Here is a 139,270-nt window from a genome sequence, read left to right on the forward strand (position 1 = left end):
TATTGTCTCCATCTTGGACTTCAGAAGAAACACCAGACTAGGAAGCAGGGCCTGGGTTCTGGTCCTTATTGACAATCTCTGTGTGCCCATAGATGAATTTTTTTTTTTTTTTTTTACCTGTGTGAACCTCACTTTCCCCAAATTGAATTTCCTCAGCCTTTCTTCTGTTCCCAGGTCACCTCTGCTTTTAGTCTGTATGAGCTCCAGAAAGACACACAAATTCTTCCTCATCTTAGTCTGAGCTGGAAAGAATAAGAAATGTGAGTATGTGGAAGCACCTAATGAAGCCAAAGAGAAGTTCTTTCTATATTATCAGCCACTGATGTGGGAGGTTGGAGTTATGTTGCTTTCTACTCCCACAGACACAGATAACTGAGAGATGACCATAACTCAGTTCTGAGAGAGGAAAACACATTCTGCATGATGAGGACCACAATCTGACGTTTTCCACTTTGAAGACTGGCCATACCTTCTTCTTCCTCTCTTCTCTGTTGCATCTCACTTACCTTCACTGAGGGACAGACACCAAAAAAGATTCAATCAATATTAACAAAGCCCACAAATAGTTACAAAGGTTCCCCTACGTGCCCAGGACTGTGCTACAATATAGTGGGTCTGGGGAGAGGTATGGATGTTGGGGTAGTTGGAGGCAAATCAGAGCCCTGACTTCAGGGAGCTCACTATCTGAGAGATAAAGAAGAAACAGATTCAGGGTCAACTAAAAAGATAAAATTTAATAGGAATAAATGTAAAGTCTCATACTTGGGTTCAAAAAATCAATTTCACAAACACAAGATAGTGATATTTATAAAATAGTGATTTATTTGAAAAATATCTAAAATTCTTAATGGACAATAGGATATAGTAGCCAAAAATAGCTAATATTATGCTGAGTTAGATAAGGATAGTCATAATGTATTCAAACACCAGGAAGTGATAGTTCTGATCAGACCAGAGTACTGGTATACTAGAGTATTGAATGGTTCTATATTGTATTCATTTACAAATTATATATATATATATTCATATTCATATATATAATATAATAATTCATTTGTGTTATATATATAATTTTTTTGGTGCAGCAATAGGGATTAATTGACTTACCCAAGCTTAAACAGCTAGTAAGTATTAAGTGTCTGAAGTCAGCTTTGAGTTTAGATCCTCCTGACTTCAGCATCAGCTCATCCAGCTGCCCCTGTGAACAATGCATTTTTAGAACAGTATTGATAAGGTAGAAAATACAATAAAAAAATGACAAACATGTATAATCAATATCATATTGCTTGCTTTCTTAATGTATGGTGAAGAAACTGGAGATGGAGAATTCAGAACTCAATTTTTTAAAGTTAAAATACAATCTGTTTTAAGAAAAACAAAGAATGAAAGGGGAAAGAAGAACATGACAAAGATGGTCATGGCTATTAATTTATATCTGGAAGAGACCCTAGAGATCAATTAGTCCAATTCTCTCATTTTAAAGAAGAGGAAACTCTTTGAAGTCCAACTAGGCCTAGGAACGTGGCCTGTTTGTTCCTCAAGAAATAAGTAGCAGATCTGGGATTTAAACCAACACTCTCTTCTTCTAAGTTTTGCTTTCTTTCTGCTGCTGTTTTCTGAAGGCCCTGGGGATGTTTAGTGTGGAGAAAAGGAGATGATGGGGGAGACATGATATATGAAATCTACAGTTAAGTATTTGAAGGGAGAGTCACTTTTTGGGGTTTGACTGCGGAGGGCAGACCTAGGCATATATGCATAGAAGCCGCAAAAAGGCACATTTGGACTGATTTAAGAAAAAGAAAGCTTCCAAAAGTTTTGTTTGGGAGGCAGGAAGTCCCTTGTGCCAAGAAGTTTTTGAACAAAGGTAAGATAATCATCTAGGAGGCAGGTAAAGTGGAGGAGATTTCTATTCAAGTACAGATTGAACTAGGTGGCTCCTGGAGTTCCTCTTTTGTACTTCTGTAATTGGGCAATTCTCAGTCTAAGGAAGCCAAAAAGAAAGGTAGACTGAGTCCTAACTTTTAGAGAATTCACAGTTTGGCACAGCAGAAGAGCTTGTCATCAAGGAACAAGAACTAATAATAGCAGGAGGCTGACGTTGGAAAGATCACAGCTGGGGGAGAAGGGAGCCCAAGATTCTGATCCAGGAACCACTAGTGATTTCATGTATGGACTTGGACAATCCCCTTTCCTCTTGGAGAGATTTCTATTTGTCCTTCTATAAAATCAACATAGTGAATGAGATGGTCTTTAGGGATCTGTCCAGTTCTGACATTCTCTGATTCTCTAATTGTGCAAGAACCAGGCCTTCCCTCCCCCCCTTTTAAGAGGCAGTGTAGTATAATGGATAAAGAGCCAGTCCTGAAGTCAGTTGATCCGGGTTCAAGTACTGCCTTTGACACATTTGGTTGTGGGAAGCTAGACTGGTCACTTAATCTCTCACTTCCCCAGGCAACTATCTAGGCTTTTAAATGTAAATAAGGTAGGGATCTATTTAGGAGAGCAGTGAAATCTACCCCCCAAAAATGTGCTAAACATCAGATGCCTCTCAAGCACAGCTTAGTGACAAGAGGGCTTAATTTGGAATCAGAAGACTTGAGTTTGAATCCTCCCAGAGCCTCTTAACCAGATTCTTATGTATGATGTGGGTGGACAAGGCACTTCCCTTTTGTTAGTGGTAGGTTCTGCAGTGGATAAAACATGGAAGCTGGAGGCAAGAACACGAATTCAAACATGACCTCATCTATAATATGTGACTCTGTGCAAGAATAGCAAAAACCCTCCTAAAGTTGTTGTAAGATAAAATGAGACAATATTTGTAAGGGGCTTAAAGATACTGTATAAATGCTAGTCATTGTTAGTATAAAATGAGGAGAGGTTTACCTAAATGATCTCCAAGGTCCCCTTCTGGATTCTCTACACTAATCTGGCCTTGAGAGGTCTTGGACCCATCACCCCAGAGAGGAAACATGGCTCTAAGCCAAAGTGAATTCTAGATCCAGCTCTGACCTTCATCCACCAAGCTAAGGTACTCCCCTTCTCTAAACTTGTTTTCTTCTCAGGAAAATGAGGGCATTGGAGTAGACGGTCTCTAAGGTCCATCCATGGCTGCTCCTTGTTCTCAGAATTTCACCAGGTTCCAAAGAAGCTCAGGGTTGGGTGAGAACTTATAGCTCATCAAACAAATTATCATTAGTTGTTCTTGAATAAATAAGACTCTCCCTCTAGGGTATCCTGAATTTTCTGTCTTTTGATCCTGTTTGGGGGCCAAGCAGAACAGGTTTAATCTATTTAGGACCCCTTGACAAATCCCATAGCTCCATGGTAGCCCACCTTCAAATATAAGAAGTCACCACCATTTTCTCTCTATCTTTCTCATTTTTGTTCAATATATGGACTTGGACAATTCTGTTTCCCTCTTGGAGAGGTTTCCATTTGTTCCTCTATAAAATTAGCACAGTGAACTAATTAGGTGTTAGGGTTCTTTCCAGTTCTCACCCTCCCAAGGATCTGAGCAGCCATAGCATCAAACTCTCTCATTCATGGAGAAATTGTGACTCCGGGGGAGTTTAAGCATCAGAGGGTGGGATTTGAACTTGGTCCTTTCACTCAAAAGTCAGTTTTTTTTTTCTTTTCTTTTTTCTTTTTTTCATCTGGGACTGTTCTGCTTTGTTGGGGGCTGGGGTCAGAGAATGGAATAGGGGAGTGGCAAAGGACAGACTGTTTTTCTTTTTCTAACCATAAAAGTTTGGCCCCATAACAATTGACCTTTGGGGGTGTGGGGTCATGGGGATGGGGAGGAGCTGGGACAGACAGAGGAAAGCACAGATCCCCTGTCCAGCTGCCTTTTGGGTTGTTTTGAAACTCATTTCTCCAGTTGGATAAGAACAACTATTATCTGCTCTCTGAGCTGCACATGAAATGCGATGTAAGAATTAATCTTTTTATCTGATTGGCGAACTCCCGGGGCCTGTTTGGGGGCTGAGGATTTGAGAGTATTGCAACAAAACTGAGCCTTGATCCACATGGGGCCCTTGTTGTTCTCAGAATTCCAAATAATCCGGCTTCCCTCCTTCCTCCTGCCCTCCCCCTCTCCATGTGCTTTTTCAGGCTGGAGACACCCTAGGAATGAAATTTAATGAGCTCCCAGATCTCTGCTGAGTCTCTCCTGCTGCCTTTATTAGGCTTAAGGCCATCTAAAGCCATCAGGTAGAGCTGAGAGCAATTAAAATTTGGGGAGGTTAAAGGGGGGCATATGGAGGGTCAAAACATGAGAAATTAAAAAAACACCCCTTCTTTATGAGAAATGCTGTTCAGGGAAGCAGTGAGGAGGCTTACTGGACCTAGAGCAAGGAGCCTCACTCAGCATCTTAGATTTAGAGCCAGAAGGGGATCTTCAAGGTCACTGGGCTGAACCTCTTCATTTTACAGGTGGGGAAACTGAGACCCAGAGGATAAAAGATTTGCTTAACATAACACAGGTAATAAGTTGCAGAGTCAGAATTTGAACCCAGGGCCTCAACTTCAAATCCAGAACTCTTTCCACTATATCAGTTAAGCATCTGATAGGTGGTACAGTGGAAAGGGCAGGTTTTAGAGCTGGAAACTTCTGAGCTCAAACGTGCCTCAGATGCTTATTAGCAGCGTTTCAGCCTCGTTTTCCTTATCAGTAAAATAGGGATGGTAACAGCATCCGCTATTTCTTGGGATTGTCATGGGGTTGAGATAATATTTGTAAGGCAGCTAGCATCATGCTTGAATACAGCAGGTGCATAATAAATGCTTGTTTCCCTCTTGCTGACCATGCTAACAGGAAATGCAGATAGAATTGCATTAAATATTGTCTCTGACACTCAGCATGTATGACAACAGCAAGTGGATACTATGTGCAGACCCTGTTGTAAATGCTGGGAAGCAATTCCTGTTCCCAAGAAACTCACACTAAGACCCCCGTGCATACACACACAGCAGGCAGAAAGCATCTTAGCCGGAGAAGGCTCCAGCAGCCCGGTGAGCCTCCTTTGAAGGGGACCCTTGAGTTGTCCTGAAGGAGATCAGGGATTCCCAGAGCAGGGACCGACCCTTCAGGCATGCAAAGTCTGGGAGGGAGGACACAGAACAGCTGGCAGGCCAGCTGGAATACACTTTAGTGGTCAGTAATATGAAAGGCAAATGTATAGATGGATCTGTAATCAGCATTTATTAAGTGCTGGCTGTTTGTCAGACTCTGTGCTAAGCACAAAGTATGTAAAGAAAGGTCCTACATGAAAAAAAAAAAAAAAAAAAAGAGAAACACTTGTCTTTGTCCTCTGTGATGTGATGTTCTAATAGGGGAAACAACATACAAACTACTATGGACAAACAAGCTAGAGATGGAATAAATTGGAGCTAATCAAGAGAGAGAAAGCACTGGAGTTAAGGGAGATAAGGAAAAACTTCTTGCAGGAGGGAAAGGAAGAAGGAAACCAGGAAGGGAGGGATGGCTTTAAATGCCAAATAAAGTATTCTAGGTTTGCTCTGAGAGCTAGTAAAGGGAGTCATTGATGTTTCTTGAGTAGAATTCTTGCACTTTGGGAAAATCACATTGGCAGCTGAGATTGGAATGGGAAGACCCAACAATGATGATTATGTCATCTGTCCCTCAGGGCACTGGGGGCTAGGAGGAGCCTTGTGAATCTTAAAGCATCAGGGAAATAGACGTTATCATGGTCATCATCATGCCCTTCCTCTCTGGAGGAAAAGGTTTGGTGCAGAACCTTCCAATAATTCCCAGAATTCCTCTCTCTGAGACTGTTCTCCATTTACACTGAATGTAACTTTATACATACAAAGTTGTTTGCCTGCTATTTCTCCCATTGAACTGTGAGCCTCTTGAGGGCAAGGACTTTTTGGTGTAAATCTCCAGCATTTGACACAAGGACTGATACATAGGGGGTGCTAAATTAATTCATATTGCTGTTGATGGTGGTGCTTAATAAATGCATCTCACTCTCCCCATGTGACTCTGGGCTAGTCATTCCCTTTTCTTTAAACCTAAACTGCCTCAGAACCTTTAAAATGAGAGGGATTGGAGGAAATTTAACGTGGATCCTTCCCAACTGAAAAGTCTTTGGAATCCACAAGTAGAATGAAATGGGCAGTTAGGTGAGGAAGACTTGAGTTCCAATTCAGACTTAGACACTTAACACTTACTACCTGTGTGATCCTGAGCAAGTCATTTAACCCTAATTGCCTTGTCCAAAAAAAAAATCAAGTAAAAATAAAATTTGTAAGCAGGAAATGATTGATGCCTATTTTAATCCATGTATTTGACAGATGGGGGAGACCTAGGTCTTCAGATTAAATACAGGGTTCTTTCCATTGCAGCACATTATTAAGAAAGAATTCTTGGTAATTGAAAAATCTTCTAGATCCTAATGATGGGATTTCAGGCAGGAAGGAGAGACCTCCTTGCTCACATGGACAAGGGATCCCACTCTGGCCTGGAGGCTGGGGTGAGGCTTCTCTGTGCTGGTGTCCTGCAGCAGAGAGTGCCTGCGGCTTGTCACGGACAACAGCCCAGCGACTCCGATGACAGTCACAATGACCATCGTTCACACCAGACCACTTCTGTTAATCGCTCTTTCCGGCACTGGCTGGGATGAGGTGCTTAAGTCTCACATGGTGGCTGAGGCCCTGTAATGTGGGATTATACGTGACCGGTATGTGTACTTCCATGGGGGCCCCACAGCCGCTTTTCATTCCCAGCCCTAGAATCTAGGCTCTGGGCGGCATCAGCTTCGGAGGTCTGCCCGTCCTCCCGCTTCCTTGGAGCTCCCACAACCTGGCCTGTCTTCAAACCGCAGAAGGCTAAGAGCGCCTAGAGACCCCGGCGATCCCCAAGACCAGCCCTCCCCAAAAAAGGGACTGAGCTTCAGAGAGGAAGGACATTTTGTCCAAGGTTATCTAGTGGTCAGAATGAAAACTCAGGGCTCTTGACCCTATGGCTAGTGCTCTTTCTATTATATTGGAAGAACACATTCAGGACATTTTCCTCACTCAGGCATTTAGCCCAAATTCCCTTCTTGTAATCTAGGCTGGTGAAGGCTTTCTAAGTTTGGCTTAAGGACCCTTTGGAAATGAGAGAAAATGGGAGAAAGAGAAAGAGAGAGGAGGGAAGTAGGGAATGAGGGAGTGAGGAAGGAAGGAAGGAAGGAAGGAAGGCAGGGAAGAAATGAAAGAAAAAAAGGAAGGAAGGAAGGAAGGAAGGAAGGAAGGAAGGAAGGAAGGAAGGAGGGAAGGAGGGAAAGAAGGAAGGAAGGAAGGAAGAAAGGAAAGAAGGAAGGAAGGAAGGAAGGAAGGAAGGCAGGGAAGAAATGAAAGAAAAAAAGGAAGGAAGGAAGGAAGGAAGGAAGGAAGGAAGGAAGGAAGGAGGGAAGGAAGGAGGGAAGGAGGGAAGAAAGGAAAGAAGGAAGGAAGGAAGGAAGGAAGGAAGGAAGGCAGGGAAGAAATGAAAGAAAAAAAGGAAGGAAGGAAGGAAGGAAGGAAGGAAGGAAGGAAGGAAGAAAGGAAAGAAGGAAAGAAGGAAGGAAGGAAGGAAGGAAGGAAAGAAGGAAGAAAAATGTTGAAATAGAGGAGATAAAGTAAATAAAGCTATTGTTTGTTCTGACACTTGGGGAAAGCCCCCTTAATACCTTAGACTCAGGCAATAATGAAACAGTAACTTCTACTGAGAAAAGCAGGTGGTGATATCAGTATTCTTTGTCTTCTATGTGAGGGGCATAAAAAGTGGGCAGTGTAGTGAAGAGAGGACTATACCTGAAGTTGGAAAGACCTGATTTAAATCTGACCTCGGACACTTGCTAGCTGTGGCACTCTGGGCAAGGCACTTCACTCTGCTTGCCTCAGTTTCCTCATCTAAAAAATGAACTAGAGAAGGAAATGTATTCCAGTATTCTTGCCAAGAAAACCCCGAAATGAGGTCACAAAGAGTCGTACATGGCTGAAAAATGATTGAAAGCTGAAAAAATGTTTTACAAACCTTAGAAGACTATATAAGAAGGTGAAGAGGCGAATCCATGCCCTCTGGGAATGGAGAGTGTGTGTAAGTCCCATGTCAGACATAGAGATATCTGAGAAGGAAAGTGATCCTCACTCTGCCATCACTTATAGGCTAACTGGGGAAACAAAGCAAATGCTTGAAAAGGGAAATAATAAAGTAATAAGAGAAAGATGCCGAGTAGTAGCATGTGCTGTGGGGCTGAGAGTGCTTCAGGTGATTGTTAAATTGAACAAGCACATACATCTATATTACTTCTTATGTGGGGACAAGGACACTGTGGCAGGGCCTGAGCATTGGCCGCAGGGGTTCAGCATCTGGAGAAGTTAAGCAAGGCTTTGTGGAGGAAGTCGAAACAGAACTGGAGAGTGTAGCATGGAGGCTTTAATTTTTCTATATTTCAGTAAATTATTATCTGTTAGCAATTACCTTTTCACCCCCCCCCCAGCTACACTCAGCATCAAACTGTTGTCTGCACTGCCACAGACCCTTTTCCCCATTCCTTTTCATTTGACCCAGGTGTAAGAATTCCTAGCTATAGCTCTGGCTCTTGCTGTTTCCTCTACCCTCCCTCCTAGTTTCTTAAACTGTGAGCTGTGACTTCAAATGGAGTCTTGTAACTGAATGTGGTGGTTGCAAAATTTCAATGTATTATCAGTAAATGCTTGATTTGTATACTTGTTTTATAGATCTACATACCTGGGTTCCAATAAAAATTTCCTGGGCAAAAAGGGATTTTGAGTGGAAAAAGTTTTAGAAGCCCCGCCCTATCTTGTTTTAAGGAAATATGGGTCCCTTTGCCAGGCATTTCAGCATCCCCTGTTTCTGAACTACTTTTCCCAAGTCTCAGTTCCACAAGGAAGGGAAAAGATTGGGCTTGGGAACCTGAGTTTAGATTAAGGGCCCAGCACTAGCTATGTGTCTGTGGCCCTCTCAACCTCCCCATTTTCCTTTGTAAAATTGAGAGAATAGTGATGACACCTCATAGGGCTTTTTGGGGGAAGGGATATTTCAAACCTTGATGTGCTTTTTTTAAAAAAAATGAATTACTAGGGCAGCTGGATGGGGCAATGGCTAGAGCACTGGCCCAGGAATTAAGCAGAGCCAAGATCAAATTCAGCATCAGACATCTACTAGTTGTATGACCCTGCACAAGTCACGTAACCCTAATTGCTTAGAGAAGAAAAATGAATGCCTCATTTTTTTCCTCACCATTGTCAACATCATCATCCCAGACCTCATTCATTTCCTGCTTATTGAGATAACCTAATGTTAGTGAGATAACAGGCATCTCATTAGACAAGCAAACAACCACAAAAAGAGTGAAAATGCTATGTTGTGATCCCCACTCAGTTCCCACAGTCCTCTCTGGGTTAGATGGTTCTCTTTGTCACAAGATCATTGGAACTGGCATCAGTTGTTGGAAAGAACCACGTCCATCAGAATTGATCCTCATCTAGTCTTATTACCGTGTAGAGTGATCTCCTGGTTCTTCTCATTTCACTCAGCATCAGTTCCTATAAGTCTCTCCAGGCCTCTCTAACATCATTCCCCTGATCATTTCTTATAGAACAATAATATTCTTATTCAGCCATTCCCCCACAGATGAGCATCCACTCAGTTTCCAGTTTCTTCCCACTATGAAAAGGGCTGCCACAAACATGTTTGCACATGTGGGTCCCTTTCCCAATGCAAGAGATTTTTCAACATTATTTCTCCCATAGTGGTGTGGCAGTCAAGGGCCATTTGGCCTCTGTTTACATACTACCAATAATGAGGAGCTTTCTTCCTTCCAAGACAGTAAATAGGAAGCTGATTCTAGTGATTAAAAATTACTTTATGTTGAGCTGGAATCTGCCTCCTTGAAAGTGTCCCCATTTTGGTTCTAAGTTTTACCCCACAGAGTGACACAGACTTGGCTCCCTCCTCTCCATGAAACTCTGAGATAATTGAAGAAAAATAAGACCGTTTTCTTCCCTGCCCCCAAATCTTTGCTTTACCCAGTGAAACATCTCATCCCTCTCACTGAAGTCATACACCATGGTTTTTTTTCCTGAATTTTGTACATCCAGCTCATTCTTCTCGGGACATGCATCAGTTAATCAATGAATTTTACAAAATGAAGTGTTTAGAATTACCCCAATTCTCTCTGATCTGAGCAGGGCAGAGAACAATGGGTCTAATACCTTCCTTTCTCTTGATCCTGTAATTTCATTGAAGCAACTGTATCATTGAAAACAATGAAACTCATGGTATGACAAAGCCATTGGTTAATCTTGAAATAATCCTCATTGCCTGTCTCTTTACAAGCAACCTGCAGTCTAAGGGAGTTGGAATGGCAGCCTCTCTATAATAGAACACTTTATTCCCCATCCCAAGAGGGTGATAAAGCAGAGAGACTCCAAACTTCTCATTTCTTTTCTTGTGGAGAGTCAGAACATGAGCTCTCTATTATCCTCTGATTTGACATCAAAGTCTCTGGGATTCAAAATCAATACTCGCAGAGCTGTGAGGACTCCAAGAAATACTCTGTGGAAGAACTTTGTCAACTGTATAACAGCAGAACATTACTATTATTATATTTCAAACATTCAATTTAATAGGTATCTATTTTCCTAGCACTGCTGCTAACCAAAGCTTCTCTGTGTATGAATTCTAGTCCTTTTTTCAGTCTGATTCATTGTGACCTCATATGGGGTTTTCTTGGCAAAGATACTGGTGTAGTTCGTCATTTCCTTCTTCAGATCATTTTACAAATGGGGAAACTGAAGTAAACAGGGTTAAGTGATTTACCCAGGATCCCACAGCTAATCAGTGTCTGAGATCAGATTTGAACTCATGAAGATGAATATTCCTGGCTCCAGTCTGATGCTCCATGCACCATGACACCATCTAGCTGCCCATGATTTAGGGGTCAGTTATTTGATTTTGTCCTTGAAAGTTGTCCTGAAAATGTTTTTTAAAATTGTTTACTAGTAACAGAGAAAAAATAAAAGTTGACAATGTAAAAAGAAAATGTGGCTAGTATGGAAATGTTTTACATGACTGCACATGTATAATCTAGATCAAATTGCTTGACTTTTCGAACTGGGGGAAGGGTGGGAAAGAATTTAGCACTAAAATTTTTAGAAAAAGAATGTTAATTTTTTTTTTACATTTAACTGAGAAAAAATTAAATTACATTAAGAAAGATGTCCTGAAATGGGCAGCATGAACGACAGAAATATTTAAGAATTTAGGGTGAGGGTTAGGGAAGGACCCCATCATTTTGGAGATGAGGAGACCAAGGAGGAGAAAAAAAACTTTTTTAGGAGTGTGTTAGGCAATTGGTGTTTTTTAATGGGGGGAGTGATATGGGGTGTCAGAAAGCATTGAAAAATGGGATTCCTCGGTTCTAGCTCTGGTTCTGTCAATGATTTGCTGTGTGATCTTAGATAATCTCTTTCCTCTGTGAAATGAGGAAGTGGATCTAACTGATAGCTAAGGTCACTTCTAGTTCTGAAGTTCTTTGATATGGCCAATGAGTTGGAGTCTGGCTGGGCCAACTGAAGATCCCCCTACTTTCTCCCTCCATGACTAGGACCCCTTTCCTCTGTCTCTGTCTCTCTCCTCCCCCTTCTTTTCCCCTTGTTTCTGTCTCTTCCCCCCACCCCTGATCTTTTTCTGCTGTCTCTTTTTGTCTGTCTCTGTTACTGTCTCTTTTTCTGCTTTCTCTCTCCCTCCTTCCCTTTTTCCTCCTTTCCTTCCTCCTCCTCCTTCTTTCCCCCTTGTTTCTGTCTCTCTCTCCCCTCCTCTCTGATCTTTTCCTGCTCTCTCTCTGTCTCTTTCTCTGTTTTGTCTCTATCTCTCTTTCTCTCTCTCCTCTTTCCCTCCTTCCTTTCTTCCTTCCCCTCTTTCTGTCTCTCTGTGTGCATCTCACTTTCCCTGTCTCACTTCCTTCCTCTCTTTGTCTCTCTCTGTCTCTGCCTGTCTCTCTCTGTGTGCCTTCTTTCTTGTGGTCAGGACATATAAGGCGCCACTGTAACAGCTGCAGAGGGGGTCAAAGAGAGCAATCTGTTCTTAAAGTTACCTTGAAAGCGTTCCAGGTCTTGCAAAACACCAAGCAAGCAGCCCAGGGACAGGGAGCCAGGACCCCTTCCCCCTGTGCCAGGTGAGGGCACAGTTCCCAAGCTTTCCTCATGGAAGATTTTGCCATCCTCAAAAGCTGACTCTGCCCCATCAGCTAACAGGAACTCCACTCATTCAGGGACGACTTGAGTGAATGTTTTATTCACAGTCTCTCGAAACGCATGGGGGCTCTGCTGCAACATGAGCCATAACCCCCTGAGTTACCCCATCTGCTCCCCTTCTCCCCATTCTTTTGCTCTGTTTCTTCAGAGGGTGGAAGAAAGTCATGGTTCACAGCTGGGAGGAGCCAATAATTTATTACAAGATACATAAGAAATAGTAATAGAAATTAGCTGAATTCAATAGTATATGTGGATGGACTGGATCTAAGAATCACAAATTTATTGAAAATCTCACATATTCCAGACAGTAAGTGTGCAAAGTGGGAAGGCAGGTGCTATTCTTATCCCCATTTTATAGATGGGGTAACTGAGGCCAATAGAATTTAAGTGACTTGCCCAACATCATCCAGCCAGTGTCAGAGGCTGAATTTGAACTTGGCTCTTCCTGACTTGAGGCTGAGAGCTATTTACTGAGCCACCCAGCTGCCAGGTCCCAGAAGACTTGGCTTTAAGGACATCCATCCCTGTGCTTTTAGATTTGGGGGCTGGGACTAGGTAGCTCATTGATTCCTCCTCATTTGTAAAACAGATGGATTGGTCTAGATTACCTAATGTTCAGTAATTCTAAATAGTGGAATCCTATTGGAGAGGAAAATTGGTGCTTGATGTGGAGGGCACCAGATGCTGGGCCAAAGAGCATGGGAGCCATAAGTAGTGGGGAGCTACAGAAGGGATTAGAGCTGGGGAAGGGGATGAGATTTTAGAATCTGGAGGGACTTTCTCAGAATTCATTTAATATTACTCCCTCTTCTTATGAGGAACCCGGATTCAGAGATGCAAGTACTTGGGCCAAAGTCAGGCAGGTAAGCCACAGAGGTGGGAAAAGGACTGTGAGTGACATGGATTAAGGGTGAATAAAGTGTCCCCAGGTAGCGAGGCCCATCGTCTCCGTCCTTGGATGATGTCCTACAAGTCCTCCCTGCCTATGGGAATACAGTGGGCTCCTCAGGGCAGCGAGGAGAGAAACCTCCACCATGTGAATGATGTGACTCAGACAGGATGGTCCTGGCCAGCCCTCGAGGCCCTGGGATATTTGGTTCGAGCCGTAGCTTGGCAACGCATTCACATGTCAGATTCACATACACAGCCCCATACATAATGAGATTAAAGGTCAGCCCCTTAGAAGGACTTCAGTTAGCAGAGCAGCATAAAAAAGTGTCTGTTGTCCACAAATAGAAGGCACACATTCCATGACGTGCTCACCAAACCAATTGGCCCCTGCCCCCCTTGTCCCTTTCCAAACATCCGTCAGTGTGCCGGGGGCGCTGGTCAGCTGGCTTGGTTCTCCTCATCCTTTCTTTCCTCCCTCCCTCCTTCCTCCCTCTCTCCCTCCCTCCTCCACCTCTCCAGCTATTAAAGCCTTACTCAGTATTTATACCCCAACCCAGCTGCCACCGCCTCCATGAAGTCTACCTAGATCCCCCTGACTTTGCAACGAGTGCCCTTTCTCCTCAGATATCACTCAGTCCTTCGTCTTTCTTTCTCTAATTTTTTTTTTTTTTTTTTTTTTTTTTTTAACAATCTGTGACTTCCCAGTTCCAATGAAGTAGGGAATTCCAGTGAGGAAACCCCCCTCTACCAATGCAGATTGGCAATGGAACACTGGAGGGTTTAGAGTGATTCCCGGCACGTGCTACCTCCAAGAACGAGGCTCCTGAATTATTCACAAATATAAAATATAGCAGAACCATCGCCAGCACGGCCCATGTCTTCCCCAGCCTCAGATTGCCTCTACTGAGCTGAGTGACTGCGTGTGCCTCTGTGAATTTGTGTTTAGAATAGCTGTGTTCCGAGATAATTGAATCCTACTTATTCTGTGCATTTAAAAATGTTATTCTGTCTATGCAAGGGTCAGTGTTGTCAAATTATCCATGCTTATGTTCTGAAAATAAAAAGCTTTATAAACATTATTCTGAATCAAGAGAGAAATAATGGAATCACAGGATTTTAGAATGGGAAGGAACCTTAAAGTTTAATGAACTCAACTATTTTTACAGATAAGGAAACTGAGGCTCGTAGAGAGGAATTAACTTCCCTAAGTTGCTCTTCGACTGTCAGAGTTGCCTAGAGTCACACGTGATGTGTTGAAGGCAAAACCTGAATCCAGTCTAGACTCTGAGCCATTTTCTGAATGATTACAGGATGTGGCCCGTCCCCTTTGAGCGTCCCACTTTAACACATTGCACTTATACTGCTTTGTACTTCTTGTTGCTGTCCAGTTTTTCAGTCGTGTCTGGCTCTTCATGACCAAATTTGGATTTTTTTTGGCAGAGAGACTGGAGTAGTTTGCCATTTCCTTCTCCAGCTCGTTTTATAGATGAGGAAACTGAGTCAGACAGGGTTGCACTTAATTAGGGTCACGTGGCTTGGAAGTGTGTAGGGTTGGATTCAAACTCAGTCCAGGCCCCATGTTCTATCCACTGTCATACCCATCTTTGCATGATATGTATCTATATTTGAAGTGTAATCTCCACAATGGCAGGTACTATTGCTTATCCATTTGGGGCCTCCTCCAGCACCTACCATGTATTTTGCACAAAGGATTAAATACAAGAAGAATCTATTATTTCGGTACAGCTTATCTGTGCTGGAATGTGCTAATAAAATGTTTAATAATCAGCTCTCCAGGAAAAAAATGTACATTAAACACACTTTTTAAAACAATTTATCCATCAGTATCCTGACTCTAGACAATAAATCCAGCCCAGGCTCCTAATGTTTGCCAGTTTCCAAGTTTTAAATGCTCACGCTGAAAATTTAACCATGGATTCTTGCTCATTTGAGTCAGCTCCGACAGACCCGGCCACCTCTGGCTTTGCAGTGGAGGTCTAGGATTTTTTTTTTTTTTTTTGAGCTTCACAGAGGTTAAATGAGTGCTAGGGTCCCTTACCTGGTGAATGTCACAAGAGGATTTGAACTCAGGTCTTCTTGATTCCAAACCCAGCACTCTGCATAGAAAAGGAAATACTTAACACAATTTAGCATTCGGGTAAGTGGCTTGCCCAGGGTCATCTCACTGGTAACTGTCCGAAGCCTGGTTTGAACTCAGGTCCTCCTGACTCCAGGCCCAGAGTTCTATCCACTGCACTGCCTAGCTGCCCCAAGAAACATTTTTTGATTGAACAAATGGAAGACTCTCCATTGTGGATTAATGTCTCTATTACACCAACAAGGTAAAAGGAACAGCCAAGGAGAGAACAGAAGATACCATCCCTTCTGTAATGGAACTGACCATCTCACTTGGCTTCTAGGGCCACGTTGAATCATCCTACGTGGAGTAACTTCTCACTTACCAGGCTCAGCTAGATCTCCATGATGGGTCTTAGAACTGGAAGGAACCTTAAGGTTCCCCTCCAAGCCTAGCCTTTGATACCCTGCAGGAGTCCACTCTGAAGAAAAGATCATTTAGATTCTCCTTGAATAGTTTCATTGACAGGGAGCTCACTACTTCATAAGGCAGCACAGTACATGGCTGGACAGAGCTCATGATTAGAGAGTTCTTCCTAATATTTCCCTGAAATCTACCTCCCTGAGGCTTTCCTCTTTTCCTCTTCAGCTACCTCTGCCTTGTGGACTGTGCAGAAGTCTGCCCCCTTTGTCACATATTTGAAGATACTGATGCTCATTTAAGTGCTAGCGCAGAAAAGCTTAGCACTGACAGGTCGCATGTGCAACCACAGTTTGGCAGCTGGAAGGCTTCCTGGGAATCATGTAGCTTCCATTTTACCGATGACAAAACTGAGACCCATTACCCACGGTCCCTTGGTAATTTGATGTCAGACAGAACTCCAGCTTTGGGAGCTAGAGAATATAGCAAAAAGCACTCCCTACAATTAACTTGTAATTCACAATGTGAAAATAACACCAAAAATGAGACAAACTCAGTGGAAGGGAGAAAGACAATGGTTTCTCTGCTGCTGGAGGGGCACGTGTGCCAGATTTTCTGGTGCATTCTAAATGGCAGAGTGGAGCCGTTCCTCCTTGGTCACTGTGCCCGAGGAGCAGCCCCAGCTCCCTACTTCTGTGCCTCCCTCTGGATGGAAGGGTTTTTGATGGGGCAAACATGTCTCTCTATCAGGCATTGGCAGGGAGTCAGGGGCAGCCGTGGGGCCAAAGGGGGCCGGAGGGGAGGGTGCCCGAAGTGACAGTCCCCAGATTTCAGGATCTGGCCAGGGATGGCCTTGACACGCTCAGTGGGCAAACAGCAGGCAGCCTCCTCTGCGGAGGCAGGCGTCGGCTCAGCTGGAACCAACAGATGAGGAGGGGCTGAGGAAGGCATTTATTTGATCAATGAATCAGTCAACAAGTCCATAGGCACCTGACTCGATGCCAGAGAAGCACTGGATGTCACGAGGCCCAGAACGCTGCCAGCTGCTGCCATCTTCCTCTGCCACGCTCAGAGATGAGCGGGGGTGGCGGCCGGCCTGGCTCTGCGGGGACCTTCCCACTCTGCAGAATGGGCATCGGGGCCCTAAGGCTGCTCGTGCCCTCTGAGCCGGAGCGATGGCCCCCTGTTCCGAGCACAGCAGTGACTCAGAAATGGTGTGGGATTGATTTATGGGACAGCCGTGGGAGCAGAAGCCATATTAATATGCATAACCTTGGAGAGCCTGGGAGGGGAGGGATGGGAGCAGAGCCAGGAGAGAGAGTCATCAACCTCTGCTCCCAAGGTATCAGTCCTGGGGGTGGAAGCCAGGCTCCAGCAGGGTGCCCAAGTGAGGCGTGGAAAGGCTGGCATCGGGGAGATCCAAGCTGTTTATCTGATGGACGCCGCCCCAGGGGCCGGTGGCGGAGTCAGGCCTTTAAGGTTGTCTAAAATCGCTGCCGTTTGGGCACAAGATCACAGGATTGGGGAGCTAGAAGAAATGTTCGAGATCATCCAGTCCCGAGCCTTCATTTTATAGAGGAGGAAAATGGGACCTGGATGCGGCTCCCTTGTTAGATCAGTTGTTAGAACTGGGGCTTAGCTCCCCCAAAGGGGTCTTGTTCAGGGACACACGGATAAGTGGCAGAGGCAACATTGGAACCCAGGCCCAGGGATAGATGATTGTCCAATGGGAATGACTTGCCAGAATTTTCTGTATCCCTATAAACCAAGGCCCGCCTGTATTACATTTAACCTTTGGGGAATCACAGAAAAACAGAACACGTGGGGGCACATTGCTCCCCCTAAGAGATCTGGGAAGGAGAAATGGAAGCTCAGACTGGTGGTCCTCTTGTCAGTAACAGCAGGAAAGAGCAGATCGCCCTTTCTTCCCATGAAGGGTGATGGCCTTCCCGGCTCTGAGGTAAGCTCAGTGGCTTGAGAGAGACGCCAGCGTGGTGCACTCTGATCTTAGATTTGAATTTCAACCCTGTCATTTTACACATGGACTGAGGCTAAGGAGGCAGTCACCCAGGTAGGAGGGAGCAGGGCTGGGAGTCACAGGGATCCTATCTTTGCAAGAAAACCCTCCCGCCTCAGAATCCTACGCAGTCAGAGCTGGAAGGCATGTTAGGGAACATCCAATTCCATCCACTCTCTTTTTGCAGAGGAAACATCCTGATCCAGATCAAGTCAGCCGCTGAGTTTGGGGACCAGGACTCAGGTCTGCTCGTTCCTGGGTCAGTCATTTAGAAGAAGATGCCCTGTAGAGAAAAAGGCTCATTTGTGACCCTGGAAGAATCACTTCCTTTCTGTTTGCCTCACTTTCCCTCATCTGCAAAATGGGCATAATAACATTTGTAGTTCCTTGCTTATTTGTTGTGAGGAAGACACTTATATAGAGCCATTGCATGGAGATAACAATTGATCTGGAGGCCTGGAGCAAGGCTCAAAAATAGGCTTCACTTTGGGTGGACAAGAGCATCAAATCTGGAATTAGGAAAATCTGAGTTTAAATCTGGCTTCAGATACTTACTAGCTGTATGGCTCTGGGCAAGTTACTTAACCTTGTTTGCCTCTGTTTGCTCACCTGTAAAATGGGAGGGATACTAAAAAGCACTCCCTCCCAAGGTTGTGAAGATTAAATGAGTTGATGCATATAAAACACTTTGTAAATCCCAAAATGTTATATAAATACCAACAGTTATTATCTTATCATTATCATTATATAGAGATATAGGTTATGGAAGTAGAAAATGACATATTAAGAACATTTTCTCATATGAGGAGACCCAGCCTCAGTTTGCTCACCTGTAAAATGGGAAGGATAATAAAAGCATCTCCCTCCCAGGGTTATGAAGATTAAATGAGTTGATGCATATAAAACACTTTGTAAATCCCAAAGTGTTATGTAAATGCCAACTATTATTATCTTATCATTATCATTATGTAGAGATAAAGGGCGGGGAAGTGGGAAATGACAGATCCGGGAGCCAGAGGTAGAAACTTAATGGAGAGTGTTTGGATTTTAGAAAAGGGAGAAAAATAACAATCTTGTGGGAGACTACATTCTTAATGGAATCATAGATTAAAGCTGAAAGGGATGCTAGGGACTGACAAACCCAACTACTCTATAGAATTTGCAATAAAATAAAAAATAGACATAGTTTGACATAAATCTTAAATTAGGGAGAACAGGTTTCAAGAGGTTCAAAAAAAAAAAAAAAAAAGGTAAATAAAATGCCACAGACTAAAATTGTACAGAGAAAGATAGAACAGCTCTCAAGAGCTAAAACAGAAGCAGTTCTGCTGAGGGAAAATAAAGGCGGGGGGGGGAGGGAAGTTATTGGAGATGTGCATGAATCAGGAGATCAAATCTCAGGGGGCGATTGTTAAATTTTTAGCGTATACATTTATAGCCTCGAAATTGAGAAATGCTATAAACCAAGGTCTTACTTTTTGTTTTCTTAATTGTCTAGACTTAAGAGAGTGATGGAGAAAATGTTTAATAATGTAGGTTAGATTTTTATTGCGTGGGTATATTTTTGGAGAGCTGATTAAATATTTACCAGCACACCTCCAGGTGGATTGGAAAGGGGACTTAGTGGACAATGACAGAGACTTCTACTTATAAATTCGATGTAAGGAAGGAGTTCTAAACCCACAGTTGAATTCATGTAATTACAGGAGTCCCAGATATTTCTATTGAATCAGTCAATCAAAATTTATAAACTAGGGATAAGTCCTAGATACTTCAATCAATCAAAAGTGCAAATAAGTTATGAGAAAATCCTGAATTTTAAAGAAGGAAAATGTTTCAATAATTGGATATAATCCAAGGACCACAGAAAAATGTACTGGGATTAACTGATTTGGGCACACCTCTGTCTATGTATATTAGAATAAGCCGTTTCAGAATAGAGGTGCCAGAAACAGGTTGGGAACAGTTCTGCTAGGGATTAAGTTCTATTCTCTCCCACCCCCCAACTGAGTAGGAGATGACCTGGTTAATTTTTAAAGGTCAGAAGATTTGGACTTCCGTTAGGTAGTGTGTCCTTGGAGCAGAAGTGACTAACAGAAGCATCTAGGTTAGGAGCTGAGAGATCCACCAAGAGCCAAGTAAAGCTCCAGCTTCAGGACTCTACAAGGTCACCTATTCTAGGAACTCAGAAGGGGGCCCTGCCCAAGAGGAACTCATAAGAACTCTGCAAAGGGAGAAAGGAACTTCTAATAACCAGTAGCTGAGAATCACTTCTTCGTGACATGCTTTCTAATCTTGAACCCATTTTCCCATGGATTTTTCTATAATTGTTGAAGACTGTGTTCCATACTGAATGCATCTGGTGATGGTGGGGAGGACTAGGATGTGATGGAATTGTTCTTTGTACCAACTCTTCCTCCAGCCATCTGTTCTAAGACCCCTTCACACTCTGATATTCTCTGTTCCAAGGTCTCTTCCAGCTCTGACATTCTTTAAGACTCCTCCAACCAGACATTCTATAATTCAAAATATAATAGCAAAAATCCTGGCAGAAGGTAGGGCTCATCCATTGCTATATCACCATCCTGGAGTTGTGGGAAGGCTGTTGTGGTCTCTTCCAAACACAGGATGTTGCTTGAACAAACTATGAGAGAGAGCAGGGTAAGATCAGGGAATGGCTAATGGTCTACTTTGGCTACGATGAGAGGTACATGAAAAAGGATAGTATAAATTATGATTGGATAGGTAAATTGGAGTCAGGTTAGAAGGGAGCAGAGCCTTGAATGCTGGACTCAGGTTATTGCTGTTTTTTTAAGCCTTTGGGTTATGGAGAACTTTTGAAGACTTTTGAAATAGGGTAATCATGCAGTGAGACCAGGGCTTTCAGTGGTTTATTTTGATAGGTCTATGTGCTTTGGAAAGGGGAGGGACTGAAGACAGAAGACCAGCTAGAAGACTATTACAAGAATTAAGGTAGTGGAAATGGGAATTTAAATGAGAGAGTGGATTCAAGAGATAGCCAAAGAATATAAATGGAAGGACTTGGCAACCAATTGGATTTGGGAAGTGAGAAAGAGGGCAGGGTTGAAGATAACTTTAAGAGTCTGCTGAATAGGAGGTCACTAGAATTTGAAATGGGAATCAGTTTTGGGAAGAGGTGGATGACTCCAGTTTGGGGTATGCTTGGAAGACTTCCAAGTGGAGATGTCCAGCGGGCAGAGGAGATGGGGCTAGTGTGGGGCAGAGTTTCGAAGTAGAGGATTTGTGAATCATTACACAGAGATGATGTTTAAAGCTCTGGGAGCCAACAAGAATCCCAAAAAAGGGAGAACAGAGGATCCAATGATAATACTAGGGTTCCCACATTTAGAGGAAGGAAAAGCTGAGAAAGAATAAGCAGGCAGGTAGAAGAATTAAGAGAGAAGATAGTCACAAGGTATGGGAGAGTTCAGGAGTATTTTGGGAAGAATACAGGAGAGTCTGGCAAGACGGTTAAGGGAAGGAAATTGTAACAAATGCTTCTAAAAGGCCAAGGCAGAACTTTGACTTTAGTGAGTGAGAACTATATTTTTATATTTTGCATCTTAGAGGTTACTGGTGACCTTGGAAAGAGGGCAGTTTCCATGGAATGGTGAATCCAGGAGCCAGCTTATGAGAGATTGAAGAATGAATGGGCGGTGAAGATTTTTATCAAAAGAACTTCTTCCGGGAGCCAGAAGATTTCTGCCCAGGCTCTTCAAGCTTGCAGAGTGCCTTTGATGGTATGCTATTTTGAAAGCACAAGGTGAAAATATGTAGGGTTGGGAGTATTCTTTAAGATCACCTAGCCCTATTTCATTTTATAGAACAGGAAAAGAAGTCTACAGGGACTATTGCTCAAACTCACACGTCATGAGTAACAAAACTAGAATTGGAAGCCAATATTCTTTCCACCACACCACATTGCCCGTCTATTGGATTTGCTGTCTACATATGCAATATCTCTCTCCCCAGTCAGAATTCAAGTTATTTATAAGTTGGGGACCTCATCTTATCCTAGTACCCCTAAATTGCCCAGGATGGGATACACAGTGAGTACTGGGCAATTACCTGTTTGTCTGATTAAATAAAAGTCAGGGGTTCCTCCCCTCCTGGAGCTCTCCATGTCTTACAAACCAGAAGGTTCAGGAGCTGAGAAGCCAAGGACTTTCATCAGTACCAAAATTCAGTCAAAAAATAAATGTTAAAGGCTTTGAAAGATTTAATAGGGCATTTATCTTTCCAATGGCCATTTGAATGTATTCCTTTTTTACATCCAGGACATCAGAAAAGTTCCCCTTCTCAGCTAATTTGTGCATTGATTTTTCAGTGGATCTTGAAAGGTGGTAGTGGTGAGAACAACAGTGAGATATAGAAATAATGAATTGGGAAACCCTGAATATAAGAATTATCTGACTTTCTGCACCCAAAAGCTGGGAGAGTGGTTAATTCCTAGTAATCACATGATCTCCTCAAGGCTTTCCCTGGATTACAGCTCAGGTTGAAACTCAATGGGTCTCACTGGTTTCATTTTCTGGTTCTTAGACCCTTCTAAAGCACCAAGAACCCGAAAGTATGTAGTACAGTGGGAAAATCTACAATCTAGACTCTAAGTCTCCTGATTTCCCAGACTTTATTCTGCATTTACTAGCTGTGTTATGATTCTTTCAATTCCCTTATCTGATCTAAGATTTTCTCATGGGTCAAATAGGAATAATGATGTCTCCCCTACTTTCCTCACCCAGGAGTATGGAAAAGTGTTATTATAATATGATTCTGACAATTCTAAGGGATCATAATCATGGATCAGGGAATATTGGAACTAGAAGATGTCTGTACACATTGTGAGAGCTGAGAGGGACCTAAGAATGAAGAATATTAGTGTTGGAAGGTAGCTAAGACCTCAGAGCTGGGAGGGACATAAGAGCATAGAATGCTAGAGGAGAAAGAGAATGTGTTTTCTAGAGGGTGCCCTTACATTCTCACACAAATGCAATTCTGCAGTTTCTCCCTCAGTATACCCCAAGTCCTCAAAGCAAAGAATAAGCCTGGGCTATAACTGCAAAATACCAAACCAAACCGAAGTCGCTGATCCATGGACATTGAATGTCAGAGCTGGATGGGATCGCGCTTAAGAGCTGGAGATGAAAGGGATCTTTGATCATAGAATGTTAGAGGGAGAGCCTCCTAGACCATAATGTTAGATCTGGGAAGCATTTAGAACAAAAGTTATTAGAATTGGAAATGACTTTAAAATGTAGAATCTTAAAACTGAAATGGAGATTATCTAATCCAACCTAATTTTATAAATGAGCAAAATCAAGTCTATCAAGTCTCCAGAGAGTGACAGATCCCAATCTGGATCTTACCCCGGGAGTCTTGGAAAATGAAACCAGGAAGACTGTATGTATAACTAGATGCCCTGGGATTTAGAAGAAGGCAAAACTTTAATTTTAAATGAAGGTTAGCTTCACAAAGGGATGGAATAGCTATTCATCTTTGTGGTATGGTTTGAAGGACACTTGGAAAGCCCTTCTTTCCCACGTGTAAATTATACTCAATTTCTTGATTAATCAAGTAAGGTGGGCAGCTACATGGCACAGTGGATAGAGTGCTGGAGCTGGAGTCCAGAAGATTCATCTTCCTGAGTTTAAATACTTCCTAGCTGTGTGACTCTGGGCAAGTCACTTAATGTTATTTGTCTCAGTTTCCTCATTTATAAAATGAGCTGGAGAAGGAAATGGTAAATTATCTAGTATCTTTGCCAGGAAAACCCCAGATGGGGTCACAAAGAGTCAGACACGAATGAAATACAATTGAACAGCCACAACGATCAATCAATCAAGTAGAATTGATTAAATGCATACTGTGTGTTATTCTCCATGCAAAGTGTACAAAAGTAAAATTCCCACAGGAGTTTTTAACCTAGAAATCCACCAGTTTGCAGACAGACAATGACAAGTTGTCTGACCTTTCTGGGCCTTGGTTTCTTTATCTCTGAAATGGGAATAGGGTTACCAGCCCCACTTTATGCCTCTAGACATCCCATGGCCCACCATTAGTGATCCATTTCTGTAGATTAAGCCTTAGATTCCCCAGGGTTTAAAAAGCCTGTTCCTAGAAGGGAGAACACCTCCCTGTACAAGAATTTCTCAGCTTCCTTTCCTTCAGAGGGCCGGAGAAAGCCAAGGCAATGTCAGAGCACATGTGGGGAGCACTTGATAGGGATGACAAAGCACCGTATAAATACCAGGAACTGCTACCGGAGGTGGGTGACTAATGTACCAGGTACCTCTATGACAGGAGCACACAAGCAGCTCCCAGGGACTGATTATAACATCCCTGATCCCTGTCCCATTAAAAGGCCTCAGTAACGAATCTAGCTCTCAGCCAAGAACCCCAGCATAAAATAATAAGCTAACAATGTCCGTTCGTGGAAGGCTTTACATTTTACAAAGCCCTTCAACCTATGCTGTCTCCCCTGAGTCTCCTGTCTCTGGGACAGAAATAGGGTGGAGATCATTATCTCATTTGACGGGAGAAGAAAGTGAAGTTCAGGAAGTTACCAGCCAAAGGTCAAAGGGAGTTACAGTGATAAAACTGGGGAATGAAGTTGGGTCTGCTGGCGGTCTTCCTGCTGCCAGGCCCATGGGGAGGATGAAGGGGCTTGAGTCCTCCCCTCTAGGGCCTGAAGATAGAGATCTTGGGCATACACAGCCTGACCCAATTAAAAAAAAAGTCTCCCTTTGTTACTCTTGTCTTTCTCCAAAGAGGGGCTGAGTCAGGTGAGTGACTGACCTTTAACAAACTGAGTAAATGATTTGGAAACTGTGGCCCAAGGACACCCAGTGCTATAAGTAGCCACGCTGACATTTAAACCCAGGTTTTCTAGCTCTAAATCCAAAAGAAGGGCTTTTCTATTCCATCACAGGAGAAAATGAGAACCTTGGACTTGTGGGCTTTAAGGGGCCTTTGAGTTGATTGTTGTGCCACAGTTTTTAATGTCCAGAAACAGTTTCCCTGATTGTCCTATTCAGTTACTCTGTCTCAGGTTATAACCATTCCTCTTAGTGTTAGGATAAAGGTCTTATATCTTAGACCTTAGGCTATAGTCATTCCCTCTTAATGTTTGATGGGATAAAGGTCTTTATCCATTTTAGACATCATTAGAATATCTGGAGCCTCTCCAGTATCTCCCATTATGTCATCCCAGGTGCCTCCCCCCATTAGGTCTTCCCCATCCAGGTGCCTCCCCCATTATGTTATTGTTCTTGTTACCCCATAAAAGAATGCTGGATTCTTCAGCCCTGGGACCAACCATGGATCCATTGGTCCCAGTAAATCTCTCCATTTAATAAGTTCTCTATTGAATATTCTGTAATCTCTGTCTTGCTCAGTTTCTCCAGCATTACAGGATCCAGCCCCAGAGGTGCTAAGCTTGGAGTTCAGCTGAAGTGGATGCTAGCTAGATGTGGCTATTGTTGTTTTACAGAATCCACCAACATGACCTGGTTGAATTTCTTCTGAACTGGCTTTTCCATTGGAAAGGATCTTGGTTGTCTGGAAGCATATACAACAGAGGTGAAAAATGTTTGGTGGCTGGCTGTGACATAAAGATTCAGGATCCTTTGTAGCTTTGGGAGGATGCCTCTGCCTTCAGGATTATGCACAGTATAGTACAGTGTTCCCCTGGTCAGGGAAATATGAGCTCATTATTTAGTTATAATTATCTTTTTACATATACCCAATGGGCTTTGGTTATTTCTAAGGCAGACTATTTTCCAAAATCTAGTAGAGATTTTCTTTTTTCTTTTCTTTTCTTTTTTTTTAAATTAAACTTTTTATTTTATATATATGGAAAATTTTCAACATTCACCCTTACAAAACCTTGTGTTCTGATTTTTTCTCTCCCTTCCTTCCACCCCCTCCTAGATGACAAGCAATCCAAAATATGTTAAACATGTACAGTTCTTCTATACATATTTCCACAAATATCGTGCTGCATAAGAAAAATCAGATAAAAAAGAGAAGGAAATCAAAACACAAGCAAACAATAAAAAGCGTGGAAATGCTATATTGTGGTCCACGTTAGTTCCTACAGTCCTTTCTCTGGGTGTAGATGGCTCTCTCCATCACAGGATCAATGGAACTGGCCTGAATCATCTCATTGTTGTAGAGAACCACGTCCATCAGAATTGATCATCATATAGTCTTATTGTTACCATGTACTACGATCTCCTGGTCCTGCTCATTTCACTCAGCATCAGTTCCTGTAAGTCTCTCCAGGCCTTTCTGAAATCCTCCTGCTGGTCGTTTCTTACAGAACAATAATATTCCATAACATTCATATACCATAACTTATTCAGCCATTCTCTAATTGGTGGGCATCCACTTAGTTTCCAGTTTCTGGCCACTACACAAAGGGCTGCCACAGACATTCATGCACATGTGGGTCCCTTTCCCTCCTTTAAGTTCTCTTTGGGATATAAGCCCAGTGGAAATACTGCTGGATCAAATGGTACGCCCAGTAGTAGTTGAGATTTTCTATCTGGTACAGACTAGACTGTGTGTGTGTGTGTGTGTGTGTGTGTGTGTGTGTGTGTGTGTGTGTGTCCTTTGACAACATAGTGAAGATTACAAGCTTCTTCTGAGAATTGTTGCTGTTTAGTCATTTCAATGGTGTCTGACTCTTGGCTATTTCATTTGGGATTTTCCTGGTACAGATCGTGGAGCCGTTTGCCACTTCCTTCTCCAGCTCATTTTACAGATGAGGAAACTGAGGTAAACAAGGTTAAGTTCCTTGCCAGGATCACACAGCCAGTGAGTATCTGAGACTGCATTTGAACTCATAAAATAAGTCTTCCTGACTCTGGGCCTGGTGCTCTGACCACTGTGCCACCGAGCTGCCCCTTCCTCAACTGTAAAATAGGGAAAATAACAGCACCTACCTCCCAGGGCAGTTGTAAGGATCAAATGGACTATTTGCAAAATATTTAGCACAGTGCTTGCCACATACAAAATGGTGCTTAACAAATGCTTCGCTTCTTTTCTCCTTTCCCTCCACATTTCTGCCATCTGGCTTCCCTGGATTCCTTAAAGACTCATCTCAAATACCATCTTGACCTTCTGTCTCCACCTCACTTTCTGTAAGTGCTTCTCTTTCATATTACCTCCCATTTACACTGCATGTACCTCAGAGGTCCATAATTATTTGAATATTGTTTTAGAATGTGAACGCCAAAATAAATAAATAAGTGAAATTTTAAAATGAGAACACTTTGAAGAAAAAAAATATGGGTTTTGTGTTCTCTCTCTCTCTCTCTCCCCTCCCCAACTGTGGTTTTATAGTATTTCTAGAGCTTAACACAGAGCCTGGCACATAGTAAGTACTTAATAAATCCTTGTTGACTTGCAGATTGACTGACTGACCCAGCCCTGCCCGGAGCTGCAGACTGATATGAATGGCCTTTCTCAGATGCTTCCCCTTCTGTCTACTAGCTACTAGCCCAGTTTGGACATCATTACTTTTTACTTGTAATTGTCCCTGCTTCCAGTAGTTCCATTCTCTGGTCTATTCTGTACACAGCTTACGAGCCCTAGTTCCCTTCATCTGATGAAAAGAATCCATCATGGAAGAGGCTCAAAACAAGTTTGTGAAGTCTAGCCCAGGAAGGTAATTCTATTATCTGAGCAGCTTCGTCCACCCGTCTGGTTTGGTAGGAACTATGGCCAGTTTAGGAGACTGATCCAGCTCCAAGGCCTTCTCTGACCTACACCAGTAGGTTTCCTCATCTATACAAAGACAAAATCACAAAGTTTTGTGAAGCTACACTGGCTGCGGGATGGGTTAAGTGCCCAGGGCACCTCTCTATGACCACTAATTACAAAGCAGATGCTTCTCTGTGGAGGGAGTTTTCTCTCTGAGAGTTCCATATACCAATGAAGTCAGTGGGCTGATTAAAAACAAAGAACATGATCTTTCCCTTCCCAAATGTTTTGTAATTCATTTCCTGGACCTGACTTGGCACTTACCTCATTCTCCTTCCTACCAGAATTATTTATGCATGGTTCTTCTTTCTTCCCATTAGATCACATGCTCTTTGAGAAGAGGGTCTGGGTCACATCTGTCTTTGTGGTCAGGAAAGGTATATTGCTTTGCACAGTATCTCCCACTTAGTAGGTGCTTAATAAGTGCTGGCTGATGAGTGGATTGATTTCTGCTATCACGATTATTTATAGTAGCATTACATACTAAGGTCCACTCAGAAGTCCCTAGTCTTGGTACATCAGCCCCCCAACCAGAAGATTTCTCTCTTGACAATAGATTACAACATGCTCAGATAATTCTAGGGAAGATCAAAATCAGATTAATGTAAAAATACGTTACTTGGCAACTAGGTGGCGCAGTAGATAGAGTGGCCGAACCTAGAGTTGGGAAAACTCATCATGAGTTCAAAGCCTCAAACACTTGCTAGTTGTGTGACATTGGGCAAGTATCTGCCTCAGTTTCCTCATCTGTAAAATGAGCTGCAGGTAAGTGGCAAGCCAGTCCAGTATCTTTGCCAAGGAAACCCTAAATGGGGTCATGAAGAGTCAGACATGACTGAAAATGACTGAACTACACCTGGTCTGAGAACTTAACACATTTCTAAGCAAAGGAGAAAGATCATCTGATACAAGTTTCAGAGAAACAATATACAAATCACAAAGAAATTAAATGACTTTGTGCAAGCGAGCCTCCCTAAAGATGCAGCAGAGGTAATGAATCCTTTAAAGGTGCACTAGGTTGGTTGTGATCCACAAGGCTCTGTGTTGAAAGCTGTTCATAGAACCAGAAGATTTTTAACTTTTTGAAGTGGGCAATTTATAAACTGCCCAAAAAAGCTAATATCATTTAGGGCTTCAAAAAAAGAAACATGACTTCAAGAGAAAGGAGGTGATAGTCCCCTATCTTCTCCCCTCATTAGGGCACATCCAAAGAACGAAATCCAGTTTGGGATGTTTCATTTTAAAGAGTGTATGTACGGGCATGGGGAGTGTGGAGTAGAGTGATAACCTATGACTGTGTGAGAGCTGGGAATGGGACATACTGAGACTTATCATTGCCTATTAACCAGTCAGTATTTATTATGTGAGAGGAGTTACATTAGATGCTAGAATTGCAAAGAAGAAGACAATCAAGATGGTACCCCAGAGTTCATGACCCATGATAAGTTGACAGAAGGAGGAATATTTAGTCTGGGGAAGGAGAGAATAAGAACTATCTTCAGATATCTGAGGGCCCTCATGTTGGAGAGGGATTGAACTTCTGTCTTCTGTTCTCTCTGACTCCAGAAAGCAGAACCAGGAACATTGGGAAGAAGCCACCAGGAAGAGAATTTAAGATTAGCATCAAAGGACTTTCTAAGCAACTAGAAATGGACCAAAGGGCTACTTTGAGGGACAATTGTTGTTCTTCCCTGGAGGTTTTCCTGAAGTGGCTGGACAATCACTCGGTGATAGGACTCCTGGTGAGAATTCCTTTTTGGATTTCTCTGTATATGACTACTGGGGGTCCAGTTCTGCTACTTGGTGATTCTGTATGGCTGAAAGAAAGGAAATCACAGAACTCTGATCAGTCAGTAGGTTTTAATGGCACCCATAAGAACAAATGATACTAGAATAATATTTACATTGGCGAGGAGGTGAAGATTAGCAGATTTCATAGGCTAATAGGTTTAAGTGCTGGAAGGGACTTCTTTACAGATGAAGAAACACAGGCTCAGGAAGGGGAAACGGATGGTCTATCCTGACATTGGTGTGGAGGAAAGGAAATGGGCATGGGGAGTGTGAAATAGAGTAATAACCTCTGAATATAGTGGAGCTGGGAACAGGACATATTGAGGGTTATTATTGTCTATTAGCCAATAAGTATTTATTATGTGATTAATGATTAGATACTAAGGAAACAAAGGAAGTCAGAAATAGTCTCTGTCCTCAAGGATCTTACATCCTAACAGGATAGACAATATGTAAAAATGTCAATACCTAAGAGATAGGAGTAGGAATCTTAAAGGAGAAGGCTCTAGCAGCTGAGGAGCCTTGAAAAGACCTTCCAATGAAGCTGGTCATTGACCCAAGTAAATAATCATGATAATAATAATAATAGCAATAATAATAATAACAACAACAACAATAATAAAAAAAAAAAATAATAATAATAATAATAATAGCAGCTATGTTGTGGACAAACCATTTAATCCCTCCACCTCCAATTTCTTCATTTATAAGATGAAAGAATTGAACTACATTAATCTTGAAGTTCTAATTCTTTTTCTAAAGATCCTTCCAACTCTAAAATCCTATGATTCCCCTCTACCATTATCTAAGAACTGCTTTCACTCTGCCTCTTGGCAACCAAGGACTTTCCCTTTCTTCCTCCCCCACTTTCCCCCAGATTTCAAGATAAAAGGCAGCCATGGTAGAAAGGGTAATGGTCTCTAGGTTCCAGTTCCATCTGATTCCCTAGCTCAATGTATAGCTAGTTATCCTATCTCATATAACAGCCATCTAAGAAAGATAGCCAATGTTATCATAATTTTGTAAGTGAGAAAACTGAGGTTGGGGAATGGTGAGGGTCACAGAGTTAATAGATAGTTGACTTAGGATCCAAATGCAGTCCTTAGTCAAAACCAACCCCACCTCAGCATGTCCACCCTCGTGGTCATAGAAACACCCCAAAAAAGGCAGACCAAACTCATCTGGAATGGTTGTATATTCATATTGTCTTGCTGCCTGTAGGTGACATAGAGTCTGCCTCTGAGGACGTTGCTAGGAGAATTAAGATGCCAGCTTCAAAGACCTTGTCTCCTTCAGTATCCCTTGGCCATCTGTGATTCATCTGCTGCCAGCAGGGAGCTCTAATGACAGATCCCTTTGAGTCAGATGTTCCTGGGTGGAGACACAGCAGGGAAAATTCCAGCTCCCAAGCAGCTATGCCCCAGCACCCTCAAGGGAGTTGTATTCTTATATAGCCACCACGTGCATCTTATTTATAGTCAAGACAGTGATGGCGAGATGGTCAAACTCTTAGGAAATTCTTCCTTGGGTTTTATCATTAGCTCCACACGAGTGACCCTTTCCTGTGCCCACTAAGAAATAGTCCACAACACTTATGAAAACATAGTCCAGGTGCCCAGATCCCTAGATATAGATTGTTTGGGCTAATTGTATTGATGGTTAAAAAAAGGGGGATCCTGAACCTATCAGAGGGGTAAAGGTCCAATTCAGCATCCTCTAACCTAAGGAAATTGATTCCTCTTCTCTCTTTAAACATATCTCAAGTGTTACTTGGCCACAGAATATGAAATATTAGGACTGGAAGGAAACTTAGATTATGGAATGTTAGAACTGAAAAGACCTTGAAATAGGAAATGTCTGAGCTGAAAGGGCACCTAAACAATAGAATATGAGAGCAGGGGTCAGTTAGGCAGTGCAGGAGAAAGCGTCAAGCTCAGGAAGACCTAAATTCAAATGTGACCTTAGACACAACATTTACTAGCTATATGACCCTGAACGAGTCATTTAATTCTCACTTCATCACCCAGCCCCCAGCTTCCCAAAAAGTGAGAGATGGAAAGAACCTTAGCATATAGAATATTAGAGTTTAAGGAATTTAGAAAATAGATTTTCAGCTGGAAGAAATCCTGGAAATTATCTAATAAGTCCCTATATTAGTAAACTGGGACCCAGAGAGAGATAATAACTTATAAGATTTATGAAATGCAGAAGACTTAAAGGAGTAGTTAAGTGATAGAATAGATAGAAGACATGAATTCAAAGGAGCAGTTAAGTGATAGAATAGATAGAAGACATGAATTCAAGTCAAACCTTAGATAATAACTTTGTGATCCTGAGCAAGTCACTTTCTGTCTCAGTTTCCTCATCTGTAAAATGGGAATAAGATAGTACCTACTTTTCAGGGTTGTGGAGAGGACAAAATGAGTTATTTGTAAAATGTATTTCCAATCTTAGAAATTCTGGTTACTACTATTATCATCTTTATTAGCTATTTTTATGGTCTCAGAGTATTACGTGCTTGCCTAATGCCAAGATCAGGATGGGTATCAACCAAATACAAAGCCAGGAGGCCTGAACACAGATCAGATCCCAGACACAGGAAAGAGAAATGGCGCTATTGCTTAGAGGTGCTTCTGTGTCTGCTGGCTTTCAAAGGAGGCTACTGTGGAAAGATGGAGAGGATACCAGATTGCAAGTGAAGAGACCCGAGTCTGGGTCCCAGCTTCACCATTAATTAGTTGTGAGGTCCCTGAGTCAAGTGATTGAACAATCATTTACTGAGCATCTATTTACTATGTACAAGATATGGTGTTGAAAGCCCAGGCCATTGCACGACAGGCAGGTAGTCAGAGAACTTCAGAGAGTACCAATAGGATGGAAAAGACACAATTCTGTGTGACTCTGAAAGCCCATCACACCCTGATCCAGCCTTCCTTTTTATCCTGTTTATACACTGCTCCCCACTCTGCACTAAACAGTCCAGCTGAACTGAAGCTCTTGCTGTTCCTCATGCAAGGTGAGCCATCTCCCATCTCCCATCTCCCATCTCCATGCGATTGCATTGATTGTACTCCAGCTTGAAACATACTGTTCTCTTACCTCTGCTTCACAGAATCCTTCATGTTCTTCAAGACTCAACAGACGCATCCCTTAGGCAGTCAATAATCACTTAGTAAGCAAAGCCAGGAATTGTGATTGGTACTAGAAATACAAAGGAAGGCGAAAATACCCAAAAGAACAACAACAAAAAAAGGACAAAAAATCACTTGAATATGATATCTTTCTAAAAGTCTTCAACTACTAGTTTGTTCTCTTCCTAAACTACCTTGTCTTTATCCTGTGAATACTTAAAGATGTGTATTTGACATATCCCCAGTAGAATGGGGAGGGTCAGGACTATATATCTCATTTCATCTTTGTATCCCTTGCATCTAGTAGGGGTATATAGTATATACCTGGCTTATAGTAGCTGCTTAATAAATCCTTGATTTATTAACTTAATTAACACATTAGTCAATAATATAATGGGTATTTATTGTTCACTTTGTGTCCAGCTCTTCATAACCCATTTTGGGTTTTCTTAGTAGAGATACTGAGTGACTTGCCATTTTATTTTCTAGCTCATTTTTACAAATGAGGAAACTGAGGCAAGTGATTTGCCTAAATTACACAGCTGGTAATTGTCTAAGGTGGGATTTGAATTCACAAAGAGAAGTCTTCCTGACTTTAGGCCAAGTGTTATATCCATTGTACCACCTTGCTGATCTACATTGGGTGCATAGAAAAATAAATACAAAAATATTGGGAGACATAATACTAGAACATACTTATAACTGAAAGAATCACTTCTCTGAACCTCAGTTTCTCCCTCTATAAAATGGGAATAAAAGTCTCTGACAATCTCCAAAGATTAGTGTGAGGACCAGTGGCCTAATGAATGAGAAAGCATTTTGCAAATGGTAAATCACTGTGTCAACAAGAGCTATTATTGTTCAGAAACCAACCACATGTGCAGAAGACTCCCAGAACGTGTCCCTTCTGTTCTCAGCCTGGAGACTTGGCTCTAGCTTTGGAACCATTGTTCCTGCCGGGCTTGGGAGCCATCCAACCTCTCCTTGCAGCTGTTTATCCATTACCACTTAACTCTTAACAATCATTAGTGTAGATGTACAGTACTCTCCATAGATTATCTTGAAGGAGGCTACTATTATTAGGAATATTAATTTGTGCTCTTATGCTGTTTTTGGTTAACAGAACTCCTCACCATGTTCTCTTCTGGGGACAATAACTCTATGAGGAGGTAGGGCAGATTGTTATCTCCATTTTGTTGTTGTTTTTTGTCCATCATTCTCCAAGAGGACCATGATACATCAGGGAGGTAATGCCATGATATGCAAGTGAATTGGAGTGAGGAAGGGCTGGGCAAGATCACCTGCCTCAATTTCCCCTGGAGAGCCATCTGGGTGCAATGGCAAGATTAGATCAAGACAATTAGAGATGGCTCTGGTTACAATGCAAGAGTTTGCCTTTTTAAACTCAGTTTGAGGCAGCACCCATTCAGGAATTGAGGCAAAGAATCTCCTCTTTCACTTTGTCCAAAAAATCTAAATGAATGAATGAATGAATGAATCTGGGAGGGAAAGACCCTCTGGATTTCTGGCCAAAGCAGAAACCGCTGTAATTAACATTCTAGCTGAGTGGATCAGGATTCAAACAATGACCAAATGGGGCTTGGCCTATGACCTATTGATGGCCATTTTATAGAGAAGGAAAACAAGTCCAGAGAGGTTATTTTACTTAACCAAAGACACATAACTGGTAAATAGCAGAAGTGAGGTCAGATTCCAAAGAATGGTGTCAGTCAGTCAATTAACAAGTATTTATAAGTGCTTACTGTATACCAGATACTGTTTTTAAATGCAAGAGTATAAATACAATTACTCTTAGTAATTACCAAAGTAATTAGTCTTGTAATTAATTATTCTTGGTATTTACCCTTGATAGCTAAGAAAATTTCTTAATTGAATCAAGCAATGAGAATAAAGTACAAACAAGGTGACTTTTACTTTTGAATCAAAGATATTCCAATGAGATGCTAGTGAAAGTCTATTCTGATTAGGACTTCCTGAGGACTTCTATAGAAGTAGGACCACTGCAAAATGAAAGTAAAATTGAGCTATGTCCTAGAAAAGAAAGATGGAGGCATTCAGCCCTATGGATATTTCAGAGAAGAATACTCAGGTTGTTGGCAGCAATCATACTCTCCTGGAAAATGCTACATAAAATCTGACACTTTTCCCAGGTTGTTCTCTCAGTACTAATATCTGATTGTGAGAAGATCCTGTATTATATATTCCTGTCTACTTCTTTGCCCAAATATTTCTAATAACCTGAATTTTTGTCTCAACCACAGAGAGGCTAAAGATTAGCTAGAGATAAATATAAGAAGCCAAACCTCTGCTTAAAAATTAGGCATTTTTCCAATTGTGCACACAGAGTGATTATGATTAGACTCTTAATTTTTTATTTAACATACCAGTTTCATAATATACGCCAGTATTATTGGATCAATTTCTAAGGCATCAGAATAAGGAACCACACATGCTACCATACTGGGCTTAAGCTTAAAATGGACTAATTATTATAATAGGCTATTATGCTAAGAATGGCAAAAACAGTTGGCCCTCAGGAACCTTGAATTCTGAGAAAGAGGAATTCTGAAGATAATTAAGTAGCTTCAAGCTGCATTCAGAGCAGATGAAAGGTTCCCTTAGAGGGAAAAAGGACTAGGAAAGGACTTCTGTGAAAGGTCAAAACTGAATTGAGTCTGGAAGGGAGCTGGGGAAGGTGAGTAGGCAGCACATTCCAAGCATGCGGGCTTTGCCAGTGCCAAGACACAAAGGAAATGGAGCACCATTTTCAAGGAAAAGCAAATGACATGATAGAAAGAGTATTGACTGGAATCAAAAGATTTAGGTTCAAATTCACTCCTCTGATACTTTATAAATTGTTGACTTGAGTTTTCCTAATCTTAGTTTTCTCATCTGTCAAATGGATCAGTTGGACAAGGTCCCTTCTAGTTCTCAAACATCATCAGAATCCATTCATTATCTATTATCATCTCTTCACTATCAAAAAACCAACAAGCCTTTATTAAGCACCTACTATGTGCCAGGCACTGTGCTAAATGCTGGGGATACAAAGGCAGAAAATAATCCATTCCCTTAAAAAGTTCACAATCCAATGGGGAGATAACAGGCAAACCACTATATACCAACAAGATATGTATAGGATAAATGGGAAATAATCAGTACAAGGAAGGTACTAGAATTAACAAGGGTTGGGAAAGGCTTCCTGTTAGGGATTTTATCTGATATGTGAAGGAAGAAAAAGTCATGCACTGAAACTGATAGATGGAGTGCCTTGTTTGGGAAACCACCAGAGGCCAGTGTCATTGGATCAAACAGTATGAGAAGTAGAAGTAGGGAGTGTGTAAGGGGCAGAATATTGCGAAGGCAGGGGAGAATTGACTTATGAATGACTTTGTATGAGAGGGAATGTGACATAAGACATAGATAGGGAAGAAACAGCTTACTGGGGAGGAAAAGAAGGGAAAAGGGATTTTCTCCAAAGCAAAGAAGATTGCAAAGGTAGGGAGAATTGAATTATGATGGCTCTGAAGGACAAATGGGATTTTGTATTGATGGCTTCTCCTGGCAGAATGGTCAGATGAGAACAATTCCAATAGCCATGAAAGAAGCTGAAGCAGATGCCATGGAGAACTAGAAGCCAAGATCATTTACTGCCCACCTTCCTAAACTGGTTTGTGACCCTACAAGGGGTCTCATCATTTAATGTAGGGATAGTGAAATGATGATTATTATCAGTAAATGTTTGATTTGTATACCTATTTTATATATCTATATAAATTTATATATCTATATCTCTCTACATATATGCATATATATAACTATATATATTTAACTATATATATAATTGTACATATATAACTATATATATATATATATATATATATATATAAAACTATATATCTAAATACTCAGGTCATGTAAAAATTTCTCAGGCAAAAGGAGTCAAGTGGAAAAAGTTTAAGAAGCTCTGATCTATTGCTAATCATCCTGACTTTTGTCTTGCCATGGGACTTTGATGACCTAGAAGAGAGAATGAGACTGATAACTTTGTGCAACTCCATCTCACTTAACTCCAATTCATGCCTAAGTCAAACTATCACCCTTAATGTCATTTGTCCTCTTTGAAAACTAATGACCAAATAATATTTGAACTAAAAGATAAGAGGGCATTATTAGACTTTATTGGGCAGGAGTAGGGATAACATGATTGTCCTTGCATTTTAGGAAATCATTCACCCCATCCCTTATTAGATCTTGTTGTTTCTGCCTTCACATTTCCCATATAAACCCCTTTCTCTCTATTCATACAGCTGTCATCCTAACAGGCCCTCATCCCTACTCATGTGGGCTACTGTGATTGCAGCCTGTAGGCTTGGAGCTCAAGATGAGTCCCAAGTTTCTTCCCTCTCTAATTCACCCTTTACTCAGCAGCCAAAGTCATTTTCCTAAAGTGCAGTTATGACCATATTGTTTCTTATTCTTAGTTAAAAAACTCCAGTGCTTCCTATTACCTGTAGGATAGAATACAAACATCTCTGTTCAATATTTGAAGCACTTCACTGCTTGCTTCCTTTCTATAAATCCAATATTTATGATGCTTTAATCCCTTCTACTTATCCTACAATTCAGTTATATGAGCTCATTTGCTATCCCTCATGTATTGCACCCCAACTCCTAACTCCATAACTCTGTCTTGGATAGCTTCCATTCAATGAATGTTCCCCTCCTCATCAAGTTTATCTTCCTCCAAGACAGTTTGGATCTCTCTTTCATAGGAGAGTTTCTCTGGTTCCTATCCCTCTGACACTGTCTTTTGCTTTTACTATGTATATATTTACAGTTATTTAGATACTGTTTCACTCATTAGAACATAAACTCCTTAAACCATATTTTAATCTTTCTTCGATTTCTGATTATACCATATCCTCACAAATTTGAGCAATTGAATGCTTGGATTCCTCATCATTGCATGTATGAGAGGGAATATGACATAGGACATAGATTGGGAAGAAACAGCTTACTGGGGAAGAGAAGAAGGGAAGAGGGGTTTTCTCCAAACCAAGGGTTTTTCTACACTTTTAAAATTAGTCCCTTTCAGATCAGTCCCATAGGAAGATATACAAGGATTCCAATGTGAACACTGTTGCTCCATAATAAAAGCTCCTCTTTGGGAACAATTGTTAGAATCAGTTAGCACATTGTTATGAATTTCCCCAAGATAGTGGTGAGACTCCTTTCTTTGAAATATTTTATTTATGGAAATAACCCAGAGTCATTCTGAGTACAATCTGGTCACTAAGAAGGTTTAACTTGGGGATACCCTTTGGGTCCTATTTTCTTTCCAAAGAGACTTCCTAGTCATCATCCTTCTTAAGGAAAAGAGAAGGGACAGATAGAATGGATGTACCTAAAAGAGATTACTCAAAGAACTAAAAAACAAACTTTGTTACATACAAAATTATTCCCAGGATTGATTTATCAATGCCTGGAACTTGGAGACTCTTCAGTGGGACCTTGAAAGAAAAGAAAGAGACATGAATTTGGATGTCAACTCTACCACTTGCCATGAATAACTTTGGTCGAATCACTTTCTCTTTAGGTATACATTTCCTTATCCGTAAAATGAGGGAATTAGACTAGATGATGATTCTAGGTCTTTATGCAATCATTTAATTTGTACAAGGAGATGATTTCATGACCTAACTTTCAGTTTCCTTTCAGCTTTCATATTTTGTGAGTCTGGGATTTCCCTAGGCAGCTGTATCTTTGTCTATAAAAAGAGTATTAGTTAAGAGTTTAAGTATATCATTTTATCTGCCCATACCCCTTACCCACCCTTAACTTGCCATTGTATACTTGTACACCAATAATAAATAAAAGAAAATGTCTTTCAATGTCTTTAAACAGTATGATTTTTTTTAGATAAGTCTCTTCTTCATCATCATCATCATCATCGTTGTTAGAATTTAGATAGTGCTTTAGGATTTACAAAGTACTTTGAATATGCTAACTCATTTGAACCTCACAATACCCCTGCAGGTAGGTACTATTATTACTCTATTTTAGAGGAGAAGAAACTGGGACTGAGAAGGACTAAGTGATTTGCTAAAGGGCATATAACTAATTGAATATCTGAAGGTGAGATTTGAACTCAGGTCCTCTTAACTTCAAGTCCTGAGTTCTATCTACTATTCAACCTAGTTGTCCCATTTCTTTGGGCCTCAGTTTCTCTTCTGAAAAATTGAGGAATTCTCTGTTTCCTAATAGTTATAAAGTTCTAAATTCTAAGTTCCAGTTCTAATATTTTATATCTTAAGGTCCCTTCAAACCTTTGATATTTTTGATATTCCTTAGGGTGGTGTCTTGAGCAACATAATGTAGCTATCCTTGGTGCTAAGGAGAGATTCCATTCCTTCCCTCAAAATACTTAAAGTCTAAAGGAGAGATCAAGCAGCCCAACACAAAGAGGATAAGACATAGCACTATTAAAGTTTTCAAAATGCTTAACATACATTATCTCACTTGACAAATAACTGAGAGAGCTCATTACCAAAGTATAGCTTAAGGAGAGTGCCAAGTGGTATAAAGGGAAGAATGCTGGATTCAGAGGGAGAGAACCTACTTTTTGTATTTCAGCTTAAGGGCATTGAAATCCATGACCTTTGGCAAAATCAGTCCCCTTCTCTTGGACTAGGGATTTTCTGAAATCCTTATTTCAGATACTAGGGACAACTGGTTGGAATGAGATAGCTAGTGGTAGGTAGGTAATCATGGGTTAATTGGGAAAAGCTTTCCAAAGGAGGTGGATTTTCATTTGGATCAAAGAACAGAAAGGAGAAAATGGTCTGTTCCAGGTATGAGGATAACTATGGGAAAGAATTACCCTAGGGGATTGAGGACCAAGAGATACAAAGAGACTCATAATTGGGTTTGGGAGTAAATTAACATTATTAGGCCCTTGACATTATGAAAATCCCTTTCTGCATTTATTATCTAGTGTCAGAAACCCCTTAGTTGTCTTTTAAATTTTTAGTTATGAATTCAACAATTATCAATAATCACAAATAGCACAAGAACAGGAAAAAAATCATGTAAGACATTATTAATTTCTACTATATACAATTATATATATAATTATAAAGCTTTACAAACATGTATATATATACATACACAATATACATACACACACATATATACATTCATATATACACATTCACACACACACATATATATAGATATATAGACATATAGACATATATATAGACATATAGACATATAGATAGATAGATAGATAGATAGATAGATAGATACACACATATAGTCAAAAGGCTGTAGGTGGCTTTTGTCAACATACACACACACATACAAACACTCTCTTTCCCTCTCGCTCTCACTCACACACTCACACACACACATACACACAGAACCATTGCCTTTACAAATTTCTTTAAAATGTTTTATTGATGATCTTTTAAAAACAAATCAATTTTGAGCTGGAAGAGACCTTAAAGATCCAGTAGTTAGATTACTTCCTTATACAAAGCAGCTAGGTAGTAAAGAGGATGGAGGATAAAAGTTGGAGTCTTGAAGACCTGAATTCAAATCCTGCCTCAGATATGTGATGTTGGATGAGTCACTTAATCTGCCTGCCTCAATGTCTCATCTGTAAAACAGATTGCTGACTTCCAGGGTTTTTGTGAAGATAAAATGAGATGATGTTTGTAAAGCTCTTTGTGAAGTACTGTATTATATATTATTAAGTAGATGTTACAACTAAGGCTTTAGGAGGGTCCAATAACTTCAAGCAGGTAGAAGTTAATTGGGTGAGAATTGGAACTCCCAGGTCTTCTGATTATAATACTACTAATTTTTCTATTCTGCCAAGTTGCCTCTTTCAAAAGTGTGAGGTGAGATTAAAACCTGAGTCTTAATGAGTGAGGGAACAAGGGTTCATTTTACTAATGTTCGATCTTTTTTTTCTTGAGCAGTCTTGGATGCAGGGAGCAAGGAGCAAGGAGCAAGGGACCCAGAATATCAGAGGCCCAGTCTCCTACTCCTAGACAGTCCCTTGTTCTTTCCAAAGGCTCATGGCAATGTCTGGGGGACAGTGGGCAAGCAGTCTAGTGCTTTAACAATAGCTGTTTATGTTATGCCCTCCCTGCCCCCACAGGCCCCAATTTCATCTCTTGGGGCTCTGGTAGAAGGCAGTTTGGGGGAACATCTTATTTGGAGCCTACAGGCCTTTGGCTCCCTTTCCGAAGGTCCTGGCTCAGCTCATGGGGGCCGTGAGCTGCTGCTGGCGCCAGGGTCCTGCCAGAGCTTGTAAAGGGGAATTTTGTTGTTCTCAGAGGGATCCACCATTTCCCATGCCAAAAGCACACACAAACTGCAGATTGGACAGAAGCTCAGGGTGTGCTTCCTGGGGGTTGGCTGTTTACAATCCTAGGAGCTTTGCTGGCTGAAGCTCTCTGTGGTTGAAAGCTTGTTAGTCAAGGACCTGGCCTTGGCTAGAATTAATGCATAGTGCAGAGCCCTAAGTCCCTTTGGCACTCCTGGACCTAAATTATGTAACTCATCCAAAGGGGCCTTACTCTTACACAATGAGGGTCAAAGTTTGAAGCTTAAAACTATAAAAGTCACCACAGTTACACAGCTAAGAAAGTAAAAAACACAGTTTCATGCTAGTGCCTAGCACAGTGTCTAGCAAACAGAAGGTGTATAATAAAGTATTTTTTTTGAACAAATGAAAGCATCTTTTTGGAGGGGCTGTTCAGCTATTGGTCTCCACACAGTCACAGAAGGAAGAGCCCATTCTAAAGATAGAGAATCGAATGCTTCTCACTTGGTCTCTGGTCAGCCATTTGCAGAGAAGTAAAACATAAAACTATGTATAAATTTGCACTCTAGTTCTCATTATTTTCTCTGTTCTTTTCCATTGCTTTATTATTGTCAGTTTGAAAGTAAAAAAGCACAAACAGTACTGAGAAATATTATTCTGACCTATCTTCAAGTATGAACTAAATCATTTACACTCTAAATGTGTGACCTTTGTCCAATACTTGATTAATTTCAACAAACTTTACTGACAACAAATTGACATGTTATTAGGAAATCTGAACCATGACATTTAAAAATGAAAATGATATAAAAACAAGATAGCAATTAAAAATTTTAAATCTAAAAAGTCTTTTTTAAAAAGAACTATAGTGGGTTCATGATTTAGACATAAAGAGTGATATTATAAGCAAATTAGAAGAACAAAGGATAGTTCACCTCTCAGATCTGTGGAGAAGCAAGAAATCTGTGGAGAAAGAAGAACTGGAACTCATTATTGAACACCAAATAGATAATTCTGATTATATTAAGTTTAAAAAGGTTTTATACAAACAAAACTAATGCAGACAAGATTAGAAGGGAAGCAATAAATTGGGAAAACATTTTTACATTTAAGAGTCTTTTGATAAAGACCTCACTTCTAAAATATATAGAGAATGGACTCAAATTTATAAGAATTCCCCCAAGCCATTCTCCAATTGATAAATGGTCAAAGGATATGGACAGACAATTTTTAGATGAAGAAATCTAAACCATTTCTGGTTATATAATCAAGTGCTCTAAATCACTATTGATCAGAGAAACGCAAATTAAGACAGCTCTGAGATACCACTACATACCTCTTAGATTCGCTAAGACCACAGAAAAAGATAATGATAAATGTTGGAGGGGATGTGGGAAAACTGGGACACTAATACATTGTTGGTAGAATCGTGAATGGATCCAACCATTTTGGAAAGCAATTTGGAACTATGCTCAAAGGGCAACCAAACTGTGCATACCCTTTGATCCAGCAGTGTTTCTACTGAGTTTATATCCCAAAGAGATGTGCAAAAATGTTTGTGGCACCTCTTTTTGTAGTGACAAGGAACTGGAAACTGAGTGGATGCCCATCAGTTGGAGAATGGCTGAATAAATTATGGTATATGAATATTATGGAATATTATTGTTTTATAAGAAACAATCAGCAGGATGATTTTAGGAAAGCCTGAGAGACTTAAATGCACTGATACTAAGTGAGATAAGCAGAACTAGGATTTCATTGTATATAACAACAGCAAGATTATATGATGATTAATTCTAAAGGATGTGGCTCTTTTCAACAATGAGATAATTCAGGCCAGTTCTAATGATTTTGTGGTAATGAGAGCCATCTACAACCAGAGAGAGGACTGTGGGAACTGAATGTGGATCACAACATAGCATTTTCATTTCTTTTGTTGTTATTTGTTTGAATTTTATTTTCTTTCTCATTTTTTTTTCATTTTGATCTGTTGTTTCTTGTGCAGCAAGATAATTGTATAACTATGAATGCCTATATTGGATTTACATATATCTTTACCATGTTAAACATATATTGGATTGCTTACTAACTAGAAGAGGGGGTGGGGGAAAGAAAGGGAAATTGAAACATAAGGTTTTGCAAGGGTCAGTGGTGAAAAATAATGCTTACATAGGTTTTAAAAATAAAAAAGATTCAATAAAAATATAAATAAATAAAAAGAACTAAACTTCATTCCTTTTGCTATGTTCACATCACAATAAATAAAATCAAACCATATTGTTCATATATTTTGCTTTGTTTTATTAATACAACAGTGATTAACTTAGGTTTTTAGTTTCTATACAAATTAGCATTATAATTTCAATTAATTATAATTCTTTCTTGTCCATTAAATGCGTACTTTCCCATTCTCATTTTGGATTTTGATCAGTTGGTTTTCTTTCCTCTTTTTAAAATTGGCTTAAAAAACAACAACCCTGCTCTTTATTTCTTTTAGTCATTTAATAATCTTTAGGTTTTTCAATTTTGTTTCTCTCTCCTTGGATTTTCAAAATACCAGTTTTTCTGTTTGTTTTATGCATTTATTGATCTTATTGTTTTGTTATTTACTTTTAAAATATATATTTATTAAGGTTTCTTTTTAAAATTACCAAAATTTCCCCTGGTATCTTTTTCCTTCCCTTTCAGAAAGAACTATTTCATATACAAAATAATTTTTTTAAGGAAAAAAAAAGAAAAGTCAACAAAACTGATTAATATGTTCATTATATCATGTACATTGACCTCCCACCTCTTCAAAGAGGGTGGGGGCTTTATTGTTTTTAGATTACAACCTCAGTCCATTAGTCCTCTCTTTTTTTTGCTCATTCAAAGTTATAAATTTCATTCTATGGACTCCTTTAGCTGTAGTCTTTGGACTGTAAATTATTGTCTTACTGGTTTAATTTTTAATATATAATTATTTATTGCTTCTGTAATGTATTCATTAATTCACACATAACAGGATGTTTAACTTATCTCTTCTTCACTGATTGCAACTTTATTCTCCTATAGTCTGCAAAGGATATGCTTAATATTTCTGCATACATTTATGAATTCTTTATGCTTGATATACTTAATTTTTGAAAATGGATATACATATTCTCTTAATGTTCTCATTCACTAATTAAATGTCTTTCGAATCTAACTTTTCCAAGTGTGAGCTAGAGTCACAATTTCCTCCTTGTACTTTGCTCTCTGTGTCTAATACTTTTAGAAGATGTTCTTGTATAATTTGCTGTAATATGATATTTAGGTGTTTGATTTCATTGTGTTTTTCACTGAGGCCAATCATTTGTAAATTGTTTTATTGAGCTCTGTCTCCAAGGTCAGGTGGTCTATAAAAATCTTAAGTGTTCTTTGAATTTTGCTGTCTTTGTATTTTACTCTATTTGTTATTCCATCCTTATTCTTTGCCTGCTTTTAAACAATGTTTGCTGCTTTAATGAGATTTTACTTATCACATAAGATTTTTTTTTCTTCTTGTTTATTTTTTTATTCTTCGTTTAGAGCTCAGGCATTTCAATCTGGTCTGACTTCTCATGACCCCATTTGGGGTTTTCTTGGCAGAAATACTGGAGTGGTTTGCCATTTCCTTCTCCAGCTCATGTTACAGATGAGAACACTGAGGCAAACAGGATGAAATGATTTGCCCAGTGTCAGATGGCCAGCATGTATTCCTGGATTTGAACTCCAGTCCTCCTGATTTCGGGGCTTATGCTCTATCCAAGTTGGGATCTAACTGTCCCTAATTTTCCTTCTTACATATCCCTTTAATTCTCAAGTACTTGGCCTATACTTATAGTTGTCCAAACTGTAGACACTGCCAAAGGACAATGGAAAGATGAACAAATAGGCATACTTTTAACAAGCATAAGAAGTAGGTTAAGGAGTGATGCCAGAAAATGACTGATCAGAAGAAGAGGTGGGCTGGTAAAGGAAGAAATGAATAACAGATGGAAAAAAGAAAGGATGCTGGATTGATACCCACAAAATGCAAGACATTGGGGAAGGTCACCAAGATGTTGAGTTGATTTTCCCTGGAGGATCTAAGGGAGAAATCAAATCAAATTGCATAGGATGAGAAGGCATGTATATATTATGATTTGTGATTTGCACTAATAATACCCATGAGGATGAAATTATAGGTCCATTAAGTATGGAAATATTGCATAAGAGCTCACATTTCTAAAATCCATTAAAGTTTGAAAAGTGCTTTCACACACACATTTTATTTATTAAAGGACCTGACTGATTCCACCTCCAATGGGAGATGTGTAAGGCAGGTCTAGATCCCCTTTAAGTTTGGTGCTTAGGAGCCAATCTTTCTTCAAATGATTCATTTCATCAAACTCCAACCCTCAGAACCAACAGACTGTCCATCCTGGCTCTCAATGGGGCTGGGAGTAGCTTTGATGAGTACAGCTTTTTGCTGATTTTTATAGGTTTCTTAGAGAAAGAGGTATAGAATGGAGTTCTACAACTCAAATGAAAATGGGAAAGAGTGGGAGTAAAAACTGTTTAAAGAGATTTTCAGAGTTGGCCCCAAACTCCCTGGGAGGTTGTAGAACAGGAGAAAGTTAATTAGAAAGTCAGTGCAGGGGGCATCCCAAATATGAGCAATGAGCATTTCCAGGACTTGTCTATGCTAGTCAGAAGGAGGTCAGGCCACACAGTGAGAGATTTTGACCCAAGTATTCTGTTTTTTGGGAGCTGGAGGTGACCACCCATCCTACTCTTGGATCAACTGGAAAACGGGCTGAAGGACCAGAGCAATGTCCCAGAGATGAATGGGCAGTAGACCTGGATGAGAGAAGAGGTAAGTCAGAACGGCTCTTGATAGGACATCAAGAACCCCAAATCCCTCTTGTGAACCTCCAATGCTTTGATGATATACACATCCTGTAACAATTCTGATTTTCTCCAAAGCAGCACATTTTCCTTTTTGATATCCTTCAGTATCTGTACCACTTTTGTCTCTCCTGTCCTCTTCAGGAGCTGGATGTCTTAGTCATGAAGATTTCTGTCTGCATTGCATACAAATTGGAAGCTGGGGAGGGGCTTAGTATGAGGTACTGGGATTATTTAAATATATATACACATATACACATATGTATATACATACACATATGTGCACACACATACATATATATGTATATATATATATATATATACAGAGACGAAGAGACAGAGAGACAGACATAGATAAAAATAGAGATAGAGACACACAATACAGAGTGAGACAGACAGAGACAGACAGAGAGATAGTGAGAGACAATAGGGAAGTTATGTCCAACGTAGGGTCATGTAGCTAATAAATATCTAAGGCCAGATTTGGAGTTTCATCTCTCTGATTATAGACTCTGCATCCTCTCCACCATGTCTGTATGGCACAAAGTCAAACCTAGAAGCCTTTTCAAATTACTCATTGCTACTTATCCCCTGCCTCCAATATTACTAATAATTACTCATGGGTTTTATAGTATTTCATAGTTTCCAAAGCACTTTTATACCCACAGTCTCCAGGATCATGCCAGTTTCCCAAAAAGCATAAACTTCATCGATTTGACAAATGCTTATTGAGTGAGGGATTTGGAATCAAAAGACCTGGCACTCAGGAAAATGGTTGGCATGTAAAAGCACTTAATAAATTTCTTTTCATAAATCCATATACCTATTTATCATTAAGAAATTGAGTTTGAATTCTAACTGCCACCTACTAGCCAGTGATCATAGGAAAAGCTACTTCTCTGGGGACCTTGGTTTCCTTGCATATAAAATGGGAATGGGAATCATTGCATTCTTCCTCTAAAGGCCTTGGATGATCATCAAATGAGGGTGACTCTGAGCACCATATAAATGTTGATAATAATAACTATTATCATTAGCAATATAGCACCTATTACAAAGTTGGGAGGGTCAAGTAAGATTTCATATATATATGTATATGTATATATCTATGTGACATGGTTTCTCTGGCCCCATTCTCTTAGAGTCAGGAAGATTGCTTGGCCCCTCAATATTCCAGGGTACACAGAAAGGCTCCAGAAAGACCCCGGTTTCCGTGAGCTCAATCCCCAACCAACTGTGGTCTTCCATATTTGTTGAGGGTAGATGATAAGCATCTATTTTCCACTTATAATAATAAGTAGCATTGCCACTATTTTGTCCTATGACCATTTCAGAGCATAGTGTGGAACACTAACTCAGGACTAGAGGGCAGGATACTTGGCTTCTTGTCCTTCCTTCATCACTGTGTGGTCTTGGGCTGATCACTTCCTTTGGCCTTTAACTTCAGTTGACTTATCTTTAAGTGGATGGGAAGAGGAATAATATCACACTGACTGGAAAGCAGGGGACTTTGCTGGAGGATATATGGAACTCTCTTCTACACTCAGGATCTGTGTGTCTATGATTATATTTTCTTTCATCAATATTTAATATTTAATTATAATCCTTTGCATTTGTAGAGCACTCAATATACTGAAACTTTTAAAGTTATTGAGAGGGACCTTTGAGGTCATCTTGCTTTTAGAGGGAGCTATTCTATACATTATCTCATTAGATTTGTCCAACAATCCCATTATCCAGACATTGTGATTCCGGTCTAGGATCATCGCACAAATTCTGGATACAATATTTCCTAGCTACATGACCTTGATACTTTGAAAATTCTATATAAAGTAAACTTAATACTTTGTAAACTTTAAAGCACTATGACTGAATATTTTCATTATTGTTGCTATTAATAATGTACATTTATCCTATGTGAGATAATAATTCAATTCCATAAGCATTTATTAAGCACCTACTATGTATCAGACATGGTGCTAAGTGCTTTATATATATCTTACTTGATGCTTACAACAACGTAAAAGGAGCTCTGTTATCAGAAGTGAGATAACTCAGCTCAACCAAGAGAGAGAATCCTGGATATTGCCCAAAGGCAAACTCCCCAAATTCTCTAGTGTAGCAAGCAAGGGTTGACATGTAATGGAGGCTGCAGCTCTTTTCCCATTTCTCAGTCTTTTCCTTCAGTAATCGGAAATGGCCTTGCCTTCTTCTATATTTTCTCTTGAAATTGGAAGCCAGAAGTGCCTGAAGTGACTCAATGCTCAAGGAAGATTTGAAGCTTGACCCGTCTGAAAGCAATAGCGACTCTGAAGAGTCCTAAAGAGGAAGTTCAGTTGGCAAATGCTCAAAGAAGGGATTGGGGAAGCCTGAGGCTTTCTCACCTCTCACCAATTCTATCCTTCTCCCCCTTGCTCCACAACACACACACACACACACACACACACACACACACACACACACACACACGGCAGGATCTTAACACACACCAAGAAGGAGACAGTTCCATATCAATGAACTTTGCCATAGGTTTACACACAGGTCTGACCATGTTAACTGTCTACTCAAAGAATTCCATTATTATTATTAGAAGCTATTATTTCTAGTTTTAAATAGAAACTCTTTTATTTGACATTTAACACTCTTTATATCCTGCCTCCAACCTACCTTTCAAACTTTATTATATGCTATTGTTCTTTATATATTCTATGGTCCAGACAAGTCTTTGATGTTGCTCAAATATAATACTCCGTTGCCAGACCTTTGCTCAATCTGTGACTCTGAAATGAACTCCCTCTTCTTCTCTAACTCGTGGAATAGCTTACAACTTTACAACTTAGCTGAAATGCCATTTCCTATATGGATCTTCTCAGATTTCCCTCCCCCAATGTTAGCAATCTTTCCCAATTACTTTGAATTTATTTTGTATCTATCCTATATCTAGATAGATAGATAGATAGATAGATAGAAGATAAAACCACAATCCATATACATGACAGTATCTGAGATATGGAAAGGAACTCTAACAATTCACATGGACATTGTCTTTGTATTCTCAGTGTCTAGAACTTAGCAAATACTTCCTAAATGTTCACTGATCTGCCCATTGATTAAGTGATTTGAAGTAGCTAGATGGGTAGTACATCTTTCTTTATAAAGGGCTGAAACTAATGGCAGAAGTTGAAACATTCTGGCCAGTCAATGGGAAAGAAATTGTAAGAGTAAGAAGAACTTTCTTGATGTCTTCAATTTAATCTCATATCATTATACAACCACTACAAGTGATGCCTTCTTATGATTTCCATTAATAGAGATCTTAAAATTAGTTCTGTTCTGAGCTGCTTCATTATTTTTCATCCATTTTTCATTCAGTTAGTCAAAGCGTTGGATTTGATATCAAAAGAACTGCTTCTGGCAGTTGTTAGCTATGTGAGTATGGACAAGTATGGTCATACTTGTCCTCATCTGTAAAATGGAAAGAATAACAATTATTTTGATTATGTCACTGGGTTGTTATTAACTTCTTAATAGCTAAGTGTTTATTTTAAAACATCCATACATATTCATAGGATTAGTGAGATTTTTATATGAACAACAACAACAACAACAACAACAACAACAACAACAACAACAACAAAAACAACCCAGCACAAAAACTAAAGAAATTTTCTAATTAGCAGACATGTAGACATGCATAGTAAAATCAGAAATGTAGGGTGCAATTATCTCAATATATTTGCTTAGTTTTTGTTATTGCTCACTATCACTTGTATACCATTCAAAGATACTGAGAATGAAGTATGTTTTGAAGCATCAGCTAATTCTTATAGTGGTTTTTGGGGGAATGTTTTTATTTTTGAGAAAAATTTCTATATTTAGGCTTTTTGGAAGATGTAGGACACAAATCAGAGGTTAAATATGAGTTACAAGGACTTTCCTAATCTTAAGTCAAATAACTGTCTGAGATAATAGACTTAAAATCAGCACCAGACATAAGGAGTCAAAAAAATAAATATTATTTTGATGTGGGTTACTCTGGCTGACTTTTGTTGGACTTCCTTGACTAGATGTAATATCTCATGGCCATGACTAAGGACTAAAGGGAAAATATCTTGCCTTTGTTAGGAAGAGACTTCTTAGTCCACTGTGCCATAGCATATAAAGTCTGAGATAATTGGCTTATGGACATATGGTTTATGGCTGGTACTAGAGATTCTAAGAGAGTAATAGAGCCTGAAATCTTGGATGGAAAAAGTACATTTTTATTTGATTATAATTTGTTTCTTTTGTAATCTTTTGTACTTTATCTATTTTAAAAAAACAACATTATTTTGAGAATGGGTCTCAGAGACCTACTAGTTTGCCAAAAGAGTCCATTACAAAATTCTTTATATATGCGTTTGTTATAAACACACAAATATCTATCTATCTATATATATAGATATGTTGTATATGGGTGTATATATACATATATGGGTGTATATATACATATATGGGTGTATATATATATATACATATATATATATATATATATATATACATACACACACACACATACTTTGTGTGCATATGTGTGTGTACGTTATTTATGTATACTTCCTTTCTTAAGTCATTATTGAACATTTGAATTTTTCCATGTGGTTTTTAGAGGCCAAACCAGTTGTTATTCTATAACTACTACATGGTCATGTGCTTAAGTATTCAATGTTATTGTGTTGTGATTTAAGCTAACAGTAGCAACCTGCCTGGTCAGGCTTTGGAATGTGAGTGAAAAATAAAGGATCTAGAATTCTCCACAGAATTCCCAGTGGGCCTAATTCACAGAGAGACAATAATCATCACGTATATGCTGACAATCTGGGGAGAGGTGAGACATCTATATACAGAGTTAGTCCAAGTCCTATCCAAGTTATAAAACTTGTTTATACCAGGGAAGCTTTCCATCATCCCTACAGAGATAAAAGTTAGGGGAAGGACTTCACCACCACTAAAGAAGAATTAAAAGGAAAGGTCAAGATATTTCTGCAAAGGGAGATATTCTCTGGCAATGTCATGAGATTCACGTATGGGAGGTTGACATCAGAATATGTACAAATAGCTACTGCTTCTATAGGAAACCTTTTCCAATTTCTTACTTCTGTGCCTTCTCTTTCTTATTTATTTCCCATTTATCCTGTACGTAGCTTATTATATATATATATTTGTTTGCTGTCTCCTCTAATAGATTATAAGTGCCCCAAGTGCTGGGTCTGGCTTTTTTTGTTTGTTTATTTGTTTGTTTTTGTTTTTATTTTTTTGCATCCCCAGTGTTTAGCACAGTGGTCCTCCAACTTTTAAAATAGGGGGCCAGTTCACTGTTCCTCAGACTGTTGGAGGGCCTGACTATAAACTCACATTCTGTCTCTGCCCCTCAGTCCATTTGCCATAACCCAGCGGCCATATAAATGTCCTCAGTGGGCCTCATCTGGCCTGTGGGCCGTAGTTTGAGAACCCCTGGATATGTGCTTAATAAATGCTTATTGATAGATATACTTTTGTCCACTTGATGTTTGGAAAGAGCCCTGGGAGAAACTTTTAAAACTGTATTAGCCTCAGAATCAAATAATGAAAGAAATATAAAAAATTCCTCAGTACAACGTAAGAAGATTTTTGGAAAAATATCCACATCCTGCTGGTGAGGACCTATTTGAGTCCTCAACAGAACATGTTAATGAGACCTTGGGCAGCTAGTTAGTGAAATGGATTGAATGCCTGGCATGGAGTCAGGATTGTCTGAGTTCAAATTTGACTTCAGACACTTACTATCTGTGTGACCCTGGGAAAATCACTTAATCCTGCTTGCCTCAATTTCCTCATCTGCAAAATGAGCAAGAGAAGGAAATGGCAAACTGCTCCAGTATCTTTGCCAAGAAAAATCCAAATGGGGTCACAAAGGGTCAGATCCAAATGAAATGTCTGAACAATTAACAATAACACTGAGACATTACGGAGGTATAGTGGATAGAACAGGAGATTTCGGGTTAAAAAGGCTTAAATTCATATCCTGCTTCAGACACTTAACTATACGATCTTGAGTGACAATCTCTGCATCTGTTTCTTTCTAAATGGGGATAATAATAGCATGTAATTCATAGGGTTGTTGTGAGGATCAGATGAGACAGATAAGGCATTTTGTAAACACTATACATATGTTGATTATTATCATTATTAACAATTTAGTATTATCGTAGTAATGGTAAGGAACTAAGATGGAGGCATGGAATAGACTAATAGAAGGCTTAATGGATCAGCATTTGATCTCAGACAAGGATGGCAATCACAAGATCCTAAAGTCTCAACTGGGGAATGCTTGTGAATACTAAGAAGTCTCTTAGGCAATTTGGCTAATGCAGAATAAGTCCATGGCCAGTCATTCCTCAATACCTATCAGCATAAAAGAGGGAGATCTTCACAAGCTTCGGTTTTCTAAGTAGTTGCTGAGAAGGTACCATTCTGCACTGGAAGATAGAATTCTTCATTGGATGATACCTACCCAGCCCCTTAGCACAGTGCTGGCATATAGTAGGTACTTTAATAAATGCTTAATGATTAATTAATTGAGATCATAGATTTGATAGAAAAATAATAATAATGACAAGAAAACTTACCTCCTCTGCCTTACAGGATTGTGAGAATGTTTTGTAAATTATAAAATTTTATAGAAATGTGAGCTATTATTTCATAAAATATTTTTCAGGTATCCATAATGAGAAGCATCCTTTGGTATGATTTTAACTCTACTAAAAATCCTCCCCTGATGTGTCGTTGTGGTGTTCAGGTGACCCTGAATTTTTAAAGTTTACTCTAGCAGAACACAAGCTCTGGAAGGTGCTATTGACCTGGAAACTCTTCAAATACAAACTCAGCGACAGACGGTGTGTATCTATCATCCAAAGACCAACCTAGCTAATTGCTGAGAGAATAGTCAACAGAAGGGTAACCATAAGGGGCTGGATTTTTGGAGCCACCAACAGTATATAAGTAGATAAATATGCAAAATGGCTCACATCTCGTTCTGCTTCCATAGTGATTAGAGTGATAGAGATTGGCTAGGCAAGAGGGGTCAGACTCTCAACCTGGCCCCTCCCTACTATGGCTGAACCAGTTTAAAATGTAATTGAAAACTGTTTAACAAAATAAATAAGAATATAATACATAATACAGATAACTCTCTTTCGTGGTTTTCCAAGGCCATATGTAGCAAGCAAGGATTCATGTCTATTTGAAATTGATACCTCTAGGCAGACCATGTTACTTCCTTAAGAGAAAATTCAGTTAAAAAGTATTAAGCAATTACTATGTACCAGGTACTATAAGTGCTGAAAAAGGTAAACAAAGGATAGTAAGAATCAGATAGTTTTAAAATAATTTATAAATATGAATACTATTGGTAGAATTCTCATTATGAAATCTCTGTACAGTGACAGCCAAGTTGACACATTCCTAGAAAATGAAACCCCACTTGCATCCACATTCTTGCCATAAATTAAAGCAGAAGACATAACAAAGTCAAGTCTAAATACAAGGGCTGAGAAATGAAGAAGAATTTGGCAGAATTGTTTTTAGCATGTGCCTAATGGGACTCATGGTCCTGCTGCCCTGCTGGGCTCTTGGTTACTGTAAATGAATAGACCACCATGAAGATAGTCATCAATAACTCATATCCATTTCAGAGCAAGTGGAAGACTTGTTTTTCAGTTGTTCTCAGTCATGTAGGGCTCTTGGTGACTTCCTTTGGAATTTTCTTGGTAAAGATACTGGAATGGTTTGCCATTTCCTTCTCCAACTCATTTTAGAGATAAGGAAGCAGAGGCAAACAGGATTAAGTGATGTGTTAGGGTCACATGGCTATTAGATGTCTAGGCCAGATTTGAACTCAGAAAGATGAATCATCATGCACTCTATCAACTGTACTACCTACCTGCCCCTATCTTTTTGTTTTCTGTTTATCCCATACAAAGCTTGTTGGTATAAATTTGTTTGTTTTGTTCTCCATTATACTGTGAACTTAATGGCAAAGATGATGTTTTCTCTCTTTTTATGTCCCTGATGCTTAGCACAGAGTAAGTGCTTGATAAACCTCAGATGATTGATTGATTGACATGTATTTATGTATAACTGACCATTTCTATCTAAAACCAGGCCTATGAGAAACTTGTCAAAACTGTGTTAGAAAATTCAGTTCAGGATAAAAGAATGAAAGTCATGAATATTTTCTTAAAGTGAAAGTCAAAGGCATTGAAAGGGACAAAGTGGCAGTAGCCCTTATGACAGATGAAACTGACAGAGAGGAAGTGAGTGGTTTTGAAAGCAGTAGGAATTTCATTTTTTTAATTCATTAATTTATTTAATATTTTTCCCAGTTACATTCCAAACAACTTTTTTTTTATGTTTGTTTTTAAGATTTTTGAGTTCTAGGTTCTCTCCCCTCTCCCCACCCACAATTAAGAAACCACATGTAAAGTTATTCAAAACATTTTCATAAAAATCAAGTTGTGAAAGAAAATGATCTCCAACCATATTGAAAATAAAAACCTTAAGAAAAAAATTAAATTAAAAAGAGAGAGAGAGAAACACACAGAGAGAAGAGACAGAGAGAATGCTCTAGTCTGTATTCAGACACAATCAGTTCCTTCTCTAGGTATAGACAGGATTTTTCCTCATAAGTCTTTCAGAGTAGTCATGGGTGATTGTATTATTGAGAATAGGAAAGTCATTTACATCTGGTCATTCCAGAAAATTGCTATAGTATACAGTGTATTTCACCTTGTTTATGGAGGATTTTCCATGTTTTTTTTTTTCTTGAGAGCATCCTGCTCATCATTTCCCAGAGAACAATAATATTCCATCACATACACATACCACAATTTATTGATCCATTCTCCAATTGATGGGCATCCCCTCAATTTCCATTTTTTTTTCCTGAGAAGAGAGAAAGCAGCAGGAATTTCAAAACCAGCTGTCTACACATAGTCAGAGCAAAGGCCAAAAGTTGACAGCAAACAAGAAACAAGAATTGTATTGTTGGAAGAAGTTGCCAACATTAACAAAAACATGGTTTTTTCAGTATTAGAAGAAAGCTACAAAGGATCCTAAGATGGAAAAGACATGTCCTTGTAATCACAGGGCATCCAAAGGCTCAGCCAAGTGTGAGAAGACCCTAGAGGATGGACTTCTCCCTTCTTTCTGGAGGAGATTCCTATATCTATAATGCGTTTCTCAGAGGAAGTCATTGGGCAGGAACTACAAGGTGTGATAGACCCCATTTGACAAGTGAGGAGAAAGTAGGCTTTGAGCTATTCCTCATATTTCAAATTATTGTTTGAAAGCTATGGCCTTCCTTCATTTTGAGAGCCTCTCTGAAGGGACTAAAAAGTCCTGTCAGAGAAGGTCCTCAATGAAACACCAGGTTGACCAGCTCAGCACACCTCAGATTGAGGAGCAGAGGGGCCCATTTTTGCAGAAGGCCCCATGGAATTCCTTTAAATAAAACCTATAAATTCCTGGAGATCAAGACAGACAGTAGAATACAGAGGGTAAAACAAACAAACAAACAAACAAAAAACCAATAAGAGCTGGGCATCAATAGAGCCCTGGGATTGAATTCTGGACCTGATCAGATAAATTCAGTTCTGCAATCATGGGCAACTTGCTTTATTTCTTTAAACCTCAGTTTGCCCATCTGTAAAATGGAATTAATAAACCCCAACCAGTGTAGCTCAAAAGTATATTGTGGGGGAAGTGCTTTTCAAGACTTAAAATGCTCAAGAAAAGTGATTTTAAAAGCACTTTCATTGGCACAATATTTTAAAAGTCTAAGGTGGTTAATTTAAGGCTTTGTCCTCTGAATTTCTTCCCAATTGTCCATAATCTACCCGTCCTTTTGGGCTCTACTCAAGTCCCATCGATGAAGCTCCTCAGACTTTCAGTCTATATCATGCCCTTGCACCAAGACAGTCAATCACACACACTCTGTAATTTATTGTCCATTAGACATTTCATGCATGTGAGCCCTCCTTCATCAATGAAATTGTTTCAAGGGCAGAGGAGGCAAGATGGAGGAGTACTACTAACCTAGGAAGCAAGAATTTTTAGTTCTTCTCTTAACTCTATCACTAAGCTGCTATGTGATCTTGAGAAAAAAATAAATCACTTCCCTTTGGGCCTTGTTTTCCAAATCATTAACATTTGCCTTTAATTTTTTTTTAATTTTAATTTATGGAGTAAGACAAATAGTTCCATAACTTTGTACAATAAAAATGGTGAATACACATGAAACTACAAATCTACTGTGCATAACTTGTTATTCCTTCCAAATTTAGCTTTAAGAATTGAAAAAAATCTGTACAAGTTATTAATTTGATTCTCACAACAATCCTGTGAGATAGCTGCTATTATTATCTTTAGTTCACAAAAAAGGAAATTGAAGCAGAAGAAGGTTAAGCAATTTGTCCAGAGTGACACAGCTCTTATGTGTCTGAGGTGAGATTGAAATTCAGATCTTCTTGATTTCAAGTCCAATGCTTTCCTATTCACTGCATCACCTAGCTGCCTCCAACCTATCCAATAAAGGAGTTGTTCTAAAAGAAGCCATACAACTTTTTTATTTTAAGGAACTGTTTTTTATGACTAAGGAGAGTGTAGGGTTGACATTATTAAATTACTACCATGTCTTCTCTTTTGCCTCCCCTACCTTAGCATCTTATAAGATGGAGTGCATAGTTGTGATTGCTGTTATTCAATTGTGTTTTTGTTGTGTTCAACTATTGTGACCCCATTTGGAGTTCCTTGGCAAAGATAGTGCAATAGTTTGACATTTCCTTCTCCACCCCACTTTAGGGATGGGGAAAGTGAGACAAAGAGGGTTAAGTGACTTGCTAGAGTCACATAGCCAATAAGCTTCTGAGGTTAGATTTGAACTCAAGAAGAGGAGTCTTCTTGACTCCAGGCCCAGCTCTATCCACTGCTCCACTTAGCTGCTTATTATCCTCTTACTAAATGCCATCTAGTTATACAGTAGAGTTTAATTAAAAATTAGACATAAAATGATGGCTATATAATAAAGAACCAGATATGGAGTTGATGTAGAATGTAGAACTTAGAACATAGAATGTAAAGTTGTAAAAGACTTTAGGACATGGCATGTATGATCTGGGAGGGACTTTAGGATGCAGAATGTGAGGGCAGGGAAAGATCTTAAAATAGAAAACAGAGTTTAAAGGCATCTTAGAATAAAGACTGTCAGACCTTAGAACACAGAATATTAAAGTTGGAAAGGATTTTGGGTCATAGAAGGGCAAATCTAGGAGGGACCTTAGAACATAGAATGTCAAAGAACTTTAGGTTATAGAATGACAAATCAAAGAGGGACCTTAGTACACAAAAGGTCAAAGTTGGAAAGGATTTTGGCCGATTGTCAGAGATGGAAAAGAACTTAGAATATACAATGTCAGAGTTGAAAAGGATTTTGGATCATTATTTTTTGGATCATAAATAATGGCAAATCTGGGAAGGATCCTAGAACATAGAATGTCAAAATTGCAAAGGATTTTGACAAATTGTCAGGGCTGGAAGAGAACTTAGAACATACAATGTCAAATTGAAAAGGATTTTGGATCATAAAAAATAGCAAATCTGGGAGGGATCCTAGAACACAGAATGTGAGAGCTGAAAGGATCTTAAAATAGAGAGTAGCAGAATTTAAAGGTATCTTAGATCATAAAGCGTTAAAGGTGGAAGGGATCCTAGAATGATTATTCTATAGCATGTCCAAAACTAAGATGCAACATTATAATATTTAGCATTTAAGTTCCTATTTAAAATAATGGGAAATTTTTTTTTAATTGGGAAGAGAGTTCCTTCAAATCAACCAGCTACCCATGACTAAAATCTAGTTGTCCTTTCTGCCATTGGTGGGTTTAACATCTCTTGCTTTTCTTGCTAAAAGGAGTTTTGATGAGAAGGAAGGTTTTTTTTATTATTAATTTTATAATTATAACATTTTTTGACAGTACATGTGCATAGGTAATTTTTTACAACATTATCCCTTGTACTCCTTTCTTTTCCGAATTTTTCCCCTCCTTCCCTCCACCCCCTCCCCTAGATGGCAGGCATTCCCATACATATTAAATATAATATTAGTATATCCTAGGTACAATATATATGTGCAGAACCGAATTTTGTTGTTGTTGTTGTTGTTGTTGCAAAGGAAAATTGGATTCAGAAGGTAAAAATAACCTGGGAAGAAAAACAAAAATGCAAATAGTTTACACTCATTTCCCAGTGTTCCTTCTCTTGGTGCAGCTGATTCTGTCCATCATTGATCAATTGGAATTGGATTAGCTCTTCTCTATGTTGAAGTTATCCACGTCTGATCAGAATACATCCTCATATAGTATTGTTGTTGAAGCGTATAATGATCTCCTAATTCTGCTCATTTCACTCAGCATCAGTTGATGTAAGTCTCTCCAAGCCTCTCTGTATTCATCCTGTTGGTCATTTCTTACAGAACAATAATATTCCATAACATTCATATACCATAATTTACCCAACCATTCTCCAATTGATGGACATCTGTTCATTTTCCAGTTTCTAGCCACTACAAAAAGGGCTGCCACAAACATTTTGGCACATACAGGTCCCTTTCCCGAGAAGGAAGGTTTTTTATGAATCAGCATGTATTTATTAAATGCTTCATATATGTCAAGCACTATGCTAGTTACCGTGGAGATATAAAAAAAGTCAAAACCAGTTCCTGATTTCAAGGAGATTGCAAGGTAACAAGTGAAACATGACAATAGCCACATAAAATTATAAAAATGATAACGTAATTATGCCAATAGAATATTCCACTTCACAAATGTAGAAAATAAAGGTCAAAGACAGGTCAAGTAATGAAAATTATCTCATTATATGAGGTAGGATTTGAACTTAGATTGCTATTGATTCCAGACCTCAACTTTTCCTTGTACACCAAAATGCTTTATGATACAAAAGCAAAGTCTTAATAATTGCTTTCCATGCTTATAGGAGACAGAACTTGAAGAAATGAGCCAAAACTGAAGTACAATTATTTCAGATTAGCTATAATGTCAGGATAAAACAATTTCAGTACTCTGTTTCTAGACTCCATCTAAAAGCATTATACTTTGCCTAACAATATAATAATTTTGCATTTAAAATAAAACTTTAATAAAATTTATTTTTTAGAAAGGAATTCCCCCTCCCCCAGGAAATCTTTTGTTCTTTAAGGTGAAAGTGGTTAAAATGACATTAAATAAATCAATCCCAAATGTCCCCTAGTCCTGCCTTTACAGGGTTTAGTCAGTATATTATGGTCAAAGATTATTTGCTGTCATAGGGTCTAACTGCTGCTTATAGGGTCGATAATGAAACATGACATTCAGCATCAACGAAGTACTGGTCAGGTTTGATGAGAGAAGGTATTTTTATATAAAACATATTCCAGGTGATATAAGTTTGGAATGTGCTCTTAGTATGTCTGTAGATCAGGAGCATAATCCAACAGGCATGCTATCAGTGGAACCTTCTGCCACAGGCAGATGACAAAAGTCATATACAACATGCTCAATTCTGGACTGAAATGGAACCCGTTGTGTAATAGTGCCTCTAGAAGCAATGAAGATGGAGGAAATGAAAATTGTGTGGAATAGATGGAGACAAATTATAGAGTGCCTTTCTCTGTTGATGGCACCTTCATATTAGGGAACTGACAGAGAGGAGGAAGGATACACTGAAGGAGGGAAAGGAGAATTCCTGGAGAGTCCTAGCCTCCCTCTCCAACCTCATCTCACCCTTGGCTCTGATGGGGTTGGGAGTGCCTCTGGGAGTGCCATCATGGATGCTATCTTTATTTTTTCATCTCTAGCTCAGTGAAGCTATTAGCCAAGACTGAGAGCCCATTCTCAGCTGCATCTTTCTAGTTTCTACACAGTGGACTTTAAAGTCCAGTTGATGCTGTTGGGTCATGGATTTAGGGTTAGGAAGGACCTTTGAAGCCTTTTAGTCCTCCGCCATCATGATTTGTTGTTGAGGAAACAATACCAGAGAGACTTCCCCAGTGTAATAAAGAACAAGTAATAAAGAACAGAGGCCAACCCATATGTGCAAAAATTGGACAGTGAGTGTCTGCCCATTAGTTGGGGAATGGCTGAATAAGGTATGGTAATGCTATGGAATACTATTGTTCTGTAAGAAATGACCAGCAATGTTAGGATTACAAGGTGAGAACTCAGGTTGTCTTGGCAATTCTCTAGCTCAGAATTCACACCTTTACTTCCGGCCTTTAGAGGGAGTTTACACCTTTGAACTTTTGAGGAGTTTACATATTTAAAGGAGTTTACACCTTTAAAAGGAGTTTTGAAAATGAGTTTACACAACCTTTAAAAGGAGCAAGTTCATTGGTTGAAGTATTTTCTCACAAGCTCCGTTGAATTCTCACTACAATCTCTGCTAGGATAAAAGAGGAGGGCAGGAGGGCAAGCAGTTAGTCTAGTCTGAGACAGAGTTGAGATAGCAGGCTGGAAGGATAACTTAGAGATGACCGGACCTTGACACAGCAGGATGAATACAGAGACACTTAGAGAGACTTACATGAACTTATGATGAGTGAAATGAGCAGAACCAGGAGATTATTATACATGGCAACAACAAGATTATATGATGATCAATTCTGATGGATGTGGTTCTTTTCAACAGTGAGATGATTCAGGCCGGTTTCAATGATCTTGTGATGAAGAGAGCCATTTGCACCCAAAGAAGGACTGTGGGAACTGAGTGTGCATTACAACATAGCATTTTCACTCTTTTTGGTTATTGTTTGCTTGTATTTTATTTTCTTTCTCATTTTTTCTTTTTGATTTGATTTTTCTTGTGCAGCAAGATAATTGCACAAATATGTATGCATATATTGAATTTAAATTATATTTTTATCATGTTTAACATGTATTGGATTACTTGCCATCTAAAGAAGAGGATAGGAGCAGGGTGGGGGGAAATTGGAACAGAAGGTTTTGCAAGGGTTATGTTGAAAAATTATCCATTCATATGTTTTGAAAATCAAAAGCTTTAATAAAAAAAAGAATAGAGACCAGATTTGAATTCATGTTTGACTCTTAAACTCGTATTCTTCCCATTTAAGTTTTCCTTAATCTCAGAAACTCAGAGTATAACAGGCCTTTAGAGATCATCTTGTCCAACTCCCAAACTCAGAGGTGAATCCCCTTTGTAGCTCAGAACATTGTTGTTCACTTATTTTAGAAGCATTGGATATGTCACATACTTCAGGGTTTTCTTGGCAAAGATGCCATTTCTTCCTCCAGTTCATTTTATAAATGAGGAAATTGAGACAAAGAGGGTTTAGTGACTTAGGGTCATACAAGTATCTGAGGTCATGTTTGAACTCAGGAAGATGAGTCTTCCTAACTCCAGGCCTGGTGCTCTATCCACTGTGCCCTCATCACTTTTCTTCCAGATTATTCTATTAGCCTGCTGGCTGGTCTCCCTGCTTCAAGTTTCTCCCCATTCTATCTCACTCTCCACTCAAGTGCCCAAATGAACTTCCTAAATCACAGGTCTGATCAAATCACAACCTGGCCCCTTGCTACCTTTCCAATTTTCTTTTACACTTCACTTCTCCATACTCTACAATTCAGCTGCAAAGGTCCCACTGAAAAGATGTCCCACTTCTCAATTCTATGCCTTCTTGCTGACTACCTCCATGTCTAGAATGTATTTCCCCTTCCCCTCCTGGCTTTTTTCAAGGTTCCACTCAAATCTATTTTCTGCAACAAATCTTTCCTCATTCCCCCCCATCCACATCCCAATACTGCTGGTGCTTTCCTTCCAACTCCCATTTCATGTATATGTATGCATGTTTATATATATATGAACTTATATATATATTTGTATATATACATACCTATTCATGTCTGTGTATGTGCATATTTGCACATACACTATATATATATATAAATATATATAGATGTGCATATGTATATGTAATCATTTGTTATCATTTCTGTTAGAATTTGAACTCTTAGAGGTAAGGACCATATTTTTGTCTTTCTTTGTATTCTCATTGCTTAGCACACACCTGGCATATAGCAAGTGCTTAATAAATGCTTGTTGATCTAACTGGACATCAGAAATGGACTCTTCACTTTACAAAATCATGCACTAGGGGACTTTTTTCAAGTAACACAGTACCCTAATGTCTTTACAATCAGATCACAATTTCTTGAAATGTGTACAAAGAGAGAGATTCAACTGCTCAATGACTTATTGAAGATTTTTCATGTCCATTATCTTGCTAAAAAGCCTAGATACATTATTCATTTTATAACCTATACTGGTCAGAAGGCAATGCTTCCATTTAGTAGGATGCTAAGTCCCAGTATAATCTGATCATTCCAAATGGAACAAGAGGAGCTGATTAGAGAAGGGATTGGCCACAGAGACATTTGTGCCAAGATAAGGACAGTAGGTCATAGAGATCATAGGAGTCCTAATGTTTTAGAAAATGAAAGTTAAAACTGTCTAAGGGGGCTTCTTTAAGTTGTAGAATATTTGAGATTAAGGGTACTTTAGAACTGAGAATGTTAAAGATGGAAGGAATATAGAATGTCAGAATTGGGAAACCTTAGAACAAAGGATGTTATTAGAATAAGGAAGAAGTGGAGAGTTATACAGCACCTGTCTCAAAACTGGGCTTCTGTTCAATTCAAGCACAATCCCATCAATTTTTTTCTGGGAAAGGAATAGTTGAGAGTCCTTTGAACTTGGTCTGTCTGGGCTCTGGATAATATATTACCACCCTCACTTACTTTCCATATTTCAGTGACACTAAACCTTGGCTTTGGACAACCAATGAACAAGCCTTTTTCCCTAGCCCCTCTCCCAAATGCCATCTGATCTCACCTTTCCACGCCTTTCAATTCTTCCTCCCCCTTCACTCTTCCTGCCCCAATATCTTCCTTCATATTTGTCCTCTCTTTCTACTGAGTTCCTTCCTACTCCTCAATTCTAATTAGTAAGTGAATTGCTTTTCTTTGTAGATCTCCTCTTTCCTTCCTTCTTCTGATACTTGCTAAGACCTGACCTCCCTCAGATGACACTGTGTTCCTGGGTATCCCTAATTTAATCTATAACCCACTCATCACAGGGGTTATTCCAAACCCTTCTATTATTAGGTCTTCTTAGGTCTCCCACAGCACCCCTCCTCTTTCTCTCTTAATACATTGCTGAAAAAATTAAGGTCATTCACTGTAATCTCCCTCACCATACTCTCTTTTTATTTTGCACCCTACTGAAATCATCTCCACTATTTCTTTTTCACTAATGTCTCTGATGAAGAAGTTTCTTTCATATTATCTCTAATAGATTGCTCCCATTATGATCCCCATATGCTTTCTAATCTACTATCTTTCCCTAACTACTGATTTTCTCCCCATTGCCTACAAATAGTTCCATACCTCTGCCATACTTAAAATGCTTTCCCAAGATCCTGTCATCCTCAATAGATATCATCCTATAACCTCCCCTTCATGATTAAACTCCTTGAAAAATCCATCTAAACTACATGATTCCACTTCCTCTCTTCTTATTCTTTTCTAACCCTGCAATTTAACTTCTGACCTCATCATTCAACTAAAACTTTTTTCTCTAAAGTTGCCTCATAATCACCAAATTCAATGATTCTTTCTCAATCCTCATCCTTGATCTCTCTCGGTTTATTCCATCATTATTTTCCCCCTAAAAAACTGGGACAATTAACTTTTTTTGTCTCGTGTAATTTTCATTCATGATTTCTTGAAATATAGTTCTGGTAAAACAAAGTCCTTTGGGATTCAAATGGAGCTACTTGACTGTTTTTTAACCCAAATCACTCTGGCTGTCATTGATTGGCCAACAGTGGGTCCCAGCCTCAGACTCAATTGCTCATTGTATTTTTAAAATAGTATTTTATGTTTCCAAATACAAAATAGTTTTCAACATTCACTTTTGCAAAACCTTGTTTTACAATTTTTTTTCTCTGGAATATGGATGGCAAGTAAAGTTTACAAGGAGAAAGAACCTCAAAAGGGAATATTAGATTTAGCTTGATTAAATCTTTTTAATCCTCAATTAGAATGAAAGCTTCTTAAGAACAAAGGCGGTTGTACTTTTGTCTCTGTATTCTTGACACCCAGATCAGGGCCTGGAACATAATGAATGTTTAATAAGTGCTTGTTTGGATTATGTGATGATCAACTGTGATGGACTTAGTTCTTTTCAACAATGAGGTGATTCGGGGTCATTTCAATGGACTTGTGATGGAGAGAGCCAGCTGCATCCAAGAGAAGACTATAGAGTCTGAATGTGTATCACAACATAGTATTTTCACCTTTTGTTGACTTGATTTTTTTTAAATCAGTTTTTCCTTTTTGATCTTATTTTTCTTGTGCAACATGATAAATGTGGAAATATGTAGAGTAGAATTGCACGTGTTTAACTTATATTGGATTGCTTGCTGTGGGGCAGACAGGGAGGGAGGAAGAAAAATTTGGAACATAAGATTTTGTAAGAATGAATGTTAAAAATTATCTTTGCATAAATTTTGAAAAACAAAAAAGTTATTATTATTAAAATAAATTCTTGTTTGTTGATTGCTTGTGTGATTGTTGTTGTTTTAAGAATAGTATATTAGGGGCAGCTAGATGATTCAGTTGATACAGCACTGGCCTTGGAGTCAGGAGGACCTGAGTTCAAATGTGACTTCAGATACTTCACCCATACTAGTTGTGTGATCCTGGGCAAATCACTTAACCCCAATAGCCTAGCCAAAAAAATAAAGAAAAAGAAAGAACAGAAATAGAATATAGAATGTTAGAGCTGAAAGGGACCAGACCACTTAGCTCAGCCTCCTCTCCTTATATGGAAAAGGAAACTAAAATCCAAAGATGTTAACAAAGGATCCAGTTAGCATCAGAACTAATATCTAAGCTTAGTCAAATTCCCATCCAGTGTTCTTTCCATTACATCCCTTTTGTCAACAAAATAGATCCAAAAGATGGCAGGGAAGGATGATGAGTTCCTTGTCCATTTCACTAGGGTACTGAGAATAGAGAAGACAATAGAAACAGGGAAATAGCCTCATTTTATTCCATGTATGCCATCTGAATTTTGCTTTGTTCAAATGTTTATGGATTCTCAGTGATCTTCAGAATGATGTGGAATAATGAGAAGCTTAAGTAGGATTTTTTTTTCACTTCCTACAAAGGAAATTTAAAAGTGGGATGGAGGAAATTTTTATAATGGCTGCTGAACAGATCCCAATTTTCTCTTACTCCTAGAGAAATGAAGGGGTCAATGCAACTGAAAAAAATGTCATCCAAAGTCAAAGAGCCCCATCTTTTCACTGTGTACTGGGGCCAGTGGATAGTGTCAGGTCTGGACTCAGGAAGATTCATCTTCCTGAGTTCAAAAGTGGCCTCAGACACTCACTTACTAGCTGTGTGACCCTGAGCTTCATGTTACTTCACTCTGGTTTACCTCAATTTCTTCATCTATAAAATGATCTGGAAAAATCAATGGCAAACCATTTCAGTATTTTCCCCAGGAAAAACCCAAATGGTGTCTCAAAGACTTGGACATGACTGAAAATGATTGAATAACTATTAATCCCTGCATAGAATCTTTCACCTCATTATGATTCTAGTTTTATCCTTCCAGAAAGATGGAACTACTAGCTTAACATAAGTAGACATGAGTTTTGATTGATGTCTCTAATGCTGAAGATAGATTTCCTCCTTACCACTCACCCTCTTTCATCTAAGCCCCTTTGTGACCAGTAGTCTCCATGTATAAGATGATTGAGGACCCAGACTTGGGGAGGGGGCGGTTGGAGAGCAATCTGGACCATCACCAGGCCACAAATTATTCAGTAAGATCTTAATGGTCCCAAAGAATTAGTGTAGCTTACAGAAGTACCTAATTAACTGCCAAAGAATTATGATGGGGCAATAATAAACTAGTTCATCCCCCCTCCCTTATTCCTAAAAATCCAATCTGTTCATCTTAGTGTTTTTTATAATTTAATTCACTTTAACTCAATTAGATGAGTATTTATTGACTGCTTACTATGCAAAAAACCCAAAACTATTGGGCATTGGAAAGGATACACAAAGGATAGTTGAGGTCTATGCTTCTATAATTTGAGTTAACTATCACTAAGTGCTGCTCCCATCTCCCCCACAGTACTCTGTCCCTGAAGACTGTCGGCTCCAGAGTTATTAGTCTAATAATGGGTGGGATGAAGACAGTAAACAAAGTTAGTCATCCATGGACCAACTCTCCTTTCCCTCAACATGGAGTGGATCTGTCTGGAGGTTTGGAGGAAAATCAGAAGAAATGCTGAAAAGAGAAATTGCTGATGACTTAATTAAAAACAGAGGGAAGGACTTTCAGTGGGTGCCAAATTAGAAAGTATGTACAATTGAATTCATTTCATTCAACTTCCCAACAAGCTGTAGCTAGATGCAGTCCCACAAACCCAATGCCAGTTCACACAAGGGCTGGGACATTTGTCATAATTACAGACAAAAATAAGAGTCTGAATACAGAAACAAGAGCTTATGTAACTTTCCTCATCTGGCTCTTGGAGAGATTGGCCTTGATTATATTTTCAGGGGGGAAAAATATGCTCAGCCACTTATATTTGGGAACAATGTGTAGTCTGTGTCCAAAGCCATAGAAACTCACCACCATGTCAGAGCCTGCATTTGACCACTCAAGTGCTTTCTCCTTCAGATTTGAGAGCAAAAGAACAAATACATGAATCCTTTAAACTCTTGAAGTTTTCAATGTCATAATTGTAGTGTTCTACAAGATGAGATCGATGCTATTAGGAATATTTATTAATACACCTAGACTGAGACTGTGAGGTTAGTATCACAGAAGACAACCATGGCGTCCCTCAAGCTACATCTTGGTTCCATCAGAAACAGATCCTTAAGGTGGAAGCGACTAGAAATTTGACTTAGAGAGATGATTCTTGTAGTGAATGATGTGAAAGGTGCCAGTTTCATAGCCCATTAGATCTGGAAGGATCTGAGAACACGTTATTAGAACACAGAACACTAGCATTAGGAGGATCCTTACAGATTGTTCAGTCTAAGCTTTTTACTTTTCAGGTGAGGAAATTAGGGCCCTGAGTTGAGAAATGATGTAGTCAGGGTTCCATGGGGCTTAGAGACAAAACTAAAAGCATCCTCCCATTTCATTCTGAAGGGACTTCTTTCTGTTTCTCCTTCCTGTCTCATGGTCCTTGGATACCTCTTCCTGTTTAAAATTTTGTGAACTCTCAAATATTTGCTGAATATCTGATGAGTAGGATTAGCAGGAAAAAAATCCTCATTTCCCCACTCTTATCCCAATGAAAGCATCCCTCTGAGGCATGGCTATAGGATTAAACTCTCAGGAAGAAAGTGATTAATGTTAGGATGAGACTAAATTACAGATTTTGAGCAGTGGTATTAAAAATGATTTAGAAAATGGACCTCAGTCTTTGCTCTGAATCATATGATTCCATGAGACTTTCCAGGTTCCAAGGCAAAATCTGCCCTAAAATATCAAGCAACATCAGGCAACATCAGGGTTCTGGAGATTCCAAAGAGTTCTTAGACCTTATCCACTGCAATGGCTCCCTTCCTTGACATCCAAGCTCAAAGCCTTCAAGGACACCCCTTGAAAATGAATAAAGAGACCCCAGGGCAAACATTCCCTATGTCCACATAGAATGAAGCCTTATGGGTGAGCTGAATCAGGATCACTCCCCACACAAGAATCCTTTCAGAAAGATAATAAGGAGTTCATTACCAAGATCAGGGAATGCCATTACACCTTAAATTCAATAAGCATTTATTATGCATCTATGCTGGATGCTCAGGATTTTAGATACAAAATGATTCACAGTCCAAACCTTCCCTGAAGGAATTTATAATCTATAAGAGAAAATAAAGTATGTCTTGAAATGATCATACTACAAATTGTTGTTGTTGTTCAGTCCTATATGACTTTCATGACCCCATTTGGGGTTTCTTGGCAAAGATATTGGAGTGATTTGTTGTTTCCTTCTCTAGTTCATTTTTACAGATGAAGAAATTGAAGCTAACAGAGTTAAGTGACTTTCCCAGGATTACACAGCTAATGAGTGTCTCAGGTTGGATTTGAACTCAAATCCCCTTGTTAGAATGTAAAATCCTGAGAGTAAGGATCATCTTGTTTTCTTGTTTTTCTACTTCCAGCATTTCATTTAATAAATGTTCTATCTATCTATCTACCTATCTACCTACTTACCTACCTACCTACTTACCTATCTATGCATCTGCCTATCTTCCTGCTTGCCTATCTCTCTCTGTCTCTCTCTGTCTCTGTCTCTCTCTAGCTGTCTCTTTGTCTCTCTCTGTCTCTGTCTCTCTGTCTCTCTGTCTCTCTCTGTCTCTCTGTCTCTCTGTCTGTCTGTCTGTCTGTCTGTCTGTCTGTCTGTCTCTCTCTCTCTCTCTCTCTCTCTCTCTGTGTGTGTGTGTGTGTGTGTGTCTATCCATCTATCTATCTATCTATCTATCTATCTATCTATCTATCTATCTATCATGGGCAACTAACTGACATAGTGAATAGAGCACCAGACCTAGAATCAGGAAGACTTGAATTAAAATCTGGTTTCAGATACTAGCTGTGTAACTCTGGGTAAGTCACTTAATGCTGTCTGCCTCACTTTCCTTACTGTAAAATGAATTACTGAAGAAAATTACAAACTACTCCAGTATGCTTGCCAAGAAAATCTCAAATGGGATCATGAAGAGTTGGACAGAAGTAAAACAAGTAGACAACAACAATAATCTATTTGTTTGTCTATTTGTCAGTCAGTCTAGTTGACAGCTAAGACATGTTTTTGAATTTTACAAATTTAAGAGGTAGAATTAAAAAATAAGTGTATTCCAGTTACAATGGTATATATGCAAAAAATACAGAGGTGGATATCTAATAGGCCGATTTGACTAGAATAGCATGTGATGAGGACTGGCAAGGTAAGGGGAAGCTGTGTTAGAGAGGGTTTTGAATACTGGGCTGAAATATTTGTATTTTATCTTAGAGGCAAGAATGAAACACTAAAGATCTTTCTTAATAGGAGAGTGACAATCAGATTTGTGTTTTAGCTATAACTATTTGGTAGCTATGTGAATGTTGTGTTGGAGAAAGGAAAGACCAGAAACAGAGTTTTGCAATAGTCCAGGTGAGAAATAATTGTGAATAGAAAGGAGGGTATAGATGATAGAGATGTCATGGAAAAATCAACAAAACATGAAACCCGGATATGTGGTGAGGGGATGTAAAAACTTCTTGAATCCTTGAGTTCTTCTTTCTAATAACCACAGTTACCAGCTGACCCTTGCATCTGATTGCTACCATGTTATCTCCATTGATATTGATAAATATCAATGGTTTCTTCTTACTTCTAGGAATAAATTCCAATTCTCCAGGCTATTTACACAGTCCTCTCTTGTACAAACCAACTTACTTGCTATTCCTGATACAAAAAGTTCCATCCTCCATCCCCTTGCCTTTTCACTGGAAGTTTTCTAGGCTTATAATAATCTACATTTTCATTTCCACTCTTCAAAATTTCTAGTTTTCTTAATGAATCTGCTTAAATGACACCTTTCATGGAAGTTCTTTTCTGAGCTCTAACCTGCAGTATTGGTTTCCCTTCCAGAGTTACTTTGTATTTTATTGGCATATATCTAGGACTGGGAAGGGATATCTTGTTTCTATGTCCTGTTTTCTTTACCATTAGAATGTAAAATTTCTGAGGGTAGGAAATATTTCACTTGTGTCTTTGTATCCCTAGAATTTAGCACAGTGCCTGATAGATACTAAGTAAATGCTCATTGATTAATTAGCTGCTGTACTCCTGCCTGGGATCTTGAATCTAATAACTAGCTATTCCTAAATATTGACACAAATTCTTTACCTAATTGTAGTCTCTGCTACTTATACATGCTCTAACACTGCTGCCTGCATCCCTGCATAAGATCCTTGTCTCAGATTAGCTGAAATGCAGTATCCAGGAGTGGTGTAAAAGGAGATACAGTTTCTCAAATTCTACCATCCTTCCTTTGGGGCCAAAAGAACACATATGGAGTGGCTGAGTGGATGAACAGTGAATCTGGAGCGTGGAAAGCCTCAATTCAAATCGCCTAGACACATACTCAGCTGTGTGATTCTAGACAAGCCATTTAAATTCTCTGCCTCAATTTCCTCATCTGTAAAATAATAAGAGCATCCACCTCCCAGGATTGTTGTGAGGTTCAAATGAGGTAATATTTGTAAAGTGCTTTGCAAACCTTAAAGCATTATATGAGGGTCATTATTTTCATTACTATTAGTATTGTTGTTAATGTTAGCTTTGGAGAACAAAAATACCTAGTTCTGCCATTAATTCATCACATGATCTTGGGAAATTATTTGCCCTTTTTACATCGATCTACTCTTCTTCAAAATGAGGTAGCTCAACAAGATGATCATTTAAGGTTTCTTCCAGTTCTGGGCTCTTATACACCAATGCAGATGGAAGGCACTTTCCCAAGGATTCAATGAGACTGAAATCCATTAGGTGAACTGCATCGATTCAGAATAGATGAATATCCCTCCTTTCTGCCTCCCTCATGAACATCTTTGGTTTCCATAGCAGCTAATGGGGAAAAGTGCAGAGTGATTTAAGCCACAAAAGAATGGTGGATTTCAGTAACAAAACAGAGAACAGGTGAGAAGACAGGAAGCTTTACTCTCCCTGAGCAAGGTTGATCTGACCTATGAGCAGAATAAGCATCATCTCAGTGAGGTGACACAGAAGATGTTCTTCCCCTACATGTCACGTGAAAACCCTCCCTTTGCTTTGTCCTCCTGATGAAATGTCATCACTGTTAAAGCTTCAGCTAGGTAAAAAAAAAAAAAAAAAGCAAAATTTGAAAACATATAAATATCCTTGAAAGGACTAAGGGGTTTTTCTTGCTTTAGGGGTTATTGGCTATTCTCACTTTAGTCTCATGTTCATTTTTATCAGTTTTTTTTCTTTCCTAGCCCTTGAGTCAAGATCATTATTAATGCAGGAATGGGAGTTTTGATGGAGCAGGAGGGTTGTAGGGAGGGGAGAGTCAAGAAAGGTAGTGGATAGTAATTGTGTAGCCCGGGGCACTAAAGGGTAAATCTGACTTGAATGTACTTCTGCTTTGGAAGAATTTTCAGGTATTTTTAATCATTTAGCACCATCAGGAAGGGGGAGATATGGATGGGAAAAAGATGTGAAGAGAGGAAACAAGGATAAAGAAAGAGGATAGATAAACTTTTTAAAAGCAAACACTTTAGGAGTAAAACTTTAAAAGATCAACTACTCAAATTCAAGATGGGGAGATATGGCTAGACAACATTTCATCTTAAAGTGAACTTGTAACCCTCTGACTGAAAATGTAAAATTAATAATGCGATATGGCAGCAAAAAATACTAATGCAATCTTAAAATACATTAAGAGTCTATGCTTAGGCCTTCTCTGCTCAGTCCACACCTAGATTATTAAGTTCACATTGGGGCAGTGAATTTTACAAAATATATTGGTTATTTGGAGAGGAACTGACCAGCATGATGAAGGACTTTAGTCCTACCATATGAGGACAGGTTGACTGAAATGGAGATGCTACTTTAGGGTGGAGAGGAACTCTGATACTGTCTTCATGTATTTGAAGGGTTGTCATGTGGAAGAAGAATTACATTTTTTCTGTTTGGCCCCAGGGGGCAGAATTAAGAAAGAGTGGGTGGAAAATTCAATGAAGCATATTTTGGCTCCATGTCAGGTAAAACTTGTTGACAATTAGAGATATTCAAAACTGGAATGGGCTGGTAATAGGTTCCAGGTAGTAGGTTAAGGAGGTAGTAGGTTCCCCATCACCAGATGTCTTCATGTAGAGACTGGTTGGCCACTTCAGACCTCTGTTACAGAGGTGAATCTTGATTAGGTGTGGGGATAGAGGCCTTGTGAATTTGTTATTTTGGCAATAATGCCAATTTGGCCTGAGTTGGGAAGACTTGTAAACTTTCCCTGGATTTCCTTTTTATAGGAATCCTTCAGGTGAGCTGGCACATGGAAAAATCCCTTTTCTGAGTTCACTATGTCCCAACCTCACTTTCTTTTAAATTAATGGGCTTTATTGGGAGAATGACTCCACAAGCATCCACTTCTAATGCTTCATTGTGGTATAGAACTGACCATAGGTTCTTCTATGCTGGCAGAGAAAAGAGTGAGCCTATTTTCCAAGGACCAGCCTAGCTAATCACAGATAAGTATGTCAACAATGGCTGGCCACTTGCTGATAAAACTTCTTTAGCCATGGAAGCTCAGGAGATAGGGAAACATTTTGTTAATGGTCCTTGGTCCTAAGTGGTCCCGTTCAACTCTTTCAATAACAATGACAGAATGGTTTGAAAGGGTGTAGAAAGTGCTAAAGTATACTCAAAAAACTTTAATTGACTATTGCCACTCTAAGTTTGAGATTTTTGTCCTATGGACAACAAATGGACATATTGCTAGATAAATAGAACCATATTAGACTTCACATTCTTTTCATAAACAAAATGGAAAGAAAGAAGGAAATTGAAGCTAAAGGGAAAGATGGCAGATAGCTATTCTTTGAGAAAGCAAAGAAAGGAGTTGGAAAAGTAGGTTGTATTATATTCTTCCAAAGCTATAAGAAATATTCTTTTAAAATTTTTTCTTTTTTTATTATTATTAAAACTTTTTATTCTCAAAATATGTACTCTAGCTCTTTTTTGACCACAAAGTCTTTCTTTCTCCACAGATCTGAGAGGCAGACTATCTTTTGTTCTTCTAATTTGCTTATATTCATTCTTTATGTCTAAATTATGAACCCATTTCAACCTTATCTTGACATAGGAAGAAATATTATTTTCATGGGTCATCACAAATGGTATTACTAATATATATCTGCAAGCAGACCTTAATGAAATGAATTGCAACAGCAGCAAATGCTAAGAACAAGTGGTAGAGAAATTAGATGAAGAACTTGATAAGACCCTCTATACAAAAAGAAAACTTGGTGACTTCATTGAAGAGATAGGGAAATGAAGGTCAGAAATATATATGGGAAACCATTTTTGAGAGGAAAAGAGAGATCAAAATCTTGTAGGTTATGCAGAAACATTATACCTCTATATTATGAACAAATTCTTAAAAAATAAATTGGTAGGCACTGGACACAAGTCCAACACCAGCAGCAATATCATCACGAAGAATGGCATTAACTATATCATGTCAGAAAACGGCATTATGGATGTGGGAGTTATCCCTGCAATCAGACCACTGACTCATCTGAGCTAAAATCAGAATTTATGATAAACAAAGAAAAAACAGTCAAGAGAAAAGAAAATATCATATGATTAAGATTTAACCTTGAATAGTTTAAACACAATATTGAAGATTAAAAATAGAAATGGACACCAGAAATTACATTGACCCTGACTATAATAATTGCATCCAGAAGTTAAAACTAATGCAAATTAATTGCTATAATAAGGAGTCCAAAAAAGACCAGAAAGCACCTTAGTCAGCAAATATCAGATTTAACTTGCAAAAGGGAGAAAGATACCTGCCAAAGACAACACCAGGTTCAAATTTAAACTTATCAGTAAAATCTTCTGAACAAAGATGATGGACAACTATGACCCTTACCATCTCAGAAAGCAGAAAAAAAGCAGTGGAGGGTAAAACCGGTCCAAAGAAAGCTTGGCAAGATATCTATGTCAGAAAAATCATTCCAAGGACACTCAAGTATGAAAACACAAAGAAGACTATAAGCAGAAGAAAAATAGAAAGACTTGCAAAAAATATTACAACAACAAACTCTTTTCTCCCTCATAATTGTGGAACCATCATATCTGGACCCTTACATAGCATTTAAGAGGGCAAAAATGGGGAAAAAAACCAGATTTAATCAAATATTAAAGATCTATGCTGAAGGAGCTATAACTGAAAGGGTACTAAAGAATCAATTTATAAAATACATGATTAAGAGGTAAATAAAAAAGTTGTATGTGAGGGGAATCTTACACACAACTCATTTTCAAAAAAGTGACCAAGAAAATATCACCAGCTGCCACTCAGTTAGCTTATTCTCTCATTTATTTAAAAAAATCTTCATGAAAATCATCTGTCCATAAATTGAAACTATCCTTGTTGGCTTTTGAAAATAATACTATCATTGAAAATGTCTTTGCCATCTCACATTTGACTGAAAGATAGAATATAAGATCCCACTCTGCTTATTTCTTGTTGATTGCAAACTAGCGTTCAGCTAGTTAGGAAAAAAATGTCTTTTTATTTACTCTTTTACAAGATGCCTCCCATTAATGTGATCCATTTATCAGAATCATTAAAGATTCTTTGGAACATGCAGCAACAGAAACAGTCCTGCTTAATGGCCCTGTAATATTAAATATTAGTTGAAATATAAAACAGTGACATATCAGTTCACCAAAAATAGCCATCACTAAATTCAGGCCTAGGAGAGACCTTCTGTGGATGATGAAGTCCTTTATTAAATGCTTACCTTTGTAGAGGACATTATGTTCATTACAGAGAGAGATAGGAGGCATACATACATGCCTCCTGGAAGAGAGCCATAATTATTCAAAGTAGTTTAGTCTGTTCATCTACACAGCAAAGACCACATGGATGAAAAAAGGTCTGTTTCCCCAATTTTAACACGCATTTGAATGAGCACACTATAGAATAAGGGGTAGAATAGAGGGCCACAGACAGTGGGGGAACTCTGGGTGAGGTATAAGACCTTAAGTCCAGAAGGAACCTGCTAATAATGTCTGGTTCAGCTCCTCATCTCCCCTAAGGGCTCTCAGCCTTCCTGAGAAATCAGGGGGTGGTGACAACCTGTGTTGTGATTGAAGTAGAGTGATACCAGGTGGCAAACTATGTACAACAACAAGTTGTTCATGTGGCCCCACATGCACAGAGTATACTTAGCATATGTTCAGTGTTGTTTTTGTTACATAAGAGTATTAAGATATAAAAAGGGGAAAGTCCTTGGAATAAATGGACCCCATTTTTCCACCATCCTCAGGAGTCCCGCCTCATCACTTCTCCATTAAGACAATATATTTTAATCACCTCAGTGTGGGGGCTCTAGAAAGCAATGGTATATTTTGTCACCCCAACTTGGGGGCTCTATAAAGCAGAACACAACAGGGGAAGAAGGAGAAAAGTATTGAGAGAAACAGATGTAGATATAGATAGAAAAGGAGATATAGATCTACATAGATATGTATATGGAAATATATATATATATGCATGCATACATATATTTCTATGAGTAAATAGATATATCTATCCAAATCTGTAGATATGTCTATATATGTGTTTCTATATATGCTTCTATATGACAGACCAATAGAGATGGATAATGAATTGGGCTTGGAGCTAAATAAGAGGAGAAAAGTTTGTTCAACTGTTTTGGGGAAATTGCAAAGCATTTTTACCAGTCCTAAGTTGCATATGATAGCAAAAATCCATCTTTTCAATACAAACATTTTTATGGTTCTGCTGAATTTCAATGAGACCTAGAATAGCCCTGCTTCCAAAGAACTAAATAAGAACATTGTTCCGAAGTCAATAGAAAGGAATCTGATGATTATGAGTAGATTACAACATAATCAATGAGGTTCCTGAAGAAGATGAGTCAAAGATGGCACCAAGAATTATAGGAAGGAAAGAAGATGGATTGATTGTTTGTTGAGAGAAAGAGAATGAAAAGGATAGTCAGGAAGCTCCATTGGAGCCAACTTATGACACACTTTTGGGAAGACATGGGTGAGAGTGCTATGTGATGGATAAGCATGGGTGGATTACAATATTCACTGTTGAAGGGAACTCCTGAACTGATGAGATCATCATTCTATCTTGTGTATTGACAGGAAGTGGAGGGAGGTAAGGAAGGAAGAGAAAGGCTTCATGGTCACAAGAGAACTGAATCTGAAGTCATCAGGAGACCCTGGATTTGAGTTTCAGCTCTGGTATTTATTAGCTGAGGGACTATGGGCAAATCAATGGATTTCATTTTTCTCATCTAAAAAGCAGGGGTTTAGAATCAATTAAACCTAAAATATCCTTTACTATTACAATCTTACAATTAATTTCAAGTCAAGACCCATCAGACTACAGATACAGTTATGTACCCTGTTCCCAGACATCACTCTGATAAGGTCACTTTGGAGACATGGGCATTAATTGGTCCAGCAGCATCAGACCCTCTCATTTCTGGTCAGACATTTTTAAATGCCTGCCCAAATCAAGAAGGAATATGCTTGTTTGCAGCTGAATATTTTCCCAACCACAGAATTAGACTTAGCCAGGGCTGCAAATTCCTAATTCTTGGCTCCTCTGACCATCTGTAACTACTTGCCATGCTCCAATCTCCCAAGGAACAGTTCTCCAAAGCTGAGCCTCCCCCTTCCCCTCATCCTGCAGTCCTTCCTTCTCTCATGGCTCCTTGGGGATGGATGGGGTTGTACTATTTCCCTCAGCCCATACCTCCTGCCTGCCCATACCCCACAGCTCCAGCATGGAGCTTGCCCAAGGCTCAGGTTTCTCAGAGTTGTGGCTTTCAACCTGGAACAGAATCTGGCCTTTTGGTATATCTTTAGCTGTCCAAATCTTAAAGGAGTGGCAAAACATACTCTCCCTACTTTACCCATCTCTTCCAGTCTTGTTCAAATAGATGCCATCACATCTACCTGGGTTTCTGAAGTATCTTCCCAACTGGTCTTTAGATCTTTGTTATTTTCCATCTCCAATCCATCTTTGATAGGGCTGCTAGAACAGTCTTTCTAAAGCAAACATTTGACTCTGTCACTCCCCTTATTAAAAAACTGTGGTAGCTCTCCATTGCATGCAGGATAAAATGCAAACTCCTTAATGTGGCAGGCAATTAAGGCCTTTTAAAATATGTCTTTAATTTACTTATATTTCTAGCTACTAAACTCTGGTGATCAAAAGGGACTAATTTTGGAAGCGAGTGGATGGGGAAAGAATGAATGGTCATTTGGTGTCCATACCACAGTAACACCTGCTCCTTATTTCCCAAATTCATCCTCCCTCTGCCATCCTTCTCATCTCCTGCTATCTCACTTATTTTTATCCTTCTCCTCCAAGAAGAACCAGCTGAAGTGTCACCTACTTCCTTCTAATCTGCAGCTCCCTTTGTAAACTGGCAGTTACAGACTGGAAAATAGTGAAGTTAAGTGTATTTGTGACTGGCTGCATGACCAAAGCCAAAGAAGAGCTGTTATCCGATCAATGACCATCCAAATGGAAGCAAGACCAGATGCAGTACCAACTTAAGTCATTTCTGAATGTCATAAGATGTGAAGCTGGAAGAGATTTTTAAAGTCATCTAGCATAGATGCCAGGCAGCTAGATAGTGCAATGAGTCAGCTTGGGAATCAGAAGGACCTGAGTTCAAATCTGACCTCAGACACTTATTAGCTGTGTGATCCTAGGCAAGTCACTTAACTCTGTTTGCATCAGTTTCCTCCTCTGAAAAGTTAGCTAGAGAAGCAAAGCAAAGCACACTATAGGTTTTTACCAAGAAAACCCTAAATGGGTGTAAGGATCCTTTAAATGGGTGAACACGGTGCAACAGGAGATTGAGTGTCCCAGAAGTAATCTCTGTGGATATAGGACTGCCCTGTGGGTGGGATCCTGGCCATATTGAGATAGCTTCGTAATGGGTGAAGGCTCTCTTGCTGATTGGCTGCGTGTGTGACCTCACAGGTCCTTTATAAGCCCACTGCAGGCAGCAAGTCACTCTTTTTAACCTGGCTCCCTAGCCTGGGGTAGCCAAGCCAAGCTGATGGATAGCCAAGAGATACCAAAGACTTTGGTATTGAACACGTGGGTCTTCAGACCAGGTGTTCACTAGGGAGTTAACAAGTCAGGGCATGATGTGAGTAGGTATAATAAAGGCTTTTAAGATTACATGTGGCTGTTCTTGAGCGTGTTATTGGTTATTAAACTACTATTCAAGAAATCGTGGGCCAGAGACTTTTGAAGGCTTCAGAGGAGGCAAGCCTAGTAGAGTTGACACTGCAAAGGTCAGTGGTCAAAGATACTCTGTTGGGCCTAGGACAGACTGGTAATAGTAACTGCTAGGAGGCCATGTTACAAATGGGGTCACAGAAAGCCAAACAAGACTGATCCAACTCAACAGCAACTAGTTACTTGCTTCAAGTCATAAAGATAGCAAACCAGCAATTTGATTCTGACTCCAAGTTCTGTGTTCTTTTCATGATACCAGATCGCCTCTCCTGTATCCTTCACTGTTACAAAACCAAAATGGACTTTCTATATCTTCCTTCCACCACTCATCTTCAATATATTCTCCTCTAATTGTCTCTGGGCAAAGGAAAAGAAGAAGAGAATAAACTTTTATTTAGCACCTATTTTGTGCTAAGCACTTTGCAGTTGTTATCTCATTTAATCCTATTACAATATTTAAGGTATGTGCTATTATTATCTGTATTTTACAATTGAAGAAACTGAGACACACCACTTAAAGGACTTGTCACACAGCTTGTAAATGTCTGAGGCCAGATTTGAACTCTGACTCCAAGGCTAGCACTCTATCCATTATGCCATCTAGCTGCCCCCTAAAGGGCCATAGTCAGTGCCAGTAGTAATTAAACTTTAATAATTAAAACTTGTTTGTTCAACAGTATAACTATAGCCTTCTCCTGACCACTTCTTGGTGCCAGAACCAAGATCAGGGGTGGGTCACTTGTGTGTTCACCTTAGATGCAAAAGGCAAAGGGCTCAATTATGGAAACTTTTAAATATGAATAGTGCTTATTAAAAACATATCATATTTAAAGTTAAAAAATTATAGTTTTCAAGGGTCATGCATATTTGTTCTGCAACAATGTGACTCCTATGAGACATTTTGACTCTCCAAAATCTCCAGCAGATAGTAACATGGAGGGGGAAAACAGGTAGCTTTTTAAACCTTGCCTAAGGAACCCCCATAAAATATTTTGGACTGGTTCTGTTTAGTGCCACCAAAGCATACAGGCAGCACCGAAGGCCAATGGACAGCTCTATCAGGAGATAAAGCTATCAGTTATGTAGTAGATGGATTGGGATGAAGACAGTGAAAAAAGGTTGGGGTCAAAGAAGGACACCTGTTAGAAGTCTCTTTCAAACCTGTATGTGTAAAGAGAAGTTAGATTAGGGAGAGCCTTGAATGTCAGGCTGAGGAGTTTGGGCTTTATTGTGCAGTCCATCGGGAGCCAAACATTTTTGAACTTTTAAAGGAAGAGAGCATGATGTACAAAATAGTGTTTTTAAGAACAGCATGGCACTGTATTTAGGATTGATTGGAAAAAAGAGAGAGATACAGAGACTCAGAGAGACAGACAGAACACACACAGAGACAGAGAAACAGACAGAGACAGAGATAAACAGAGAGAGAGACAGGGAGGAGAGAGAAAAAAAGAGAGCGAGCAAGAGAGCGAGCAAGAGAGAGAGAGAGAGAGAGAGAGAGAGAGAGAGAGAGAGAGAGAGAGAGAGAGAGAGAGAGAGAGAGAGAGAGAGAGAGAGAGAGAGAGAGAGAGAGAGAGAGAGAGAGAGAGAGAGAGAGAAGAAAGGAAGGAGGAAAGGAGGGAGAGAGGGAGGAAGAGAGAAATCATTTAGAGGCTTTTGTGATCAGCTAAGCATGAGGAAACAATGTTGAATAGTAATGCAGTGGGAATAAAAGATAAAAGACAAATGTGGATTCCGTTACATCCCATCTAGAACAATCTCTTCCTTTACATAGAAACAAACTGAGGCTCACAGATATAAAATAATTTGACTAAGATCGCACAGGTGACAAGTGAAAGAGCTAGGATTTGAACTCACATCTCACATCTACAATTCAGCACTACTCACATTCAAGATTTCTTTCTACCACCCCACAATATCACTAAATCAGAAAAAGAGAAGTGATGAGACTTTGAGTAACTCAATGGGCATGAAGGATATTGAAGAGGCTTAGCCATGGTTGGCTTTCCAATTTATGCTAATTTGAAAATAAAGCCCCTCAGCTGTCCTGGATCTACTATAATCACACAAACATGTCTAGTGCATTTCATTAGTCCATTTACCCAAGGAATTTGTTTTTACTTTTTTAAAAAGGCAAACATTTATTGAATACTTAAGTCATAAAGGACATTATTTTAATTCACTAAAGAAACAAAAACTTAACCAACTTATTTTTTCCTAATTAATGAATAAATTTATTTAAAACAATGCAAATGTTCTGAAGGTATTTTTTGATATATTAGAAATTATCTGTGCTTGGAGCCAGAAACATCATTCAGGAAAGTTTTGTCATGATCCCTACAGCTAAAATTTTAATCAACTCAGGGAGAGTCAGTCCTGGCTTTGGGGAGAATGTCAGGGGCCTGGATTTCAAGCCTTGAATTCCCTTGTCGGATCTTTCATTCATCTTCAAATCTTTACTTTTCCCTTAAAATACAGAACAAACTTTCTCATTGGTTAATAAAGCATCTTTTCTACTTGACCTTGCTTCCCAACCCTGTACATTGCCATTAAAGGCCAGCAATAGTGTTTAAATGCTGTTAATCAAAGGTGCGTGCTTTTAAGTTGAAAAAAATTTAACATATTTTTTCTCTCTTAATCATATTAATTAGAAAATCAGGGCTGTCTTTTGGAAATAATGCTCAGAGAACTAAAGAGAAATAAAAATGTCTAGTTAATTTTCCCCTGATCTAGCTACAGGGGACTAGAATACCTAGAGCAGTAACTAGGAGAAGGAAGGATACTCCTTAAGAGAAGGAGAAAGGGCAACAGACAGGTCATCTCATCCTACAAGCAAAAGCCTATTGGAGCAGGAGAGGCAGGGTCTAAGAGTCTAGAAGAAGATCAGAGGGCAACCCTGGATTTATTTCATGTGGAAGGAAAGAGGGGAGAAAGGCAGGAAGGTCTATTCTTTGCCAGGCACTTTGCTAAATGGTTTTTTGTTTTAGTTTTAGTTGGATTCCATCTCAGGTTGCTGTTGTTCAGCTATTTACAGCTCTTTGTGACCTCATTTTCTTGGCAAAGATCCTAAAGTGATTTGAATCTCTTCATTATTTTACAGATAAGGAAACTGAGGCAAACAATGTTAAGTGAATTACCCAGGGTCACACAGCTAGTAAGTGTCTGAGGCTGAATTTGCACTCTGGTCTTCCTGACTCCAGGACCAAGGTGCTATGCATTGCACCATTTAGCTAGTCCCTACTTTACCTGAAGAGGATATACCTCTATTATCTCACTAACAAGTAGTATGGAATTGCAGACTGCTTGAACCACTCCACCACACAAAGATGGCGAATTGGAGGTACCCCATTCTACTTTTGAGCAACTTGAATTTTTGATAACTTCTTCCCCATATGGAGCATAAATCTGCTTTTTTTACATTTCTATCCTTTAGTTCTATTCTTTCATTTGCTTCCTGAAGCCGAGTCCCCAAAAGGCTATCCTATCTTGTAAAAAGTATACTTTTTCTTCCCATCCAGGATGACCTTTCACCATGTCTCATAATTTCATGGACAAGAGTCAGGAGCATCAAGGCGTGAAGTATAAACAACTGCTGATTCTGAAATGTGCTGCTGACCATTTTCAGGATTATTTATACAAAAGCCAGTTTATTGACTATTGGCTATTGGCTATTCTTGGAACATGAAGTTAATAGTTTAAGGCAATAGAGAGCTCCCCGGCCTGAAAAAATAAGGAATCTGAGTCTTTGTCCCAGTTCTACCAATAACTTGCTGTGTGACCTTTCACAAGTGACTTCCCTGCTCTGGACTTCAATGACCTCCTTCATAAAGTGAAGGGAAGTGAGATTGACTAATCCCTTCTATTACACCCTCTGATTCTAAATTTGATTCCTCAATTGAAAGTCCCACTTCAGGTTATCCTATCAGGATCAAAGCATTGAATGACAACTCTTAATATTCTTCTCTTTTTGAAAGTAAGAAAATATGGCCTGGAGAAAAGACTTGACCAGGGTCACATGCTCAATTCTGCTCCGGCCAGTAGCTCCTGTTCTGGCATTAGTTCTCTGAGCTCCAGAAACAGGATTAAGTAGAAGAAAAGAAGCTCTCTCTGCTGCCCAAAATGTAAGATCTACTTTCCCCATCAGATAACCATTCAATATATCAGAAATTATCTTGGAAACAGAAACATCATTAAGGAAAGCATTGTCATGATCCCTACAGCTAAAACTTTTAATCAACTCAGGGAGAGTCAGGCCTGGCTTTGGGGAGAATGTCAGGGCCCTGGATTTCAAGCCTTGACTTCCCCCTGTTGGATCTTTCATTCATCTGAAGGAGTCCTAGCTACCAAAAGTTCCAGGTGCTAGAGTCCTTAAAACCTACAGGGGCTGGCCAGTTAGTCGAAGGCTGGTTATGTCAGTGTGACAGCCACCAGGGACCTGCGTTGGCCAGTGGATAAATACAAAGATGTAAAAGGTTGGGGAAAGTGGGATTTTTCCAATGGTACTGAATTTAGAGGATGTCAAATTGAGAAGACAATATTCTGAAAAGGTTCAAGGTGTAGAAACAAGAAAAGTTAATACTGAGTTAGCAAAAATTAGCTAAATTAGTCTTTGACAAATTGAAATGATCTCTTACTTGGCTCTAAGCTGGTGTGAACTTTTTCCTCAATTTCCTTCCTCATTCGTTGATATCCTGGTACTCCCATCTCTCACTCACAAGCTGGTGTCCTGCTTCCCTTAAACAGAGAGCATATTTTGTACGCCTTGTCCTGAATATGTTTGAGGGTCCTAATCCTGACCCCAAATGCAAATAATTCCTAGTTAGACTCATGAACTCCCTTCAGCCATTAAGAGACTTTTTTTAGTAAGGGATTCATGCATTCTGTGGTCCCCTGGGGCTATAAAAGTATATGAGTCATGCCTGCTGCTTTTGTAGCTATTTTAATAATAATACCTCTCAACATTTCTTTTACTTCATGTTTTTCTGAGCACTTTCTCCTCCATTATCTCATTTGCAAACATTATTCTCATTTGACAGTCTAGAAATTCATCCCAGAGAGATAACTTGCCTAAGGTAACATAGGTAATAAATGCTGCCAAGTGAAAATTTGAACCCAGGTTCAAAATTTGAATCCAAATCCAGCATACTCCACTGGACCAGATTGCATTGAAAGTCTAAGATATCTTAAGAATTCAGCTTTTATATGTATGTGTGTATACAAGTGCATATATATACACATATGTATATATACATATATGCACATACATATAGGTGGTTTATGTACATGTATGATGGATTATTCATGGGTATATTACATGTATATATTGTATTTTTGTGTATATGTGTGAATGTATGACAGGGAAGGGCAAGAGGCAGAGATGGAAAGGCCCAGGGGTCCTTAGTCAATGTCCCTACGTCAGATGACAGTGCTGGGAGCCTGCAAACTGTAGGAACAGGGCAGATGATAAGACTTGGTGCTCTTCCTAGAATCCCAACAGAATTAAGAGATTTCCCATATATTCAGTCATTTTCAATCTCATTCAAGCCCTATGACCAGCCAAGAAACTTAAATCAAAGTAGAATTAAAAGGAGATGCTTGAAAAGTTTATATTTCAGCATAGGTCCATTTCCCCCTGAAAAATAACATTTAGTCTTGTATGATAAGTTAGTCTTGATTGGAAGCTTTTACCTTTAGCTTTTGAAAATGTCAGAGACTTTTGTATTCTTTAAGGTAGTTGCTGCAAAGTCTTACATGATCCTGATGATAGGTTCTGAATACTGATTTTTTTTTTTTTTTTTTTTTACTCTGCTTGAAGTATTATTTTCTTTGAGGCGGAATCTCTGGATTTTGGCTAGGACATTTCTGAAAGTTTCCATTTGGATTTTTGTTGGTATGTTTTTTTTTTTTCTTAGGAACCAATGGTGGTGTCTTTATATTTTCACTGTGCCCTCTGGTTCTGACAGGTCCAGGCAATTTCCTTTTAGATTTTTTTGAAAGATGATGCCCAGGAATTTTTTCATGCAAGGTTTTTTTTTTTTTTTTAGTGAGTCCTATATTTTATAAATTAACTCTCTTTAATCGGTTTTCTAGGTCATTTTTTATTAAAGCTTTTTAAAAATATTTTTTAATAATTTTCAACACTCACCCTTGCAAAACCTTGTGTTCCAAAATTTTCCCTTCCTTCCTCCCTACTTCCTTGCCTAGACAATAAGTAATCCAATATATGTTAAACAGTGCAGTTCTTCTATATCTATTTCCACAGTTATCATGCTGCCAAAAAAATAGACCCAAAAGGAAAAAAAATGAGAAACAAAACAAAATTCATGCAAATAACAATAAAAAGTGAAAATATTATGTAAATTTCTCGGGATACAGATGGCTCTGTTTCACAAGACCTTTGGAACTGGTCTGAATCACTTTGCTGTTGAAAAGAGCCATATCCCCTAGCTGTACTAGACCTAAAACTATATTATAAAGCAGCAGTCATCAAAACCATTTGGTACTGATTAAGAAATAGGATAGTTGATCAGTGAAATAGGTTAGGTTAATGATACAGTGATCAATTATTACAGTAATCTAATGTTTGATAAACCCAAAGACCTGAGCTGCTAGGATAAGAACTCACAATTTGACAAAAATTGCTGGGAAAATTGGAAATCAGTATGGCAGAAACTAGGCATTGACCAACACCTAATACCCTACACCAAGATAAGGTTGAAATGGGCTCATGATTTAGACATAAAGAGGGATACTATAAGCAAATTAGAAGAAAAAGGGATAGTCTACTACTCAGATTTGTGAAGAAGGAAAGAATTTGTGGCCAAAGAAAAACTAGAGTACATTATGGAATGAAAAATGGATAATTTTGATTATATTAAGTTAAAAAGATTTTGTACAAACAAAACTAATGCAGACAAGATTAGAAGACAGGCAATAAACTGGGAAAAAATTTTACATGCAAGGGTTCTGAGAAAGGTCTCATTTCTAAAGTATATAGACAATTGACTCAAATTTATAAGAATTCAAGCCATTCTCCAATTGATTAATGGTCAAAGGATATGAACAGATAATTTTCAGATGAAAAAAATTAAAACAATTTCGAGTCCTGCGAAAAGGTGCTCTAAATCATTATTGATTAGAGAAATGTAAATTAAGATTACTTTGAGATACCACTACACATCTCTCAGATTGGCTAAGATGACAGGAAAAGATAATGACAAATTTTGGAGGGGATATGGGAAAACTGGGTCACTGATACATTGTGGTGGACTTGTGAAGGGATCCAACCATTCTGGAGAGCAATTTGGAATTATGCCAAAACGGTTCTTAAATTGTGCATACCCTTTGATCCAGCAATGTTTCTACTGGGCTTATATCCCTAAGAGATCATAAAAAAGGGAAAAAGACCTAGGTGTGCAACAATGTTTGTGGCCAGAAACTGGAAATTGAGTGGATGCCCATCAGTTGGAGAATGGCTGAATAAATTATGGTATATGAATGCTATGGAATATTATGGTTCTATAAGAAATGATCAACAGGATAATTTCAGAAAGGCCTGGAGAGACTTACATGAACTGATGCTGACTGAAATGAGCAGGACCAGGAAATCATTGTAAACAGCAACAACAAAATTATACGACGATCAATTCTGATGAATGTGATTCTTTTCAACAAGGAGATGATTGAGGCCAGTTCCAATGATGTTGTGATGATGAGAGTCATCTATACCCAGAGAGAGAACTGTGAGAACTGAGTATGGAACACATATAGCATTTTCACTCTTTCTGTTGTTGTTTGCTTGTATTTTGTTTTCTTTCTCAGGTTTTTTTAAAATTTTTGATCTGCTTTTTATTATACTACAAGATAATTATGTAAATATGTATGCCTATATTGAATTTAACACATTTTTATCATGTTTAATTTATATTGGATTACATGCCATCTAGGGGAGATGAATGGAGAGAAGGGGAAAAAATTGGAACACAAAATTTTTCAAGGATCAATGTTGAAAAATTATCCTTGAATATGTTTTGAAAATAAAAAAAAAAATTTCAATAAAAAGTAAGAAAAGAAAAGAAAGAGCACTGATCTGGGAGTCAAAAGAACTTATTTAAATTCCAGCTCATAACCTGACATGTTGTTCTGAAGGGCCCAATTATCCTTCTCTGAAGAATGATTGAAGTCCTATAATTGTAAAAAAAAAAAAAAAAGAAGAAGAAGAAGAAAAGAAAAGAGATGATTCAGGCCAGTTTTAGTTGAATATTTCTTTTTGTCTCATGGGTTTGAGTTATCAATCAGGCATTTATTGAATGCATCTTCAGTTATACAATTTAGTAGATAGGATGTTGGGTTCAGAGTTAGGAATACCTCAGTTTGAATCCAGACTCAAGAAACTCACCCTTTAGCTATATGACAATAGGCAGATCATTCACTGACAATTAATTTCCTCATCTGTAGCAGGGAGATAATGATAGCATTCTCTTCATAGGGTTGTTGTGAGTATTGAATGAGATAACAGGTAACAAGTACTTTGCAAATGTCAAAATGCTAGATAATGTTAGCTTTATTGTTATTATAACTATTATTAGCATAATATGTGCCAAGTATCCTACTAGGTGCTGGAGATAGAAAAAAAATGAAATAGTTCTTAATCTCAAAAAACTAACATTCTATAGGGAAAGATAATCTATGCAAGAGGGAAGTTAGATGGGCTCAATGGATAGAGTGCTAGTCTTTGAGTCAGGAAAATCTCAGTTCAAATTCTGCCTCAGACATTTACTGGCTCCATAATCTTGGGCAAGTCACTTAACTCTTCCTGAGTTTCTTCATCTGTAAAATGGGTTGAAGAAGGAAAAGGAAGACTACTTCAGTATCTCTGCTAAGAAAATCCCAAATGAGGTCATGGAGGTTTAGTAAAATTGAAACAACTGAGTAACAACAACATATGCAATACACCTATTTCCATGACAAATCCCTTCCCAAGTGATACCCACATAGCTGCTCACTGGAATGCCAGCCAAGTTCTCTTATTCTCAATATTAATGATTACGTAGATCCAAGTAGACTTTGGATTGAGGGGAATTGTTCTGCCTTGCCTTCCTTGACTGTTGTTTGTGAAGAAACTTCCCCAGCTGTTGGGTTTCCTTTCTGGTCAACTGATTTAATGTTCACACAGGATAGGTTTTTTAAGCCAGTCAACCATGTCCTTTGTGTGAACTGCTTCCAAACCACAGTTATAAGGAGTGGGGAGTTAGTGAAGAAGTCAGAGTCAATTTTATAAGGAGTCACCTGAATAGCAGGTTTTTGTTTATTTTTTAAGGATACGAGGGAATCACATTCAGCAGAAAAGGGAACTGACATTCACACTTGGTCTTTCCTTTATTCTTCCAATGATATTGTCAGTAGTAATTAGTGACAGTTGATCACATCCAAGCATGTTTTAAAGATGATAAAGCTCTTTTCTCTTACTAGCTCTCAGTGGTAGACATTGCAAGAGCCATTATCTTCAATCTATAGATAAGGAAACTGAAACTTAGGGACTAAATATCATTTTTTATGGTCAGAAAAGCAGTAAGGGTTGGAACCACAATTAGAACGTAGATCTCCTAATTCTATATCACATAGAACAGTGGCCAGACCAACTCTGAAGCCCAGAAAGAACTGGGACAGTTAGAAAGAGGATACCGAGGAGGGAAAGAAATCAGGGTCAGGTATAGAAGCATAGATGGGGTGTGTTGCTGTCTATATCAGTTATGTAGTCCAAATGTCCACATGTATGTCCAAAGAAGCATATATGTATATACATATAAATGTATGTTTGTTAAATATACATATCTCTATATATACATGTGTGTGCATGGGGGGGGGCGGTTAATGTGCTGTTGTCTCCAGAAGCTGCCGATCGCTCTCTGGGAGGAGATTTGCTGTGTCAACTCAAATCTCTCAGACAGATTCTTCTTCCTGTAGAGAACCGTTGTCTCCAGACAGTTGCCATCAACTCTGGTCCAGAGTAGTGACTTTCCTCTTTTATCCTCCCAGAGAATGGGCATGGGATAATGCAAGGGCTTCTGGGAAAAATTACTTCAACCAATAAACTTGCTCCTCCTAAGCATGCAAGCTCTTCCCCAGAAATTCACAAGTAAAACTCCCAGTCATGGCTGGAACTAGAGAATTGTCAAGTACCGACTTAGCACTTAGTAAGAACCTAATATCTCATTATATCATTAGCACTTAGTAAGAACCTAACAGAGGGAAAGCAGAAACAGAGAGAGAGAAAAAGAGACAGAAACAGAGGCAGACATACACAGAGGCAGATATAGAAAAAGAGACATAGAAACAGAAACAGAGACAGAGAGAATTACAGAACGAATGTTGCCCACCTCCCAAGAAGATTTTGCTTCCTGATTGGAAAGAAGCAAGAGAAGGGGACAAAAGGATGGCTTTATATCTATCTATTACCTTAAATATCTGTGTTTTAGAAGTACAATTTAGGTAGGGAAAAGTGTGTAAAAATGTTTGTAGCAGCTTTTGGTGTTAGCAAAGAATCAAAAAATGAGTAGATGTCCATCAGTTGGGGAAGGGCTGAATAAGTTGTGGTGTATGAAGCTAATGGAATATTATTGTTCTATAAAAAATGATGAACAAACTGATTTTAGAAAGGCCTGAAAAGATTTACATGAACTGATGCTGAATGAAACAAGCAGAACCAGGAATACATTGTACAAAGTAATAGTGAGATTGTACAATCATCAACTTATGAAAGACTTGAGTGTTCTCAGTGATCAGTGATTCAATGATCCAAGACAATCCCAAATAACTCTGGATGGAAAATGCCATCTGCATTCAGAAAGAGAACTATGGAGATTGAATGTAAAACAACACATATTATGTTCACTTCTTTTTTCTTTTTTTTTTTTTCTCTTGTGATTTTTTCCTTTTGTTCTGATTTCTCCCAACATGATCATAAAGAAATATGTATTTAAAAAGCAAATATACATTTGTAACTAGAAAAAAAAAACAATTAACTAAAAAAGTACAATTTAGAGGAAAGAGGCTGAAAAAGCTAGAAAGCCTTTAGTTTTCCTAATTACTACTTCTTAAAGGGGAAGGAGAAATCAACTTTATTTTTACAGGCTTGTTGCTTTCCAACCAAATGCCAATGAGGAAAATTAATGTTGGATTATATTTATTACCAATATTTTTTACATGAATCCATCTATTTCTTTAGATCTCCAATCTCTAACAAATCAGGCAGCTTTTCTTTTTTTTTTTTTTTTTTTTATTATATATATATATATATATATATATATATATATATATATATATATATATATATATATATATATATTTTATAATATTATCCCTTGTATTCATTTTTCCAAATTACCCCCCCTCCCTTTATTCCCTCCCCCCGACGACAGGCAATACCATACATTTTACATGTGTTACAATATAGTCTAGGTACAATACATGTGTGCGAATATCATTTTCTTGTTGCACAATAAACATTAGAATCCGAAGGTACATGCAATCAGGCAGTTTTTCTAAAGGGTATCTATTCATTAACAGCTTGGGCAAATCTAATAAGACTCCTTTGTTACCAGGCTATATGCTCCTGATAATAAAGGACCTCACTTGGAGAATTGCCTCAGTCTGCCTTTGTTAAATTCCTAAGGCTACACTCACTAGTTACACAAAAGATCATCACAATTAGTGAATGATGAGTAAATCCATTTATCCAAACAGTTACCAAACAATAATCATAGAACTTTTACAGATTAGCATGTACCAGAAAATATAAAAAAGATGAATAAGATCTTTAGATGTGAGTGATTTTACAGGGGAAAATTCCAGGGGAATTCTTTCAAGTTTCTAAGAAGGAAACCCGGAAATCAAGGACATGTTGAAGTACCAACTTTTCTACTTCCCATTGGCTACTTCCCAAGGTCTCTTCTCAAAGAGAATCTGGAAGTGTGTGTGTGTGTGTGTGTGTGTGTATGCGTGCGCATGCACGCATGCATGTGTATATGTGTATTGCATATATCTCAAAGCATAAATGGAAAATGTCTTCTCCAAACAAAATCTGTCATGCAGAAAGTCATCTTTCTTTCCACCATTTAGAAAAGTCTTTTGCAAAATGTTCCAAGCTTAAAACCCAAGTTATACATCAAATATGAGATTTGAAGGACCTCAGAAACCATTTGATCCAACCCTTACTAAAAACCTTACCTTGATTTCTTTCCACCTGAGTGATTTTTTCATATAGGAACACCAGGAGGGAACCACAATCCTACCTATCCGGCCCAGAACTGTTTTTATTGACGAAGAGCTAGAAGCATCAAGTGTGCCAGTAAATGTTTAACAATTGGTTCTCTAAGAGAGGGAATTGTGGGCATATTTTGCATTTTCTCCATCACTTTTCAACAAAACAATAAATCAAAAACTGATTTGTAGAGTTTACAGATTTCTGAAGTATGAATACTCATATTGAAAATCTAACAGTCCACTCTGGAGAGCCACTTTGAGATGGCTCAAGTATTCCCCAAACTGGAAGAGACCCTTCCCTACTAATGCCTGAAATTTAATCATTATAGATTCCATCTTTTGGGTACTAAAAGTCTTTTGACATTTTAGACCCTCACTTGATAAATGCAAATATTCCTTAGAGACTGATAACTTAAGTTGCCATCAGCACAATGTTTTGCCTTCTACAATTCCCCTTAGCCGTGCTAGCTTCTCTATCACTTACTTGGTCCGGATGACTGATAAGATTCTTCCTGAATCATCCCAAGGATGTTAATAGAGATTTCTTAGGGTTAGAAGAAACCTGGTCCATTTTTCTCTAGTGAAGAATTTTTTCACAAATGAGATATTTTGCAGCTAATATGAGAGGGACCCTTTTAAGAACTAGATGGTGCAATGGTTGGAGCACAGGCCTGGAGTCAGAAAAAACTGGAGTTCAAATGTGACTCTGGGTAAGCCAGTTACCTTCTATATGCCTCAGTTTCCTACCAGCAAAATGAGAAAGAAAATAACAATGCATCTCTCAGTGTTATTGTGAGGAACAGCTAAGATAATATTTGTAAAAGTGTCTGGCACGAATAAATGCTTGATTATCCTCTCCCTGTCAGGCATCATGGGGAAACCTAGGGTAGTACTCAGAGAACATAAAAGTGTATGTCTGAATAAAATTGGTGACACTATAGGAGAGTGAAGAGAAATTGTCTATGCTGGTCATAGGACCATAGAATCGTATTTTCAGAACTAGAAGGAACCTTACAAGTCATTTTCTTTAACTTCCTCAATTTACAAATGAGACAGACCCAGAAATGAGAAGTTACTTATCTAAGCTTGCCCAGGTAGTAAGTAGCATGCCTTATATTTTGAACCTAAAACATATGATTGAAGATTTAGCACTAAGGGAACTTAGAAGCTGCCAATAGGAGCAATTATCTACCAGCCTTCTTCCCTTCTCTCCACAGTATGGGTCTGGCTACTTTTTCTGTAAAAGTGTCACAGATGATCCTAGGATTTAATTGGACAAGATTCAAACTACAATATTATGGTAGCCTTTAGCTGTAATTTCCTGGTTACCTAAGGGGTCCATCCCATCAGAAAGGGCTGATCTAATAAGAGTCAACATTTCCATAATGCTGTGAGATTTACAAATCTTTTCATTGCAGTCTCAAAGACCAGACATTTTATAAATTGGGAAGCTGAAAAACAAGGAAGAAAGGGAACTTGCTTTAAGCCACTTAGGTTGTGAGTAATAGTTTTGGACCAAGGTCTTGACTTTAGACCTAATGCTCTTTCCACCAGCCCCACAGCTGCTTCTGTATTTCACATCAGTCCTTCAGGTGTGAGGCTCATGCCCTATGAATTCTTATCTCTCTTTAGATATTTCTTTGTCCACAAACTGATCCCGAAGCTAATAACAATACTAACATTTACATATGGATTTTTTGTGTGTGTTAGTACTGCAACACATTTTATACATATGAAGCAAGTGAGGTAGAGAGTAGGTGACTTGCCCAGAGTCTCAACACTATTAAATGTTTGTTAGTAATTGAACTTTGTATATATTGTTTAGTCAATTTTAGTCTAGCTTTTCATAGCCCTATTTGGGGTTTTGTAGGCAAAGATACTGGAGTGGTTTGCCATTTCCTTCTCCAGTTAATTTCACAGATAAGGAAACTGAGGCAGAAGGAGTAAAAATGACTTGCCCAGAATCCCACAGCTAATAAGTATCTGAGGCTGGAGTTGAACTCAGGAAGATGAGTTCTCCCTATTTCATGTCCTGCCCTCTGTGCACTATGGTACCACCTAGCTGCCTGCAATCGACCTTAGGTCTTCCCTAGACTTTTGCAATAGCCACTGCCTTGCGTTTTTCCCTATTCTAATCCATCCTCCATTTAACCACTAATGTGATTTTCTTAAAGCCAAGCCCAATAATCTCCAGAGGTTCCTATAGACTCCAGGATAAAATATGAAATGCTCCTTTTGTCATTGAGAAGCCTTCCTAGCCTACCCTCTTCCCCATACCCATCTTCCATGGTTTCTAGTACCTTACTTCCCAGTATATACTCTTGTGATCTACTGACAGAGGTCTCTTTGATGTTCCATGATTAAAACTGATCATTTCTCAGCTCTGGTTGTTTCCCCTTCATCCCTGGAATGCCCTCCTTTCTCAACTCTACCTACTGACCTCCCTGGCTACTGTTAAGATACAACTAAACTTTTATAGGAAATCTTTCCCAACCCTTCTTCTTATTATTTCCTATTAATGTTCTATATAATTTGTTTGCTTATTGTCTCCCCCATTAGATCATAAGCTTTGTCAGGGGCAGTCTTTCACTTCTTTTTTATTTCCATTGCTTAGCATAATGATTGACACAATAAATATTTATGGATTGATTAATTGATCTCCTAAGTCATCAATGGCCTGCTTGTTAAAAAAATCACTGGGACAAACTATATATACCAAGAGTAATGTGAAGACTGCTTTAAACATTTCTCTGAGCCTCTCGCTCTACCATGTTCCCCAACTCTATTATTACCATTAAAGTCCACTGCAAACATTGTTTCTCCAGAATATTCTATGTAAGTACAGATCTATACCTGAGGAGAATGGAATATGCATCCACTAACAATTTAGCTCAAATGATAAATTAGATTAACTAGCACCGAGCACAACACCTTGCAGTAGATTAGCTATGAGGAAGAACTTTAAATTTTACAAAACACTTTATATATTTTTCATTTGATTCTCAGCTAGTCCCAGTGTCACATCCATGGCCCTTGTTGCTGTTGAAGCTGAGGCTTATGGATCTCTTGAGTCTGGAAATCTGAGCTGCACTGAGATTAAAGCCAATGGACACTGTCTGATTTGTTGTTTCATTCATTAGAAAGTGAGCTCTTTGAAGGCAAGAACCTTTGTTTTTGCCTTTCTTAGTACCTGGCATTATAGTAAATATTTAAAAAATATTTGTGGGCTGATCATATCTTTGTTAAAGTGGGAAAGACCTTAAAGATGATCTTTTTCCACTCTGTCATTTTACAAAAGAAAGAATTGAGTCACATAGAAGTGAAATGTCATACCCAAAGTCACATTGCAAATCATTGTCTATAGTAGGGGCAGAATGCTTGTGCTTGAGTCTGGCACTCTTGTTTAAATTGGGTGAGTTGAGGTGGGATTAATGAGTTGGTGAACATACAGGGCTCCAAGTTGGAAATAGTCTGTCTTCAGTGTTTTTAAACATTTCTCCCTTCTATAATACAAGCTCATCCAAATGTAACATGAGTGAAACAAAGAAGGAAGATAGAGTCTTATGGGCTTTGGTTGTCCCATCTCATTGTCAAAGACATTCTCTCTTCCCTTGTTTCTGGGTCACAGGGAAAGAGTTGCAAGATTTTCTATTTGGCCCAATTTGTCAAGGGAGGCAGGGAGAGCCAGAGTAGGACATGGCTTCCCTGTAATGAAGCATGTTTATAACATTGCTTGGATGCTTGTGGTGGGGCTCAGGAAAGGCGTCAGCCATGGCTCTGCTGAAGGAGTTTGGGGGTGGGTGGCTGAATGTGACCTTTCCTTCTCTTCAGAAAAATGCATGGGTGGCTTTTGGGGATCAGCACCCAGTTATGGGTGGCCAGTGTGGAAGAATCCTAGGTGGGATTTGAACCCAAGTTCTCCATCTGCATATTTAAAATTCTTTCCTCTGAACTCATAGGATCAGGAATGATCACAAGAGACAGAGCATTATATATCTTAGCGAGGTTAGGTGTCAGGGTCATGCTTCCCGTGAGAGCTAAGTAAAAACCCGAGGTCATAATTAGGAGTCTCAGACTGAACTAGCAGATGGGCAGAAAATAGACATGCAACAGACAGACATATGAGCAGGTAAGTAAAGTAAAGCAACAAATGCCTCTCTTGGTGTTGGAAGTCTCAAGCCAAACCCCCAATCTGGTTGTGGCAGCAGAAGTACTGGGCTCTCCATGTATCCCTTCTTCTGCTTTCACTTGGACATTTTTTTTAGTGTATTTTGTTTTGTTTTATTTGGTGAATGGAGACCATGGAACAGACAGACCAAGAGGCAGAAGCAAAGAGAAAGAGAAATGGTATTGTATAGTAAAACTAGCATAATTTGGGCTGGATTTTTTTCCAAATATGGATTTCTTTCATAATTCTTTACATAAAGTCAAATTTGCATATGCAAATTTATGTAAAGTGAGAAACTCTCCATCCTTGAATAGAAAAATTTCTATATCTATTAGTCCTTTAGAGGTGACTAACTTAAAGCTAAAGTTCTGAGGAAGCCAGGTTTTTGTCTTTGAAAGAACATGTAGTACATATCTTAGTAGATAGCTCCATGAATTGCTTTGGTCAAAATGGAGTCATCATATGAAAGTCCACCTCATGGTGATGATTTTTTCTGAATTTACGTAGGCTAGTTTTAGAATAAGATCCATAATCCTGTACCATTTCCCATGGGTTCTCCCCCAATCCAACTTACATTTGCACTGGCAGATGGTGTTGGCAGGGGAGCAATAGATTCTAGGGGTGGGTGACCATTCCTAACACCCTAGTTTGCAAGTCCCCACCAGTGGGTTTTCCATGAACAAACAGCAAGTAGAAGCAATTAGCTCTTTAAAAAGATGTTTGCTCAAATGGTTTACTAAAAAGAATAATTACCTGCCAACAAACCTGGTGAATACTCTCTTACAAAGACATACAGAATCTATGGGGGGCATGGAGAGTATACTTGAAGTATAGAAATAGAGAAACATGCATGGAGGGAACATATGACTAAGGCAACTCAACTGGAAATGCAAGGTATTGATATCCTTTCTCCAGGGAGACCCACAAAGTACACAGTGATGAAATAGCCACTGATGACTGATGGAAGAAAATGGTCAAATCACACTGCTCACCTGAGCATGCTTGTGCAAAGCATGACATCTCTGCTAGTGGGGTTGATTTACTTCTCTTCAGTTATTAGCTATAGACGCCATTATCTTTAGCCTCAGGCATGGTTGGGTCCCCTGGTTCTTTTAGCCAGAGTGCTGCTATGTTCTTTTAGTTTGGGCTACTACTCATTCTTTCAGAGAAAATAAAGGGTCTCAGCTCTGAGTTTGTCACCTCTAAGGCAGGGAGTAAAGAAATAGGAATTCTTTTTCTATTCAATCACTCCTTGTTACAGTGCTGGGCTCTCTCATCCTAACATGTCATGACCATCCAATATAAGTCTCAATTCCTGTTGGATCTATGCAAATAAGTGACTGAAAGTTTCTAAAGCAACTCATATCCCAGGAGTATGTTCATTGTCTCCTAATGGCTTTTTTATAGGCAATTGAGGTAATGAATGCCAAAGGTTTCCCACTTATTGTGAAATGCTTCACCTGAAATGACATCACTCTTACATTTCATTGTCTCTCTTTGTCCCTTAACTCTCAACTTTGTGGAAGTCTAAATGTATATGTGCGTGTGTAAGGCAGGGGAGGGGGGGTAAACCTTTACAAGCCCTTTGAGATTTGCCAGAATTGTCTCTTTATTGACACAGACTTTGAAAACCCAAGGTCACTGACCCCCCAAACAAAATGAGACATTGAGGAATGACTTTTGTGGAAGCATCCTTTGCTTATGTCAGTTAAATGAGGTATTACAGAAATATTTTTTATTTCCAAAAAGCTGAGGCTCACTTCTTATCTGGTGGGAGTTTGGGAATTTCCCACATGTGTACTGTTCTCTTCTAGAATGTCAGTTTCAGAGGGTTATCAGGAGAACCCGATCAGCATGAAATTGGAAGGTACTTGGACAACAGGAAGGGTCTGGAATTCCTACCAAGATGTTCTGATCAGATTCTGAGCTTGGTGAGTTGTGTGGTTTGGGTTTTTGGTTTTTGTTTTTTGGGTTTTGAGATTTTTTTTTTCTTGTTGCTCTGAACTGGGAAGCTGCAGCCAGGGAATTGGGGAATGTTGCAGAAAGGAATTGTGGTTTGGGGATAAGGAGAGTAGCTGAGTTTTGATGGGCTGGATATGGATGGGAACATTGGATACTTGGTTTTCTCCCCCCCCCCCCCCTGCCGGTTTTCTAAGAGTGCCTGTCTAGATCTGGAAAACTGGTGGAATTTCAGAGCTGGAAAGGATTTCACAAGTCATCTTCAAGCTATGGTTTTATCCAGTTAGAGTTTTTGGCAAGGGCTTTTATTAAAAAAGAGAGAACTACCCCAATCTGTTCAATGAGTAAAAATTATAGAAAAAATAGATGTAGGCTTAATATAAAGAAAAATCTTCACTATTATAGCTATTCCAAAGCGGAATGGGTAGTTAACTCATTGGTTAAGATTATTGGCAATTATGAGTTCTTCTCAATGTAAGTATTTGAGTAAAAACTGTGTGAATACTTGTCAGATACATGGTAGGAAGTTCAACCATGGGTTGGATTAGATGACCTTTGAGGTTGCTTGAAATTCTGACATTCTGCAATCTAGTCAATTTGATCTGATTCAATTCAACAACTATTTGTTTTGTGCTGACTTTGGGTTTCAAGGAAGTTTTATCTATTCCCCATATGATAAAACTTTGTGTTTAGTCTGTCCATAAAACTGTGGGTGATTAAAAAAGAATCAAGGTCTTTAGAAGGAAATGACATGAGCTGGCACTCCAACCTTGGGAAGAGGAAGGGTGAAAGGAAGACAAAGTCCTACAGTTATTTTTTTATGATGAGACTATGATAGTCTCTGAGCTGGAAGAGGCCCTTGAGATGGTTATTGAGGCAAGAAATCCTGGAAGAGTTTCCAGAGTGAAGTACTTAGCCATAACTTGTTAAATCAATCATGAATCCCATCAGTTGACTAGACATTGACCTTGAGGATTGTGAATTGAATAGAATTGGAGAACATTTCCTGGGTTCCAATGAGAACAGCGGATAAGGAAGCCACTTAAATTGTACCCCATAGCCCTGGATTTCAGGACATTCCTAAAAGACTTGTTAAAGCTTGCCTAGGTCTAGGAGAAATCACATGATAATTGTTTTAATATATGTTTATTTCACTCCTTTTCTTCTACTTTCTTTGGTCATGAGTAAAGAAATTGTATACAGTGTGCTTTGTTTGGTTAATTCTTTTCCGCAATGCTCATCTACACAAAAAGAAAGGAAGATGTAGTTTTCCCAATGGGTGAGGGCTCAAGCCAAGACTCTAATTGGATAAAGCCACACAATTAACACTCTTAGACTAAGGAAGTAAGCTCTGCCACACATGAAAGGAAAGAATTATAAAGAAAATTGACAAGTCTCTAAAAACCAGAGAGCTTGTTGTTTTCCCCCAAATCCTCCTAGTATTGAATAAAGTACAAAACTGCCTGTGTGATTCTGAGACTGTCCAGGACCTCGTTCTTATTATTGAGCAAAAACAAGACCATCATCACTGCCTTCCCTCCCCAGGGAAAACTGCATAATAAGCAATGGGAGATTTACACAACTTTGCATTCTTTGTGTTTTGCCCTTAAGAAATTTATAATCAGGTAACATGAAGAAATCTTAGAGGTCATCTACTAAAACTATCTCATATGTGGAAAATGGGTTTATAGAAATGAAGTCTAAGGTCTTGTAAGGACCTTAGTCTTCTTAGACTTTAGTCTAAGGACATCTAAGGTCCCACAGTAGGTTAGTGGTGGGAGCAAAATCCAATTTGGCTGACTTCTAGACGCTTGTTCTTTGTACTTCATCATGCAGGACATGAAATTTAGCTCCAGATCTTAGAAATGGAAGTTCAGACATATGGGAAAAAGTTTATTTCTACTAAAAGGAATTTGTATAACATCCCTGATCCTCTAATTCTTCTCTGTTTTCATAAATCTCCAAAATTTATAACACATATTACAAATATCATACTAATTTTCTCAACAATACCATAAGGTAAGCAATGTATTATCATTTTTACTTGACATCTAAGAACAATGAACTTCAATATCATAGAGCTAGTCAATGACAGAGTTGAGTCATAAACCTATATATTCTATCTAAAGCACACTATTCCACATCTGCCCCATTCAGATGTTCAATTTGCTGTGGTAATTGCACATAATGCAAGAAGAGGAAGAACAGGGTACCTGTTCCATATTCTTTTTGGGAATTATACCTCCCATATCCCTATAGTTCAGCAACTTTTAGCAGAGGGATAACTTAAGAGAAACAGGGGAGAAAATGTCATCTGATAGCTGGCCTTCATGTTTTTTTTTCTTTTTTCTGGCATATGTGTTGAAGGACAACACTCTCAGAGTAACCTCTGTTTTCATTTTTCATATGAATACTGTGCTGAATACTGAACCAATATTTACTTACACTGCTGTAGTGAGATGTGAACAGAATTATCCCCAAAGAGAGACTGACTATAATACTGATCTTTTAACTAGGTGATGTGACTGAAACTGAGTGTATCCCTCTCCTATAATGCTAAAGAAATATACTAGAATGGACTCAGCCTCCAATCCTATAGGCTTAAGCAATTAAAACTTCAGGAAATGATGGGGAGAATGCTTGTTTGTTGATTTAATTTGTAATTAGTTATCTTGAATTTTGTTTTAAATGTTCTTTACTATGATATTATTATTATGACTTAATTGGGGAAATTACATGGAAATGAATCAGCCTTTGACTGACATGGATCTAGGATTGGTCAATAAGAGGCCATATTAATGAGCATAGGTAATACCCAAGTTGAACAATGCACCCGATTCCTTGGAATAGGGGGGCTTCTAGAATTTCAATAGATCCAAAGGAGGAGTCACCACAGTAAAATAGAGAATCTGGATTAGGATTTGGAAGACCTGAATTCTGTACCTAACTAATTATTCTGTGACCTTCTGAGTCACTTCCATTCTCTGGGACTCTAAGTTACACTTTATAAATTTTAGATCATCTCTAAGATCACCTTTTCATCTCACCATTCTTTGTTCTAAGGCTACTAGCAGCTCTGATATTTATGTTTTAAATTCCATTCCAGCTCTGACAGTCTATGCTCTAAGGTCTACGTAAACAAAGGCATGCTTACGGGTTGTGCCGGGTATTACCTTGGCACACATAAATGTCTCAAAAATTGGTATTTTGTGTTTATTCTTTAAAGCTTAGTTAAATTAAAAAATTTTGTTTTGATTCCTTTAGTTTGATAAATAACAATAATGTTCTTTATAACTGAGTATTCCCTAAATGTTTACCTTTTTAAAAAATAAGTAAAATTCCATGGTTACACACCTTAATGATGCCTTTGGGTCCCTTCCAACTAATAATCTATGTTCTAAGACATGCTCTGACTTAGAAATTTTCTGTCCCAAGGTCCCTTTCATTTCTGAAGTTCTAGGTATAAAAGTCCTTTCCACTTCTGACATTATGTCTGTCCTAGAGTCTCTTTCAATCCTGACATTCTGTGTTCTAAGGTGTTCCCCTCCAGCTTTGACTTTCTGTGACAGAATGAACCCTACTACCTTCTACTTATGCCGAAGTCTTGGGGCAGTTCTGAGGTGGGCTTTTTTTGAATGGTTTTGTCAAAAGATTATGAAGAGATGACTTCTGAACAACAATTTGCAGTTAGCCTAAAAGAAGAGCAATAATGAGAAAACAACATGGTATGTGGGCTGTGGGGAGGAACCCAGTCAAGTATGTGCTGAGAATTCTGCTGGGTGTTTTGGGTCAGCCAATACTATTTTCTTTTTCTTTTCTTTTCTTTTTTTTTAAATAGGTGCCAGCCAATCATTCCAATGTGCTGCCCGTTGCAAACATGATTTAAGCCCAGTGTACTGGGGTGTAAAAATACAGATGGGAAAGGAAAGTATGCTGGGGTCTGGGTGAATATAAGGAAAAACTGGACCAGATAGTCCAGCACTGAAAATCAAATTAAGGTTGTGGATATGGCCAGGGTGCAGGCAAAGAGCCAGAATTGGGAGTTTAATTCCTATAGGGAGGGAAATGGGAGGAGCAGGCAGGGGAGAAGGGCAGGCCGGAAGCTGATTCCAAGTAAACAGGCTGCATCAGCCTTTGAGGCATCAGCCAAAACAAGAGGGAAAAAACAGGGACCTGATTCTAAATAAGCAGGTGTGGGGAGCTCTGGATGGGGAAAGGTGGGGTTGGGGGAGCCCCAGGCAGGGGTGTTGGTCTGGTCGTAGCAATGATGGGTACAAGTCTAGGCAGGCAGATGGATTGGTTGTTCCAAGGGGTCTAGCAGAAGGTGGCGGAGACTCAAATATAGAGTGGGGAGGCATGGAGGCAAAATGGGTCACAACCCCTAAGCTGGAAGAAATGAAGCACTGGGCTAGGAGCCAAAGCAAAGAAAGATCCGAAGCAATAAGAGACTCTGGGTTCTAGTTTTGGCTTTGTAATGGGGCAGGTCACATTCCTTCTCTGGGCCCTTTGTAAAGTGAGGGAGTTCAGCTAGATTAAAACTCAAATTACATTAGATTCATGGAAGGAAATAGCCATATTTAACTTGGAGAAGAGAAGGCTTATGGAAGAGGTGGGAAGGTCATGATGGCTGACTTCAAATATTTGAAGGACTTCCCTGTGGAATAAGGAAGGAACTGGATGATATTGAAGGACAGAACCAGGAACAGTGATTAGAAGATAGAGAAAGCCAGATTTTAGGATCAATTTAAGGAAAACCATAGTAGTCATTTTCAGCCGAGTTCTACTTTTTGGGGTCCCGTTTGATGTTTTCTTGGCAAAGATATTGGAATGGCTGCTATTTCCCTCTCCAGTTCATTTTATACACAATGCAAACAGAGTTCAATGACTTTCTCAGGTTCACACAGCTGGTATGTATTTTAGGCCAAATTTTAAATCAAGAAAATAAAGCTTCCTTCCTTTTTTCCTCCCTTCCTCCTTTTCTTTCCTTCTTTCCTTCTCTCCTTCCCCCTTCTTCCCTTTCTCTCTCTCTCCCTTCTGTTCTCCCTTCCTTCCCTCCTCCCTTTCTCCCTTCCTCCCTTTCTTTCTTTCTTTCCTTCCTTCCTTTCTCCCTCCCACCCTACCTTCCTTTTTTTCTTTCTTCCTTCCTTCCTTTTTCTTTATCAGATTGTAGAGTAAGAACTAAGGAAGGAAGGAAATATTTTATTAAGGACATACAAATACAAAAGCATCGTCACCAATCTCCATTAGCTTCATACTAACAGAGATATTGCTTTTTCCCTCCCTTAACCTGTGAATATCATGGACACCTTTGGCAGTATGGTGAAGGAGGGAAGAATCTTTCCCCTTATTCTTTGCCTGGGTAAATTATACTTTAATAACCAATTTGAGTGTCAATGGCTTCCTGGTATATGTTTTATGACAAAAATAAATACCCTTGACACTTTTAAAGTTTAATCTACATTATTAACATTTTCTCCATCACTTTTTAAAAATCTAAAAATCAAAACAATAATAAATCAAATACAGATTTGTGTCATTTGCAAATTTTCAAATATAAACCCTCACACTGAAAATTTGATAATCAGCTCTTACCAGTCCAATGGAGCTGATTCTAGCATACCTCTGATTGAGTTCTTTCTCCTCCATAAAGATACCCCTTGACTTCTGATTCACAATATGGCTCTTTTCTGTGAACTCCTATAAACTCCTAGAATCAGAAAACACAGATGATTACTGAATTCTGTTCTTTTCCTTCATTTTATCATTCTTCCCATTCTTATCTTCCTCTCCCAAGCTGTGAGTTCCCTGAGGGCAGGGACAGGGACTGGGTGTTCTTTCTCTAAGTACCCTGAAAGGGTGGAAAACAAGGCTGGGGCTGCCTACATTCTCAGAAGGTGTTAGCTGATTGCTTGATTGTCATCAAAACAAATTAAATCAGTAAATAAAACTTTAGTGAATGAATAGGCAGTGAGTTAGAAAAAACAACAATGAAATTTTTAAAAATACAAATCTTCTGCTGAGTTTAACCCAAACTATGAGGTGCCATTTATTCACTCATTCAATAAGCATTTATCAAACACTTTTGTTAATTTTATTATGTTTTAACTCATCAAGAACTGAATGAATTTCCACATTAATTTTTTTTAAAAAATCTGCTTTAAATTTGAACTGCATTATTTTTAAGTTTGAATCAACCTTTCCTCTGAATTTCTATAGATACATTTTCATATCTACAGGCAGCTAATCTATCTGAATTCATAGACATTTCGGAGAGGCAGGGAAAAATGGTGGACAGAGGCCAGCTTTGGAGTCAGGAATGTCTGGCTTCAAGTCTTACCTTTGACCCATACAGGCTATGTAACCATGGGCATGACACTTAACCTCTAAATGCCCCCAGATAATTCTCAAAAATAACAGAGGTTCTGTTACAGAGCTAGAGAGAAATTGCTCATCTTTGCTGATCGAGAAAATTTCAGGATGAAATTACAGTTCAAATACAATTGAATTACACTTCAAAACAGTTCTGAATGTGCATCTCTTTTTCTTTTTGTCTTTCTTTCTCCTTATATATAGGAGAAATATATATGTATATAATGTATACATATACATATGTATATATTCTCTTTCTCCTTATATATACGAGAAAGATATATGTATATAATATATATTACATATATGTGTGTATATGGATATACATATACAAACCTATATATCTACAATACATATATACATATATGTATACATACATACACATACATATAGTACATCAAAGCTCAAAATCAGAGCCCAAGCTCATCAGAGAGCACTGATAACAGTTTTGCCACTGGGAACTATAAGCAAGTCATCTCTTCTCTGGGTCTCAATTTTCTCATTTGTAAAATGAATTAGTTGGATTGTATGATCACTAAAGTACCTTCTACCTCTAAATGTATGACCTTATTGGAGAAGGAAATGACAAACCACTCCAATATCTTTGCCAAGAAAAGCCCACATGGGGTCTCAGGGAGCATTGACTAGGACTGAAAAGGCAGGATAAGAACATTCCATCCTCCTCCTCCTCCTCTTCCTCCTCCTCTGACTTTCCTGCCTTCATCTACTGATGAGACTTGTTTTTTCATCAGTAAAAATAGGGCAATATTGATGCTATGCTGTTAAACATTAAAAAGAAAAGAAATAGCACATAACACAAGCTCATAGTTTCATATACAGTACTCTTCTGCCATTTTCTGGTGTAGTTTAATGTTCAGCTTTGTTGATTTTTAAGTTCATAACAAAAAGACAAAAAATTTAAAAAGTGGAAATCCTAATCTTTGATTTCCTCATCTCACTGGATGGTAGTGAGGCTAAAATAATATACAGTATTTGGTAGGAAAAAGATTTGAAAAAAAAATAAATGAGCTATTGTTATTGTAACCCTTTGAGAGACTGTGAGTCAAAACTTCCCTATCACGGGAAAGGATAAGTTTGGGTCAATTGCTCCTATGTGTTGCCTTCTCTGGGGACTCAGCCCAAGTGGGGCTTTTTCTGGCAATGAAAAGCCAAGCAGTGCCTTCATACCTTGGACTTGTCTCTTCCTAATTTTGTTTGTCAAACACTTCTTAAGGGCCTACAGATACTTATGGATGTATGTATATATGTATGTACATATGTATAAATGTATATGTAAATATGTAAAAGGAGGAGTTATTCTTCCCCTTCCTCTATCAAATGTTAACGTGTTAAGTGTTAAAGGATTATTATCAATTCAGAACCTTTCACCCAAAGCAAACAATTTTCTCGGATTGCCTAGTAAATGGAGCGGCCATTGGTCTGGCAGAAAGCAGCCTTGTGGAGAAGACCCTAGGATGGGTGGGTGGGGGAACTGACTTCTTTTGCTATCCCTTCTCCCAACCTCAGGACCATAGCCATGGTCTCTAAGAAGATACACTTTTTAGACAAAGAGATAATGAATGAAATAACTTCTAGGGCCAGAGCATGGATGCTCAGCTGAGCAACTCCCTTAATAGATCCTATACTTAGCTGAAGATTCTACTGCATAAGGAAAGAAATGACATCAAATTCTTGTTCAGAAGTCTTGAGGGGACTTGTGAACCCTACCACCATCATAGCCTGAGCACAAGGTTTTCTTGGCAAAGATACCAAGTGGTTTGTCACTCCAGTGGATCAAAGCAAACAGGTTAAATGAGTTGTTCAGCGTCACATAACTAAGTGTCTGATTGATGTCTAAGCTTAATGCTCTATCTACTGAGCCACCTAGTTGCCTCCTTGTCCATGTACTCATATAAAAAGTTATTCTATATAAATAATAGCATTTGCATGTCTACATGTATGAATACATGTATGAAATGTGCATGGTTATATATTACATGCATGTGATATATGACCTTATATATACATAGAGGAGGGGAAGAAAGGAAGGAAGGAAGGAAGGAAGGAAGGAAGGAAGGAAGGAAGGAAGGAAGGAAGGAAGGAAGGAAGGAAGGAAGGAAGGAAAGGAAGGAAGGAAGGAAGAGAAGGAAGGAAGGAAGGAAGGAAGGAAGGAAGGAAGGAAGGAAGGAAGGAAGGAAGGAAGGAAGGAAGGAAGGAAGGAAGGAAGGAAGGAAGGAAGGAAGGAAGGAAGGAAGGAAGGAAGGAAGGAAGGAAGGAAGGAAGGAAAGAAGGGAGGGAAGGAAGGAAGGAAGGGAGGGAAGGAAGGGAGGGAAAGAAGAGAAGGAGGGAAAGAGGAAGGAAGGGAGGGAGGGAGGGAGGGAAAGAAGAAGAGAAGGAGGGAAAGAGGAAGGAAGGGAGGGAGGGAGGGAGGGAGGAAGGAAGGAAACTACACCTCTGTTTTTGGAGGGGATGGTTTAAAGCCTACTGATTATATAATTATACTATATTTTCCCCATCTCTGAGACATCCTAGCATATGACCTTGGATAAGTCACAGTCTGTAAGGCTTGATTTATACCAGAGGTCATACTTGCATGTATTGGTTTGGTGAGTTCCCTATGTCAAGGATATCATAAGTCCAGTTCTAGTTTCCTGATGTGTAAATGCCCTTATTTTGAGATATTAAAATTCTCCTGTCAGTTGGTAGGAGGAAGGAGTATCTACACTGAAGCTCCCTAGAGTCCCAAAATAGAAACTATCCTCTTGGGATCTAGCCTGTGAGACAGTGTAAGTGGGAAAGAAAGTGCCTCAGGACAGGAGGTATTACAGACAGAGTCTGATGAATATACTGTGCTGTGAGAGATGAAAAGTTCGATGTCTTATAATTCCTGTTCTCTTGGAATATAGACCTATATCTTATTTTGGGGGCAGACAGATAGCACAGTTCCAGGCCTGAAAGTCAGGAAGACTCATCTTCCTGAGTTCAAACCTGGCCTTAGACACTTACTAACTGTGTGACTCTGGGCAAGTCACTTAACCCTGTTTACCTCAGTTTCCTCATCTATAAAATAAGCCGGAGGAGGAAATGACAAATCATTCCAGTTATCTTTGCCAAGAAAATTCCAAATACGATCACAAGGAGTTAGACATGTCTGAAATGACTGAATAGCAACAAAATTTATTCTTTGGGGACTGGCTGCTTTTTATCTACCAAGGTAACATTTAATTTATTTCCTGGACTTATAAAATATTAGTAAAATCAAGTCAGTAGGCATTTATTAATCACCTATTATATAACCATTCACTGTTCTTTATTCTGGGGAAACTAAGGCAAAAAAATATATACCTGCTCGCAAAACATAGTCAAAACTATATACAATCAAGCTATCAGATACCTTGGAGTTAAACTCAGAAGAAATATAAGCATTTAAAGGGATTTTACAGCTATGTACAAGATCACAGAAAGCATCACTGTCAGACCTAGTAGAAGAACCCAGGTCTTCCAATTCCTCTACCCAGTGTTCCTATTTCTGTGCTCCCCTCTGGACAATATGCTCCATCCCCTCCACCCCACACACTACTCAGTTGTTCTGCTCAGTCTACTCCCAGCAAGGTCTTCTGTTTCATCGCTCCATTCTCATGCTTATCTAGTTTTCAAGGCCCAGCTCAAATGCCCCTTCGTCAGTGAAATTTCCTCATCCCTTCTGTAGCTGGAAAGAATCATTCCTCTTTCTGAAGCTCAATCACCCTTGTGTATTTTATGCCTTATACTGCACTTATTTTTGTACCTCTAGATGCATCTTTCCCAACCTCCACCCTATCCTCTACCCCACAATGAATGCAAAATGTCATATGTATATTTATATAATATAAACTGTTAATGTATATAAACATATATATTCATATGAATGTATATATCTCTATGTGTGTGTATATACATATATATGTATATATTTGGAGAAAAAGATACCTCTGGCTTATGGGGGCAAGGGGAATGGTTTATAGCTACTGGTTTTATTATATTTAATTTGACATACCCTAGCATATAACCCGGGACAATTCACAGCTTCTCTTAAGATCTGACTTGTTGGAAAGATTATGTTTCATGCCACTTATAGGCTTGGTTTTTAGAATTCCCAAGTTCCTTAAGATAATGAAAATTCTTTCTTTCTATATGTATATATAACGTGTAGATCTCATACATGTAATATAATACACACATGTTACATGCGCACACATGTATTTGTATATTTAAACATACAGACACATAAGAAGTTAAGAATTAGCTGTCTAGTAGGATAGGATTTAGAGAATATCTTAATTCAATTTCTTACTTTACAAAGGAAGAATAAAATAAAAACAATCTAGCTATCATTTATACAGAACTTTATGTTTGTATTTGAGCTTCACAAACATTTAGTGAGACGGGATTTATTATTATCCCTGCTTTATATATGAGGAAACTGAGGTGGAAAGACTGTAAATGGTTTGATCAGACCTCATAGCTAGAAAGTGCCTGAGTCAGGATTCAAACTCAAGGCTTCCTTACAGAATGATAATATCCTAAGAAGAGCAATTTTTTCTAGTCCACGTATTTCTAAGTATCAGCACATTTTTAACACATAGCAAAGGCTAAGAGTTAAGTAGCTTACATCACATAATTTGTACCTGAGGCCGGGTTTGAACTGAGTCTAAGGCCAACATTCTATCCACTGCCCTATCCAGAAAATTATGAGTAAAGAGGTTAATCCATATGTCCAGAGTCACATAGCTAGTCGGTAGCAGAGCCAGGACTTTTAACCTAGAATCAGGGTCCTTTCCAATGTTTCCAAGCATGAGCTGACTTCAATGTCCCATCATGAGCATTATCCAGACCTTAAGAAAGAACTTCAGGATATACAATGGAAGAACACAGGATATCAGCTCCAGAAGGACATTTGCAGGTCATTCAGTCCAATCTCTTTGTAATGTGAGTCCCAAAGGCCATTGTTGGGGGTTCTCTTTCCTTTGGTAGAGATCCTATCACGTGCATGGAAGGTAGGTTGGAGTTGGTGAGAGTAGGAAAGATCTCTGCTCTTTTCCTTCTCTTGAGTTGTCTCTCTCTCTTCAGGTTCTTTCTGCCTCTGAGGACTCAAGTCAAAAAGGCACTTCTGTCTTCCAGCTTCAAGAGTAGAGATGGACCATTCCAACACACACATACATGTATACATGTACTTACACAGACATGTGTACATAAATATACATGCCTCTTAGGTATACTTTCTATGTTTTTCTAACAACATGGGTATATGGCTTGTTTTGTTACCCACTATATGTATTTATTGGAGAACTGATATTTGATCGGAAGAGAAGTCAAGTCTTAGATATACAGTTTGGGGTTTTGATTCCCTGTTAATGAAGCAGAAATCAAAGTTAACTTGAATCTGAAAATATCATCCCCCAGACCTATAATATTTAAGGGAACAAGGAGACAGAATTCCAGTTCAGTATCTCCTTTATTTGAAATGAGCAAGGCAATCAAGCTTCTACATGAAATCTCCTATTTCTCCTGGAAGGAATTAAAGCATTCCTTGAAGCTAAGAAGGAAAATATTTTTTTGAGATGTTTATTCTTTTGCCCATGAGCCACACAGGGCATGTTCATGCTATATGCAGCAAATGGCCCTGTTCTTCATTTGAGGAAGAAAATTAGGAAATAGAAGGAAATATGCTTATTCAAGGTCACCCAAGAATGATTTTACATTTCCTATCTTTCATTGGACTTTCCCAAGATCCTTATAAAGTTTTGAGTGAGGATTGGTTGACAATAAGCCTAGAGCAAGGTTCTGCAGGAATGGGATATATAACTGGAGGTGAGATCAGCTCATCCTCTAGTCTAGAATCATGGAATCCCTAAAAATATAGGACCAAGAGGAAGAGATGGAATGTAACTTCCTGCGGACAAGGCTACATCTTAGTTTTTGTATCTTAAGCACCTAACAGTGACTGACAATAACTAAATAATTTGTTAACTTGATAAATTGTTATTAATTGAGGAAAACTCTGAAGAAATACTTAAAAGGATTAGAGGGGCTGAACTTGTTTTCCTCTTTTTTTATTTTGCTGAGGCAATTGGGGTTAAGTGATTTTCCCAGGGTCACACTGCCAGAAAGCGGTAAGTATCTGAGGCCAGATTTAAACTCACGTCTTCCTGACTTCAGGACTGATGCTCTGTTCCCTACACCAACTAGCTGCCACAAACTTGCTTTCCTTTTTAAAACACTTAATTAAATTTTTTTGGAAGTCAATTGGGATAAAATGACTTGTTTAGGGCCACAAAGCTAGTAAGTATCTAAGGTCACATTTGAACTCAAGTCCTTCTGACTCTAGGGCCATTCTCTATACATTATACTGCTTAGAAGCATGGAAAGATTTACATGAACTAATGCTGAATGAAGTGAAAAAAAGCAGGAGAACACTGTATATAGTAACAACAAAATTATGTGATGACCAGCTGTGATGGATTTGGATCTTCTCATCAAAGCAGTGATTTAAGGTAATTCCAATAGATTTGGATAAAAAATGGCACCCATATCCAGAGAAAGAACAATGGAGGCTGAAGGTGGGTCAAAGGGTAGCATTTTCACCTTTTTGTTGTTGTTGTTTTCCTTGTTTTTTTTTTCTTTCTTTCTTTCTCATGTTTTTCCCCTTTTGATCTGATTTTTCTTGGGCGGCATGAGGAATATGGAAATATGTTTAGAAGAATTGCATATATTTAACCTGTATCATCAGATTGCTTGCTGTTGGGGAGGGGGGGTGGAGGATAGAAAAATTTGGAACACAACATTTTGCAAAGGTGAATACTGAAAACTTATCTTTGCAAGTACTGGAAAAATAAAATATTATTAAAATTTAAAAAAAATGAGTTTCAAAAAAAAGTGGTGTGGATAGAGCACTGAGCCTAGAGTCAGGAAGACCCAAGTTCAAATATAGTCTCAGATACTAGCTATGTCAACCTGGACAAGCCAATTAACCTTTGCCTCAGTTTGAGGTTAAAATGAAATAATATTGGTAAAGTTCTTCACCTAGTGCCTGGCACATTGTAGTTGATTATAAATGTCGACTATTATTATAGAAGTTGTTGACTGCCTGACAAATGATAATCTCCACTTCCCTAGGTTATTGTGCTGATTAAAGGAGATATTATTATGCAACACAATTTTGCAAAATCTTTTTGATAAATGCTGGTTGTTATTGCTCATTTCAAATGAGGAAAAACTCCTTAATCATTAAAACTTTCAAAGCAAAATGAGTACCTCAGAAGATAGTGAGTAACATCAAGGCCAGAACCTTTTCAATGGAAGTTGAAAGATGCCCATCAGCAATGTTATGGGAAGGATTTTTGTTCAGGGACATCTTGGACTAGATCTGGAATTATTATCTGGAAATCCATGGATGAATTTCAAGAGGTTTGTGAATTTAGAAGGAAAAATACATTGATTTTTGGTTTCTTTCAGAATCTTCTGTATTTAAAAACATTATTCTGAAAAGAATTCTGTGAGATTTCCCCAGAGAGAGTCCATGATGCAAAAAAAGTATATCAGATGGCATCAGATGGTCGATCTGGACGGTTATTTTAACTCCCACATTCTGCACTTCTTGGAAGTAAAGAGGGGCGTCTTGTGATAATCCACTCTCCCATTCCCCACATGGCTATTGGAGAACTCCTAGAGCTGTTGTTCAGTCCCACTGAAGCCCAGGTCTCCACACACCCTCCCCCCCCCCCCTCAGCTAGGGATGTCTTCATTCCTTAGCTGGGGGGGGGGCTTTGTAAAGCTGCAAGTTTGAAGCAAGCTGGTACAGGTGAAGAGAAGGCACAACATACCAGATTGCTGAGAGCACCCTTTCCACCTGTGCCCTTGCCCTCCCCCCATTCCCTACCAAAAACAGCACCTACTTTACAAGGCAGTCTTTTCCTCTTGTTATTTGTTTTTTAATAGGAATATAGTGCCTATCAATAACACTTTTGTTGTTCAGTTGTGTTCGACCCTTCGTGACCCCATTTGGGATTTTCTTGGCAAACATCCTGGCGTGTTTTGCCATTTCCTGCTCCAGCTCATTTTACAGATGAGGAACTGAGGCAACATGTTTCAATGACTTGCTGAGAGTCACATAGCTAGTACGTGTCTGAGGTCAGATTTGAATGCATGAAGATGAGTCTTCCTGATTTCAAGCTTAGTGTTCTGAGCATTGTGCCACCTTAATAACCCTACCCTTAGGATAATTGGATCAGAGAGCTAGGAGGAAGCAAAGGTTTCTCCCTTTCAATGATCAGTTAACCATTGAGTGGATCAGGACTTAAAAGGCAAAACACCAATCTCTGCTTCCAGACTCAGCCAGACACCAATTACTGGCTACATGATGTTGGATAAATATTTTTGACCTTCCTGAACATCAGTTTGCTCATCTGTAAAATGAAGACAATCAAAATCCCTGTTTTCTCCATGTCATAATGGATGCAGGCATCAATGAGCATTTTGTTCCTATAAAGCTGTGCAAGTATAAGCTGTTAGTGAAGTCCCTGCTCACCCCAGGTCTGTACTATTAAAAGGGCTTGCTGAGTGGTTACCCTAGCTCAAGTCTCTCCCTACCACAGCCCATCTCCTCAGCTGCCATAGTGATCTTCCTAAAGTACAGATCTGACCATAAGATCCCCTTATACAATAAACTCCACTGGCTCCCTATTACCTCCAGGATCACTATCTCCTAATACTGTTGGTCTTTCTCTGGAAGTTTTCCATTCCTCCTCACCTCTGTTCCTTGGCTTCCCTGGCCTCCTTCAAGACTTAACTGAAATTCTTCTTTTTTCAAGAGGCTCTTTTTCTCTTTCTCTTCCTCTTCTTCTCCTTCTTGTCTTCCTCCTTTTTTCCCTCTCTTTCTCTTCTTCCTGTACCTTCTCATCATGCTCTTTTTTCCCTCCTTCCATCTATGTTTCTCCCTCTCTTTCTTTTGCTCCTTCCATATCCCCTTCTATATACTTTTAAGTCCCTCCTCTTTAAGATTACCTTTCATATATTCTGTAGGTGTCCTGTTGTTTGCTTGCTGTCTCCCTGATTACACTGTGAGCTCCCTTGGAAGGGACAATGTTTTTACCTTTCCTTGTATCCCCATGTACTTAGCACGGTGCCTGGCATACAGTAAGTGCTCCGTATTGATGAAGTTTTCTTTCTCAGAATCTCATCTTTAAATCAATGAAATGCATATAAAGGAAACAAAAAATATGAAAATAATATCATCCTAAGACTCAGAACCACTACATTATGTCACCTGGACCACAGGAGAGAGTCTCCAGATGTTGTTTTGGTTTTTTAACTTCTTTTTCGGTTCATGAGCATTTATTTTCTCTCTCATCTCGCCTTCAAATTGAAAAAAACCCCAACATCTAAATATGCATATTCCATTAAAATAAATCCTCACTTGGCTATTTCCAAAAATATGTGACTCATTCTCTGCATCTTGACAGTCCATCACTTCTATATCAGGTGAATAGCATAAAATCCATCTTTGGTCCTTTAGGATTATGGCTAATCATTGCATTGATTAGAGTTCTATGTTTTTCACAAGTGTTTGTCTTCACAATATTGTTGCTTTTGTAAAAATTTTTCTTTTCAAAAAATAAAAACAAAACAAAACAAATTATTCTTCTCATTCTGCTCACTTTACTCTGCTTTAGTTCACCCAAATCTTCTGACATTTCTCTAAAATTATCCCTTTCTTATGACATAATTATTTACCATTACATTTATGTACCATAACTTGTTCATCCATTCCCAGGTGAGGGGTACTCTTTTAGTTGCCAGTCCTTTACCACTACAAAAAAAGTTACTATAAATATTTTTTACACCCATGAATCTCTAAGTATTTTTTCAGTAAGGGGCCATGATTAGGAAGAAGAGAATTTGAACTCAGATTTTCTTGATACAAAGCAATCTTACATTTTACTTCCCATTGTGTACTATTTAGTCCAACCACATTGGTCTTCTTGCTGTTTCTCTCATATATTATCCTATCTCACAATTCTGCTTTTCCATTCCATAACTGGAATGCTCTCAATCCTCATCTATGCCTCTTGGACTACCTGGCTACCATAGCTCAAATCCCATTTTCTGCAGCAGGATTTTCAGCTCCCCCATGCTGCTAGAGATTGCTTCTTATCTATATTGTATATATCATGTATGTTGCATGTTTAATTTTTTGTTTGTTTTGTTTGTCCCATTAGATTTTGAGCTCTGCAAAGGCAGAGACTGTGATTTTGGATCCCATTGTTTAACATATAGTGAGCATTTAATAAATTCTTGTTGACTGATTTAACTGTCTCTGATTTCAAACCAAGTGTTCTTTCCATTAGTCAATACATATTCAACTTTTACCTGTAGGCCCACATCACCTCTTTGTACTTATATTTATTTATATATTTATTCTCCCATGAATATCTCAAACTCAACATGTGCAAGACATAATTCATTAGCTTTCTTCTAAAACTCTCTTCCTAACTTCTCAGTTTCTATTGAGGATGTCACTTATCTTTTCATTTATCCAGGCTCATGACTTCAGTCTTCTTTGATTCTGCCCATCTTCATTCATCTATTAGTCAATGATGAAATCATTAATTTTATCTTCACAAGATCTCTCATAAAATTATTCTGTCCTTGAATTCAGACCTCATCATATCTCACTTCGCCAAGATCACCCATTGTATCCCAAGCCATAAACAGCTTAATTTTTATCTTTCCACTGGATTTCAATAATTCTGAAAGAGAGTAAGACTGGTCACTTACAACTCTTCTCACTTGAATTTAACTCATCCATGAGTCAAGACATTACCCTGTAATATCATTGGTCTACTTCAAGAACAAGGGCAAACAGTGATAACAATTAGTCATCAAGCCCTGGCTCTGGCTGCTTCCTGGCTATGACTTTCAAGGCATCCAGCCTTTCTTGATCTCACTTTCTTATCTATAAAAAATTAACTCTATTCAACAAGTGTTAAGCGTCTCCTGTGTCCAAGGCATTGCCATCAAGAAGTTGGACTATGAATCTTGACTTCATTGTTACTTTTTATCTTTTGCAATGAGACCCAAGCCCTTATCAATGGTTTTCCAGTCTCCCTCTTGGAAGAGCATGCAGTAAATATATTAATCCTTTCTGGAAACTGAAGGGGTTTCAATGTTAGGTGAAGAAAAAAAATGAATCCTATTTCCAGTCCACAAAAACTATTGACAATCAGCTCTTCTACTGTTTGAAGTCAACTAAAGCAACTGAGTCATGGAGAAGTGTAAAGGGCTAGAACTGAGCAATGCACTTGGATAATGAAGCATGTGAGACTAATTGCCAATTGGACAGTTCCCTATTAACTTGTTTGAAGGTTGACCCTCCCCAGCTATTCTGTGCTGACTTGATTGGTGGGACAAAGAGGGGGAAGTGATGTGTTTTGGAGGGGTAGGAGGAGGAAGAGGAATTGAGACGCAGACTCGGGGGTCAGTCTCTTTGGGCGTTTGAGGGAGGAAGGTGTGCGTGAGGTTGCTAGGCCTAAGCCCCTGACCTTGACCATAAAAGATCAAGAATAAAGACGTTTAGTGATCCTGACTCCAGTTCTTAAAGGAAGAAAAACTAAGTGTAGATAACTGGAAGCTAGTGGGACTGGAAATGAAAGAATTTTACACAAAAAATGGGCCTTATTCAATTTCTGCAGAGGTATTTTATATATACAATGTAATTCAACTAGACTTAAACTATTGAGCAAGTTATAGGAGAAGGAAAAGTGAACAGAGGAGGAAGCATGAGGAACAAAAGATAGAAAATAAGCAAACTCAAGACCTTGCCAGAGGGCAAGGGGATTTGAATGAGGACTTAAGGTGTGTTGACTCTGATTGTCCTGAAGAGACTTCCCATCTAGAGAGCAGATTATTGATCAGCCCACATCAACTCCACCTTCAGGGACTGAGGGAGGAGGAGGAGTGGGAGGGGTGGTGATATCATTGGCACCTCCCCCCCAGCAATCACCAACCCCCATAAGGGCCCTTTAAATGGGCGGGCACAGTGCAACAGGAAATTGAGGCCCAGAAGTATTCTCTGTGGATATAGGACTGTCCTGTGGGTGGGATCCTGGCCATATTGAGATAGCTTCGTAATGGGTGACGACTCTCTTGCTGGTTGGCTGTGTGTGACCTCACAAGCCCTTTATAAGCCCACTGCAGACAGCAGTCGCTCTCTTTAACTTGGCTCCCTAACCTGAGGTAGCCAAGCCAAGCCAAGTTGATGGATAGCCGAGAGGTAAGGAGTTTGGTAGTGAACATGTGGGTCTTCAGACCAGGGCTTCACTAGGGAACTGACAAGTCAGGGCATTATGTGAGTAGGTATAATAAAGGCTTTTAAGATTACACGTGGTTGTTCTTGAGCGTGCTACTGGTTATTAAACTATAGATTCAAGAGATTGTGGCCAGAGATCTTTGAAGGCCTCAGAGGAGGCGAGCTGGGTAGAGTTGACACTGCAAAGGCCAGTGATCAAAGCTACTCTGTTGGGCATAGGACAGACTAGTAATTGTAACTACCAGGGGGGCATGTTACAGAGAAGAGGCCAGAAATACAGGGTAATAGACAGAGTAAAGCTCTGGGAATAGGGGAAAAGGAAGAGAACATGCACTATAGGCCAGGCACTATGCTAAGCACATTTTATTGATTTTTTTTTCTCCCTGAGGCTGGGGTTAAGTGACTTGCCCACGGTCACACAGCTAGGAAGTGTTAAGTGTTTGAAACCAGATTTGAACTTGGGTCCTCCTGAATTCAAGGCTGGTGCTCTATCCACTGAGCCACTTAGCTGCCCTCTGTGCTAAGCACATTTTACAAATACTATGAATAGCAATCTAGTGTTTGACAAACCCAAAGATCCCAAATTTGGGGATAAGAATTCATTATTTGACAAAAACTGCTGGGAAAACTGGAAATTAGTTTGGCAGAAACTAGGCATGGACCCACATTTAACACCACATACTAAGATAAGATCAAAATGGGTCCAAGATTTAGGCATAAAGAATGAAATCATAAATAAATTGGAGGAACATGGGATGATTTACCTCTCGGACTTGTGGAGGAGGAAGGAGTTTGTGTCCAAGGGAGAACTAGAGACCATTATTGATCACAAAATAGAAAATTTTGATTACATCAAATTAAAAAGTTTCTGCACAAACAGAACTAATGCAAACAAGATTAGAAGGGAAGTAACAAATTTGGAAAACATGTTTACAGTTAAAGGTTCTGATAAAGGCCTCATCTCCAAAATATACAGAGAATTGACTTTAATTTATAACAAATCAAGCCATTCTCCAATTGATAAATGGTCAAAGGATATGAATAGACAATTTTCAGATGATGAAATTAAAACTATTTCCACTCATATGAAAGTGTTCCAAATCACTATTGATCAGAGAAATGCAAATTAAGACAACTCTGAGATACCACTACACACCTGTCAGATTGGCTAAGATGACAGGAACAAATAACAGTGAATGTTGGAGGGGCTGTGGGAAAACTGGGACACTGATGCATTGTTGGTGGAGTTGTGAAAGAATCCAACCATTCTGGAGAGCAATCTGGAATTATGCCTTTGACCCGGAAGTGCTACTACTGGGCTTATATCCCAAGCAAATACTAAAGAAGGGAAAGGGACCTGTATGTGCCAAAATGTTTGTGGCAGCCCTTTTTGTAGTGGCTAGAAACTGGAAACTGAATGGATGTCCATCAATTGGAGAATGGTTGGGTAAATTGTGGTATATGAATATTATAGAATATTATTGCTCTGTAAGAAATGACCAACAGGAGGAATACAGAGAGGCTTGGAGAAACTTACATCAACTGATGTTGAGTGAAATGAGCAGAACCAGGAGATCATTATACACTTCAACAATGATACTGTATGAGGATGTATTCTGATGGAAGTGGATATTTTCAACATAGAGAAGATCTAATCTAATTCCAATTGATCAATGATGGACAGAATTAGCTACATCCAGAAAAGGAATACTGGGAAATGAGTGTAAACTGTGAGCATTGTGGTTTTTTTTTTTTTGTTGTTTGTTTTGTTTTGTTTCTCTTCCCAGATTATTTTTACCTTGCCAATACAATCCTTCAATTGCAACAACAACAACAACAACAAAATTCGGTTCTGCACATATATATTGTACCTAGGATATACTATAAGATATTTAATATGTATGGGAATGCCTGCCATCTAGGGGAGGAGGTGGAGGGAAGGAGGGGAAAAATTCGGAACAGAAGGGAGTACAAGGGATAATGTTGTAAAAAAAAATTACCTATGCATATGTACTGTCAAAGAAAATGTTATAACTATAAAAATTAATAAAAAACAAAATAATAAAAAAACTAATATTATGTCATTTGATTTTCACAAAAACCCTATGAGGTAGGTGCTATAATTATGCTTATTTTATAAATAAGGAAACTTTTTTTCTCAATAGTATTTTATTTTTCCAAATACATGTAAAGATACTTTTGAACATTTGTTTTTATAATATTTTGAGTTCCAAATGTCTTATGTCTACCTCCTTACCTCCCCCCTTCCCAAAACAGGAAGCAGTGTGATATAGGTTAAACACGTACACATTTCTATATTTGCCACATTGTGAAAGAGAAATCAAAAGGAAAGGGAAAAACCCATGAGAAAGAAGAAGCAGACAAATAAACAAACAACAAGGTGAAAATACTATGCTTTAATCCACATTCAGTTTCCATAATTCTCTCTCCGGATGCAGATGATATTTTTCCTCCCAAATCTATTGGAACTGCTAGAAGAGCTAAGTTTATCATAGTTGATCATCACATAATCTTGCTGTTATTGGGTTCAGTGTTCTCCTGGATCTGCTCACTTCATTCAGTATCAGTTCATATAAGTCTTTCCAGGCTTTTCTAAAATCAGCAGGTTCATCATTTTTATAGAATATATAATAATATTCTGTTAGATTCATTTACCATAACTTATTCAGCCATTCCCCAACTGGTGGGCATTCATTCAGTGTCCAATTCCTTGCCACCAGAAAAAGAGCTGCTACAATGTTTTTGTATAGGTGGGTCTTTCCCCCTCTTTTATATCTGTATCTTTGGTATACAAATCCAGTGGAGACACTGCCGGATCAAAGGGTATACACAATTTTGTAGCTTTTTGGCCATAGTTTTCCAGAATTTGCTCACTAGAATGGTTGGATCATTTCACAACTCCCCAGTGTTTTTTCTCAACTTCCCAGTGGGGAAAAATGAGTTTAAATGATTTGTTCATAGTTGCAAAGCAAAGAAATGTCTGAAGCTAGATTTGAACTCAGCTCTTCCTGATCCTGGACACTGTGTCCCTGAACCATCAGTTACTTCCTAGAGAAGTAGAGAATTATATCCTTGGCTCCATCACTAACTCCGCATACCACTTTATGTATGTCTCAGAGCTTCTCTGGGGCTCAGCTTGTTCATCTGTTAAATAGGGATAACATTCGAACCCTTCCCCTAAAGAAAGAATGTCAATGAGAGTGGTTTTGTTTGGGGAGAGGGAAGTAGTACAGAGAAAAGGGTGTATCTTTATGTGTTCACACACATGAGTGAGAATCCTTCAAGAGGATTCAAATTGGGTCTGAAATCATGCCAGTGTTTTGTAAGATGGCTCAGCAAACATTGGAATTCCTTTGGCACAAGAATCAGAAACTGTCTTGGCCCAGGTGCTGGGCTACAGCCATCCCACCTTGATGGAGAGATGGGGAAGGATCATGTATTTCTGTGGCAACTAGACCGTTGAATAGAGGGCAGTGAGTGAAGGAGGGGGGAGATACTGCAGCAAGGCATTCTGCAACTGGTGGTAGTGAGAGAAGACAGTTGGCCCTATTGTGATGGCAACATACCCTCTGACCTTTTGTGAGGGTCAAATGTCCAAACCAGAGGTAGTATGCATAGGAGCAAGGGCAAAACAGGGCAGGGGTGAGGAACATGAACTACTGAGAAGAGTCTTACTCAAGCTTAGACTTAATAATTGTTAGCAGGACCGTTGTCTCACCTTGTTTAGTTTTCCTGAGATTCCCTTTATCTTCTTCTCCACTCATCCAAAATTTACTCCATTCTTCAAGGAGCAGGGCTGGTACCACCTTTACCCGAAACTTTTCTTGACTACCTATAGCCCAAGGTGTCCTAAAGACCTCAAAGTTCAGTCTTGGGCTCTCTTTTCTTTTCTTCTAAACTCTTTTATTTGGTGATTTCATCAGCTGTCATGGGTCCAATGCCCATTTTTATGTTGATGTCCAGATCCATATGTCCGGTTCAAGTCTTTCTTCTGAACTTTAACCTCATATTACAACTGCCTATTGAACATTTCAAACTGAGTATCTTTGAGGCATCTGAAACTCAACATTACAAAACCAGAATTCATTGCCCTATCCACCTTCACCTTCCTGAAAATGCTCTATTCTTCCAATTATCTCTATTGCTGTCAAGAACATCATCATCCTTCCAGTCACCTGGATTCAAAACCTCAATGTTTTTCTAAACTTCTCACTCTCATTCATCCCACATCTCTAATCAATTGCCAAATCTTGTCATTTCTGTATCTACATCTCTTGCATACCTTCCCCCCTATATTACTCATATAGTCACCACCCTTGTTCAAGGCCCCACAGCCTTTCACCTCTACAATTGCAATAGTCTTTTAATTAGTCTTCTCTTTGCTCTAATCAATCTGTAACACCCAGACATCAAAGTGATTTTACTAAATCATAGTTCTAACTATGTTACCTCTTGTGATATAAAAAATATCTCCTATGGTCTATAGCACTTAGCTTAGGCTAGTTTTTTCATTAAAAAACCAAGAAAACATATTAAAAGTTTAATTGATCTAAGGGATTAAGGCTTAAATTGTTGCATAGCTTCTTGGTCATTTAAGAATAAAAACTTAACCCATGAGGGGGTTGAGATTTCCTTAAGCTCAACAGATACTTATAATTAAGCCTATCCCATAGCAAATATGAACACAGAAGAGTTCTGCCCAAATAAATCAAAGCTGTAGCCTTGCTGGCTATCTCTTTCATGCTACTTTAATATAAAATTCCTTTTTAAAAATGTTAGATAGTCTATGGTGATCTCATTTTATTTCCTTCTAAAAGTGAATCACAAGATGGGCCTGAGTCAGGCTTGGTCCAGGCATTAGTCAGCAGGAGTAGATCAGAAGGACCTTGTGGTTGAAGAAAGGAAAGGTCAATATGGAAGAAGGAGAATCCTGGGTATTTTCATGCTCTGATATGACAGCCTTCCCTTTTGTGGCTGCTGTGATTCCAGCAATGCTTCTGTTCCAGTCTCTGGGGCTTTTTCTTGAGCTTTGTGTATCTTTTCTTGAGCATAAGTGAGTAAACTGTGATGTTGAGATGGAAGTTCCTCACCTTGGCCATAGCCTAGGGATCTCAAAGAACACTTAGCTATGTTAGTTAGAGATGACTAGCAGCAGGAGTTCCTTCATCTGAGTCAGGAAGAAAAGATAACCTGAGCTATGGATCTCCCTAGAATAGATATGAGGGCTATTCATGATCTCATTAATGTGGTACATGGCTGGAAGCAGATATGTCTTAACCTTCAAATACCATCAGAAGATAGGAGAGTAGAGTACTTGCTCCATCTATCCTCTGGCAGAGGCAGCATCCGTAGGCAGCATTAGGTCCATCAGAGAGACAATAGCTGGCCATGACAAAATGATGGCAGTACTTGGACCTCGGCAGGGCATAGCAGCAGTGCCTGGAGCAGTACTTGGGCCCTAGCAGAAGGAGTAAAAGCAGCACCCAGGACCTGACTGAATAGACAACAGATGCTTGAAGAGGGAGAGCAGCATCGTGGCCCTAGTGGGAAGGACTGAGCCCTAACCCAAGTGGAGTAAGATCAATAAATGTCCCAGCAAGTCAGGCAGTGACTCAAGCACCAGCACAAACAGCAACATATATATACTCTATGTGTGTGTGTGTGTGTGTGTGTGTGTGTGTACACACACACACACACACACACACACACACACACACACACATATATATATATTTACTGTAATATAGTAACAAAGGTTACTGTAACATAGACCTGATAGATGTTGCTACTAGTACAAAACCCAGAGATCAACAGAGAACCATGGAACTCCTTCCCAGAAAGAGCGTGAAGGACAAAGTGCTGGAATTGTTGGGATGTTTGTCTTGTTTTCTAACAACAGAGGGCAGATGAGATTGTATCTGTATTTCTATCCATTCCCCTCAGAATAAAGGGAAAGTCCCTTAGTAGCTCTAAAAGGAAAAAGATTAGACTTTCTCTAGCTTGATGACCCAGTCCCCACAGGGAGGTTCTGGCTCACAGACTAGGAAACAATGAACAGGTGATGTTATGGAATGAATCTCATTATTGACATACCTGTGACAAGCTCCAAACAAGAGGTCAAAGATGGCTATGACCTAGGATGACAGTCAGTGATTATACCAGAAATGCCCTTATCTTCACTGCAGCCATTCCTAATGTTGCTCTAGTTCATTATCTCAGTTTTCAATATGCAACATCATTGTAGAATGCAAAAATTTGACATCACTCACCACAAGGACCCAAATATTATCTAGAACTTGATGTTCCCCAAAGCGGAAAGTAAAGCATACTTTGGGTCTCCATTCTTTCCATGTTTAGTTATTCCTTTCTGGGATTGTTATAATTGCTTTTTGTTTATTTGATGTTTTTCTGGTTTTGTTTTCCTTTAATCTGAATTAAGCTTTTCTTCCTGTATTGTTCAGGAATCATCTTTCAACCATTTAAGAAATGATTTTAGGGCCTGGTTACCAAAGATTTTGCCACCTATTAAGGTCCCTGACATATAGCTAGGCTAATTTTTCTCCCCAAAGAGAAAGAAATTAGACTAAAGGGCTAAGGATGAAACCACTAATGTAGTTTCCTTTTTACCTCAGTCCAAAAGCCCAAACCATGAGTTTGGATTCAACATATGCTTCCAACCAGGTATGCCATCATAGCAAATGGAAAGTCAGGGAAATTCCATCCAAATGATTCACTGCTGTGTCCTTGATAAAGATCCTTTCCCTGCTGTTATTAAGTAAAACATCTTTTATTAAATGTTAAATGATCTGTGACATTTTCTTTCAGTCTTAAATTTGATCACCCAAATGGACCTGAGTCATATTTGGTCTGGAACACAAACCTCAGTGACTCCCTATTGCTTCTCTGCAAAGATGAACTCCTGTTTGTTGTTTATTTAATCTTCACAGACTAGCACTTTTCTGCTCTCTGGTCTGTTAATGAATGATATCTTTTCACTTTGAGATTCAGTTATAGTGGCCCATTTGCTCTACTGTACCAATAACATTATACCTCCCAGTTCTGTGCTTTTGGACTCACTGTCACTTAAAAGCATTCGCTTCACACTTTCATCTCACAGAATCCCTCCCTTCCTTCAAGAGCTCAGTTATCACCTTCTACATGAAGCCTTCCCTATTCCTCCATATACTAATATATAGCATCCCTAAATCACCCTACATTCATTTTGTATAAATTATGCACTAGCCAGCAAATAGCATTATTAGGAGAAGCCTAATTAAAGTTCCAGTCTCAACCTGTCCTACTCCTGTGGTCCTGGAGAATGTCCAAAGTCAAATATCTCAAGATCCAATTCGGTTAGGGCTCCTGAGATGTGCACTAGGACCTCTTGCATCTACCCTCCATCTGTATAGATGGTCAAAATATGGAGATCTTGGATCCCAGGTTGCTTTCAGTGCCCTGCTAGAATTTTGAAAAGACTAGAATTAGTTCCAATTAGTATTCACATTTCAGTATTTGAGAATTAGGATCTATCAGAACCACAGTATACACTTTTCTGTTTATACCAATGACTTCTTTGGAAAATTTCAATTTCACATGGAAGTATACCAGGTAAGGTTAGTCATTATTCACACAAGTCAGAGCATCATCCCACAATGTCCTTGGTACTCTAAGAAAACAAAGGATGAACAACAATTCAAAATCACGAAGCCCAGGCCTAAAGCCATAGGTTTTAAAGATGATGTATGCAAATACCTGTTCAAAAAAGATGGTAACTTGAGATTCACTTTTCAGAAGAGCATCACAATCCATATTTTTAATTTGTACCATCATTTCTGTATTAGATTCAATGGGTTCAGGCTGACCTATGAGGAACTGATGATAAGGTCTATGAAACTGTCCTTGGGTGTGAATTGTTCTACCTTAGCTCCACTCTGATTTCCCAAAACTGAATTTGAACATTTTAATTTCTTCACCACCAATGTTGCAGTCCTTTTGCTAGCTCATCCAACTTAAGTGTGGCCATGTAATCTACACCTATAGCAAAAGATGGGTTTCTGTTAATTATTCCCTGATGGATATGTTCCTATTTCAGGTTTTTGTGCCCTCTGTCATTTTAGTCGTCCGCTTCTTCAAGAGGACAAGATTGTGTCCATCTCTTCCTGATTGTGTCAGGTTTTGTGCCTGTAACCTAGTGCTGATGCAATTGGGCTGCTCTGTTCCTGTAGCTGATCCTACGGAAGGTCCGGGGCTATTCAGAATGAGTCCTGTGGGGTTTATGATCCTTGACTCTCAGGTGGCCCTGTCTCATCACCATCATTATTGTCAGTGGCTTCTGCAGTTGCAGAAATCTGATGACATCAGATTCACAAGGGGCCCATGTCAAGCTGTGGAACAGTCTACAAAGTAATTTTTTCCCTGTATTCTCAGGATCTACAGAGGTACCCTTCTCTATCAGTCTCTACACATGTTGCTCCAGGCTATTCTCTTTTGCACAGAACAGTAGCAGGGACAAAATTAGCATAAACGTATTTTAATCCAAGCCTCTCAAAGATCACAGCTAAAGTCTATATACATTCATACCAGGTAACATCTGGCCTTGCTTCTTTGAGGTTATCACTTGCCCTTGCCAATAGCTCCCTTCATTTGTCTGTTAGTCTCTCATAACTTTGGCTGCCTCAGGGGCCTTCCAGTGTCCCAGTCATATCTTGCCTGGACAAATCAAATCTCCGAGGCTTGGTCTCCTAGGTGACAGGACTTATGTCCAGAGAAAATGTCAATTTGGGACCTATGGTATCTGTCTACCACAGGGGGGGTTTATTCAGCTTTTCTCACAAATGAAATAGAATTCCTAAATTTTATTATGACATTCAGTCCCTCTAAAGGAATGACTTCTTTGATTAGAAAGACTCCTACTTAATTAAGCAGTTCCTCATGCTCAAAGGATAGATAAGTCTGAAATTTCCAGGAATGACTCTTGTTAATTCAGGCGCATCTCCCTAGTCAAAATTCCCAGTTAGGACATAAACATTTCTTGAGTTGTTTTACCTGTCTTTCTCCCAATTAGACTGGTAAGATTCTTAAGGAGATGCTATCTTTTTTTTTTTTTTTTTTTTTTTTTAGAATTCGTTCTTAACACAGTGCCTATACACAGTAAATGCTTAATATATGCTTATTGACTGACTGACAAAAGTGATTTTAATAATATACATTTCTAGTCTTTATACTCTCTGGCCAATATCTTAAAATGTCCTCATTCTAAACCTTTGGATTTACTCCTTATATTAAAACACTTCTGAACTTTTCAACAGCAAAAGAAAGACAACACCCTTCAATTACCATAGTCCCATCTTTTCCAGACTTTACCTCATAAGTGCCTATATCAATACCCAAATACTAATATAATAAATAAAATAATAAATACATCCACAGTAATATTGCAATGATGGTTTATTAAAATATTGTGCTTACACCTGTCAGATTGGCTAAGATGACAGGAACAAATAATGATGAATATTGGAGGGGCTGTGGGAAAACTGGGACACTGATGCATTGTTGGTGGAGTTGTGAAAGAATCCAACCATTCTGGAGAGCAATTTGGAACTATGCCCAAAAAGTTATCAAACTGTACATACCCTTTGACCCAGCCATACTACTACTGGGCTTATATCCCAAGGAAATACTAAAGAAGGGAAAGGGACCTGTATGTGCCAAAATGTTTGTGGCAGCCCTTTTCATAGTGGCTAGAAACTAGAAAATGAACAGATGCCCATCAATTGGGGAATGGCTGAATAAATTGTGGAATATTATTGTTCTGTAAGAAATGACCAACAGGATGAATACAGAGAGGCTTAGAGAGACTTACATGGACTGATGCTGAGTGAAACGAGCAGAACTAGGAGATCACTATACACTTCAACAACAATACTGTATGAAGATGTATTCTGATGGAAGTGGATATCTTCAACATAGAGAAGAGCTAATCCAATTCCAACTGATCAATGATGGACAGAAACAGCTACACCCAGAAAAGGGACACTGGGAAATGAGTGTAAACTGTGAGCATTTTTTTGTTTTTGTTTTTCTTCCCAGATTATTTTTACCTTTCGAATACAATTCTTCCTTTGCAACAACAACAAAAAAATTCGGTTCTGCACATATTTATTGTACCTAGGATATACTATAAGATATTTACTATGTATGGGAATGTCTGCCATATAGGGGAGGGGGCAGAGGGAAGAAGGGGAAAAATTCAGAACAGAAGGGAGTACAAAGGATAATGTTGTAAAAAAAAATTACCTATGCATATGTACTGTCAAAAAAAGTTATAATTATAAAATTAATAAAAAATTGTGCTTAAACAATACAAAAGACATTAATTCAAATTATGAAAATGCCAATGGCTTTTTCATGTATCAACATATAGCTATGAATTATATATATAAAAGCATACAAACTTTTAAGACATATATTATATCAATAAATTCAGTACTTCCATAACAATATTTTCATACCATCTTCTAGTAAGGATGAAACCAAGCCAATTTGGATAAGAATTGTTATACCTACAAAAAATAATAAGACTGAAAACTATGTTTAATTTACCTACCTCATTGACTAGACTATAAACTCATAAAGGTCAAGAAACTAACTTCTCTCATTTATCTTCAGACTACCTCCACAAAATCTAGGTTGGAACACAGAGTAAATGCTTAGGAAATAATTGATTAAGATGTAAATATAAGAAATGGAAAGAAAAGATGTCAGCATTATAAAATCAGAATCCTTGAAGAGAGCCATCTACACCCAGAGAGAGGACTGTGGGAACTGAGTGCAGACTATAACAGCATTTTCACTCTTTTTGTTATTATTTGCTTGCCTTTTTGTTTTCCTTCTCAGGTGTTTTGTTTTTTTCTTTCTAGATCCAATTTTTCTTGTGCAGTAAGATAACTATATAAGTATGTATCCATATATTGGATTTAACATATACTTTAACATATTTAATATGTATTGGACTACCCACCATCTAGGGGAGGGGATGGGGGGAAGGAGGGGAAAAGTTGGAACAGAAGGTTTTGCAAGGGTCAATGTTGAAAAATTACCCATGCATATGCTTTGTAAATAAAAAGCTTTAATAAAATAAATTTAATAAAATAAAATCAAATCAGAATCTTAACACTAGCTTAGAATCAAAGCAAGAGATCTTTAGGATTTCTCTTGTAGTTAGTTTACCTCCCCCTCATAAATGTTTTGCATCTGGTCATCTGTGAGCCTGTTTTTTCTCCCACAGGAGATGTCTCCTTATGGCATGGACTTTTAAGCATTTTTATTTTGGTTTCTGAATTTTTACTAACTGGTCCATACCAATATAGTTTGCCATATTGGTAAATATTTATTGTGGCAGGTAGCTGGTATACTAAATAGAGTCCTGGATCCAGAATTAGGGAATCTTATCCTGAGTTCAAATCCAGCTTCAAATCACACTTACTTGCTGTGTGATCCTGGACAAGTCACTTCACCCTCTTTGCCTCAGTTTCCTCATGTATAAAATGAGCCAGAGAAGGAAATGGCAAACCATTCAGCAAACCCAAATGGGGTCAAAAAGAGTTGGACACAACTCTACTATAGCAAAAAAAGTGTTTATTGAGATTAATTGACTAGAAATTTGATCTTGTCTGTGTTACATAAATTGTGCCACCTCAGGCCCCTCACTTAACCATAATCTTAACTCTTATTTCCTTCCCTGAAAAAGGAGAAGATTGAAGCAGAAAAGAAAGGGATGAGCTAAAGTTTTTTAATCTCCCTGGAGTCTGGGTTTCTCATAAAATGGGACTAGTTTCTTTCTTAAGTTCCTTTGAGCTCTATGTCTAGCATCTTTTATAATCTCAAGATAGAATTGGAGAAAATCATAGCCAGAGTTTCTTTGGATCAGAATTTCACAGGAAGGATCCATGGGCTTACATTGGTGAAATCACTGGCTCAAAGTTGCACAACAAGTTAATGATTTCAACTCCATCCTCAAGGTAGCCAACCTCTTGGTTACTCTTGGACTGTTAGAATGAGTTCTGAGCAGGTCTCTTTCAGTGTCAAGGACATACCATTTTTTTGGTGGGAGAGATCTATTTGTGTTTGTTTATGATTTCAATGGCCAACTCCTTTGAGAGGCATCAGATTGATATCATTGCCCCCACCTCTCACTTCCATCCATCCATGGGTTTCCTGGCAATTCTCCCCCATTCCTACCCCTTCACCAGCTCAGGTGCTGAAAATACACAGAACGTATTGCCCAGGAGGCTTGCCATGGCTTGCTTTCCTTTCTGTCAGATTCTTTGAGATAGAAACACCTTAATCCTTAATTTCTCATGTTCACAGCCCTGTGAATCATATAACTGTGATTAGCTTCTCACAGTTTATAATCTGGCCTTTGCCAGGCCTATTTGGCATCATTCCCCATCTATGGATCTGGGGAAGTAGAGATTTGCATTATTTTTTGTTTTAAATTATCCACACCAGTCTCATTCCCCACTCTTAGGCCATAAACTACTTAAATTTGGAGATGATTCTGTTCATCCTTGGTTTCCTTCCTTATAAGGGAAAGGCTCGTTGTTGCTGTTGTTGTTTGTCCTTCCTTCTCAAAGAGGGCCATGACACGAGGGAGGTGACACCATGACATGCAAGAGAATTGGGTTGAAGTGAGGGAGGCCTGGGTACGGTCACCTACCTCACTGGCTCCAGTGGCCATATCTATATCAGGATGACTGGAAATAATTCTGAATGCCATGGAAGACTTTGGCCTTTTTAAGCAAAAGTCTTCAGTTGGGTCTCAGTTTGACTGAGGTCAAACTTATTCAGTGATTAAAGCTTTGGGTACCTATAGATAAAACTCCAGAAAGGACTAAATTTTAATAAAGCATTTTAAAAATTAGCAAAACATCTAAAATGTAGCCTTTTAAAAATGAGATATAGAATATCAAATATGATGGAAATTTTAGAGTATGGCTGAACACATTATATGCCTATAAAGCATATTAAGGTTTGCAAAATACTTTATATACATCATCTTATATGATCATAAATCTTTAGGTTCAAGGTATTCTATGGGTTCACACTCCTACAAACTACAGTTTTAAACTGCTATGAAACTGTAATTCATGAGCCCCCACTGAGATACTTACTATACTGTAGCCATCTGGAGGATACTATTGATCAATACAAAGGCATTTACTGAAATGACATGGTAGAATAATAGCTACAAAGTAGTTCAATGAATCTTGGTCATTTCTTCCGGCAAATATACATAGCAACAATGGGAAAAACAGACATGGACATAGAAAATACTAATTGGAGGAAATGTGGAGGGAACACACAAGATTCAGCTGGCTCACACTTTTTAGTGCTGAAATGCCTTAGTGTCTTTTCTTGAGGTATCTTTCTACTCTTGCCTCTCTGCACAATTTATTTGCTAAGGATGACATTCTGATTGGGTTTCTAGATCTTTTCTTTTTTGGATTTGTGGAATTTCTTCATGCCTTCTTTAAAAAGAGTATAGAAATGGCTCCCAACATTTCAAAAGGGTTAATCCTTTGTAAGTGAAAATAGACCACTTCATATCATACAAGTTTCATATTCATATCAAATAGATTTTTGATAGATCATTCTGTGTCAGTACTAACTGTCCAAGGTTTCATAGTCTTGATAAACCAGAAGGAACCAAATAGAGTCCAAAAGGGCCAAAATACCTCTGTTGCTAATCCCTTAACATTCTCTAATTTCAATGTCTTGATTAAGAAGATTGAATTAATCAGGAATCCCCTGATTCACCCAGACCTATAGATATTATTATCCTCATTGTACAGATAAAGAAATTGAGTCTTAACAAAGTCATGGAAAAAAAGTTTTATAGCCAGTATTCCTGATAAAGGCTTCATTTCTAATATATATATATATATATATATATGTATATATATATATGAACTGTGTCAAATTTATAAGAATACAAGTCATTCTCTAATTGAGAAATGGCCAAAGGATGTGAACAATTTTCAAATGAAGAAATTAAAGCTATCTATAGTCATATAACCATGTTCAAAATCACTACTGATTAGAGAAATTCATATTAAAACAACTCTGAGGTATTGCCTCATACCTTTCAGATTGGCTAGGCTAACAGAAAAAGATAACAATAAATGTGGGAGGGGAATGTGGGAAAACTGGGACACTGTTATAAAATGATCCAAACATTCTGAAGAGCAATTTAGCCCAAAGAGTTATCAAACTGTGCATATTCTTTGACCCACCAGTGTTACTATGGTTTTGTATCCCAAGGAAATCATAAAGAAGGGAAAAGAACCCCTACATGTAAAAATGTTTGTAGCAGCCCTTTTTGTGTTTGCAAAGAATTGGAAAACAAGATATTCCCATGAGGTGGGGAATGGCTGAATAAGTAATAGTATATGAAAGCAATGGAATATTATTGTTCTATAAAAAATGATGAACATACTGATTTTAAAAAGGCTTGGAAGGATTTACATGAACTGATGCTGAGAGAACAAACAGAACCAGGAACACATTGTACATAGTAATAGCAAGATTGTGCAATGATTAACTCTGAAAGACTTTATTTTTCTCAGCAGTTCAGTGATCCAAGGCAATCCCAATAAACTTTGGATGCAAAATGCTATCTGCACCCACAAAAAGAGATATGGAGAGTGAATGTAAATCAACACTTGATATGTTCACTTTTTTTATTCTATTTATTTTTCTCTCTCAATTTGATTTTTAAGGAAATGTATTTTTAAAAATGAATTTGCCTGTATAATCAGAAAAAATAAAAAAATTAAATTAAAAAAAGAAACTGATTTTTAAGAGGTTTCCATAATCATACTGCTAGTAAGGGGCAAAATTCAAGCAAAGGTTTTCCTAATTCAAATTCAATATTTTACCTGCTAAGGAGACATAATTCCTGAAGGTACAAACAAATACTGAAGAGGTACATGGGAGGTAGATTGGAGAGGGCCTTAAATGCCAGGCAAAAGAGTTCATATTTTATCCTGAAGACAATGAAGAACCTCCAAAGAGACCTTTGAATTCAAGAATGGCATCATCAAGCCAATGTCTTAGAAAGCTAGTTTTGATAACTGTATTTTTTGGAGAGGGGAAAGATTTGAAGAAGGAAGACCAATAAGAAAATTTTCATAGTACAGGTAAGAAGTAAGGAAGGCTTGAAATTTGAATAAGGTAGTGATAAAAGTAGAGAAAAGGGGATGCATGTGACAGAATGACAAAAATTTGGCAAATAGGACCATAGATCAGGTGCTAGAAGGGACCTTAGACCATTCACTCCACTGTTCTTATTGCATATAGGGGAAAACTCTGTAAAGATCAGTAGGAATCATCCAATTAATAAGCATTTATTAAGTAGACTTACCATATACCAGGCATCAGAGAATATGAAGAAAAAAAGTAAAGCAATCATTTCAGGGAGATTCAAAAGGAGGCAGGATTTGAATCCAAATTCTTTGACTTCATAATCAACCCTTTTCTCTAGGACCATTGTGTTATTCAATTTTCCAGTTATGTACAGACCCCTTGGACTGTAGCACATCAATCCTGTCCAAGGGTTTTCTTGGCAAAGACACTGGAGTGATTTGCCATTTCCTTCTCCAGTGGATTAAGGTAAGCCAGGTTAAATGATTTGCTCAGGATAACACAGCTAGTAAATACTTGAATCTGCATTTGAATTCAGATCTTCCTGATTCCAGACCCAGTGTTTTGTCCATTGAATAAACAAATGATGAAAATATGGGAATGAGGAACAAGAAAGAAAATGATACCTTTTATTTATTTTCCCTGTGGAAAATAAATTTTCTTTTTCATTTTCTTTTATATATAGTACATTTTAGAAAGTTGAAATTAAATTTTAAAAATGCTTACAGGAATCATGTCTCAGAAGACCAAGCTTAGATTAAGCAGTGACTGAGAAGAGTTTCTAGTTATCTGGCCAGTTGACATATTGGAACTGCTCGTGCCCTAATGTTTCTGGATAGCTAAGGTATTACTAGAGAGAGACACCACGAGAGTGTGAGGAAAAATAAAGGAAAAAGTCCAACGTAAATAAATACCGCTTCCGAGCAGTTATTGAATCAAAGGCTGCAATGTTGTTAGGCAGGAGACAAACAGCCCTCTTGGTTTCTCAAGCTATTGTTTCCTTGAAGGGAGGTTGGGAGTAATCTGCGCACAGGTAGCCCACTAGGCTAATTTTGACTACTAGAGCATGGAGTGTGTGTGTGTGTGTGTGTGTGTGTGTGTGTGTGTGTGTGTGTGTATGTGTGTGTTTGTGTGTAAAATAAGAAGACACCAGGAAGTGGAGCTATGATATTCCTGCTGTTTCAGCTGCTGCTCCCAGCTGCTAGTTCAACCTCTGCTTCTCTTCCCACTGTGTTGGGCAGGGCCTCCCACTCCTACATCCTGTGCCCAGATTCAGAACCACTTGTTCAGGACAATTATGGAATCCACTAATTAGTGTGCACGCACACACACACACAATGTATGGAGATAAATGAGGAGCATTTGAGTCCTTTGGGGAATTTTTCACTTGGAAGTAGGGCAGGATGCAGGAATCAGAGGCAGCCATAAACTACAGGGAAGGGGCCCAAGGTTTTCCTGGGCTGGATAGTTCCCTCTAGAGGAAGAACCAAATGATACTGAAACTCAATACTGTTTTGGGTCAAGGGGAGCTCTCCTAGTTCCCAAGGGTAACAAGATGAGGATTTGCATTGGGTGAGCTAGAACTACTACTCACCAAGCTCCTTAGCATCCAGAATCTAAGGAATCAGAAAGACCAATTGAAACATTCCCCCTTTCAAAAAGACCTGTTTGGAGGATTTTACCAGAAACCTAAGAATCTATGACCTACTTTTATTTGTAATTACAATCACCTACTTCTGCTACACCTTATAACATTTTACTAAACTAGGGGTTCATTAACCTGGGGTCTATGGATAAATTTCAAGAAATAAGTGAATTATGGAAAAATACATTGCAGCTTTATTTTTGTTGTTCAGTCAATAGTGCCCAACTCTCTCTGTCCTCATTTGAGGTTTTCTTGGCAAAGATACTGGATTGGTTTGTTATTTCCTTTTCCAGCTCATTTTATAGAGGAGGAAATTGAGGCAGGCGAATCACACAGCTAGTAAGTTTCTGAGAGCAGATTTGAACTCAAGTCTTCCTGACTCTTCACCCAGTGTTCTGTTTTCTGGGTGGTCTCAAGATGCTTACATTCTATTTAGGGAGATAGGACTTAAACAAGATGTACTTATATTATTAGGGACTGACTGAATGTCTCTGATATTAATTCCCACTTGGAGAGGCTGAGGAACTTGTTTCTGGAACAATCATGATGACAATAATTGCCTTGGAGGGGCAATGCACAGAGTATATGTAGCCATCCTATAACTGGTTTTGGTTGGTGGGCAAATTTATGTAGTAAATAGGAGGATATTCGATTGATGAGAGGGTCCTTGGAAGACACTAGCTATCAGAGCCTTACTCAGTTTCTTGGTTTGATTCCTTCCCTAACAGAATGTGATAAGAAATGAGGTTGACAAGGGAAAGGCTTTGGAACACTTTCCTTCCAAGGACAACTGGATGAACAAAAAAAACTTACCTGACCTTTTGGCCCTACTCTGTGATCATTTTTAGTTTGAGTGAAGGACATTCATTCTGATCTTGTGAATTTGAAAAGGTCAGAAGAGTGAGCTGACAGCAATCCAGGTAGTAGCATTCATGTAGTGTTTACAACCATGATCCCATCAGTGTTCCAAGGAGCATGGAGTGATCTTCAGGACCTACTCCACCTGTAGCTGAGAAGAAGGCTCATTTGGTTATCATCCCATATCTAGATATGAACTCAGTGTAGAAACTCTGCTAAGATTGAAACTGAAACTATTCCCTCTAGAGACTGAGTTAAAAATATATATACATATACATATATATATATGTATGTGTGTGTGTGTGTGTGTGTGTGTGTGTGTGTGTATTAAGCACCTATTATGTGTCAGGCACTGTGGTAAGCACTAGAGATAGGAAGAAAGGCAAAGAAAGACAGCCCTTATTCTCAAGGAGTTCAGCCTAATTGGGAAAATAACATACAAACAACTACATAAACAAGCTACAGACCTGGGAGGTGATTAATAGGAGGAATAGACTAGAATTAAAGATCATCAGGAAAGACTTCCTGTAGAAAAAGGACTTTGTCTGAAGGAATCCAGGGAAGTCTGGAGGTAGATATAAAGAGGGAGAACATTCTAGACTTGGGGAATAACCAGAGTAAATGCCTGGAGCAGACAAAGAACAAGATCAGGGCCACTCAATGGTAGAGTACGGAGCTAAGATGGAAGAAGACTGGAAAGGTGTGTTTGTAGTAGAGACCAACTTGTAGAAAGACTTTGAATGTCAGAATGAATTTATATGCCCCTGAGTTGTTGGGAGAAATGTTTACACTTTTGTTTTTACTATATTTTTGAAGTAAGCATCTTCTAAAAGTTCAGTCAATGGATGTTAAGTGGATAAAGGGAGTTGTCACCTAACAGTATGGGGAAATACAATTTTTATGAGATTAAACCAATAGTATAAGATAAAAGACACTCCCAAACCTTTTAGCTTGTGCCTAGAATACTGGGAGAGGACTCTGAGAAGTACTATAGAATAAATAAAAAGTAATCTAAAAGGAAAAGAATTAGCAGTGGGGAGAAGGGGTGTTGGGAGAACAGTGGAGGAGGCAATAGAAAATGCCTCTTGCAAAAGGTCAGATTTGAGTTGAATCTTAAGAAAGGTAGAAAAGCCAGGATGTGAGGAATATCCAGATACTGGGGACAACCATCCAATGGGAAAGCAGAGTCCAAAATGAAGTGCCCTGTGCCAGAAACAGCAAGGAGGACTCTTGTTTTTAGAACATGGAATAGGTTGGTAGGGAATAAAGTATAAACTGGAAAGGTAAGAAAAGTCAGGTTTGGAAAACCCAATGGTGGGTTCTGTATTACTCACACCTAACATTTGTATAAGATTTTACAAGTTTTTTTTTCAAATTTTATGAAAATTTTAAACAAATTTCAGAGTTTTCCCAGCGATCTTTGTATAAGTTTTGAAAGGTATCAGAAATCCTATTTTACAGAAAAGAAAAGTGAGATCAATAGAGGTCAGGTACTGATGGTTTGTTACTGGCCAAAGAGATTTGATTTGAGATCTCCCCATTCCAGGTGCCATGCTCTTTCTATTTCCTCTCTCTGAAAATGGAAGCCTTGGGGGAATGGGGTGGGGGTGGGGAAAGAAGATGGAAACATTTGGAAGACAAGAGGTCTTTTCTTTGTCCCTTAGCTCATACCATCACAGACTCTCCTCTAATTTTCAGGTAGGACTTGAAAACATGTAGTGTACACAGCCTTGTGGAGGAGTAAAGGACTTGCTCAATCAATGGAAGACTCTTTCCCTCTATCTTGAAGCACTAATGGCTACATGTATCCTTGACAGCCTGAGGCCATGATATTACTCAAAATCCCAGGCTGCCTCATGACATGGCCATCCGGCAAGACTATTAGCTAGGTATTCAGGCACTAATTGGACCAGTCATAGGATAGGAACAATTGTTACAGGGGAGGAAAGTGCAGGAATGGTTCTAGCTCTAACTTCCCCTTCCCTTCCCTCCTTTTCTAGCAGCATAAAAGCATTTAACATCATAGACATATAACATTGGCTCTGGAAAGACCCTAAAACATAGACCTGGAAGGAGCCTTAGAACTCAAACATTAAAGTTGGGAGCTATATTAGAACATAAAATGTCAGAACATAACACACTAGAGCTGGAAAAGGACCCTTTAGAATGCTATAACAGGAAGAAGTCTTAAAGTGTAGGATGTTAGAACCTATGATATTGGAGTTGAGAGAAAACAGAAAGACCATTAAGTCCCACCTTCTCAGTTTCACAGGTGAGAAACCTGGGATCTAGAAAGAAAGGGATCTTACCTAAGATCATTCAGAACTCACGTTTCCTGACTTCCAACATTTTCCTAACACTCTCAATTCTTTCCTCTATGTCGGCTGTCTCTTAGGAAGCCTGTGGACAAATGGCATTAGAAAAATCTTTAAACCATTAAATACTTCAACCTCTTCAATTCACATATCACACAGAGGATGTCTGAAATTTTCATTTGAAAAGTAGAATCTATTTTTATCATAAATTAGAAGTGTGTCTCAAGATAATAGTTTTGGAGATAGAATAAATCAAAAATCTGTCACTGGTTTACTCTTAAATTGTTGCTATTCAGTTGTTTTTTCAGTTGTGTCTCACTCTGTGTGACTCCATTGGGGTTTTCTTGGCAAACATACTGAAGTGGTTTGCCATTTCCTTCTCTAGCTCATTTTACAGATGAGGAAACTGAGATAAACAGGATCACATAGCTTAAAAGTATCTGAGGCCAGATTTAAATTCATGAACATAGTCTTTTGGACTTCATTCTATGCATTGTGCCTCCTGATGCCCTAAAAATAAAAATAAAATGCCAGGGAATCGTACACTGGGGCCCAATTAAAACACCAGTCATTGTACTCAGCAAAAAATGTGCATTTAATTTTTAAAGAAGGAATTTTTTAAGATCATAAAGTTCATCCAGAAGGGGCTTTAGAAACCATAGCTCAATCTCATGATTTTGCAGATGAGGAAATTGAGATTCCAAGATAAGCCACTTGTCTAAGGTCACATAGTAGTCAGAAAAAAAAAAAATTAACTCGGGCAACTAGATGACACTAGCCCTGAAGTCAGGAGGACCTGAGTTCAAATTTAACCTCAGACTACCTAACTAGATGTGTGATCCTGAGCAAATCACTTAATTCTGATTGCCTCCCCTCAAAATGCAAAATACAAAAACAAACAAGCAAAAAAAAAAAAAAAAACACCACACTGAAATTTGAACCCAGTTGTTCCAACTCCAAATCTATTCCTTTTTCCATTGGGAAATTGCCTCAGATTTTTTGACTAATTCCCCAGTTCTACCCATCTGAATAATGAAAATGAGAAAAGTTAGCCTTCAATCAGAGGCTGGCTTGATAAGATATGAGAGGTTGGTTATGATACAAAACAAACTGTCCTCTCAGATTAAAATATCTCTTTCTTTCTCTAGTCTGCTGGGGGAATTACCTGAATTCCCCTCTCCCTGCAAAAAGTCATTTCTTAAACTAGCAGATGCCCTTTAAAACAATTATCATCCCCCCCAAAAAAACCCAGAATTTCATAGGATTCCAACATTTAAAAGTAGTCTATGTCCTCCTTATGAAAATGAAAGAAAATGTCAACAACATGGGATGATTGAAAAAGAGATAAAGCCAGATCTCTCTGCCCTTCTGTTTAATATACATAGTAAGGAGCAAAGGTGGCTCTCCCAGCTGTCTGAAGCTAACTGTTTCTACTATATCACTAACATCTTAGAAAGCAGTTTGGTGAAGGAAAATAAATCATAAAGAGAACTAAAACTGGTATTCAAATTCTGCATTGGATAATTACTGCCTGTGTGACTGTGAGCAATTCAATTAATTAACTTCCCTTGGTCTCATTTGCTTCATGTATAAAGTGAAGGAGGATTAGATGGTTTCTGCTCTTAACTTTAAGCCTCTGAGCCCAGTTTCTCCATCTGCAATAATAATACAGGTAGTACTTTCATGGGGTTGCTGGGAGGACCTAATGAGAAGATGGTTATAAACACTCTGGAAATATCAGCTATTATTAGTCAGGATGGGTAATGGAATTGGGATTTACTGTCTCCCTAATGCATCTTGAGATATTTATGAGTTGTACAATTCAGTGCTCCCCCTTCCCACTTTTAACCTTTCTCAGGCTCATTTTCTTAATTTTTAAAATAGGAATAATAATAGCATCTACTTCAATGGGTTATAATTATGATCAAAGGAGATAAAATTTCTATTCCTGTTGTATAAATGCTAAAGGTCTAGCAGTTGTGAAATCCATCACCTTATTATAGAGGTAGTTGGGTGATACACTGAGTAGAGTGGGGACCTGGGGCCAAGATAGCCCCAATATCACTTCCTGACTGTGTGACCCTGGACAAGTAATTTAACCACCATTTACCTCAGTTTCCTCATCTGTAAAATGAGAATAATAATATTTATTCAGGATTTTTGTGAGGATCAGATAAGGTAATATTTGTAAATGTGCTTAGCACAGTGGCCGGCACATGACAGGTGCTACATGAATGCCTATTCTTTTCCCCTAACTGGTACCCTCCAAATGGATAAATAGAATTGTGTGTCAGGTGAGGGAGGGACTGGAATGGATATTCTATAACTGGCTCTGTTTGGCCCATGATTGAGAGGAATCACAATCTTCAAAATAATTCTGACTAGCTCTTTGCTATTCTTAGCTGCATTAGTGCAGTGATGCTTGAGAGACCACATGGAGAATGGTCCTCTCCTTAACCCACCTTATGGAAGGCTGTATGGCCATGGAGAACTGAAGTCTCCTAGACCTTTTCATTAGTTCTCTGTGGTACTAGGTGCAGGCAGCAGAGACTCTGATTTAGACTGAGAGTACAAGTCACAGGAACTGGAAGTCAAAAACCAGGCCAGAGAATAAGGAACCTGAGGCCATCTTCTGGAGTGACCTTTGAGATCTCAATTTGGCAGAAAGACTCCTACAGCTTCCACCTTTGGACAAGAACCTGGTAGGACCAATGCTGTAAAGGAATTGAGTTAAATTAAGCTTACTTAATTGCCTACATCTCCAGACTAAGGATGGAGGAAGATCAAGTCCTCAGGTGATGGGGAAAATGTCATTTTTTTGTTTTTGCTATATCTTCTCCCTTTCCTTCTCCCTTCTCCTCTTCTATCATCATCATCTTATTCTTATTCTTCCTCTTCTTTTTTGCTTCTTCTCTTCCTCTTCTTCTCTCCCTCCTCCTCTTCCTCTCCCTTCTCTTCTTTTTCTTCTATCCTTTTTTTCCTCCTCCTTCTCCTCTTATTCACTCTTCCTCCAACCCTGGCTGTGTATGCTAAACAATTTAGTATATCATTGTCCCCTATCTTGTAGAAATGATGCACGAGAAATCGAACAGCTGGAGGGGGTGTGGCAGACGCACTAGGAGCAGTTCAGCAAATTAAGAGACATAGGGAGAGAGATCATGTTGTGTGAAGGACAGACAACAGACTAACTGAATTACAGATGAGATTCCATGGGACCACAAACAGCTGACTTTGGTGGGACGAGTGGTTATATGAATAAAGGTGGAGTTATCATTGGAATAGTAAGACACATGTCTGACTTACAATTAGGGGACATAGGTTCACACTTCAGCTTTCCTCATTATTATTTGCATGACCTTGGGCAAGTCTTCCATTTCCTCATCAAAAGGAGTTGCACTGGATATTCTACAATGTCTCTTCCAGCTCTAAATCTATTTTTTTTCAGTTACATGCAAATTAAGCAACCTGCTTCTCTCTGGTTTCTGGCATCTAGTTTAATTCACATTAGAAACTCAATGAATAAGTGTTGATTACTGATTAATGTCTCATTTCTTCTGTCAGTCTCTACTCCACTCTAATATGGGTTGGGAATTAAGATTAGCTCTATGGGAGATGAGGTGATGATGATCTCTCAGTGATTATAGATGAATTCACCCTCTTCCTTTGAGAGCTGATGAAACTGAGACTCCTAAAATTAAGTGACTTATCCTGGATCACACAAATAGTAAAGAGTAGACTTAGGATATGAATGTTTCCCCTGAAAAGTGAGTCAGTGCTCTTCCCATTGAAGCTAAGAGATGGCATTTATATAGAGCAAAGCTCCTTACACAGCATGTCATGACCTCATGTGGTAATTGAATATGGGAGTCATAAACTTATGATTTATTAAAACAGTAAATGTTTGATTTGTGTGCCTTTTTTTACACACTTATATGATCAAGGTCTCACAAAATTTCTTTGGGCAAAAAGGAGTTGCTAGTGAAAAAAGTTTAAGAAGCCCTGATATAGAATTTAAAAAGCTTCTGAAGTCCTTTATACACATTTCATTTGATCCTCATAATACCCCTGTGAGGTAAGTGCTATTATTATTCCCATTTGATGTATGAAAAAAATTGAGGCTCCGAAAAGTCAAGTACTGAATATTGCACACAGTAATAGCAAGATTATGTGATGATCAACTGTGATGGACTTTGCAATAATTAGGTGATTCAAAGCAGTTCCAATAGACTTGGGATGGAAAATAGCATTCACATCCAGAGAGAGAATTATGGAGACT

At 38.7% G+C, this 139,270-nt stretch overlaps 1 long non-coding RNA gene across 3 annotated transcripts; it reads right to left on the reverse strand.

The window, feature by feature from the left end:
- Positions 1–28,481: 28,481 nt before the first annotated feature.
- On the reverse strand, positions 28,482–101,968 carry LOC141555766 (uncharacterized). Of its 3 annotated transcripts, XR_012486332.1 has the most exons (5): positions 101,857–101,968; positions 85,415–85,567; positions 32,349–32,450; positions 31,560–31,640; positions 28,482–29,275 (listed from the first exon to the last, which is right to left on the reverse strand). It is a non-coding gene; the product is annotated as an uncharacterized LOC141555766 (long non-coding RNA). The 3 variants fall into 3 exon arrangements; XR_012486337.1 differs by lacking the exon at positions 31,560–31,640; XR_012486338.1 differs by lacking the exons at positions 31,560–31,640; positions 32,349–32,450.
- Positions 101,969–139,270: the final 37,302 nt, after the last annotated feature.

The sequence above is a fragment of the Sminthopsis crassicaudata genome, chromosome 1 (genome assembly GCF_048593235.1).
Source record: "Sminthopsis crassicaudata isolate SCR6 chromosome 1, ASM4859323v1, whole genome shotgun sequence".
Taxonomy (NCBI): domain Eukaryota; kingdom Metazoa; phylum Chordata; class Mammalia; order Dasyuromorphia; family Dasyuridae; genus Sminthopsis; species Sminthopsis crassicaudata.